The 131670-nt window shown below is 56.4% G+C and overlaps 1 protein-coding gene and 5 long non-coding RNA genes across 10 annotated transcripts, besides 37 other annotated features; 5 read left to right on the top strand and 1 right to left on the bottom strand.

The window, feature by feature from the left end:
• Positions 1-2927: 2927 nt before the first annotated feature.
• LOC124905028 (uncharacterized) lies at positions 2928-7016 on the bottom strand. Its single transcript, XR_007067888.1, has 2 exons — positions 4647-7016; positions 2928-4530 (listed from the first exon to the last, which is right to left on the bottom strand). It is a non-coding gene; the product is annotated as an uncharacterized LOC124905028 (long non-coding RNA).
• A 1196-nt stretch (positions 7017-8212) lies between these two features.
• LINC03039 (long intergenic non-protein coding RNA 3039) lies at positions 8213-19258 on the top strand. 5 transcript variants are annotated; one of them, NR_176219.1, is made up of 3 exons: positions 8213-8954; positions 14344-17012; positions 17267-19258. It is a non-coding gene; the product is annotated as a long intergenic non-protein coding RNA 3039 (long non-coding RNA). The 5 variants fall into 5 exon arrangements; NR_176220.1 differs by lacking the exon at positions 8213-8954 and adding an exon at positions 10310-10440 and having other exon boundaries at positions 14344-16998; NR_176221.1 differs by lacking the exon at positions 8213-8954 and adding an exon at positions 10310-10440.
• Positions 8546-9222: an enhancer, noted in NCBI's record as "H3K4me1 hESC enhancer chr21:44818515-44819191 (GRCh37/hg19 assembly coordinates)". NCBI's record gives its function as "activates a minimal SCP1, AML or CMV promoter by ChIP-STARR-seq in naive H9 embryonic stem cells {active_cell/tissue: H9 hESC(naive)}" and the evidence as "EXISTENCE:reporter gene assay evidence [ECO:0000049][PMID:30033119]".
• Positions 9640-10188: an enhancer, noted in NCBI's record as "H3K27ac-H3K4me1 hESC enhancer chr21:44817549-44818097 (GRCh37/hg19 assembly coordinates)". NCBI's record gives its function as "activates a minimal SCP1, AML or CMV promoter by ChIP-STARR-seq in primed H9 embryonic stem cells {active_cell/tissue: H9 hESC(primed)}" and the evidence as "EXISTENCE:reporter gene assay evidence [ECO:0000049][PMID:30033119]".
• Positions 10189-10737: an enhancer, noted in NCBI's record as "H3K27ac-H3K4me1 hESC enhancer chr21:44817000-44817548 (GRCh37/hg19 assembly coordinates)". NCBI's record gives its function as "activates a minimal SCP1, AML or CMV promoter by ChIP-STARR-seq in primed H9 embryonic stem cells {active_cell/tissue: H9 hESC(primed)}" and the evidence as "EXISTENCE:reporter gene assay evidence [ECO:0000049][PMID:30033119]".
• Positions 16522-16722: a silencer, noted in NCBI's record as "peak4419 fragment used in MPRA reporter construct". NCBI's record gives its function as "represses an SCP1 promoter by STARR-seq MPRAs in K562 erythroleukemia cells {active_cell/tissue: K562}" and the evidence as "EXISTENCE:reporter gene assay evidence [ECO:0000049][PMID:32103011]".
• Positions 21737-22315: an enhancer, noted in NCBI's record as "H3K4me1 hESC enhancer chr21:44805422-44806000 (GRCh37/hg19 assembly coordinates)". NCBI's record gives its function as "activates a minimal SCP1, AML or CMV promoter by ChIP-STARR-seq in naive H9 embryonic stem cells {active_cell/tissue: H9 hESC(naive)}" and the evidence as "EXISTENCE:reporter gene assay evidence [ECO:0000049][PMID:30033119]".
• Positions 32414-32947: an enhancer, noted in NCBI's record as "H3K4me1 hESC enhancer chr21:44794790-44795323 (GRCh37/hg19 assembly coordinates)". NCBI's record gives its function as "activates a minimal SCP1, AML or CMV promoter by ChIP-STARR-seq in primed H9 embryonic stem cells {active_cell/tissue: H9 hESC(primed)}" and the evidence as "EXISTENCE:reporter gene assay evidence [ECO:0000049][PMID:30033119]".
• Positions 34065-34565: an enhancer, noted in NCBI's record as "H3K4me1 hESC enhancer chr21:44793172-44793672 (GRCh37/hg19 assembly coordinates)". NCBI's record gives its function as "activates a minimal SCP1, AML or CMV promoter by ChIP-STARR-seq in naive H9 embryonic stem cells {active_cell/tissue: H9 hESC(naive)}" and the evidence as "EXISTENCE:reporter gene assay evidence [ECO:0000049][PMID:30033119]".
• Positions 37891-38448: an enhancer, noted in NCBI's record as "H3K4me1 hESC enhancer chr21:44789289-44789846 (GRCh37/hg19 assembly coordinates)". NCBI's record gives its function as "activates a minimal SCP1, AML or CMV promoter by ChIP-STARR-seq in primed H9 embryonic stem cells {active_cell/tissue: H9 hESC(primed)}" and the evidence as "EXISTENCE:reporter gene assay evidence [ECO:0000049][PMID:30033119]".
• Positions 38449-39006: an enhancer, noted in NCBI's record as "H3K4me1 hESC enhancer chr21:44788731-44789288 (GRCh37/hg19 assembly coordinates)". NCBI's record gives its function as "activates a minimal SCP1, AML or CMV promoter by ChIP-STARR-seq in naive H9 embryonic stem cells {active_cell/tissue: H9 hESC(naive)}" and the evidence as "EXISTENCE:reporter gene assay evidence [ECO:0000049][PMID:30033119]".
• Positions 38661-38720: an enhancer, noted in NCBI's record as "active region_18543". NCBI's record gives its function as "activates an Ori minimal core promoter by ATAC-STARR-seq in GM12878 lymphoblastoid cells {active_cell/tissue: GM12878}" and the evidence as "EXISTENCE:reporter gene assay evidence [ECO:0000049][PMID:35858748]".
• Positions 40358-41037: an enhancer, noted in NCBI's record as "H3K4me1 hESC enhancer chr21:44786700-44787379 (GRCh37/hg19 assembly coordinates)". NCBI's record gives its function as "activates a minimal SCP1, AML or CMV promoter by ChIP-STARR-seq in primed H9 embryonic stem cells {active_cell/tissue: H9 hESC(primed)}" and the evidence as "EXISTENCE:reporter gene assay evidence [ECO:0000049][PMID:30033119]".
• Positions 41038-41716: an enhancer, noted in NCBI's record as "H3K4me1 hESC enhancer chr21:44786021-44786699 (GRCh37/hg19 assembly coordinates)". NCBI's record gives its function as "activates a minimal SCP1, AML or CMV promoter by ChIP-STARR-seq in primed H9 embryonic stem cells {active_cell/tissue: H9 hESC(primed)}" and the evidence as "EXISTENCE:reporter gene assay evidence [ECO:0000049][PMID:30033119]".
• Positions 41960-43159: an enhancer, noted in NCBI's record as "MED14-independent group 3 enhancer chr21:44784578-44785777 (GRCh37/hg19 assembly coordinates)". NCBI's record gives its function as "activates an origin of replication core promoter dependent on BRD2, BRD4, P300/CBP and CDK7 cofactors, and independent of MED14, by STARR-seq in HCT116 cells {active_cell/tissue: HCT116}" and the evidence as "EXISTENCE:reporter gene assay evidence [ECO:0000049][PMID:35650434]".
• Positions 43713-44252: an enhancer, noted in NCBI's record as "H3K27ac-H3K4me1 hESC enhancer chr21:44783485-44784024 (GRCh37/hg19 assembly coordinates)". NCBI's record gives its function as "activates a minimal SCP1, AML or CMV promoter by ChIP-STARR-seq in naive H9 embryonic stem cells {active_cell/tissue: H9 hESC(naive)}" and the evidence as "EXISTENCE:reporter gene assay evidence [ECO:0000049][PMID:30033119]".
• Positions 45269-45418: a silencer, noted in NCBI's record as "silent region_13360". NCBI's record gives its function as "represses an Ori minimal core promoter by ATAC-STARR-seq in GM12878 lymphoblastoid cells {active_cell/tissue: GM12878}" and the evidence as "EXISTENCE:reporter gene assay evidence [ECO:0000049][PMID:35858748]".
• LINC01679 (long intergenic non-protein coding RNA 1679) lies at positions 45508-49802 on the top strand. The gene is made up of 2 exons (NR_131902.1): positions 45508-46965; positions 48371-49802. It is a non-coding gene; the product is annotated as a long intergenic non-protein coding RNA 1679 (long non-coding RNA).
• Positions 46099-46248: an enhancer, noted in NCBI's record as "active region_18542". NCBI's record gives its function as "activates an Ori minimal core promoter by ATAC-STARR-seq in GM12878 lymphoblastoid cells {active_cell/tissue: GM12878}" and the evidence as "EXISTENCE:reporter gene assay evidence [ECO:0000049][PMID:35858748]".
• Positions 47032-47588: an enhancer, noted in NCBI's record as "H3K4me1 hESC enhancer chr21:44780149-44780705 (GRCh37/hg19 assembly coordinates)". NCBI's record gives its function as "activates a minimal SCP1, AML or CMV promoter by ChIP-STARR-seq in primed H9 embryonic stem cells {active_cell/tissue: H9 hESC(primed)}" and the evidence as "EXISTENCE:reporter gene assay evidence [ECO:0000049][PMID:30033119]".
• Positions 47589-48146: an enhancer, noted in NCBI's record as "H3K4me1 hESC enhancer chr21:44779591-44780148 (GRCh37/hg19 assembly coordinates)". NCBI's record gives its function as "activates a minimal SCP1, AML or CMV promoter by ChIP-STARR-seq in primed H9 embryonic stem cells {active_cell/tissue: H9 hESC(primed)}" and the evidence as "EXISTENCE:reporter gene assay evidence [ECO:0000049][PMID:30033119]".
• Positions 51526-51695: an enhancer, noted in NCBI's record as "active region_18541". NCBI's record gives its function as "activates an Ori minimal core promoter by ATAC-STARR-seq in GM12878 lymphoblastoid cells {active_cell/tissue: GM12878}" and the evidence as "EXISTENCE:reporter gene assay evidence [ECO:0000049][PMID:35858748]".
• Positions 51916-51965: an enhancer, noted in NCBI's record as "active region_18540". NCBI's record gives its function as "activates an Ori minimal core promoter by ATAC-STARR-seq in GM12878 lymphoblastoid cells {active_cell/tissue: GM12878}" and the evidence as "EXISTENCE:reporter gene assay evidence [ECO:0000049][PMID:35858748]".
• Positions 53316-53645: a silencer, noted in NCBI's record as "silent region_13359". NCBI's record gives its function as "represses an Ori minimal core promoter by ATAC-STARR-seq in GM12878 lymphoblastoid cells {active_cell/tissue: GM12878}" and the evidence as "EXISTENCE:reporter gene assay evidence [ECO:0000049][PMID:35858748]".
• Positions 54056-54295: an enhancer, noted in NCBI's record as "active region_18539". NCBI's record gives its function as "activates an Ori minimal core promoter by ATAC-STARR-seq in GM12878 lymphoblastoid cells {active_cell/tissue: GM12878}" and the evidence as "EXISTENCE:reporter gene assay evidence [ECO:0000049][PMID:35858748]".
• Positions 54466-54555: an enhancer, noted in NCBI's record as "active region_18538". NCBI's record gives its function as "activates an Ori minimal core promoter by ATAC-STARR-seq in GM12878 lymphoblastoid cells {active_cell/tissue: GM12878}" and the evidence as "EXISTENCE:reporter gene assay evidence [ECO:0000049][PMID:35858748]".
• Positions 54696-54995: an enhancer, noted in NCBI's record as "active region_18537". NCBI's record gives its function as "activates an Ori minimal core promoter by ATAC-STARR-seq in GM12878 lymphoblastoid cells {active_cell/tissue: GM12878}" and the evidence as "EXISTENCE:reporter gene assay evidence [ECO:0000049][PMID:35858748]".
• Positions 56855-57514: an enhancer, noted in NCBI's record as "H3K4me1 hESC enhancer chr21:44770223-44770882 (GRCh37/hg19 assembly coordinates)". NCBI's record gives its function as "activates a minimal SCP1, AML or CMV promoter by ChIP-STARR-seq in primed H9 embryonic stem cells {active_cell/tissue: H9 hESC(primed)}" and the evidence as "EXISTENCE:reporter gene assay evidence [ECO:0000049][PMID:30033119]".
• Positions 74656-75185: an enhancer, noted in NCBI's record as "H3K4me1 hESC enhancer chr21:44752552-44753081 (GRCh37/hg19 assembly coordinates)". NCBI's record gives its function as "activates a minimal SCP1, AML or CMV promoter by ChIP-STARR-seq in naive and primed H9 embryonic stem cells {active_cell/tissue: H9 hESC(naive and primed)}" and the evidence as "EXISTENCE:reporter gene assay evidence [ECO:0000049][PMID:30033119]".
• Positions 75186-75716: an enhancer, noted in NCBI's record as "H3K4me1 hESC enhancer chr21:44752021-44752551 (GRCh37/hg19 assembly coordinates)". NCBI's record gives its function as "activates a minimal SCP1, AML or CMV promoter by ChIP-STARR-seq in primed H9 embryonic stem cells {active_cell/tissue: H9 hESC(primed)}" and the evidence as "EXISTENCE:reporter gene assay evidence [ECO:0000049][PMID:30033119]".
• Positions 75818-85648, top strand: LINC00322 (long intergenic non-protein coding RNA 322). The gene is made up of 3 exons (NR_103713.2): positions 75818-76001; positions 81617-81698; positions 85008-85648. It is a non-coding gene; the product is annotated as a long intergenic non-protein coding RNA 322 (long non-coding RNA).
• Positions 77992-79638, top strand: LOC124905027 (putative uncharacterized protein encoded by LINC00322). The gene has a single exon (XM_047441057.1). It carries the CDS (start codon positions 78251-78253, stop codon positions 79157-79159), a length of 909 nt encoding a protein of 302 aa, XP_047297013.1. The 5' UTR covers positions 77992-78250; the 3' UTR covers positions 79160-79638.
• Positions 78201-79087: an enhancer, noted in NCBI's record as "H3K4me1 hESC enhancer chr21:44748650-44749536 (GRCh37/hg19 assembly coordinates)". NCBI's record gives its function as "activates a minimal SCP1, AML or CMV promoter by ChIP-STARR-seq in primed H9 embryonic stem cells {active_cell/tissue: H9 hESC(primed)}" and the evidence as "EXISTENCE:reporter gene assay evidence [ECO:0000049][PMID:30033119]".
• Positions 78508-78670: a silencer, noted in NCBI's record as "fragment chr21:44749067-44749229 (GRCh37/hg19 assembly coordinates)". NCBI's record gives its function as "represses an EF-1alpha promoter that drives an FKBP-Casp9 reporter gene in an ReSE screen in K562 erythroleukemia cells {active_cell/tissue: K562}" and the evidence as "EXISTENCE:reporter gene assay evidence [ECO:0000049][PMID:32094911]".
• Positions 79202-79402: a silencer, noted in NCBI's record as "peak4418 fragment used in MPRA reporter construct". NCBI's record gives its function as "represses an SCP1 promoter by STARR-seq MPRAs in K562 erythroleukemia cells {active_cell/tissue: K562}" and the evidence as "EXISTENCE:reporter gene assay evidence [ECO:0000049][PMID:32103011]".
• Positions 93143-93906: an enhancer, noted in NCBI's record as "H3K4me1 hESC enhancer chr21:44733831-44734594 (GRCh37/hg19 assembly coordinates)". NCBI's record gives its function as "activates a minimal SCP1, AML or CMV promoter by ChIP-STARR-seq in primed H9 embryonic stem cells {active_cell/tissue: H9 hESC(primed)}" and the evidence as "EXISTENCE:reporter gene assay evidence [ECO:0000049][PMID:30033119]".
• Positions 93715-96812, top strand: LOC124905026 (uncharacterized). The gene is made up of 2 exons (XR_007067887.1): positions 93715-93893; positions 95980-96812. It is a non-coding gene; the product is annotated as an uncharacterized LOC124905026 (long non-coding RNA).
• Positions 95822-96322: an enhancer, noted in NCBI's record as "H3K4me1 hESC enhancer chr21:44731415-44731915 (GRCh37/hg19 assembly coordinates)". NCBI's record gives its function as "activates a minimal SCP1, AML or CMV promoter by ChIP-STARR-seq in naive H9 embryonic stem cells {active_cell/tissue: H9 hESC(naive)}" and the evidence as "EXISTENCE:reporter gene assay evidence [ECO:0000049][PMID:30033119]".
• Positions 96323-96823: an enhancer, noted in NCBI's record as "H3K4me1 hESC enhancer chr21:44730914-44731414 (GRCh37/hg19 assembly coordinates)". NCBI's record gives its function as "activates a minimal SCP1, AML or CMV promoter by ChIP-STARR-seq in naive H9 embryonic stem cells {active_cell/tissue: H9 hESC(naive)}" and the evidence as "EXISTENCE:reporter gene assay evidence [ECO:0000049][PMID:30033119]".
• Positions 98926-99431: an enhancer, noted in NCBI's record as "H3K4me1 hESC enhancer chr21:44728306-44728811 (GRCh37/hg19 assembly coordinates)". NCBI's record gives its function as "activates a minimal SCP1, AML or CMV promoter by ChIP-STARR-seq in naive H9 embryonic stem cells {active_cell/tissue: H9 hESC(naive)}" and the evidence as "EXISTENCE:reporter gene assay evidence [ECO:0000049][PMID:30033119]".
• Positions 99655-100854: an enhancer, noted in NCBI's record as "P300/CBP strongly-dependent group 1 enhancer chr21:44726883-44728082 (GRCh37/hg19 assembly coordinates)". NCBI's record gives its function as "activates an origin of replication core promoter dependent on BRD2, BRD4, P300/CBP, MED14 and CDK7 cofactors, with strong dependence on P300/CBP, by STARR-seq in HCT116 cells {active_cell/tissue: HCT116}" and the evidence as "EXISTENCE:reporter gene assay evidence [ECO:0000049][PMID:35650434]".
• Positions 100148-100247: an enhancer, noted in NCBI's record as "active region_18536". NCBI's record gives its function as "activates an Ori minimal core promoter by ATAC-STARR-seq in GM12878 lymphoblastoid cells {active_cell/tissue: GM12878}" and the evidence as "EXISTENCE:reporter gene assay evidence [ECO:0000049][PMID:35858748]".
• Positions 117094-117388: a silencer, noted in NCBI's record as "tiled region #9314; HepG2 Repressive non-DNase unmatched - State 10:DNaseD, and K562 Repressive non-DNase unmatched - State 21:Repr". NCBI's record gives its function as "represses a minimal TATA promoter and a strong SV40 promoter by Sharpr-MPRA in HepG2 and K562 cells {active_cell/tissue: HepG2 | K562}" and the evidence as "EXISTENCE:reporter gene assay evidence [ECO:0000049][PMID:27701403]".

Below are 131670 nucleotides of genomic sequence, written 5' to 3'. Positions count from 1 at the left end.
GGTCTCCATCTCCTGACCTTGTGATCCGCCCACCTCGGCCTCCCAAAGTGCTGGGATTACAGGCGTGAGCCACCGCACCTGGCCAGCACAGCACGTGTCTTGATTATTATTATCCTCATAGCTTAAATCTTAATGAAACCAGGTAGTGGAAATCATCTAATTTTGTTCTTTCTCTAAATTATTTTTGCTTTTTTAGGTCTTTTACATTTCTGTATACATTTTAGAATCAGCTTGTCAATTTCTGCACCTTGTATTGACTGTCTACTTGTGTAGAATTGTTATTATTTGTTCCTTGAATGTTTGAGTCCCTAAATGCTTCTTTAAATCACGGAAGGCATGTGGGCCTAGTTTCTTAATCAGAAGGTTTTGAATCCCAAATTCAGTTTCTTTAGTAGGTTGAGAACCATTCAGATCTGGGATTTCGTTTTCGAGTGAGTTTGAAAGTTCGCGTCTGTCACGGCACATGCTCCTGTCCTCCGGGTTGTCAGGTCTGTTGGTGTAAAGTCCACAATATTCTCTCTCTCTCTCTCTTTTTTTTTTGAGATGGAGTCTTGCTTGCTCTGTCGCACGAGCTAGAGTGCAGTGGGGCGCTCTCGGCTCACTGCAAACTCCACCTCCCAGGTTCAAGCGGTTTTCCTGCCTCAGCCTCCAGAGTAGCTGGGATTACAGGTGGCTGCCAACACACCCAGCTAATTTTTGTATTCTTAGAGACGGGGTTTCACCATATTGTCCAGGCTGTTCACGATCCCCTGACCTCAGGTGATCTGCCCACCTCAGCCTCCCAAAGTGTTAGGATTACAGGCATGAGCCACCACACCTGGTCCACAATATTCCTTTATTACCTTTCTGTTGTGTCGAATCTGTGCTAATGTCTTCCATTTCATTTCTGATATTAAAGGTTTGTATTTACTCTCTTTTATCTTTTTGATTGGAAGTTTATCAATTTGTTTTAATTTTCCAAGATCCACCCTTGGGTTCCATGGATTCGCTTTATTGCTTATTCATTTTCTATGTAGTTGATTTCCTCTCTGTATTATCACCCTTTTCTACTTAATTTGATTTGAATTTTCTCTTCTTTAGCTTTTTAAAAGATCAAATCATTGATTTTATATCTTGTTTCTGATATAAACATTTAAAGCTCTGATTTCTCAATAAGCACGCCTTTAGTTACATCCTGTATGTTTTGGTGTGTTGTGTTTTTATTTTCATTTAGTTCAAAATGTTTTCTGTTTTTAGGCTGGGCACGGTGGCTCATGCCTTTAATCCCAGCACTTTGGGAGGCTGAGGCAGGTGGATCACCTGAGGTCAGGAGTTCGAGACCAGCCTGGCCAACATGGTGAAACCCCGTCTCTACTAAAAATACAGAAGTTAGCCGGCTGTGGTGGTGGACGCCTGTAATCCCAGCTACTTGGGAGGCTGAGGCAGGAGAATCGCTTGAACCCGGGAAGCGGAGGTTGCAGTGAGCCGAGATTGCACCACTGCACTCCAGCTTGGGCGACAGACCAAGGCTCCGTCTCAAAAAAAAAAAGCAAAATGTTTTCTGTTTTTCTTGTAATTTCCTTCTTTACCTGTGGGTCACTTAGAAATGTGTTCCATTTCTAATTATTTAATACTTAGCCATTTTTAGGTAACTTTTAGTTGTTAATTTTTAATTTACAGCTGACTGCTTGGGTCTACACCATGTGCCCTGAGAAAAGCGCGTATTCTGCTGCGGTCGGGAAGCCTCCAGACATCCGAGCGAGCTGGAGATGCTGTTTTTGGAGCTGTCTACATTCCACTGACCTGTCTTCTTTCTCTGTTCATTGCTGGGGGAAGAGCGTGAGGTGGCGGACGAAGCTCGTGCCTTCATCTGTGTCTTCACTGCTCTCATTTCCAGCTGCATATTTTGAAGCTTTCCATCACGTGCGTGCATATTTAGGACTGTGGGTCTCCTTAACAGGCTGACCCTTTCTTCACTGATGAACTGTCTCCACGTGTCTTCGTCCATCTTCCTTGCCCTGGAGTCTATGTTGCCTGCGATGTTCGTGGCCGTGCCAGCCGCCCCGGGGTCAGGGTTTGAATGCTGTATCTTTGACCATTTCTATATTTGCAGTCTGTCTTTGTCTTTCAGGTGTGATTCTTGCAGACAGCATACTTTAAGTCTTTGATTTTTAGCCAGTCCAACCATCTCTGCTTTTCATTGGTGAGTTTAGCCCATTTAACAGCCTTTTTTTAAACGTTTTTATTTCCATAGGTTGTGGGGGAACAGGTGGTATTTGGTTACGTGAGGAAGTTCTTTAGTGGTGATTTGTGAGATTTTGGTGCAGCCATCACCCAAGCAGTGCACACTGCACCCGATTTGTAGTTTTTTATCCATCACCCCCTTCCCGCCCTTTCCCCCTGAGTCCCCAAAGTCCATTGTGTCATTCTTATGCCTTTGCATCCTCATAGCTTAGCTCCCACTTATAAGTGAGAACATACGATGTTTGGTTTTCCATTCCTGAGTTACTTCACTTAGAATAATAGCCTCCGATCTCATCCAAGTTGCTGCAAATGCCATTACTTCATTACTTCTTATGTCTGAGTAGTATTCCATCATATATATATATATATATATATATATACACACACCACAGTTTCTTTATCCACACGTAGGTTGCTGAAGCCCATGTAGTATTGAGTGTAGTGAATGACATGCCTGTGTTTCTTGCTCTGTGTCCAGTTGGTTTGTCTGGTCTCCTCTTTGTTCCTGGGAATGTCCTCTTTTCATGTCATCTCCTGGGTCAACTGTGCATTAATTACCCATTGTATCTCTACGTGGGAAGGGGATGGGGTGCACACGCCTCTGTCCACGTCTTCGTGGTCAGATGGTAGACGCCGGGCCACAGCAAGCATTAGGGAGGCTGTGGGCTTGCCTGAAACCATCACTCTTACTGTGTTTGGTGGAATGGTGTTCTTATAAAATTTATTTTTATGATAACAATGACAAAACACATTTGAAAACTACTAACAAATGCAACAGCCTCAATTGGTAGATGTGGCAATGACAGCTTCTCTAGGACGGGGTGGATCTGTGTGCCTACAAGTCCCAAGCCTGCACCGGAGCCAGCCAGTTCCGGCTGTAGGATTTGCCTTGCCACGCGTGACGTCTGGCACCTGGCGGCTCTTCCCTGCAAAGCCCTGCAGCCTCGCTGAGCTGTAGAACTGCTCAAGCCCTTCTTTTCCAGCTGCCAGGAGGGTGACAGCTGTGCCTGCCCCCGGGTGTCTGAGGACATAGCAAGGGCAGGCCTGGGGCGAGCCTGGTGGGGGAACCCAGGCAAACGTGAGCCATGGCTAGTCACAGTTGGGAAGCTTGTCCTGGGATGTGTGCAGCCTGGTTACGCCAACGTGTACATCAACTCTTGCCAGGGAAAGGTAAAGCTCGGGGCCCAGAGGCCTGGGCTGAATTTCAGCCCAGGGCAGCTAAGCCCAGCTCCCAGCCCCTGGTCCTGGACGTGCCTGCTGTCCATCTTAGCAGGCCCCATAGAGCAAGTAGGAGAAGGAAACGGGCTTGCCAGCAGGGCCAGCTGTCCAGAGGGCATAGGGCAGCCTTCCCATGTGGGCAACGGTCGGCTTACTGGTGCGGAGCTTTCTAATGCCACAGTAGGGCCAGCCAGGTCCCTGAGCCAGGTCCTCGGGCCAGCCCCAGGGCCGGCCCAAGGCCTTTTCTGGCACTCAGCTGGATCAAAGGCTTGGCTTTCAAAGGGGACTCCCTGGGCAAAGGTTGCAGTTTCCAGTATCAGTGGTGACGGGGTCGGGCCTGGCTAGAAGGGCCTGGAGCCCTGCTGGCCACCACCCTGCAAGCCCGCCTGACACCTGGAGAAACTGGGGGCTCTGCCCACCCTTTCCCATGCCCAGGGGTGCAGGCAGGCTGTGCCATGGCATTCTGGGCAGGTGCGTTGAAGACGTTAAATGGGCGAGTTCCCTCTCGGCATGGGGTATAATTAATTTTCCTGAAATAGGCATGACAGCCCAGCAGTCTGCGTGTCTGAGTCAGGCAGTGATTATTACCTCTCACCGGCATGATGCGCCATCGGCCACTCAGAATTCAGAGCACCACAGCTCCCCGGGCCCTGCTGGGGTGGTGCAGGGGGTTCGGGGCTGGCCAGGGCTTGGGAGATGCTACCCCGCTCAGAACCACCCTGCCTGGAGGCTTGGGATCCAAGAGGCGTTTGTGGCTCCCAGGTGTAGGGTTGGCACCAAGGATGGCGGGAAGGTTACAGCAATGGGTGAGGGAGCGGGAGGGTCCAGCAGAGCTTGCAGGGGGTGGCTGGAGCTGCCCTTGGTGAGTGGAGTGGACGGCCAGGTCCTGTGGGGGACGGGGGCGCACCCCAGCACACACCCCGGCAATGCCCCCAGTCGGGGGAAAGAGCCCGGGCTCCAGTGATGTGGGCTGGCCACGGTCGGTAGCAGTGGTCCGAGTCGGGTGAAGCTTGCCTTCGCGTGTTCTGGGCCACAGTGCTGTGGGGTCACCCTCTGGCCCCCACACCGGGCAGTTTCCGGGAGCAGGAGCTGGAAGTGCAGGGCAGGCTCAGCCCAGTGGGCGGTGATGGCTGCCTGGCCCTCCCGTCACAGAGCCTGTGGTGGCTCTGGGCACCCCTCCTACCTGGGACCGAGCTGTTTCTCACCCCAGGCCTTGCTGACCGTCCAGGTCTGGGGTCTCCCGGGGACGCGCTCTGCATGTGGGATCCATCTGTATTCCAGGGTCCCTGCCGTGGCCAGGCTCTCATCCCTAGGGGCTTCTGGTCTCGTTTCTACCCCAAGGAAGCACCCACAGCAGGTGCCCTCAGCACCCTCCCTTCTGCTTCCTGGACCCAGCGACTGGCTTCTCCCCACTCTCCTGATTGCATATGCTCAGAGGCCTGTCCCAGAGGCTTTGGCCACAGTGGTTTATGTCCTGAACGCCACTGTGCCCAGGCCCCTGGGGATGTTCCCCCCTGAGGTTGTCATCGCAGCCTCCCTGCTTTATGGGTCAGGAAACTGAGGCACACGTGGCCGGAGGACCAGAGGTGGGTGGGAGCCCCCGGCAGTGCTCCCGTGATAGGGCTGAATTGTCCCTGCCTGGCACCCAGACAGAGCAGTTGGCGTAAGCAGGGGTGCATGTCTGCCCGTCCAGGGTGGGTGTCGGCCCTGAGGGTGCAGTCGTCTGCAGCTGCAGGACCCCAAGCCCCTCAGATGGGAGATGGTTGGACTCTGGGACGTTCCCCAGACGCAAGGCTGGGGGTGTGGGCCTCTGGATGTAGAGGCTGGCTAGGCTGCCTTCTCCCACCTCCCGTTCCTGGGGCTCATCTTGCTGTGTCAAAGGGTGAGGCCTCATGCGTGGGTAAGGTGGGGAGCAAAGCAGAGATTTTGTCCTCACAGGGGTGCAGATGGGGAAACTGAGGTCTCAGGTTAGCTGGGAAGTACATAAGGGTGTCGTCCTGCAGCTGAGCGGAGTGGCCGGCCCCATCTTCCTCCTTCCCTCGCTGGGCACGGGCAAGCTGTCCCGGTGACCTCACCAAGGCCTCTCTGTCAGCGCACTTCACAGAGGGAGAACTAAAGGTTGAAGCCTTCAGTCCAGATCACAGAGGCGGTAAATGTCCGAGCGGGTCAGACCCTGATGCTGCAGCCGGACCTCAGAGCCCCCTGGGCAGTGACGGGCCTCTAGGGCATCCTGGGTTTTGTTGCCTGTGCTGCCCCCCAGGGCCCCTCCTACCACCAGAGATGCTGCCTGAGAGCGGGGCTCAGCGGGTGGCCAGGCCCCTCTCCCACCCCGCCCCCGCAGGAGGAAGGCCTTGGCGTTTCAAGGTCGGCCTCCACTTTCACTTTCTTTTTAAGAAGGAGGGTATTATGGGTTGAATTGTGCCCCCAAGATGGTATGTCCAGGTCCTAAGCGCTGGCACCTGCCGTGATCTCATTTGAAAATAGAGTCTGTGCAGAAGTCATCAAGTTAAGATGAGGTCATACTTGAGCAAGGTGGGCCTAATCCCTGTGTGACAGGGGTCCTGTCACAGAGACACCTGACAGGAGGGGAAATTGGGACCCAGAGTCACGGGCACGAGGGGGACGGACGTGAAGACGGAGACTGGAGTGGCACAGCCACAAGCCAAGGGCCACCAGGAGCTGGAAGAGATGGACGAGGCAGGGAAGGATCTTCCGCTAGAACCCATGGAGGGTGCGTGGCTCTGCCCACATGTTGATTTTGAACTTCTGGCCTCCAGAATTGTGATGGAATGAATTTCGGCAGCCACAGGAAACTAAGAAGCCCAAACACGCCGGTTCCTATCCGTGAAGGACAAAAGACCCACGCGTTGAGTCACCAGGGCTATCAGGGAAGAGCCTGGGCCGGGGTCCTAGCCCCAGAGCCCAGAATCCCCGCTTCCAGTTCTCAGCTGCCCCGTGGTGTCCGCCCTCCTGCCCTCTCCACGCTCCAGGGCCCTCTTTTTGTAAAGAAGAAATATTTTCCTCATGGAATGACTCCCTCCTCCAACCCAAACAGGATCATATTTCTGCTTTGAAACAGACACTTCTGCTGTGAGTAGCGGCATCTTTAAATAAACACATCCTCCCTGTTGGGGTAGACAGAGGCAGATGGAGAGACACAGAAAACAGCGCGCAGAGCCCTTGCTTGCGGGTGGGATCCGCGACTCCACAGCCTCCCCTTCCCTGCCCACTTCTGCCTCCTCCTCTTTGTGGGGTGCCCCAGGGCTCTCCTCCCCCATGGCCCCCAGAAACAACCTTGGGGCTTCTTATGTCCTGCGACCTCCTCGGAGCTGTTCTGGGGGCTCTTGGCTGTCGCAGCAAGGAGCTGCACTGAAGTGAAGTGCTTTCCCTGGGAGGTGAGGGCCTTGGCAGGCGGGACTCTCAGAAGGCTGGACCCAAGGGGGGACACGGGCTGCCTGTTCCTGCTGAACCCACACAAGCTCCGTTTCCCTCCTCCTCAGGCTGCCCGGAAGCCCCCGCTACGTCCTGGGAAATGGCTCCTGGGTCTCCCCCAGGCTTCTGGGACCTTAGCCTCGCAGGGCTGCTGGGGGTGGGAGGGGCGCCTTGCCCTGGACACGGCGAGGGAAGCCACTGTGAGGGCAGGCTCTGGCTGGGAGGGGCTGCTCCTGCTGGATGGGACAGCGGTGCCAGCCGGGCATGGGGAGGGTTTCAGCAGGGGGCAAACCTCGTGGGGAGTTGGCCACTCAGGGCAGGCCAGGGAGGGCAGGAATGGAGGTGGAAGGCCTCTGGGGCAAGGCAGGGCAGGGCTTACCCCACCCCAACCACAGAAGGGCCTAATCAGGGGTGGAGGAACTGGTGGGCCTGTGTCCGGGGCCAGCCCGGTCCCCAGTGGTGTGACTGGGGCTGGGTGTGAGGCTGTGGTGAGAGGGGCTCATTCCTGGCACGCCAGGTACTGCTCCTGGGCCACAGAACCCAACCTTCCAGCGGTCAGGGTCTAGGCTGCTGATAGGCACTCGTCCTGGCGGCCAGACTCATGGGCTGCGGGTGAGGACCCCAGCAGATGGGTCGGGGCGACCTGGGATGGCGGAGGGCAGGTGGGGAGGCTGTGGGAGGTGCCTGCTGGGAGGGAAAGGACTGTGCTCCGTGCCCACCCCGGGGGCTCCCTGTCATCGCTCCGCTCCCTCTGGCCTACGCATCCACAGGCCCTGCCCGTCCACCCGTGCATTCGGTTTGGTACAAAATCCCCTGGCAATGCTTTCTGTGGGGGCTGATTCTTAACACCCCTCCCCTTCCGCCAAGCAGGCCCTGTGGGTCTGTTGACCGGGAGCACAGAGGGCCTAGCGGACAGCTACACCCCAGGGTGGCCTTGGGCCTGGGGGCCCCGGAGGAGCGGGCTGTCAGCAACTCCCAGCAGCCAGGCCTGTGGGCTGAGATGGTGGCGGTTTCCTGCCCTGCCTCTCCTCCCCTCCGGGGTCAGGGGGCTCCTCTCCTGACCTTGTACTTAGAAACGACACAGCGTCCCACAGAGCATCGCCCTGTGCCTCTGGGGGCCGGGCCTGCCCCAAGCCTCACATGCCAGCCTGGCACTGCTGCTGCCCTCGGGCAGGGGCCCTTTCTGGGTCGGGGACAGGTGGTCTTTCCCCACTTGGGAAAGAGGGAAGTGAAAACCCCAGAGGGAAGTGGTTTGCCCCAAGCTGGCAGAGCGAGTCCGGGGCAGGAAGTCACAGTAGGCAGGGGTGCCGGAGCCGGCGAGAGGGGGCCGGCGGGTGGATGGTCTCAGTTCCAGAGCCTCAGGGGCCTCCAGTGAGGAGCACAGGGCCCCTGCCCACCCTGTGGCCAGAACCCTGGACGCACGTGGCAGCCGCTCAGGGCCCCAGGAGAGCGTGTCGGGGCACCCTCAGGGCAGCACCCCGGCTTCCCGCCCCCTCACTCCCTGGCTGCACCAGGCTCAGCCTTCCGGGGATGGGCGACACTGCCCCTCTCCCGATCCCCACCGCGGGGTGCAGCCTGGCAGCTCCCTGGCCAGACGCAAGGGGACTGTGAGAGAGAGACGTCCGGGTTACTACGCGTGGGCCTGGCCCAGTCAGCCAAGCAGATGCAGCCGTGTGGTCTTGGGCTCTGTGAGCTCGGGAGTTCCCGCACAGAACGCGGGCCTCACTGTCTCCTCTGCCCGCAAATTCCCCGGCATGGGCTGCGCTGCTGCTGCAGAATTACCCAGCCCCAGGACCGGTGCACGGTCAGCAGAGGCCCGGGCCCGCCTTGTGGAAGGCGACATATCGGCAGTGCCCGACCTAAATTCCCAGGCACTGTGGCCAGGTGGGTGGCCTCCCGTGAAGGGCTGGCTGCCCACACCTGGGTCATGAACCCTCACGTCACTCGCGAGGCCTGCACCACGTCGCCGGGGCACAGAGGAGGAAACTGAGCCTCAGGACTTGGCCTGCAGAGAGAGGGGTCGAAGTGTGCCCCCCAAAGCACCCCTCACACCCCAGTCCCCCCACTTCACCCCAAATGAGGTAGGTGTCCACAGGGGAGAGTGGGGGCAGCCCTGGGGCTGGCTGAGGGTCACCTGCAGGGGGTCAGGAGCTGCTGCGGAGAAGGGAGCGTCCACACACATCTGCACACGTGCACACGCACACACGCTCACACTCACCGGCACCGAGGTGCACCGCCTGGCCGAAAGCTGTCTTCCTGTTTACTCTGACCTGGTCCCTACCACAGGCTTGAAGAGCAAATGTTTTTGTCTCCATCGTGCAGAAGAGGAAGCTGAGGTTCAGAGGCATTAAGTGACCCACATAAAGTTGTCCAGCATGTCTGATGGGGTTGGCCCTAGTGACTCCAGGTCAGGAGCCAGAGAGCCCCAGGGGGAGTGTTGGTGACCGGGCGGGCTCCCGGCAGGAGAAGGGCACCTCATGTTGGTCAGCATGAGTGTGGGGTAGAGGTGACCTGGGGGAAAGGTGACCTGGGAGGGAGGTGACCACAGGGAGAGGTGGCCTCTGGGGGAGGTGACCACAGGGGAGGATGACCTGATGAGGAGATACCTGGGGCAGATGACCACAACAGGGACCTGGCCACAGGAGGAGGTGACCTGGTGGGGAGGTGACCTGGGGGGAGACACCCTGGTGGGAGGTGACCACGGGAAGGGGTGGCTTCTGGGGGAGGTGATCACAGCGGGGAGATGACCTGACAGTGTCAGGTTATGTGGGGGCAGATGACCACAGTGGGGAGCTGGCCACAGGAGGAAGTGACTTCTGGGGGAGGAGGCCATAGTAGGGTGGTGACCTGGTGGGGAATTGACCTGGTGGGGAGGTCACCTGGGGGGAGGTGACCACAGTGGGGAGTGACCACAATGACCACTTCTCCAAGTGGCCACGGGAGGAGGTGACACAGGGGGGTGATGGCTTTGGGGGAGTAACACCAGCCCTGCAGAGGAGGATAAGCCCCTTGGGAGGAGGGGTCAGGGAGGAGGAGGTGGCCCACTCTGTGGCCTCGCCTGCAGGGGAGGCCCTGTCCCTGCGCTCCTTAGAACAGACACCCTGGGCGGCGGGCCCCTTCCTCCTGGCCTGCAGGTCGGCCTGCAGTGGAGTGCTACCACAGCCTGGAATCCTCAGTACTGGAGCCTCTGCCACCCAGCTGGGGTCTCACGCTCAGCCCCCGACCATCCCCAGAGGCCAGGCCACCTGTGGTTCTGGGGTCCCGAGGCTCTTGGGAGCCCAAGCTGCTGGTGTGACCTGCTGCAGCTGCTGCCAGCCAGGCAGGGAGAGCTGAGAGCTGAGCTTGCCCTGTGCCCAGGAGGGTGGACTCTGGCAGGACATGGCCCGGAGGTGGGAGGGGCGTGTGCCCGTGTGTGCTTGGGCACGGTACCCGGTCTGAGGCCCGTGTTGTCTCGGGCAAAATGCGCACACTGTCTTGGAGGAGGCGGGCCGGGGACTCCTGCGTGGCCCGAGGAAGCTGAGGGGAGGTAGTCCCTGATGCCATCAGCCTCCTTGCTCCGGAAACCAGGTGAGTGCAGATTCTCCTACCTGGCTGAGTGGAGTCCTGCGCATCCAGTGGAGAGAAATGGAAGTTTACTGCAAACTGGGGGTTCCCCGCAGCCTTGGTTTATGGTTAAATATTACAGAGGCCCCGTGGGAGAGCCAGGCCCCTTCCCTCTGTGGGCCCTGAAGGGGGCCACAGAAGCAACACCACGGTGTGGGGGGAGCACCGTCCCGTGAAGCTCCCGCTAGGCCGAGGGGCTGGGGCTGTGCTCGCCATCCTCGGCCACCAGCCTGGCTTTCGGGTCCCCACACACAGGCAAGAGCACGGGAACCGCATCCTGACCTGCCAGCTCCTCTCCAGAGGCTCGGACCCAGATGGGGCTGGATTGGGGCGGGAGGAGGCGCAGTGGCCAGGGAAGCTCTGGGGCAAATGCCTTCCAAGTGACTCATCGGGGCTGGGTCCCTGAAGCCTGCCATCCACCCCAGCTCTACTCTGCCTGCGCGGCCTGGGAGCGGCGCCTGTGCCCTTGGGTTGAGGACACCGATTAGCAGGCAAGGCCCACACGAAGGTGTCGCCTTCTTCGTCAACTGAGGCCCAGTGTGGCTTCCTGGAGTTGTGAACAGCTCCTGGCCTCCCTGGGGCTCCGCAGCTGGGCCTTCCCTGCATCTCGGGGTGTAAACCAGCCCCAGGAAACAGGCGGAGTGGCTGCAGCATGGGTCAAGGTCAGAGAATCCGGGAGCCCCACAGCCGGCAGGGCTGATGACATGAGCTTCAGGGCCCAGCGCAGAACAGAAACACGGCCGTTGTTTTAAGAGTGTCCGACAGTGACCATGGGCGCTATACCAGGGGCAGGCCCCTCCGAGCCGCGCTGGAGCCTGAGGGCTGACTGGCCGAAGAGCTTTGGTGGGAGGAGCGGGATGTAGCCGTGGCTCAGTTAGGGGCCGGGAGAGGAAGGCCGCGCAGGTGTCCTCTTTGCTGCTCAGGGCCAGCCAGCGGGAGGGTTCGGGGATTTTAAGAGGAGACACTGGTTCTGCGTCCCCCTCACACTGCTGGGAGAGAACACAGGAGGGGCTATTTGTGAATTATGTCTGGTTGCTGTGAGTGTGTGTCGTGGGTGTTTAACCACCTCTCTGCTCCAAGATGGAAAGTGGAGGTGCTGCTCCCACCATCACCCTCTGCCTTCCTGCACCCGCCCCCTCCACTGCCTGTGGCCTGCATGCGGCCCTCATGGCCACTGTGAACTGTATGTGCCCCGACCTGCTCCCTTGCCTCTCCCTGAGGCTCATGCAGTTTTCTTGCCTGGAACCCTCTGAGGGCCTTTGCCTGGAGAGCTGCTGTCATCCTTTAAGACCTGAGTCCTGCCTACCGCCTTATTTCCACAGCACCTCTGCACACCCCTGTCTGCGCACCTATTGTATTAATCCGGCATTACTGCAGGAGTGCTGTCCTATCTGCGGTAGGGAGAGCTCTCTTGGTGCAGAATCCCAACTCAGATGAACGTAAGCCAAAAGGGAGCCTGTTGGCTTATTATAACTATCTCACCCAGGCGCAGCTGCAGGCATGGCTGGATCCAGGACCTCAATAATGCACTCAAAGCTCTGTCTCTCTCCCGGCATCTCAGCCCTGCTTGTCTTTACTTGACTTCATTCAGGGTGTCAGCTCTCTCTCCATGCAGTGGGGGATGGCCTCTGGCAATCCCAGGTTAGCAGCCCTGATGAGAAGAGGCCGTTTTTCCCTTCACTCTGTGGACAAGTCTCCCAGGGACTTCCAATGGTGTAGCTTGGGCTGTGTGAGCTCCCAGGACTGATCACTGCGGCTGGCGAGGGAGCACGCGCCTCCTTATAACAGGATAGGGTCAGCCTATAGAAAAGGGAGACTTATCTGCTGCCTTGCAAAGGGGAGGACGGAGGCTGGGCAGTGTGTGCACCTCCCCAGCCAAATGGGCGAGCACTGTGATGGAGGGTTGTGCATTTCCAGGCTCTCGGTATCCCCAGCCCCTTGCCCGTGCCTGGCGCATAAGTGGACACAATCTTTATGGACCAGTCACCCCGCTGCACCAGGGACTCTTTGACCAAAGAGAGTGGAGCATGTGGGCCCTGGGGACACGGTGTGGTGGCCGGGGTTTCTTCATGCAGCCTCCTGGGCCTTGGCTCTCCCTCCGCTGGTGGCCTGGAGGGACAGGAATAAATTTTGCAGCAGAATTGACCGCGGGGGAGGGAAGGGCTTCCTTGCCCTGGGGCCCTTCTCACAGTTTTCATCTCGCTCAGTTCCAAGTCAAAACCTCTGGCCTGCGAAGCTCATTTGGGAACAGTGGGAGAGCAGATCTGAACCGGACACGGTCACTGGTTGCCTTGGTTATTCTGGGCAGGACACGTGGCGTCAGCCTGGGCAGAGGGGCAGAGCCTCGGGGCCATGGTTTAGGGTCCTGGATCCAGCCCCGTGGAAGCTGCTCTCTGGGTGCTGCCGTGAAGGTGGCAGGTCCCCTTTCTGACTGAAGGTCCTTCGAATCCGTGTTCCAGGCTCCAATCATAGAAGCCGGAGCAAGAGAGCCAGAGCTTTGTAGGAATTTACATGGAAACGCTTTCTGCTGCCTGTCATTGCTAACAGGACCGCCCAAGTCCCGGGGTGGACTGTGAGGCCAAATGAATGTGGTTGCCATTGAGTGGGAGCTTCCTCAGCCTCCCTGCACTGGCTGGGGGTGCATCCTCCCAAGGCCCTCTGTCCCTGAGGGCCTGGAGAGGCCCTCTGCTCAGCAGGGGCTACTGAGCCTGCCCCCACCCCACGAGGAGCTGCAGCGACAGGATTGCAAAGACACCCTAGGCCCCACCTACTCTTAATTGTGGGGAAACAGCACCAACCCCAGTTTGCAGTAGTCGGACGGGTTTCTAGCTCACTCTGTCTGAACGTTTCCCTTCCTAACTCCTTTCTTCATCTTCTCTTTTTATTTACTGGGCTATAAATTAGCTCCTTAAATCAGACAAATACATGCACACTGACAAGGTTTGGCTCTGTCTCACCCAAACTTTATGCAGAATTGTCATTCCCAGTGTTGGAGGTGGGGCCTGGTGAGAGGCGGTTGGCTCATGGGGGTGGATTTCTCATGAATGGTTTAGGACCATCCCCTTGGTACTGTCCTCACAACAGTGAGTTCTCGTGAGATCTGGTCATTTTAAAGCATGTGCACCTTGCCCCCACTCTCTCTTCTCTCTTCCTCCTGCTCTGGCCATGGAAGACACACCTGCTCCCCTGTTGCCTCCTGCCATGATTGGAAGCTTCCTGAGGCCTCCTCAGAAGCTGATGCTGCTATGCTTCCTGTACAGCCAGCAGAACCATGAGCCAATTCAACCTCTTTCCTTACAAATTACCCAGTCTCATGTCTGTCTGTCTTTCATTCTTTCTTTTCTTTCTTTCTCTTTCTTTCTTTCTTTCTTTCTTTCTTTCTTTTTTTCTTTCTTCTTTCCTTCCTTCCCCCTCTCTCTTTCTTTCTTTCCTTCCTTTCTTCCTTCTTCCTTCCTTCCTTCTCTTTCTTTCTCTCTCTCTCTTCCATCTTTCCTTCCTTCCTTCCTTTTTTTTTTGAGATGGAGTCTCACTCTGTTGCCAGACTGGAGTGCAGTGGTGCAATCTCAGCTCACTGCAACCTCCGCCTTCCAGGTTCAAGTGATTCTTCTGCCTCAGCCTCCCAAGTAGCTGGGACTACAGGTGCACACCAGCACACCCAACTAATTTTTTTTTTTGTATTTTTAGTAGAGATGGGGTTTCACCATGTTGGCCAGGATGGTCTGGATCTCCTGACCTCATGATCCGGCTGCCTTGGCCTCCCAAAGTGCTGGGATTACAGGCGTGAGCCACCGCACCCGGCCTTGTGTATTTCTTTATATAATGCGAGAATGGATGAACACACACACTACCTGTCATTGTTTTTCTTAGAATTCTGCAGGCCACGGACATGGCCGAGCAGCTGGAGCCCGGCTGCATCCGTGCTGTCTACACCGGCCTGGGCTGTGCTGTCTACACCGGCCTGGGCTGTGCTGTCTACACACCGTCACCTGCCTGGGCCGTGCTGTCTACACACCGACACCGGCCTGGGCCGTGCTGTCTACACACCGTCACCTGCCTGGGCCGTGCTGTCTACACACCGTCACCTGCCTGGGCTGTGCTGTCTACACACTGACACCGGCCTGGGCCGTGCTGTCTACACCGGCCTGGGCCGTGCTGTCTACACACCGTCACCTGCCTGGGCCGTGCTGTCTACACACCGTCACCTGCCTGGGCCGTGCTGTCTACACACCGTCACCTGCCTGGGCCGTGCTGTCTACACACCGTCACCTGCCTGGGCCGTGCTGTCTACACACCGTCACCTGCCTGGGCCGTGCTGTCTACACACCGTCACCTGCCTGGGCCGTGCTGTCTAGACACCGTCACCTGCCTGGGCCGTGCTGTCTACACACCGTCACCTGCCTGGGCCGTGCTGTCTACACACCGTCACCTGCCTGGGCCGTGCTGTCTACACACCGTCACCTGCCTGGGCTGTGCTGTCTACACACTGACACCGGCCTGGGCCGTGCTGTCTACACCGGCCTGGGCCGTGCTGTCTACACACCGTCACCTGCCTGGGCCGTGCTGTCTACACACCGACACCGGCCTGGGCCGTGCTGTCTACACACCATCACCTGCCTGGGCCGTGCTGTCTACACACCGTCACCTGCCTGGGCCGTGCTGTCTACACACCGTCACCTGCCTGGGCCGTGCTGTCTACACACCGTCACCTGCCTGGGCCGTGCTGTCTACATACTATTGCTGGCCCAGCCTCAGCCCTGGGATGAGTACAGACTACTTTCTTTTGGCCAATCGCAGCTTTCAGCCAGCCCCGTCATACTCCCCTCCTTGTCCCTTACAGCCCCTGGGACAGACTCCCCTGAGTCTGCTCACTTTCTTTTTCTTTTTTTTTTTTTTTTAGATAGAGTCTTGCTTTGTTGCCTAGGCTGGAGTACAGTGGTGTGATCTCGGCTCACTGCAACCTCCGTCTCCTGGGTTCAAGCAATTCTCCTGCCTCAGCCTCCCAAGCAGCTGGGACTACAGGCACCCACCACCACACCTGGCTAATGTTTTGTATTTTTGGTAGAGACAGGGTTTCGCCACGTGGGCCAGGCTGGTCTTGAACTACTGACCTTGTGATCCACCCGCCTTGGTCTCCCAGAGTGCGTTGAGCCACCGCACCCGGCCGTCTGCTCACTTTTAACTGTGGAAATGCAGCCCAGCCCAGCTGAAAGCTCGAATCTTCTGTCCTGCTCATGCTCCCCTGCCCCGGGGTGAGGCTGCTGTCTCTCCAGACTTGGGGTGGGGACAGAGGTGTGCGTGCTCTCCTGCTCGCTCCCCTCCACCCTCTGGGCTGGTACCCTGATGAGCCACCAGCTCTGATGACTCCGACCTCCCTATCCCCACACAGAGGCTGGGGCTGCGGCTGGGTGACTGGCGGGTCAGTCCTGCTCAGCCCTGCAGGCTGTGTGTCTGGGTCTAATGAGTTTCTTAGAATGTGGAGATTGTGCTGGGTGGTGTTGGGGGTTGCTTGGAACCTCTGTCATTTTCATCTGTGGACCTTAGTCATCAATTCCGCTGCTCTAGTAAAATTCCTACTGGAAATAAAACCCTGCACCACCCCCCTCTCTCTGTGGGAGCCTCCAGGATGTCTCTGGGGTCTTCCCCGCCAGCCTCCATAGCTGTATTCATCAGGGTTCTCCGGAGAAACAGAAGCAGTAGGAGACGGGTTTATTTATTCCAGGGAACTGGCTCATGTGATTACAGAAGCTGAGATGTCCTGAGACCTGCCACCTGGAGACGGAGGAGGGCCTATGTCACCATCTGAGTCTGAAGGCCTGAGACCCAGGAGAGCTGATGATGCAGCCGAGTTCAAATCTGAAGGCTGGACAAGATCCCATCAGCTTGAAGACCTTCAGGCAGAGAAAGTGGGCTCTCCCTCCCTCAGCCTTTTGTTCTGCTCAGGCCTTCAAGGGATTGGAGGATGCCCGCCCACGCAGGGGACAGCCATGGACTTTCCTCAGTCCTTCAACTCAAATGCTGATCTCACCCAGAGACAGCTCACAGATACCCTAGAGAACATGCGGCCAAATATCTCGCCACCTCTTCCCAGTCAAGGTGACACATGAAATTGGCCATCACAGCGTCCTGGTATCATTGTATCAGAGTTGGCCTGTGTGACAGTGAGTGATGTCCAAGCCTAGTTCACAAATGGCTTTGTGGATCCCACCTTGCTCTCCCTGGGGTCACTCTGGGGGAAGACAGTCGCCATGTTAGGAGAATGCTCAAGCAGCCTTGTGGAGAAGCCTATGAGGCCAGGGACTGAGGCCTCCCGCCAATAGCCTGTGAGGAGCTGCAGCCTCCACCAATGGCCTTGTGAGGACTGGAGGCCTCTCCCCAGCAGCCATGTGAGCAAGCTTCCTTGGAAACGGATCCCCCAGCCCAGTCGCACGTGCAGGTGTTGCCGTCCTGGCGGCAACCTCGTGCCAGATCCTGAGCCACAGCCACCCCACTGGGCTTCTTCCAAATCCTGGAGCCTCTGAAACTGTAAGATAATGAAGGTTTGTTGTTTTACACTGCTCAGTTTTGGGGTAATTTGCTACATGGAAATAGAAAACACACACAGTCTATATCTGTATGTGTATATGTTTTATATATTCTATATGATATATTTTTAAATAGGGTTTTCTTCCCAGGATGGGATCTTACTGAACATTCTTAAAAACCAATTAATTTTAGACATGCCCAGCTGTCCCACATTTCCATAGAGGAAGGGCAGGAGAATTCTCTAAATATTCTGTGTGTTTTCCTTCAGGCCCAGCGTCCCTCGAGGTGAGGTTGGGACCATGTGACCAGCCATGGCCAATGGGCTCTGAGCAGAAGGACCATGAGTCGGCTTGCCAACACACTCAGAGGTTGCATGCCTCCTCCACAGGCCCCTCTCTGCCGTGGGACCCTGGAGGCATGTCTGTGAGGGCGGCACTAGGAGATGGGGAACCCGGCCCCCCAGTGACCCTGGAGGAGGGCCCTGACAATCCGTGTGCTGCTTGCCCTAGAGAGAAATACGCTGTAGCGCGATTAAGCTGTGAGATTTTGGAGGTTTGCTTGTTACTGCGTCACGTCACGGCCCAGCCTCTCCTGACTCGGTGCAGCAGATAACAATGGCAGTCAAAGCACCACGTTATCTGTTCTGAAGAAAGTGGAACTTTCTTCTGAAAATGCAGGTGGCCTCAGACACTCCGGGAGGCGTTCTCAATCCATTGCAACACTTTGTGGGGGAAATTGCCTGAGTCCCCCAGCTCGTCCATCTCTGCACCGGAGACTGTACGGGGTGAAGGAGGGTGTCTTAGGAAGCCACTGAGGCATCGCCAGAGCCCGCACGGGCAGCGTCAGGCACCCCAGGAGGTCATTTCACATGTTCTACAAGGACATGTTTTCAGCTCTCCAGTTTTCTAGTGGAGGAAACCAAACCTCCCAGGTGGTCAACACAGGCGTTTGCCCCACATGCCACCACCAGGTAGCCACGGGTCTCATGGGTGACTGGGAATGGGAGGGGAAGGAAGAAGCTCTTCTTTTGTGGAATCTGATCACAGGGAACCCTCTCCCGCCCGGGGCTCAGAATCTGATCACAGGGAACCCTTTCCCGCCTGGGGCTCAGAATCTGATCACAGGGAACGCTCTCCCGCCCGAGGCTCAGAATCTGATCACAGGGAACCCTCTCCCACCTGGAGCTCAAGATGGTTTCCTGCAGACCTGGAATTAAACGTCAGGCTCCTGCCTGAGTCGCCGGGACCCCCAGCCTGGCTGACCTCTTCTTGCTCTGCTGAGCTCTCTGCATGCCCCCAAGGCCCTCTCCGCCTCTGGCTCAGCCCTTAGGAAGCCCTGGCAGAGAAGCCCAGGATGGGAGAGGCAAAATGGGGAGGATGAGGTTTGCATTACCTGTAATCCTGGCCAGGCCACAGTACCTAAGTGCTCAAACATGAGCCCAGGTGTAGCTGGGAAGGTGTCCTGCAGAGGAGCTCAATATCCACAATCAGATGATCTGAAGGAGATTAGCCTCGATTTTTCTGGGAGGGACTCATCCCTTCAAAGGAAGCCCTTAAGAGTGAAAACCGAGGTTTCACTGAGAACACCTGCCTCAAGACGGTGACGTGCCCTACTGCGTGTCTCCTGCCTGCCGCCTGCCCTGCAGGTTTTGAACCCCCATGATTGCGGGATCCAATGCCTTAAAATAAATCTCTAAACATATATCCGTCTAGGTAAACCGCCTGTTGTCTAAACATATATCCGTGTATGTAAACCGCCTGTTGTCTAAACATATATCCGTGTATGTAAACCGCCTGTTGTCTAAACATATATCCGTGTATGTAAACCGCCTGTTGTCTAAACATATATCCGTGTATGTAAACCGCCTGTTGTCTAAACATATATCCGTGTATGTAAACCGCCTGTTGTCTAAACATATATCCGTGTATGTAAACCGCCTGTTGTTGTCTAAACATATATCCGTGTATGTAAACCGCCTGTTCTCTAAACGTATATCCGTGTATGTAAACCGCCTGTTGTCTAAACGTATATCCGTGTATGTAAACCGCCTGTTCTCTAAACGTATATCCGTGTATGTAAACCGCCTGTTCTCTAAACGTATATCCGTGTATGTAAACCGCCTGTTCTCTAAACATATATCCGTGTATGTAAACTGCCTGTTGTCTAAACGTATATCCGTGTATGTAAACCGTCTGTTCTCTAAACATATATATGTGTATGTAAACCGCCTATTGTCTAAATATATATACGTGTATATGAACCGCCTATTGTTTTTTTCATGTCAGGAAAGCCGGGACAAATCCCCCTGGTTCTGTTTCTCGGAAGAACGTTGCCTGTTAAGGGGGCGTTTCCACTGCCCTCCAAGGGCTTGGGACTCACTGTGTCCTTTGTGTGTGTCAGGGGTGGGGAGCGGCTCCTGTCCAGGCCTTCTTACCGACAGCTACAAGGCTTGGGTCGGCACTGGCTCCTGCCCTCCCTCTCCAGGCCTTGGGAAGACGCGGTTCTCCTGCCCGGGCTGCCCCTTGAGCACCCATCCCTCCTGGTTTCCCAAGTCTGTCCTGTTCTTGTAATTCCTTTATTAAATGCTCCTTAAGTGATTCAATTTGCATGTAACATCTATTTCCTGCCAGGCCCCTGCCTCCTGCCTGGCACTCCCCGTTCACCCCACAGCCAACTGCCATCGGGATGTGCCCAAGCCTCGCAGCAAGAGAAATCTGGAGGCCACGTTCACCGCCCCTCAGACGCAACCCCAGGGCGTCAGCAACTGGCGAGGCCTTTTAATCAAGCAAACTCAGTCCTGCACTGCACACGGCTTTTTGCTTCCTTCGTAATGGCTAGCATCCATAAGTAATCATCCAAAAGTGCAGTGTGTGAGAAAATCAGAACTGCACGGTCTACTGGGCATTCACCCCAGGTAGCGAGCTCTTAGGCTCCCGGGGGGCAAGGACAGGGAGGAGGAAGGGAGGGAGGGAGGGAGGAAGGGAGGGAAGGAGGAAGGGAGGGAGCAGCCTCCCTTGGCGCTGGGGACGGTGGCTCCATTCTCATGAGGCAGAGAGCTCTGGCTTGGGAAATTCCTGGGCTGGAGGGATTTCCTCTCCTCATCCTTGGAGGTCGTGCTTCCTCCAGAGGAATTGTGGAGCCCCTTCCTGGCTCTTCCCAGCAGGGATCCCCCTTCCCAGTGTCTCCTAGCATCCCCTGAACTGGAGAGCCTCCCCGCTACCTGGGCTGGTCGCTGTGGAAACCGTCTCACAGCTGAGGGGCTGGCTCTGCTGGAAGTGGGAAGCTGGCAGCATTTCCCTGGAGCCCGGCCCAGGGGTTTGGGGTGGGCTGAGCACTCGCCCCCAGGGCTGTGCCACACAGAGGCGGGCCTTGACTTGTTTAGAAGTTTGACATTTCGTTCATCATGAATTGTGCATTAATTTTAATTTTTAAAAGTATTACACTAAAATGTTATTGATCTTGATTTTTTTTTAGCACCCTCCCACTTAAGTTTTGCCCCAAACCAAGTGTCTGGTCCTTCCGGCTTTTTGGGACAAAGCTAGGAGCCGGGTGGAGAGAGGAGCTGGGCTTTGGGGCAGGCAGGCCTGGGCGAGCCCTGGCCAGCCCCGTGCCCCTGGGCAGTGTCCTTCGCTTCCCTGAGCCTCCTGTCCCTGACGCCGGGCAGGGCGTGGGAGGTGTGTGATGCAGTGGGGACCACGTGGCACTCGCCAGCCTCTGTGGTCACTGGAACAAGGCCGTGTCCAGAGGAGACCGACTCCCCATGAGGGCAGGCGTCAGGGCTTTCGCTCCTCACTCTGACCCTGTGTCGGTGCTTGGTGGCCCCACAGAAGCCCAGTAAACGCCAGTCACCAGGAAGGGCCCCACCCACCCATCCCAGACCCCGGAGGTCCACGGAGCAGCAGGAGGGCTGGGCAGTCCTAGCGGCACCAACGGGGCATCACAGCTCTTGTCGTCTTAGGGCCGCCGCTCTGGGCAATGTCCGGGAGGTGCCTGGGGATGGCCAAGGGCTTCTGAAGCAGGAGAGACCTGAAGGCTGGGCTGGGGCTGCAGAAGTGGCCACAGGCCAATGTCATCCCAGAAGGCCCTCCATGGGGGCACTCCTGGGGCCCGCCCAGCAGCCAGGCCCCGGGCCGAGATGCCCGGATCAGGAAAGCCCTGTGGGGTTGGAGACTTCCTCTCTGGCTCTCAGCAACACAGGAGCACGCTGTGCCCACCCACCCCAGGTGTTGGGGTCCCCAAAACCACATTTTGGGGCAACCACATTTTGGTTCCCCATGTGTTTGGAACTTGTCTGAGCATCACCTGCCTGATCCTAGATGTGCAGGACACTTTGTGCCCAGTCTCTGCAGGGTCCCCCAAACGTTGACCCTCAGGGACTTGTTCTTCCCATTTTATAAACTAAGGCAGAGCGGCTGCTCCTCACTTCTCTGCCAGGGCCAAGGGAAGGGCTTTGTCTCATCACCTACCCTGGGACAGGGGTGGTGACTGGTCGGTGACCAGGAGGCCCTGCGTGGTTTGGTGACTTGCCCACAGTCACCCATTGCAGGCCCGTGTGGAGTCCACCTCTGGCCTCTGCCCTTTGCTACATGAGATCTGTCTGTGGCAGACTCTTCTGGAAACTTGAGCCAGCGGGCCGGAGGCTGCACCCTAAACCCCCGGCTGTGCCCCTGGCAGGCAGGCGGGAGACAGCAGCAACCAGCCCATGGGCTGTGGGCATCCTCCAGCCGGTGTCCCATCTGCCCTGCAAGCAGTGCCTGGGCTCAGAGCAGCCCACAGGACACTGTCCAAGATGCGCAGACCCCGAGGGCCAGAGGGACCGGCTCTGCAGGAATCCCACCTCCTGGGCCCACTCCGCACAGAGTGTTCTGCAGGGCCTGGGAGAACCAGGCACCTGGCCAGGACAGCCTGTGGGTGGGCAGCCGTGTGCACAGATACACACACACGTCAGGGACAGACACACACACACCAGGGACACACACCACACACACCAGGGACGCACACCACACACACCAGGGACACCCACACACACCACGGACGCACACCACACACACCAGGGACACCCACACACACCAGGGACGCACACCACACACACCAGGGACCCCTGCACACACCAGGGACACACACACACACACCGGGGATGCACACCACACACACACCAGGGATGCATACCACACACACCAGGGACCCACACACACACCAGGGACCCACACACACTCCAGGGACGCACACCACACACACCAGGGACCCCCGCAAACACACACACCAGGGACACACACACACCAGGGACACACACACCACACACACACCAGGGACACACACCACACACACCAGGGACACACACCAGGGACAGACACACAAGGGATGCACACACACCAGGGACGCACAGCACACACACCAGGGACCCATACACACACCAGGGATGCACACACATCAGGGACACACAAACACCAGGGACGCACACCACACACACCAGGGACACACACCACACACACACACACCATGGACACACACACCACTGGTACACGTTGTGAACACACCATGGACACACAGAGAAACACACACAACATGGGTACACACAATACACACCACAAAGACATAACCTCCCCACACACTCACATACATAACACACATACCAGAGACACATGGTTACACACAGCACACACTCCCTCATCAGACACCCACACACCATCTCACACACACCACACACCCATCAGACACCCACACATCATCTCACACACCACACACTCACCAGACACCCACACATCATCTCACACACACCACACACCCATCAGACACCCAACATCATCTCACACACACTACACACTCACCAGACACCCACACATCATCTCGCACACACCACACACCCATCAGACACCCAACATCATCTCACAGCAGTCATATGCACAATTAGAGGTGATTTCATACATACACTCACACACCTAGCAGCACTCTCTGTCAAAATACACCCTCGCTGACATCACACCCATTCACACCCACACACACATTCTCCCATACACTCACAAGTAAGCACACTCACACCCACGCACACATCCAGGATGAGGTTTTCTCTTTAATGAGGAGCTGTGTTTCTGCTGTCACCCCTGCCCAGGTCATGCACCTGTCCAGGTTCTACGGGACCTGCCTACCTGGGCACAGGTGGGCCTGTGTGGCCTCTCTGCCTGGCCCCGGCTCTCGGGGGTGCCAGGGAGTGCCCAGTCCCGCTTCCCTGATGGGCCTGTGTGTGGTGAGCTCAGGTGAGGCCGGGGGGCAGGGCGGAGCCGGATGGGCCCATGCTGGGCATGATTCCAGCCAGGGGAGGGACACCTGTGTCCCAGCCGAGGCCCAGAGGGCAGGGGCTTGCCCATGGCCACTCAGCACCACAAGGCTCACACAGCTCCTGACACCCCACCTCACTTTTTCCTGAACACAGCCTGGGATGGGTGTCTAAAATGGGTATCTAAAAATTGGCCTTGGCCAGGTGCAGTGGGTCATGTCTGTAATCCCAGCACTTTGGAAGGCTGAGGCAGGCAGATCACCTGAGGTCGGGAGTTTGAGACCAGCCTGACCAACATGGAGAAGCCCCGTCTACTAAAAATACAAAATTAGCCAGGCGTGGTGGTGCATGCCTGTAATCCCAGCTACTCGAGAGGCTGAGGCAGGAGAATTGCTTGAACCCGGGAGGCGGAGTTTGCAGTGAGCTGAGATCACGCCATTGCCCTCCAGCCTGGGCGACAGAGCGAAACTCCGTCTCAAAAAAAAAAAAAATTGCCTTAAACCCCAGGAAAGGACTATCCGGAGTTACTTTATTCCCTGTGTCATGCCCAGCAAGGAAAGGACAGAGGAGGGTGGGCCCGTGCCCTCTGGAGGGACCCTCTCTGAGGTCCGTTCTGGGTGGCGCTCTCTCCTCTCCTACTGCGCGGGGCCTCAGGAACAAGGCTCGGGCTGTAGCTGCTGGGGCCCGGGGGTCCGTGGGTGGGAACAGTGGGCACTCTCGCTAACACTCCTGGGGCCAGCCCATGAAGAGCTCCGAGGGAGCCTTTCGAGGCCCACGCGCGTTCTGCTGTGTGCCTTTCACGTCTTAATTCCCGGTGCCCTTAGCAGGCTGCGTTCGGAGGGCTGGGCTCCCTGCCCGGGGCTTCCCTTCCTATACACACAGGGCCCCTGCCCTGGGCCCAGCCCCCAGCCTCCTTCTTTCCTGGCTCAGACGATGTCCCCGACGTCCCTGAGCCTGGCGTGACGGGGACACAAAGGCCTGGCATCCTGGATCCCTCCCTCCCTCCCTCTGCCGGCCTATTTCTCAGAGCTTTCAGTGCCTGCGTCACCGTCACCGTAGGGACTTAATGACGTTTAGCAGCTCCCGGGCGGGTGGCTTCTCGCGCTCTGCAGGGGTGACGGTGCCATTTGATTCAAGGGGGGCTCAGGAGGGGGACGGAAGTAGCACTGCACCAGCCACACATACGCTGGCTATTGGGTCCTAGTCACACCTGCTCTGCCCCCTGCCCCCTTCCCCCTCCCCAGTCCCGCGGGGTTTCTCAACAAGCCAGGGGACCACACTCTGGAGACTGAGAGCCGGTGCCTTTGTCCCATGGAGCCAGTGTTCAGTTGCTCCTTGTCCCCTCCCGGGATCCTCACTATCCACACGGCTTGTTGCTGGATAAACAACGGCTCCTTTCTTTGGAGGCTCGGGGGAGGGGGGGCGGGGCCACGGTCACTGAATGGGGCTCCCACCTGCCAGAGGCGCTGGGCCCTGGACAGGAAGTGTTCTGGCAGCTGGTGTGAGTGGTGTGAGTGGTGCAAACTCCACAAAAGTGTGTAGCCCAGTCCTGTTTCCCACCTGACGCTCTCTACCCGGCAGCCTCTCTCCCCACCCCAGGCACCCTCCCCTTGTTGGCACAGTTTGGGGGGCACAGATACCCAAACTGTATCTAGTTGGGGTTATGGGATGACTGTGCAGATGGCTCATGGTCACTTATGGGTACCTCACAGCTGTCCAGAACAGGAATGGCTTCCGGGAAACTGCCCCTGCACACCTGCAGGGTCAGAGGTCGTGTCCGGGCAGTTTCAAGTCCGAGGAGTTAGGAAGAGACAGGGCTTGGGAGCAGAGCCGGGGGCTCCTCTGTGGAAGGTTCTTCCAGACCCACTAGCTCATGTAAAAACAAAACAAAGCACCTCGCGGAATTCAATTATCCCAAAAATACACACGATACTATCAGTAAGAGACTTTTCTATCAATACTTAAAAGTAAATTTTGGCCAACAGTGTGTGTGGTAGAGCAGGGAAGTCCGGGAAGCCTCCGGAAGGATGGAAGGAGAAGGAGAGAAGAGGGGGTGGGCGTCTCCCGGAAGCTGGAGCCAGGCAGAGGGTGGGGAGGGGGCTTCTCCTAGCCTGTGTTCTCCTCGGCATCCCTGGTGGCTTGGGGCTGGGGAGGGACACCCAGCTCCTCCCGACCGACGTCTATGGCTTCTGGTGCTCCACTCTCCTCTCGGACAGCAGCAAACATTTAAGGTCCACAGAGCTTGTTTTCTTAAGGCCCCTTAACTTCAGCCAGTCATGGCTTCTCCAGAGGAGGGGCTGCTCTGGGACGCTGGGTGCTCCTGGTCCCCCTGCCCTCTACGTGGGTCCCCCAAGGGGCCTTGCCAAGGGGCTGGCCCAGAGCTGGGGTGCAGGGGAACAGAGCTGCCTCCACCCCCAAATTCCTGGTGGGATTTCCTGTGGAGTCTCCAAGGACCTCTGAAGTGGAAAGCTGTGGAGAGCGAGGCGTCTCTTCCTCTGGGGAAAAAGGCCTTCAGCGAGCAGAGGCAGGTGCGAGTGGCCCATGAACTTCTCCAGTGCTGGGCAAAGTGCTCACCACAGGGAGACAAACCAACCAAGCACCGAAGCCGCAATGGAACTGTCTAGAAATTAATGTGAGCTGGAGCCCATAGGAGGTCCCTGGGCAGGGTTTCTGCTTATAGGGCCCCAGGGAGTGCCGGCAGCTTCTGCAGTGTCCTCGAGTGACCACCTGCCTTGCCACACACCTGGTGTCTTTGCCCTCAAGATGGGAATGTGTGGCCTTCCATGCGAGCCGTGCACTTCTCCCTCGGGCCAGGCCATGGGTCCAGGGGGCAAGTCTGTGTGTCCGTGCCAGCCGTGCACCTCTCCCTCTGGCCAGGCCATAGGTCCAGGGGGCAGGTCCGTGCATCTGTGCCAGCCATGCACCTCTCCCTCGGGCCAGGCCATGGGTCTAGGGGGCAGGTCCGGGCGTCTGGTTCCTCCTTTCTGACCCCGCAGGTGTCCAGGGCAGTGCCCAGTGTGGCGCGTGTCAGGAATGGCTGCTCAAGTGGCTTGGGACAGATCAGATTCAGTGGCTTCTAGCTTGGCACCCACAAAAGCACACAAACAGGCAAACGAACACACAGTTTGTCTGGCCAAGTGCAGGCGGGCTGGGGAAGCGATTCCAGGGCCCTGCCGAGCAGTATCCTGGGGCCCTGCATTGGCTCAGGAGGCCCGTTCAGGCTGCCTTTGGTGGGGCCTCTGGGGCACCTCCACCCCCAGTCCCCAGAGAGGAAGTGGGGAGCGCGGGTCGCTGTCCTTGGGCGAGCACAGCCCTCTGCCCAGGCACGGCTCCTTCTTTATGGACACCCATTCCCCGTGCTTCTTAGTCCGGCTGGGGACATCATCGTCTTGGTGCTTTGGCTAACGCAGAACTAACACACCCTTGGGGCCCGGCAGCACATCCGTGAACCAGAAATCAGAAGCCCGCTCTCGGCAGCTCCGGCCCACACAGCCCACACCGGAAACCCCCAAACACCCACCCAGGCGGGACAGCCCTGACCACACACTGCTCGGCATGGCCCAGTGCAGGAGCATGGGAGGGGGCAGCGGGGACCCCATTTACACAAAACCGAAACACCGCAGGAGGCCACACCGTGAGAAGTCGGGTGGGGTGGCCTTGGCGGCTGGAAAGGGGGTTTCAGCTGCTGGTCATGGTGGGGTGCTGTGCACTATGGCACTGCACCTGCCTGCAAAGACCAGGCCGCCTCAGCTTCCCTGAAAGCTTGAGGAGGGGCAGGTGTCTGGGCCCCAACCCAAGGCCTGTGGAGTTGGAGTGAGTCCTGGGAGGGCCGGGAATAGGATTCCACCAGTGTCCGGGCATTCGTCACCTGCCACCTGGACAGGCCGTCTGCAGAGACCTCAGGTGAGGCTCATCGAATGGCCCCAGTTGACAGACCGGGAGACCGAAGCAGGGTGGTGAGGGGGCTGAGACATCCTGCTGGCCCTGGGGTGTGAGGTGACAGCTGCAGGGAGGAGTGCTTGTCTCCCGGGGGAATGGGGCCTGCAACAATTGCTAAGGGACAGGCCTGTACACAGGCACACACCACACACATGCACATAGCACACATAGGCACACACAGGCACACACGTAGGCACACACATGCATACACGTGCACACAGCATGCACACACACACACACGGAGACCCGTGGTTTTGGTGCCTCTGGCAGGTCCTGGGGGGCCTGTACTTGCACAGTGGGAAAGCTGCTGCTTCTGGGAGGGTTAACGAGACCCCCACCGCCTTCCAGAAGGCCCCGGCGCCTGCCTCTTCTCTGCCACAGGGCAGGCGATGTGCCCTCCCTCATCGCCCCTCAAGGCAACTACCAGTAACTCCAGACAGTTCTGTTCTTTTCCAGCCCTGTGGAGCAAGGGTGCTTGGGGACAACACCTCTGCCCTGTCCCCTCCTGACTGCAGCCTCTGGGGGTGCACCGTGGTGTTAGAAGGAGACAACTCGGTCTTGGGTGGCAAAGCGCTCTCTGTGCCTGCCGGGTGGGGCCCAGGGCTCCCTGGGGTTTCGTGACCAGCAGGAGATGCTCCCCAGGCAGCTTAGGAGCCCTCTGGGCAGAGGTGCCCTGACCTCCCAGCCCCAGAAGGCACAGGCTGTGTGTTCACTGAGGGGTGGTTTCCAGCTGGCCCTGCTACAGCCTCGGGGGCTCCCCAGAAGGGCTGGCACTTCCTCTGCGCCCACTCGCCCTCACCCTAGAATCAGCCGGTGGGAACCTGGGGACTGCTTCCTACTGGGCTCCAGCTTTCCTGCTCCCGCCACCCAGGAGCTATGACAACAACCCTCTTGCCCACACGGTACCTCCAAGTCCTGGCCTGCCCCCCTCCCTCCCGGCCGAGGGAAAGGGTAGCACTTTTAGGAGAGACACTCGCACATTCTCAGCGTCCTTTTGGGGCATAATTGTCAACGGGGCAGAGCTCAGCCCCATTCTCTCTGGACGCAGGTGTGACCCATCCTGCACAAAACTGAGGCAAAGTCCCCCTCCCGTCACACACAGGGCAGGGCCGGGAGAGCCGCAAGTTGCTCCTCAGTCCAGGAAGGGCCAAGGGGCTTCTAGAGAAGGGGGCTCGGGACCCCCACCCCCGAGGTTGGACAGCTTTGAGGGGTCAGCAGGGAGGGCTGCCAGGAGGCTGATCTGAAGCCCCCCAGTGCCGCACAGATGGGGCACCGCCTCAGAGGCCAAAGACTCAGCACCCCCTCAGCCCACCGCCCACCTGCCCTTGAAGCCTCCTGTAGGGTTCAGGTGTGGTCAAGACAGGGACTCCCCGCTTTCATCCCCAGAGACCTCTGCAGCGGGGGGACCTCCTCCAGGTCGGAGATGCCCTGTATGTCCCTGCCCCGACTCCCCTCCTGGACACCCTTTCCTCCACGGGAGGCCCGGGCCGGTCCTGGGACACTAGCCAGGGCCACTCAACTCCAGGCCTTGCCGGACTTTCTAGAGGACATCTAGCTGACCTCCAGAGGATCACCGAGCAGGAAGGTCCCGTACCACAATCTCACTGTGGCCTCAGGCGGAACCTGACTGTCAGGCAGGCCAAGGTGGCTGCGTAACCGCAGGTTTCTCCTGGACTCCTCCTCACACAGGGCCAACCTCACCCCTCCTCCACTGTCCACAGGTGCCCCAGACACCAAAATATTCATGAAGCCCCCTGAGAAATCAAGGCAATGAGAGCGTGGGTTTCACTCCTGGCCTGGGAGTCACCGTCAGTGGCGGGTTGGGGATCTGGGACCCCGAATCTGATTCTGCTTGGGGTCTGTCTCAGAGGCAGCAGCTCCCCGACGTGCAGACCCCAGGCTTCATGCCACTCCAAGCCTGAAGGTCTTTGCCCAAAAGCAGCATGTCAGGACCTTCCTGCAGGACCTCCCTATTTAAACCACCATGCCCAGGGCTCCCGCTTTATTTTCCCTGTAGCTCCATCGCTACTGAACAGGCTTGGCTTCCTCACCTGTGTCTCTAGCGCCCACCTCCCTTCCATCAAGGGCTTTTCCCCCGAGGGCCGTGCATGGAAGGTGCTCAGCAAAGAGTTGAAGGATCATCAAGTACGAGGCTGGTGCCAGCGGGTCTTTGGTTAGGAGAATTGTCATCACTGCCTGCACTGCAGCCAGCAGCTTGCCCAGGTGTGCCTGGGACCCAGGTGTGCATGTGTGCCTGGAACCCAGGTGTGCATGTGTGCATGGGACTCAGGTGTGCCTGGGACCCAGGTGTGCATGGGACTTAGGTGCACCTGGGACCCAGGTGTCCATAGGATCCAGGTGTGTATGTGTGCATGGAACCCAGGTGTGCATGGGACCCAGGTGTGCATGTGTGCTTGGGACCCAGGTGTGCATGTGTGCATGGAACCCAGGTATGCATGGGACCCAGGTGTGCATGGGACCCAGTTGTGCATGGGACTTAGGTGTGCATGGAACCCAGGTATGCATGGGACCCAGGTATGCATGGGACTTAGGTGTGCATGGAACCCAGGTGTGCATGGGACCCAGGTGTGCATGTGTGCATGGGACCCAGGTGTGCATGGGACTTAGGTGTGCATGGAACCCCGGTGTGCATGGGACCCAGGTGTGCATGGGACTCAGATGTGCATGGGACTTAGGTGTGCATGGAACCCAGGTATGCATGGGACTCAGTTGTGCATGCCCCTCCCCAACAGGTGCACAAGGGACCCAAGTGTGCATGGGACCCAAAACTGCTGGTGACTGGGACGGCCCTTGGCTCGTCTGCTGGTTTCACTGAGGAGAGGCTGCTGCCAGAATCCTGCGGCCAGGTCTGGGGGTGGCTGTCAGGCCATCCCCTCTGGCCCCAAGGTTGGTGGGGGTGACCTGAACCCTCGACCACTGTGCACTCTGTCATGGGAGGGCTTGAAAACCTTCAGTGCCAGCTCTGTTTGCAGCAGGCCTGATGGCTGCCATGGCTGTGTCCTCTGGCAGCGGTGATCCTAAGAAAGGGCCCTCTCAGCTGGGCACGGTGGCTCACGCCTGTAATCCCAACACTTTGGGAGGCCGAGGCAGGCGGATCACGAGGTCAAGAGATAGAGACCATCCTGGCCAACATGGTGAAACCCCATCTCTACTAAAAATACAAAAATTAGCTGGGCATGGTGGCACGCGCCTGTAGACCCAGCTACTTGGGAGGTTGAGGCAGGAGAATCTCTTGAACCCAGGAGGTGGTGGTTGCAGTGAGCCAAGATTGTACCACTGCACTCCAGCCTGACGACAGAGCGAGACTGTCTCAAAAAAAAAAAAAAAACCACAAAAAAATGAAAGGGCCCTCTCAGCTGTTGGGCCGGCCTCTGCCAGGCCCTGCACCCATGACTATCTCTGCCCCTACCTGGGGCTGCTGGAGGGAGATGGCCTCCTCCTAATGCAGGGAGTGTGTCCCTCCTTGTGGAAAGGACCACGGCCTGGGGGCCATCTGGAAGTTGAGGAAGCCTTGAAGGGTGGGGGGAGGAAAGCTGGTTTCCACCCAGCGGAGATTCCGGAAACGGGAGGGTGGCGGGTGACCTTTACATAGTGGAGATGATGACTTGAATAACACCCATCACCCTGTTGCCACTGGCGGGACTTAGAAGGGGCCCTGAGCGTTCATTGGCTACCTCAGTCTCTTATGCACATGGAAACTGAGGCAAGGGGTCCATGGACACCCTTCCCGTGATCCTGGGTTGGTTGCTGTGCGGAGCCTGCTGACCTGAGCCCCTCCTGTATTCGCTCGCAGCACCTGCAGGGGCCTGGGGTGTGTCCCTGACCTCCTGCTGGGACAGGAGTCTCGGAATGATGTAAACACATTCCCTACCCTCAGGGAAAGGGAGGGACAAGAACCCCAACAATCCTACCATACAGGAGGTGCACAGGGAGCTGCGAGGTGGGGCTTTCCCAAGGAGGCCCTGGGAGCATGCAGGTGGAGTAGGGGGCAGGGCAGATCTGCCTGCAGAGCTCAGAGGAGGCAGGCGGGCTGAGCCGGTGGGCTCCGATGGGGACTGGGTGACAGAGCGGAGGGAAGGGCCCGCAGGTGCCTCATCCCTGCAGGAGGTGGGCAGATGACAGTGGGTTATGGAGGAGCCAGTGAAGCTTGTGGGGCTGGGGAGCTGTTGATGCGGAGGGCCCCTCCTCAGAGTCCAGGCAAGGCCCGTGGGCTTCCTGCCCTTACTGGCACCAGGGCCAGGTACCCAGGGCTCGGCACCAACCAACCATGATAGTGAGGAAGTCTAGGGGCCTGGGCTCACCCCCGGTCACTCTCCCAGCACCTGGAGGCCTTTGGCATGGGGGACGAGTTGGGGAGGCCTCTCTTCTCTATGTTGGGGGCTGAAAGCTCGTGACCTCGAGAGGCATGGCTCGGGGGGTTCCAGCTGCCTCTGCCCCCTCTCCCTCTGACCTGGATGGAGCCTAATCCCGCTGACCTCAGTGCCTCTGTGGGAGGCGGTGATGCCTGTGCCAGGCGCTGTGAGCGCCATGTGGCACAGTGTGCAGGTTTGCCAGGCTAGTCCCTGAAGACACCCATGGCAGCCTCCATTCCTCATCTCCCCAGCTGGGCGTGGGGCCTGGGAGTCGGCCGCCTACACAGGACCCTTCACTAGACGCAAGCTCAGTCTCCAAGCCACCAGTACGAATCAATGCTGAGGATCGTGCATGGGGCTGAGACTGGCCCTAAGGTGGACGGTCGGTGGGCGGCCCTCCCCAGGGGTCCCCACCCTGCCTGAAAGGGTGACCCTAAAGACAGAGGGTGCTTGGGGCCTGGGCCCTCGGGATCTCCCCTCTTGGCAGGTGTCCTCTCCCCTTTTGAGCTTCTCCACCGTGGTGTGACACAGCTGGGAAGCCCTCAGTGGGAGTCAGGGCCACACCCTTGAACTTCTCAGCCTGCAGCACTGCGGGCTCAATAAACCTCTTTTCCTTATAAATTGCCCAGTCTCAGGTATTCCTTTATAGCCAAACAAACCAGACTGAGACACAACCCAATGCACGTCACGTGCCCTGCGTGGTGGGGCTTAGGACGCTGGGCCCAGCCAGAGGCCCAGGACAGCCCACAGTGGCTACAGCATTCCCCAAACTCAGCTTCATCACCCCCGGAGCAGGCTGGATTCTCTGTGACAGAGACCACAAAGGGTGCCTCGGGGGCAGTGGGAACACTCACCAGGAGTCAGTGGACACTCAGATGACATCCCTGTGTGGTGGCTTTATAACCTGATCTCCAGGTGGTCAGTCCCGGCTTCTGGGCTGACCCCGGCTCCAATTCACTCCTCCCATTCATACGTTATTGCGAGCATCATGAGCTCTAGGCCCGGGGACACAGCGGGAGACCCAGCACCCCTGAGCATGTGGATGGCCAGGATGTGTGCTGAGGCCAGGGGTCAGATGCACGGCTGTGGAGGTGCCACCATAGACAGTGGGGCCCTTGCTGCATGGGAGGGTCACTGTGAGACACCGCTCCTCACCAGCCACCATGGGCACATGACCCTGGCTGAAACCCTGGCCACCTCCAGCCACCTCTGCCCCAGGCATCAGGAAGGTGCTTGTGTGTCCCATGAGGGAACAGATGGACATAGCAGAAAGAAGGGAGCCGGCCATGTGCTCCCAGCAAAACCCAAATGCCCGGTTCCCTCTCTGCTCCTCTCTCGCTCCTCTCCCACTCCTCTCCCAAACTCTATAAAATCACAGACAGGGCCTCGAAAGGCAGAAATCGGCACAGAAGGAGGGAGACAGGAGGATGGCCCAGGAAGAGCGGATGGTGTTGGAGAAGCTGCTCTGTGGACGGGAAGGTGAGGCGGATGTCCTGGCTGGGGGTGCTAGGTCCTTGCCTGGGGTGGAGCAGGGTCCTCCCAGGGCAAGACTCGCACACCACCCACTGCTCAGGAGCTTGGGTGGGCGGGGGCCGCAGGCCACTTCGCAAGGAGGCCAGATAGTCTCCTTTACCCCTTGCCCCAGGACAACGTCTCCTTTGCCCACTCCAACAGAGGGGATGGTCACTCTGAAGAGGTGACCGCAGAGTGCGGGCAGGGTGGCGGGGCGACAAGAGCCCCCATTGGAGCCAGAGGGTGACCTCTGCACATGCTGGTGGTCCTCCTGGGAGCTGGTGCAATTTGAGCCAAGTTTAAACCCCTGGAGTACTGGAGCATCCCTCTTGGGAAAAGCGGAGGGACCAGGAGTGAAACACTCAGCAACACTGGTGGTGGAGGGTCCCCCAGAGAGATGACCCCAGGCAGCAACTGTCAACCCCATCCCAGGCAGCAGCTGTCAACCCCATCCCCTGACTAGATTCACCCTGTGCTCAGAGCAGCCCAGTTGCCTTTTGGCAGCCTCCTCTGAACTAGAGCCGGATCCCAGGGCCAGCAGGCCTGTGAGGGGTCCCCAGCACAAGACAGGGACCACAGGAAGCCGAGGAAGACACACGCCTGCCTGGGGAAGAGGCACAGACCCTTCACTGTAAGAGCCCTGCCTCTGGGCACAGGAGGGCCAAGGTGAACTCAGGTTGCTGGAGCTGGAGCTTTCTCCTTTTGCCTGTATGCGGGGTGAGCCGCGGCTGCCTGGGTCATGGCCTCCTACAGATCCTAAGAACGGAGACTCCAGTGGGGTCCTCCATGGGGTGACAGAGAAGACACCACAAATGCCCGGCTCAGTTTGAATTTCAGACAAACAGCAAACACCTTTGTAGTCTGAACGCTTGGCCCGAGCAGGGGCCAGGTGGCCGGGCTGGAAGATGTGGCTGAGGGACTGGCCCCAGCAGACGGTCAGTGGGTCCTGAGCCTGGGTGGGGCAGGGTCAGGGGCCCCGCTAGTGGGGTGTGCTGGGCCAGGGGCTCCAAGGTCTGGTGCAGAGCCCTGTGGGCCCAGGCCTGAGGACGACGGAGCCCCAGGGTCCTGGCATCTCACGGGCATCAGTCCTTGGATACATCTCACAGGAACTTCGGATCTTCACTGAAAGCCCCTCCTCCCCCAACCACTTCCGTCCCCAGCAAACACCACCATTTGTCAAGGCTCTTAAACCTAATTGGAGCAAGTCTGGAGCTTGTCCCAGGCTGATGAGTGGCCAGGCCAGGACTTCAACTCTTGACCACGTGGGAGAGTTGACATGAAACCCAGGTTTCCAGCTCTGTCTGGAAAACTTGAAAATCCAGAAACGTTGACTTTTGCATTACTCTTATGCGGCCCCATTTCGTTTTTTCTTTGACTGAAGAGGGTGAGTGAGGAGGAGGGGGGCCCAGCACAGAGCAGAGCCGCCTCCCGCACAGCCTCCGTTCCTGTGGTTCACGTTGCTGGTGAGCAGGTGACCTGGGCGGTGGCCTGAGAAGCTGCCAGGTTTCTCAGTAAAGTGAGAACCAAATTCCAGGCCTGGTCCTGACCAAAACATGCGTCATGGCCAGAGACGTGTGCAAGCCCTGGCAGCTCTGTGGCTCCGGGCAGCACCACACCCGGCCGGCGACCGGGACGTGCCATTGGCTCATCCCACGGTGCGGCTCTGGGGCCGCTCTTTCTAGCCGTCAGGGGTCCCTTCTTTTTGGCTTCACCTGGCTCTGAGGGTTTGGTTTCCGCCTTTCAGAGGATGAAATTCAGCAGAGGTATTGCCATCTTCCTACCGATGCTCAGATAGACAAGGTGAAACAGGGAAGCGGGTGCCGAAGCCCCCGGGGGAGGCCCAGACACACTCATTCACCACAGGCTGCCCGCACTGTGGGTGTAAGCCCCACTGCTGTCATTCACCACAGGCTGCCCGCACTGTGGGTGTAAGCCCCACTGCTGTCATTCACCACAGGCTGCCCGCACTGTGGGGGTAAACACCACTGCTGTCCTCTGAGGGGTCCCTGCCAGACTCACCTCCAGCTGTCACCATGCCTCTCTGTCCTGGTTCCCTCCCCAGACCCCGTTCCCCAGAATGCTCTCTCCTCCTCCCCTTGTGCCCTGAATGATCCCCCAACCCCTCCCCACCTCCCGCCCTGGCTAGGCCTGGGTCTCTCTCATCTCCCGAGGTCTGGCCAGGGGGTCAGGGAGATGGGGCCTGGAGCTGCTGGCCCTGGTGTGGTTCCCTGGTGGGCCACACTGACCTTGTTGCCTGGTGGTGGGGACAGGCAGAGGTGCAGGAACAGCTCCCCAAGCCCTGAGACCCAGACCTCCAGCCCGGTGCAATAGATACCCACATGGCAGGGGGCGGAATGAATACGCAGAAACCTCTTCCCCTACCTCCACACCCAGAAGAATTCCCTTATTTTCTAATTCATAGACGCCAGCTATCTTCATAGTCCCTGAATTATTAAGTGGGTTGTAATGGCCTTTGTGTTTTATTCATTATGTTTCTTACGTGTAGTGAGCCTCACACACCCCATCTCAAGAAGTTGTTTGAGGGACGCTGATGTTTTAATGGTTTGGGGGGTTATTCATACACTTGGCCCCTCCATTGCCATCCCAAGCAGGGTGGGCCACAGCCTCCTTAGGAGATGAGGGTTGAATGCACATTCCCTTGTGTGTTCTGCGGCTGTCTGGGGACACCCACTGTGGTCCAGGCACCTCCAGAAGTGTTGGGGATCCCACGGTGAGCAAGCCACATGCAGGCGTGGCCCATGCAGCACTCACAGGCCAGCCGGGCGACGGCCACGTCAAGCAAAGATGCAAGCTGGCGCCCGGTTGTTGTGGGAGTGTTCAGAAGGACACCCCCAACCCCATCTCTATGCAAGCATCCCTGGTGCCAGTGTGCATCCATTCCTGGAGGGCTGGCCTGGGCTTCTGTCACCCACTCAAATCACCCCACAATGGAGTGTTTTCCTGGATCACCAATTCCTGGTTTGGAGGTGTAACCCAAAAAATATCAGAGACAGGTCTCAATCAATGTAGAGGCTTATTTTGCTATGGTTAAGGGCCATGGCCTGTGACACAGTCTCAAGAGGTCCTGAGAACATGTGTCCAAGGTGGTTGGGGTGCAGCTTTGCTTTCATACATTTTAGGGTACAGAAGTTGCAGGCAAAGATATCAATCAATACATGTAAGGTATACATTGGTGTGACCCAGAAAGTGAGAGGCTTCCAGGTTATAGGTGGATTCAAAGATTTCCTGATTGGCAATTGGTTGAAAGAGCTGAGCTTTGCCTAAAAAGTTTGAGGTCAGCAGAAAGAGATGCTTGAGTTAAGACAAGGGGATCGTGGAAGCCAAGGTTTTTGTTATGTAGATGAAGCCTCCAGATAGCAGGCTTCAGAGAGACTAGATGGCAAATGTCTCTTATGGGACCTTAAAATGTGTCAGACTCTCTGTAAAAGACCTATTAAGGGCAGGGAATTCTCTACAGAATGCAAATTTCCCCCTTAAGAGACAGCTTTGCAGGGCCATTTCAAAATATGTCAGAGAAATATATTTTGGGGTAAAGTACTTTTATTTTTTTCCAGGCCTGCTATCAGTCATGTGATGCTATACTAGAGTCAGGGTGGAATTTGGTGTCTTATTGCTACAAAGAGTCTTTTCTGCCAGTCTTATGATCTCTGTTTTCATGTTAATGCTGGTCAGCTGTGCCTAAACTCCAGAGAGGGAGGAGAGTATTATGAGGCATGTCCAACCCTACCTCTTCCCATCCTGGCCTGAACTCGTTTATCAGGTTCCTTTGGGATCCCCTTGGCCAAGAGTAGGGGAGCCATTCAGGCAGTTGGGGGGCTTAGAATTCTATTTTTGGTTTACAGGGAATACTGTACTAATCCCAAAGGTGATTTCTGGAAGGATAGCTTCTGTGTGCAAATGAATCTGGGGGTTCACAGCGCACATGTGCGTATTAAAGGCCTGAGGAGTCCTGCAGGGAAACACACACAACTCTGCTCACCTTCATGTAAACTGGCATTTCTCAAACTTACTTACCCATAGACTTGTTGTTTAACGTTGCGTTTATTGGCACCTACAGGGTAAGTGTGTGTGTAGTTGCACCCAGTACGCCCTTTCTGGAGAAGCAGAAACCCCCAGGTCACATGGCTGAGGCGTGGCTGCAGCGTGTATGAGGACAGATTGCCGCTGGGGCCCCAGGGGAGGGACCACTGAGTGGGGTTCTCGGATCTGACACACCGTCCCTGCAGATGGCCCCTCAGCGACATGGTGGCCTTCTCATCACTGCTCCGCCAACGGAGGGGAACGGCCTGATGAATCATGCATGATTCATTAATCTTAATTAAAATGCAAACGTATTGCCAACCTTCTCTGATAATTAAAGCCCATTGTGGGAATATGCTTAAAGCTTCTAGGCTGACGTTTCTTTTGCTGAAGCAAAACAGATGACTCTTTTAGCTCTGAAAAGTGGTGTTGAAAGTGGTGCTGCCGGGGGGCGTGCGGCGTGGACAGACAGGTGAGATCCACAGAGAAGAGGCTCCCTGCCTCTCAGTCTCCTCTCTCTTTCTCACGCACGTGCACACACGTGTGCCCTGGGCTCACTCTTCAGCCATACACTGAGCTGTATTTTCCTCAGTGCTACCAGACCCGCAGGCTCCCAATTTGGCAAGGAAGGAAAAACTAATTATGGCTTCATGTCCTGCAAGAAAGAGCCTGCAGCGGCTCTTCAGAAACCTGCCGGTGGGTCAGAAGCACGGCCAGGCCGCCTGCAAACGCCTTGCTGGAAAAATCTCTCTCTGAGCAACTGAGCCGGGTCCTGTGTGCTGGAGGGGACACTGAGAGGCCACAGGGTGGGGAGTGGGCGGGCAGTGAGGCTGGTGACCACCGGCACAGCACCAGGCTCCCACGCAAGGGGAATCCTGGGGCTTTGGAAAAAGTCAAGTCGCAGTTTCACGCACGATCCCCACGCAGCTGTGCCAAGCAGTGCCAAGGCTGTGCTGAGATCATCGGTGTCTGCCCTGTCAGAGGGGCTCGTGCTCTGAGAGATGGAGCGAAAAGTAAACTTTGCCCACCAAGAAAACCTGGTATCCCAACAGTTGTGGAGCTGCTGTGACACCGACTGCTGGCTGCCCTGTGAGGTCCAGTCCCCGCAGGTTTCATCCAAGACCCCCATTCCAGCTGACACAGAGCATTTTAAAATAAAACCCTGTCTTTTCCTGTGTCTTGGCCAGCGGGGCTGCATTCAAGAAAGTACAGCAGCCTTTCCTGACAGCCTCCTCCACGCCTCGACCCTGCAGCCCCTGCCTCTCCCCTGCGCTCCCCCTGCCCTCCCGCCCAGGTCTGTGTTTTCTGCCAGGGCGTCCGGTTCTTTCCTTCTGCTCTCAGCTCTCATCTGCCCCTCATCTTGCCTCACAGGGCTCCAGCTCTGGGCTGACAGTGACGGTAACAGGGACGTGTGCCGATGACTCATCCCGTCCCTCACATGCGTGTGTGTCTAGCCCTTGTCTCGCTGTGCTGCCTCCATCCACATCAAGTGGCACAAATGGAAACGGGTCACCACTGTCCTTGGGATGAGCCTGGTGTCATGGCTGAGTGGTTCTGTCACCAAGTCTTTTCGTGGTTTGCCATAGAGGTGTCTTTCCAGAATCATTTTTTTTTTTATGGACTTGATTGAAATGGGTCAGATTAGCCATGCTCCTGAAATTCTGCCATCAGCCCACACACATGCACACACACATGCACACACGCACACACATGCATGCACACACAGGCAGACACATCACACACATGCACACATGCATGCACAGACACATCACACACATGCAGACACATCACACACATGCACACACATGCAGACATCACACAATGCACACACATGCGCACGTGCACACATATCACACACATGCACACACATTCTCACACATGTAGACACATCACACACATGCATGCACACACATGCACACACGCATGCACAGACACATCACACACATGCACTCACGGACACACACACATGCACGCACACACATACACATGCATACACACACATGGTCACACCACTGACCATACTGGTCTGATTAACTTTTTATTTTAAAACAATTACATATTCACAGGAGGTTGCAAAAAAAAAAATCTAGAGATTCCATGTACCTTTCACTCAGTTTTCCCCTGGGAACATCTTGTGTATCTGCAGCTCGGGACCAAGACCACGCTGTTTCCAAAATGCCCTGGTGACTGCTGGGCTCACGTGGTGGAGGGGTATCCCGGCCTGCTCATGTGGCTTGCACGCTGTGTGTGTCTCTGAAGCTGGGGTTCCCTGAGCCATGGGGATGCCCCCACTCTGGGTCTGTAACTGTGGGATACTCTCAACAGTTCCTTCTTCATCGGGCTCAAATGCAATCCTTGCATCCCAGTGTCTCATCTCTGCCCCTCTTGTCCCCGTTGTCACTGCCAGCACGCACCTCCTTATGAGGCCTGGGCAGGACCCCATCTCTCTGATGAAGGCTGCCACCATCTCTATTGCTGCCTTCGTAAATGTGCTCCTCATTCTGGGCACACTGGAAGTGCTCAAGCACCAGTGAAGCTGAGCACTTCTGAGCGGCCACTGAGGTGCTCCTGGCCAACCTCCCCCCAGTCATCCCCCATGCACTCCTCTCCTCGGCTCTCCTCCCAGTCATCCCCTAGACACTCCTCTCCCTGTTCCTCCCCCAGTCATCCTCCAGCACTCCTCTCCCCAGCACTCCTCCCAGTCATCCCCCAGGTACTCCTCTCTGTGTCCCTGGGGGATTGCTGGGGGGTTACCCAGTTTGGGGTGGGATGCAGGGTGGTGGTGTGAGGGGTAGGAAAGGCTGGGGGTGAGAGTGAGTTCCGTGCAGGGGGGTGACAGGAGCCCCACCTGGGGCCAGGTCCCTGTAGCCTTGCAGCTCCAGGGGCCGCTGGCAGGGGCCACCTTGAGAGGAGGAGGCCCTGATCCTGTTCCCTTCCTCAGCCTGGAAGGCCTTGGCCCTCCTGCTCCAATTCCGGGTGGAGACACCCCTTCCTGTGGCTCCCCTGTGCTCTGAGGCCCTGGCCTCCAGGGGCTGGCTCAGCACTCAGACACAGCCCTGGAGGGCAGCAAGGAACCCCCTCAGGCTGTTTTGCACGGGGTTTGTGACAGGGGACAGTGACCGAGAGAGCTGGGGAGAGCCGTGCCCAGCTGTGCTTCCGGCCCTGAGATCGGTGCCAGTTCCCCACAGCTGCTGCAACAGACGGCCACAAATGGGGTCATTTACAACAGCAGAAACGTGTCCCGGCTCCGGCTGGAGGCCAGACGCCTGCGATCAAGGTGCGGCGTGTCGAGCCGTGCTCCCTGCAGGGAGGAATCTGTTCCTTGCCTCTTCTGGCTTCTCTGTTGCCAGCAGCCCTTGGCATCTCTGGCTTGCAGAGGCATCGCTCTAGCCTCTGCCTCCAGCTTCTCAGGCCTTCCTTCCTGGGCCTTCACGCAGCTTCCCTCTGCGCATCTCTGCGTCTTTCCTCCGCTTACCAGGCACCAGTCGCACCGAATCAGGGCCCACCTCTCTCCAGGGTGACCTCATCCTAACTGACATCTTAATACACCTGCAGTGACTCCACTTCCAGAGAAGGTTGCATTCATGGTTGTGGGGTGCAGGCTTCGACAGATCATTTTGGGGACACAATTCAACCTGCTCCATTTGCCCTTTGTGTCCTCTGATGGGCTGAGAAACGTGCCCAGCTGGCACCAGGCCCAGGGCCCTGAATCCCCAGGAGTCAGAACCCCGGGCCGTACCCTGGTTCTGCCTGTTGGGGGATCGTCCCTTCAGTGATCTGGGGATCTGTGCCTGGTCTCCGCATGGGGTGCCTCCCGGCTCTCACAGTCATGGAACGTCAGCACCAGCACCTTCGCTGCCCTGCTGTGCCCATTTCCCAGCGAGGACACTCAAGGCGCGCAGGTGGAGACAAGGCTTTGGGCCCTCGGCAGGATGGTGGCAGTGCTTCGAGGGGCTGCAGAGGCACAAGTCCAGCCTCCATGTCGTGCTCAGAGGGCAGAAAGCCAGGGTCACCCCAGGCCCTACCCATCCGACCTGACGCGTGCCCACCACTGGCGAGCCGACCACAGAAATGTGGCTTCTAGATGTAGTTTGGAAAAGTGTTTTTGAGAACAAATCATGCAATCACTGATATTTGTGAAGATTTAAAAATTAGAATAAATATGTGCTATTTTATTAATGAACATAAATTTGAATATTTAGGGAAAGATGCATTTTCAAGGACTTTTCGGGCATATGCTTTTTAAAAATAGACTTTTTTTAGAGCAGTTTAGGTTCGCAGCCAAATTGAGCGGAAGGTACAGAGATTTCCCATACACTCCCTGCCCCCACACACGCACAGCCTCCCCCACTATCCACGCCCCCACCACAGCGGTGCAGACTTTACGACAGATGATCCCACATTGACAGAAGGCTTCAGAGTGAGTGTTGGGCATTCTAGGGGTTTGGAGAGACGTGTGATGACCTGGACCCTCCGTGATGGCGTCACGCAGAGCGGCACTGCCCTGAAACCCTCTGCGCTCTGCCTGTTCCTCCTCCCCCAGCCCTTGGCAAGCACTGATCCTTCCTCTGTCTCCACAGTTTAGGCGGATGTTTTTTAATGAAGCAGTTGATCTGAAAGCAAATGAAAAAAGCCAGGAATAGAAAAAACAAAAAACAAAGGCAAGGCTCTGTGGGATGGCCCCTGGGGGAGTGGGGCGGGGTCTGTGAGGACATCACCTCCGCGTGGTCTCTCCACGCTGTGCTACCCTGGGCCACCCCTCCTGACCCTAAGAGCGCCAGGGTTGGTGTCTGTCTGTGGCCCCACAAGCCCCAGGGCAGCATCTTACTCAGGGGAAACGTGACTGGTCTTCCTTGAGCTTCCCAATGCTGGAGCCCAGCTGGCCTCAGTGCTGGCACCCATGGGTGCTCACGAGCTATGGCCATGAAGGCCCAGAATGGCCGTGGCCTCAGCATTCCTCTCTCTGCATCAGTTACCTCTTGGCCAATTGCCTAGGGGCCCCCCCACTCCCACAGTGCAGTAGCCTGCTCACCCCAAGGACAGGTCAGACCCAGGGCCAGCCTGACCCTCAGCGTCTTCCTCTGGATGCATTACCCTCCACCTCCTTCCACTCTTCCTCCTCCTTCTCCAGGGACCTCACACTTGGGCACTGCTTGGTCTTCAGGTCCGGAGGTTGGACTGGCGGAGAAGCCAGGCCCGGGAAGTCCTAGGTGCTTGGGAATTATTCAGGAGCAGGAAAGGCCTTTGTGGGGTTCCTGCAGCCCCACTCCAGTGACTTTTCAGGGGGCTTCCTCAGACTGTGAGAGCTGAGGGCGGTGTTGTTACCAGCCTGAATGCAGCCACCTGATGTCCTTGAAAGCCCACTTGCTGTACCAGGGGTGACTCTGTCAGTGAGATGCTGATTAGAGGACACAGGCGTTTCCTCTCGATCAGGTGAGGCCCAGCTGGGCTCTCCTGGCCAGCAGCCAGGAGCAGGAGACTTTGCTGCCTGTCGGGACTTCTGGGCGCCAAAGCCGCAGGCTAATGCCGCCTGGTGGGCAGTGAACCCTGGGCTCATGAGACCCCAGCACCGCCACCCTTGGCCTGAGGCTCTGCAGTGTGGCCCTGCCTCTCCAGGCTTCGTCAGCACGGGGTACCTTCTCGAGCCACACTAATAGGAAACTCACCACAGGACTCACGCGTTGGCCCTGAGAACAATGGCTTGTGCCGCCGTAAAAGGTTGTAATGGACAAAAAAATAAGAAGAGTGTGTGACAAAGGCTGCAGGAGGCCCTTAAAGTCCAAGGTAAGTAGGAAATGAGACACCAGGCCCTTTACGGAAACAGGAGTGGCCAGGGAGCCCGCAGCTCTTTCTGCCTGCCCGGCTTCATTCTGTCGTGGGCTTATCCCAGCAGTGGCCCAATGCCCGGAGCTCCAGGCATGTCTGTCCCAGCAAAGGGTGCTACCCACTTCCAAGGTTCTGGAAAGGTCCCGAGGCCCCACCACAGTCTGAACCGGGCCAGAGGATCAGGGCCCCTGAGGAATGCTGTCTCTGTGCCTCTGAGCATCAGGGACCAGAGCCCTAGAGCCCACCAGCACTGGGGGGCGTGGGAGCTGCCAAAAGAAGGTTGGGGTGCTGTGCCCATACAAGGGGGAATGGAAGCTTGGAGAACTGAGGTCAGCTGTCCTCCAGGGCAGTATAACCCCCCAGGGCCGGTGTGGGGCTCAAACACAACCATGGAGCTGTCCACTCCTAAACGGGGCCTGACAATCACAGGATGGCAGATGCACGTGTGCTTCGCCTCTTTCTGCTGTAAAAATGCCCCTTTGAGTCAGTTTCTAGCCGGTTACACTGTAGTATCAGACACAGGATCTCATGTCCCACCTTCCCCAGGGTTTCCTGCTCGAGCGGCATGTCGGCTGTGCCTCTTCCTTCTGGAACCAGGGTGGAGGTGCAGCCCCTGCCTGTGGGGCATGGTCCTCATGGCCGCTGGAGCAAGCCTGGTGGAGCCCAGCCATGGCTCTGAGGCTTCCACTGGGGCAGGGCTATGTCATGTGCCCCATTTCATCTGCCAAAGCCTCCACGTGGTCCCCGCTGACCATCAGCAGGGCTGGAAAGTCCATCCTCTTACTGGGGGGAGACCAAGAGCCCCGGCCACCACAGCCGGATTGTGCAACCCCATTTTCCCTTAAGAGCAATCAGCCTGTTGAAACTAGAGATGGAATTAGCACCTTAGAGCTAAGGGCAACACAGAAGTGGGGAAGGGTGAACCTTGAGGGTGTGTCCTCAGCGGTGGGTTTGTCTCTCCCAGGCAAGGCGCTCTGCCTGCGGCTCAGCCCGGCTGAACGGGTGCTGGGCCTGTCCCTTCCCAGGGCCCAGCAGCTGAGCTGGAGGACGAAGCCCGGGTGGACGCTCCACACCATGGCCTCCAGGGAGTGTTCCCGACCTGGAGGAGGCAGGTGGGCTCCCCCTTGACCAGGATGCAGATGACCCCCTTGTGCCACCTGCACGATGCGCCCTAAGGGGCAGGGCCACTCCTCGTCTGCCTTCCTCTCCTGCAGGTCACCGGGGTGGCCCTGGTGGAGACTGACCTGGAGGGAGCCAGGCTCCCAGTGCCTCTCTCTGACCCAGCTGCAGGAGGGGCGCCTGGTGGCTTGCGTGCTGTGCCCTTGAGGATCATCTGTAACCAGCACCAGCCCCACCCTGCCCTCCGGACAGGACGCGCGGGCCAGGTTGGCGAGTCTGGAGGGGCTTTCTCAGGCATAGCCACTGTGAGAGCCGAGGTCCCCCACAGCCTGCAGCAGGGGACCTTTTCCCTGAGACCATGGGTACTTGCTGTAGTCCAGCTGGCGGGCCTGAGATCCTGACCCCATGTGCACATGGTCGGCACTATTGCATCCACTGGAAATTTCAAAGTAAAATCAGGACACGTGGGGGCAGGGAAGTGGGCTTGAGCGCTTCGCAGAGAGACCCTGCACCACCTCCCATTTGCTACGCTGGTTTCTTGAATGAGCGGCCCTCATTCATCAGACACCAATCTGCCCACAAACTTCTGACCAGGATCTGAGAATTCAGAGAAACCAGCCCCAAAACCACAGGCCTAGAAGCCTGGAACCCAGAGAGTGATTCCAGGAAATCATGGCAGGTGCACGCTGAGGTCACTTAGGCTGACCACAGCGAAGGTCAACGGCGGCCATCATAAATCAGTTTGCCCAGGACAGGCCCAGTGATGCCTGTGGTCCCAGTGCGTGTATTAACAACCTTCTCCTTTCTTCTCAAGGGGCTCAGATGGGTCGGTAGATTATACGGTCACCCTTGTCATGTCGGATTATGAACAAAATTTCAAGAGCTGCCTCCCTTCAACAAACCCACTGTGCAAAAACCCATCTTCCTAGTCAAGCAAATTAGGAAGAGATTATTCATTTTCCAAAAGACTTTTCCTTTGGCCAGGAAAGAACACCCTTAGTTTGCCAGAAAATCCTGCCAGCCGCCTCCCTGAGTGCATGGACTGCTAGATTCCGTTTTGTAAAATCGAGACAGCGGCTCAGGCGCACATGCAGTGCGTGGAGTGCAGAAGGCCTGGGTACTCCGGAAGCTTCCAGAGACAGCGTGGGGCGGCTGACGTGCGGGGAGACACAGACGTGGAGGACGCCACGGCCGCCTCGCCCCCAGGGCTCCCGGAGCGCGGCTGGCTGAGGAGCCAAGCAGATGGTGCTGCTGAGCGTTTCCTGCCTGGGCGGGAGGAGGTGGGGTTGCCGCCGGCGGGGCCTGTGACTGTGAGTGCGGCTCGCTGAGCAGCTGATGTGGGGGGTAGGGGGGGCGCGGATTACGCCATGTGTGACGGCAGAGGGGGGACAACGTGTCGAGAGACGTGGCCTTGGATGTAAGGAAGGGTCGTGAGAAAATACGCAGGAAGAGATACCCCGTGGACATGTTTCCCTTGGAAAGTGGAGGGAACCCTCTGAGCCGTGATTCCGCCTGAATTAAGCAGTGGCGGGCACTGGCCTGGCAGGCGGCTTCTACTGCCTTGGATTTGCACCTCTAAGGGGTCACAGGGGCCACCCCCGAAACAAGACAAAGTGTGATCATGGACAGGCCCTCGGGGGGCCGGAAGAAGGAACGGCTCCAGTGATGAAAGCTGAACGCCAGCTCTCTCCCCATCGTTCTCCCGGACCAGGAGAGGGCTGCTCGGCAGGGCTAGGTTTAAAAACCTTCCATGCAACTTACGAAGGCATCCACAGTGACTTCTGCTGCTGTGGTACGTTCTGCCCTCCCCTCCTCCCCGCCCCATCCTGTTCTCGGCTACAAGTTATTTATATGTACAGTGTCATCTGAACGTGCACGGGCCTATCCCAGGACATCACACACAAAGAGGCGGCGGTGAACCCAAGCCGCCGGGCCGGCCTGTGGCTCAGTGTGTGTTTCAGAAGTCCCGGCCCCAGGCAGCTCTCCTGAACAGAGCCACTGGAACTCAGGAGGGTCAGGACCACAGCCCAAACAACTGCGACCGAAAACACCCTACAGGGCTTGAGAACTAAAAAATAAGGAGGGATCTGGGCAGCCGAGCTGCCTCCTAAAGAAGCCACGTCATAGAGAAAACTGCTTGCTCTATCCATGAGACGGAGGCGGCCGGGGTGTCCTGCCAGCAGACACGGGTCTGTCCATCACCGGCCACCACGCTGCCTCTGTCCTTCACTCCCATTTAAGGGAAAACGATATCTCTTCATCTTTCTGCCCTGGACATTGGAAATCAGCGGTGAGAACAGTGCTCTTGCTACAAAATGCTCAGGTTCTAGAATGCTCCCATCTTTCCTTCCATTCCACATGGAGTTTATCCAAAGCACAAAGGCCAGTCACGGCACTGACATCCGTGGTGCCCGCTCACCGGGGAGTGGGAAGCACAAGCCTGTCCTCAGAGGACCGTGACTGTGAGCCCGCAGCTGCTTGTGGGTGGGGCCAGCCCGCAGCTCCTCCTGGAGGCCTCGGGCTTCTTGCTGCTGCATTTCTGTGACATGTGGAGGGAGGATCGTTTTGACACCTGCCTGGGAAGTTTCAAAGGAGATGGCCTCTGGGCAGGGGTTTTAAACTGAAGGGCACCACACAGATCCAGATGTGAACTGTGGCTGTTGTTTGCAATTGAAGCAGAGATGCAGAGGATGGAACAGGAGTGCTGGCCATGCTGCTCTATGGCCTTGGCCCAGCCAAGACCTGCAGTCAATGGGGCTACGGGACCCCCGCTACACAGGGACCTGGGAACCACCTTTGCCGCGGTTGACCGCTGGGCCCGCCATGCACCGCCCACACCTGGCTGTGCCTGGAGACTGAGAGCAGGGGGTGACGGTGGGCCTGGTGTGTGGAGTCCCGCAGCGGGAAGGGTGGGAGGGGAGGTGGGAGAGCGCAGTCACCCAGGGGTCCCCATGTGGGCTTGTACAGGCCTGGCCCAATCTGACAGCAACTGGGCAGGCAGAGCGAGCCCCCACTTTATGGGTGAGAAAACCGAGGCACGGAGAGGTGAATGCGCGTGGTATCAATGCCGCTAAGGCAGAAGTGAGGCGGAAAAGCCCGTCCTCGCGAGGGGCGGCCCTGTCTCCAGCTCCCAGGTACCTCCCGCTCATCTGCCCGAGGCTCCTGGGGATGTGGCTCTTGGGTTTCAGGAGGGCCCTGCTCCTCCTGTGGGAACCACGGACACGTGTGTGCCCGCGTGCCCTGAGCTCACACACACACACCATGGCGCATGGGCAGGGAAGCGGCGCTCCTGGCTACCCGGTGAGCATCTTTGCTTTCCTTCTGCTCTAAGTAGGCACCCAAGGAATACACGCGTTCACTCAGAGCCTGATTCATGTGACTGGGATAACACTGCGGGGAAAGGTTCTCACACAGTGGCTGACATGAGGATCCATTACAAGAGCCCAGGGTGGTCACTGCTAAGCATGGGGTTGAGGTGAATGGACCCCCAGCAGCAGCCAGTGACAGGGAGGGTTGGGGTGTGGGTTTAGCCGGGCAGGTGACTCTCTTTTGGGCAGCCAGGGGCTCGGGACGTGTGGACAGCACATGGTGAAGGCAGAGGCTGCGTGCTGTGTGCCTCAGAACCGGTGCCTGTTCCAGGTTAGGAACCAGAAAATCCCCTGCAGGGGCTTCTGCCCGCTCCCTCTTTGAAGTCCTGTTTTCATTTCCCCTGTGACACCAGCCTCTCCAAGCTCTATGGAAGGCTGGCTCTCCTGGCACGGCCTCCCCCGCCACTCTGGGTGCCGGCTCAGGTTCTCTGCAGACCCCAGGTTCTGCTCTCGGGTCTGCACCCAGCGTGATGGCCACCACCCACTCAGGACTCCATGGTGTCAAAAAAGTGCCAAGACCTGTTTCCTGCTTTAAAATACCATGCTGTTGGGAGTTTCTCTGAATCTTCTGTGATTCTGGAGGCTGCCTGATTTTAAAAAAATGTAGAAAATAAAATTAAAAACCATGCTGCAATGTAAAAGCCAGGATAAGCCTCTTGCAGCTGAATTCAGGTCTTGAAAGCTAACAAGTTTTGAGTTTCAGTACTTGCCCCCCAAAATGGTTGCTTATCGTGTGTGTGTGTGTGTGTGTGGTGTGTGTTTACACAGTGAACAACCTGATACCTTTGGCTGAAATGGGCTTTGTGTGGGCGTCGGGCCAGGGGGCTGCTGGGCTCCAATGTCTCCCAGCCCTGACTCCTGGGTGTTGGCCTGCCTCAAGTTTGCATATTCATTGACTGAAATCTATTTTATTTCCTCAGGAAGAGTCTCTCCCTTTTGCAAACGCCAGCCACAGAGGTTTATTTTTCTCCCTGAGAGAAGGAAGAGTGAAGGCTGAGACTGAGACAGAAGGACAGAAGGAGAAGACTTAGAAGCCAGTGAGCCCGGAACCACGAGACGCGCTCTGAGGACACGGGGCCTCGGGGAAACCGGGCACGGGCAGGGGTTGGTCTTGGCTTCCCCGCAACATTGCCGCGAGCTCGGGTGCCGTCTCCACTCGCAGGCTGGCCTGTCCTCTGCAGCCACGAGCTCAGGCACCGTCTCCGTTCATAGGCCAGCCTGTTCTCTGCAGCCTGAGGTCCCTGTGGTGCCAACATCCAGATGCTGAGATAATTCTGCCAGGGTGTTGGCTGATCGGTGATTGGTGGTTGGCTGTTCCGTGAGTTCTGCATTGATCTTGCTGGCTGAGCGTCCAATGCGGAGGGGCAGGTGCTGTTAGGGTCTCCACTCCCATCCCTCTCCCCAGGACTCATCACCCACTGCAACCGTAAGCTGCTAGGGGCTCACAGCCGTGAGTCTTTGGGACGGGTGGTCCCACCTGGCATGTAGCTCAGGCTCCTAGCCCCAGGACCCTGCCGCTGCTCCCCTCCCGCCCACATCTTGGCTTAGCCGTCTTCCCTGGCTGCCAGCCCCTTCCCCTGGTCTTAGTTGGCTTGAGCCACTAAACTGAAATAGCACACCCTGAGGCCTTCAACAGCAGACCTGATTTCTCACCATCTGGAGGCTGGAGGTCCAGGATCCAGGCCCCCAAGGCTGCTTTCTCCCCCACTCCCCCACCCACCTTCCAGGACACGCAGACTCCACCCTCTTGCTGCCCTGTCTCAGGGCTGTCCCTCTGGGCAAGCAGGCCCCTGGCATCCCCGTGTGTCTTCTCCTCCTGTTCTTATAAGGACACCAGTCATACTGGATCTGGGCCCACCCTAGTGACCTCATTTACCTTAATCACCTCTGAAAGACCTTGTCTCAAAAACAGCCACATTCTGGGGCACTGAGGGTTAGGGCTTTAACATGGGAATTTGAGGGATGCAATTCACCCCATAAAACCCAGACCATTCCCCCAGTAAATCACTTTCACAAGAGCTCTTCTCTCAGGCTTTGCTTCTGGGGGATCCCCCTTGAGATGGATCCATCTAGCTTCCTGCTTCTCAAAGAACAGAGGGGAGAGCTCTGGTGCGAAGGGAACGGGTGGCCTCGGGGACCTGCGGATAAGCTGCTGGCACTGCCAGGGGACAGGCTGAGCTGAAAGCCAGGAGGAGGGCGGCGAGGCCCGGGGCCGGACCTCATTCTTCTGAGTGTTATAAAATCTGGCTTTGCTCAGAAACTGCCCCATGTGTGCTTTTGTTAATTGAAGTGCAAAATTTTCTCCAAGTAATAACTGGAGTCGTTTAACAATACAAATAATTTGCACCTTAATTTGGTCGATGGCACAATTGCTAATTCCTAGAGACTCAGAGGAGCAAAGTGATCACGAATTCCAAGAGTGGAAACAAATCCATTCCGCAAATTTCACCCTGGCTTCTTCCTCGCCGGCCTGGGAGCTGCCCCGAGGGTCCTGGAACCTTCAGCTGCTTCCGGGCTCAGCCGGTGTCGTGGGGAGCCAGGTCCTGTGGTGGCTCCCAGCCCCAAAGCTGACTCTGCGTGGGACAACAAACGGTTTAATTAACCTCTCAGCTTTTTCATCTGTGAAGCGGAGCTTGGGATGCTTGCCACCGGACCAGGAGGCCACGAAGACGGATGTTAGAAAACCTCTGTGCCAGTGACGAAAGACATCGAAGCTATAATACCCTGTTAGGCAAAGCAAGAAGATAACTCATACATGCAGGAGACAGTCTCCTTGTGCAGAGGGGCCTTTGGAACCGATGTATGGTGGAGCCCTGAGAAACCTGAAGCTGTGTAGAGCCTGCAGCCCCCGCCCCACGTCCCAAAGCGATGTGGCCTGGGGAGCTCTTGTCCTGCCCTTTTTGGACACCCCCCTTCTTTGAGGGCATCTTTCTTCTTAAAGGTGTTGGGGCGGGAGTAGGTGGGGGTCTAGCTTTGCTGATTTCCTTGTAAGTGCATTTTATTATTATTATTATTATTATTATTATTATTATTATTATTTTGAGACAGAAGCTCGCTCTGATGAGCGAGATTCAAAATTATTATTTTGAGACGGGGTTTCACTATGTTGGCCAGGCTGGTCTCGAACTCCTGACCTCAGGGATCCACCCACCTCGGCCTCCCAAAGTGCTGGGATTACAGGCATGAGCCACTGCGCCCAGCCAAGTGCATTGTTTTTAAAAGGGGTAAATCATCTAGTGAAACCCCATCTCTATTAAAATACAAAAATTAGCCAGGCCTGGTGGTGCACACCTGTAGTCCCAGCGACTCCAGAGTCTGAGGCAGGAGAATCGCTTGAACCTGGGAGGCGGAGGTTGCAGTGAGCTGAGATCGCGCCACTGCTCTCCAGCCTCGGTGACAGAGCGAGATTCCGTCTCAAAATAATAATAATAATAGTCTGTCTCTGTGTGTTTAATTACAAGTAACTAACTAGTTACTGTTGCAACTCATTTATTTGGGGACAGGCTCCTATCTAGTGTCCCACCACGATATTATTTGGGCCAGGAAAGACATACACAACCGATGAAAGGCTGGGAGCTGAATCTTAGTGCTAAAGATTCGCTGTGGGAAAGCACAGAGCCTAGGAGTTTGCTAAGGGCCTGGGCTCCTACAGGCAGGCACCGCTGACTGATAGCCAGAAGATTCTAGACTCCCAGGCCACCGGTTTCTTGAAGTGGCATTAACCCTGGCAGGCTCTTTGAAGTGTGTGCCCAGAGACTGGGTTGGTGGGGGGTCTGTGCAGGAGCCAGGCCACCTGTGCTCAGAGTCAGCAATGCGCGTTTCTCTGTCCGTAAGTCAGCGGTGCGGGTCTCTGTGTGACTGTGTCAGGGTGCTCTTGGGAAGAGGGGTGAGGGGCTGTGGGCCTCGAGCTGACGGGACGGGCAGGAAGGCTCACCTACCGAGGACAGCAAGTCAGAGCCAACAGGGGAGCCCTCCGGGGAAAGGGCTTTCAAGCCCTGGCACCACCAAGGTTTCAACCAAGAGACGTTGAACCAGGTTCCAGTAGACAACCCGCTGTCAGGGTGCACAGACTGTGGAAACCAGTGAGAAGTCCTCTTCCTGTACAACACGGTGGCCAGTGCATGGCTGCAGACCTCAGCCAAAAGCCCACAGCCAGGCCAGCAGTTACAGGCGGCAGCCGGTCTCTTGTCTTCCCAAGGCCCCAGCAGCTCTGTCCTTCCACACAGCCCCTGCTGACGGCCATCGTTGGTATGGACACATCAGGCCTCCAGGCTGCTGCAGGGCCTGTCCCTGGTGGCAGCTGTGACATTAGTCATCGAGGGGCTCCCCTGGCCTCCCCTGGCTGGCTGGGAGTGAGGTGACATAAATAGACTGAGCAGGTAGCTCTGCAGACCACGGGATCACCAGCGTCCCTTGTGGCCAGTGTGGCTTTAAAGTGTGTCCCAGAGGTGGCTCTTGAGGCAGTCTTGCTGGACTGTTATTAGGCACATCTGCTCCAGGGAGTGCCCATTCATTATGGCCAAATAAGCAGGCATAGGCGCCGGCCCCAGACGAGGTCTCTGGGGAACTCCAGGGGTGGGAGAGCCACCCTCTCCAGCGGCCTCAGGGCCCCGGTGCTCGGAAGCCTGGCTCCTCTGGCTTGAGCTCAGGTCTACAGCGAGCAGGGAGTCTTCCTACTGCTGCTCCAAGCTGCCTGGGCCAGCTGTGTTCGCCGAGGGGGCTGCCGGCTCACCACTGCCTGCCTTGAGTGCCAGGGTCTTTTGTGAAATAATCATGTTACTCAAGTTCAGTCCTTGAATAAATAGCACATTTTTGCATGTATTTTGTAGAGTGGCATATGCTTCAAAGTTCTAAAGGCACCGCAGGGTATCTATTCTGTGAAGCCTTCCTTCTACCCGGTCCCCGCCCGCCCATCGAGACAAGCAGCATGGCCAACCGCGGTGTGCATCCTTCTGTGCGTTAATGAGCAAATAGGCACAAGCACTGCCTACGCCTCTATGCGGAGGTGCGGGCTCACCGCTAGTGCTCTTCTGCACTTTTGCTTTTTTCAGCAAATGCCATGCGTCAGAGCTGTTTCTCCACTGCCACACAGCCCCAGCCTTTCCCGCGGCTGAGTGGCAGCCCATTGGAAGGTTCATAACTATCCATGGAAATCTAGGTTGAGTTCAGGTATTTGCAGTTAAAAACAATGCTACCACACGGTGCTCTGCAATATGCCAGTATGAGTGCATGTGTGTCTGCGATGGGGAGGGGATGGTCTCAGGGGTGCAGCTGCAGGGCTGCACCAGTATGTGTGTGTGAATATGTCAGTATGTGTGCGTGTGCATCTGTGGTGGGGAGGGGGTGGTCTCAGGGGTGCAGCTGCAGGGCTGCACCAGTATGTGTGTGTGAATATGTCAGTATGTGTGCGTGTGCATCTGTGGTGGGGAGGGGTTGGTCTCGGGTGCAGCTGCAAATTGCATTTGCATCTGAACTTGCAGTTGCATTTGCACCTGTGCTTGTATTTGTGTTTGTATTTGCATTGGGGCTGTCACCTGTATTTGCAGTAAGATGGGGTGGTCACACTCAGGTGGGTCCGCATGGGACATGTCACAGAAGCAAATCTGGCCTATACCTGGCTTGGAGGTGCTCTTTGATTCTTGACTTCGCTAAAGGGCAGTAGGTCTGCCAGTCAGGGTCCTATAAGGAAAACCAGCTGGTCTACATGTTCCAACAGAGGAGATTTAACACCAGGAATCAGCTACCGAGGTGCCAGAAGAGCAGAAGGGAGAAGCAGGCTTGGGGGAGGCCAGGGCAGGAGGGTGCTCCTGGTGACAGGAGCTGCTGCTGCCCATGGAGCCTGTGCTGCCGAGCTGTTAGAGCTGCAGCTGGCTCTGGATGTGCTGGTGAGGGGCCACCTCCAGCAGGGTAGGGACACCTGCCCTGACCCTAGGGGCCGCCTCCCGCAGGGTGGGGATGCCTGCCCTGACCAGAGGGGCTGCCCCCAGCAGGGCGAGGACACCTGCCCTGACCGGAGGGGCCGCCGATGCCAACTGGAAGCAAGAAGCATTGCCCCTCCTCCTGCGGCAGAGCTGGCTGAGGCGCCCGTAGGCACGGGAGTTCTGGAAGTGAGTGTGCAGCTTCCGGGCCCCTAGAAACAAAGCGTGGGGCTGAGAGCAGAGGTGCAAGCAATGTGCAGGGAGTGAGCCCCAGCCCGCCCTGCTGTGGCCTCAGCGTGAGGCCAGGCTGTCCTGTTGGCTCTGACCCAGCGGCATTGGGGGCCACGAGGCTGCCAGGGCTGTGCTGGCCTGAGGCTTCTACCTCTGTCTGTTGAAACTCCACCCTGCCCAGTACCACTCTCATCCCACATCCTCTGTGCTGGGGGCCCTTCCTGGTGCTGGGGCCCTCGTTCTATACGCAGTTTGCCCAACCAGGTGAGCAGGAGCTGCAGTCCTGGACTCCTATCCAGGATGCATCCCTGAGGACCAAGGGACCCTCACCAGCTGTGGCTGGAAGCCCCTCAGATGGGCTCCCCAACAGCCGCCCCCCAACAGCTGCCTGGCACCTGCAGCGGGTGTCACAGAGGGGACTTGGGACTGAGGGCTGCTTGCGTCATGTCGTCCTGGGCTGTCGGGAACCCCCTAGAGCTCCTCTCTGGGGAGAAAAAGGGGATCGGGCCCCTCTGTGACATGAACCGTGCAGGGCCAGCTCCGAGGGGCCTTGCCAGGAAAGGGGAGCAGAGCTGCCTTCCATCCCCCATGGAGAAAATCGAGACCATGCTGGCAGCCATCCGGCTGGTCAGGCTTGACCCCTGGGTGTCCCGCGGCTGTTGCACAAAGCACCACAGACGGGGGTCCAGACAACAGACATTCACTCTCTTGCGCTGCTGGAGGCCGGACCCCCGAGCTGAAGCCGTTGGCAGGGCTGGTTCCTTCCGGGGCTGGGGGACTGCGTCTGCCCCGGCCTCTCTCTGCGCCTCTGGGACCCTTGGCATTCCCTGGCTGGTGGAAGCGTCATCCCGGTCCCTGTCTCCCTCTTCACACGCGTTCTCCAGCACCTGTCTGTGCTCAAATCTCCCCTTCTCGGAAGGACAGTGGTCATTGGATTAGGGGCCCAGCCTACTCCAGCATGGCCTCCTTTTAACCAATTCCATCTGCAAAAAGCTATTTCCAAATGAGTCACATTCTGAGGTACTGGGGGTCAGGACTTCGACATAGAAATGGGGGAGTGGAATGGAGACAGACGTAATTCAACCCGTAACAATCCCCTCATAAGCAAAGAACTTCTCCAAACGGAAATAAAGAAGTCTCAGTGGCCCGTTACATTAAATCGGAGACTAGGCCCCAAGAGGCCCAAGCGAATGGTGCCAGGCAGTCCTCGCAAGTGATCTCACCCCAGCTTGAGTTGCAGAGGTAAGCGAAACTGAGCTATTTCTTGTAAATGCCTGCATTAAAGAGAAACAGAACTTAAGCTCCACCAATCAGAGGCAGCCAACAAACTTACATAACCAGGGACTTTCCAATGGGACGGACCCAATAAAGAAACTGCGTACATGCGGCCAATCAGATACTTTCTCTGCTTCACCTTAGGCAACTGCTGTACCTACGACCAATCAGATACTTTCTCTGGTGCATGTCAGGCAACTGCATGCCTGCAGCCAATCAGATACCTTCTCTGCCTGCTAGCAGCCAATCAGATACTTTCTCTGCTTTATGTGTGTCAACTGCATGCCTGTGGCCAATCAGATACCTTCTCTGGTGTACAACAGGCAATGGCGTACCTGCGACCAATCAGACCACTTTCTCTGCTTGACATCTGCGCATGTCCTAGGAGAGCTGCCCCTGTGTTCCCTTGGTGGAGCTCCTGATCCATTCTGGTGTGGGGCTGCCTGATTCATGAATGGTGGTTTGCTCAAGTCAACTCTTTAAAAAGTATATTATGCCTCAGTTTACCTTTTTAAAACATACCTCAACTTGAAAGGCAGGTCGAGAAGAGGAGTAGGGAGTTCTCAAGGATGTAAATATAAGGGAACACTAAACACCGGGAAGAAAGTTCGACCTCATTCGTCAACAAAAGAATGTACATCCGGACACTACAGTTTCCCTGTTGAACTAGTGAAATTGTATTAACTGATCATCCTCAGTGGAGCGTAAATGCAGGTAGACTTTTAGAGGATGTTGTCAACGTGAATCTGCAACCTGAAGACGTTCCTTCAATCCTGGGCTTCTATTTCTGATCCTCTAACATAAGGAAAGATCCCAAGCTATGGGAAAATATTGATGCAGAAAAAGATTCATCTCAGGGTAATTAAAAAATGTACAGAAGCAAATCCAATATAGCAAAAGGAGAGATTTGGGTATATCCATAGGAGAGAATGCCATACAATCATTACAAATTACATTGAAAAAGGATGCTAACGGCACTGGAGACCCCCATGGTTACAGTGTTGAGCAACAAACGTGAGCTAAGCTTATGCACACACACACCACACACACGCACACGTGGGGTTAAAATCAAACCCGGGAGTGAGTTTACGGAGGTATGACTGAGTGTCAACGCGAAGAGGCCATATCCCAGAAAGGAGATTTTTGTATTTACAAGAGGAGGGGCCTGCGACGCATCACAGGGCCAGGAAATGCCAGTTAGTTTGGGGAGGAGTAGGCACCAGCCTTTCTTGGGGTTTCCTTGGGAAAGGCAGGGCAGGCGGGTAGACTCAGGACTGGCTGGCATGAACAATTCTGTTGGACTTTGGGGCGTAGGGGCTGTCCCTGCTTGCCTGGCTCTGAGGTCATCTAGGGCAGGGAAAATGCTGGCTTGGTGTACCAGTGAGATGAAGCGGATGGTTGGGGTATAGACAGGACTGGCTGCTCTAGGCCAAGCCCTATCTTGGCTCTGAAATCAGCCAGCTCTGGGAGGGACAGTCTGCAAGAGTCTTTGAATGCCAGAGCATCAAGAATACAGAAAATAAGAAAATTATAGTGAATACAATTGGCCCTGTGACAAATGGATGCCAAAAAGACAAATACAGAATCTCAGAAAACCCAGCTAGAACACACACACACACACACACACACACACACACACACACACACACACACAGACATTATTTAACTATGTTTTTGAAATGCACAGAAACAGGCAATGCTGGAAGGAAACATTCCAAAATGTTGAAGGTGTTCTCTTTGTGTTGTGAATATATGGTGGGTTTTTCTCCTTCTGTTTCTTGTAATGTTCTTAATTTCCAAATTCTCTGTCAATGAATATGTATTATTTTGATAGTGAGGAAAAAAGGATTTAAACTATTTACCGGCTGCCTGGACAGGAGGCCTCAGCTGGGGCCTCCCTGAACCAAGCCGGCCCCGTTCTCTCACCTGCCGGGCTGGGGGACCCCGTGCCGCTGCACATCACTCGGGCACTGTGTCTCCTTCTGCTGGCATCTCGAAGAGCCGGGAGGGAGGAGCGTCGGAGAAGTGTGTGTGGTGATGCTAGTGGTGAGACAGGGCCCAGGGCATATTGGTGCCTATCAGCTATTCCATAGCTGGTGTCTTGGTCTCTGCAGAGCCTGTTCCGAGGACAGCAGGCTCAGTGTGAGGGGCCAGGTGTCCTCCACACCCCTCTCAGCTGCCACCTGAGCCCAGGCAGGGGGAACTGGCCAGGACTCAACACTGTCCTCTCCAAGGGGTGGGACCCAGGTGGCAAGCACACAGTTGGGATGGTGGGGCCTTGGGGCCTCAGCCTTCATCTGCACACCCGCCACCCCACAGATCTCCCAGACTTCCATCCCAGCGAGGGACCAGGGTCCTGATCTGCCCGGGACTTCCTTGGTTTCAGCACTAAAAGCCCCACACCCTGCTAGTCCAGGCCAAATGGGGAGGGTTGGTCACCTATGCTCAATGTCCCCTCAGAGCCCTGAGCCATGCAGGGCCCCCACATCCCCACGTCTCCACCCCCTCTCACCCCAGATCTGGTCTGAGTGGGAGTCGGTCCTGCGGTCCCAATGGTCTCTGACAGTCACAGTTCCCTGGGATCCATAGCTCCCAGCCACCTGGGGGTGGCACAGAATGTCTCGGGGTGGGGGACAGGTGTCAGAGGGCTTAACTGCACCCCTGTGCTAAGGGCTGTCCTCCCCAAAAGTCCTGGGGGGGACCATTCTCCATACGCCCCTCCTGCCAGATGCTGGACCACCTGTGATGGGGGCGGAGGGACTGCGCCGTCAGCTCCGTCTGGAAAAGTGTGTGTGTGAGAGCAGAGGGGCGGGAGAGAGGATGAGAGAGGAGGGGGGAGGGGGCGGGAAAGAGTGAGTTTGGGGAGGAAGAGAATTACCTTGGGATTCTATCCTGAGGTGACCCAGATAGCTCCTGCTCTGGAAGATACCTTGGTTCAGTCGTGGCCTTCAGGAGGTCAGCCAGATTGCCAGAGAACTCATACCTTTTATTAACATTTTCTCAGGTGCTTTAAACCGCAGTCATTATGTAGGGAGCATAGGTTACAAATTATGGCAAAATATGCTTTTGCTAATCGATTGGCTCCATTGCATATACGCACAATCTACACACACATTCATGTGTCATCAGAACCATGACTCGAGACAATTTTAATGCAGAATTGAGAAAAACAAACTTGCCCAACCGTATTCTGAAACGAGCCCTTTCCAGCCTCCCTCCCAGGGACCTAGAAAGATAGCTCCCTGGAAGTCAGAAAATGGAAGCTGGAGTCTCAGCTGCTCCACAGAGCGCCCTGGGACTTAAGGTGTCACTTGCCTCGGTTTCCCCACAAAGGGTGAGAGAAGGAGGGGGCCTCTTACTTTCCGTCCTTTGCACACAATGGCTGTCTCCATGAAGGCCACCAGGGCCATGGAAGTGAGCAGCAGGACCAGCTCCTAGTGGGCACAGCCAACCCTTCTGCGGGAGCCCCTTCGCAAGGATGGCGCAGTGGGCAGAGGCTGCAGCTTCAGCCTCCTAGGCTGAGGTCACACAGGGCCTCCAGGGGGTTGAGCCGGCTACCCTCCCCCCAGGAGCTGGCTGCCTCCTCCTCCAGCTTTGGCCCCTGGATCCCTTAAAAAGCAAGCGCCACCTTAGAGCCAGGTGATTAAACCAAGACACTGGTCTTTTATTCATGTCTCTGCCAACCGCTGTTTCAGTCTCTTGTCAGGCACATTCATGGCTTCCAGCAGGACGTCGGTAAATTTCTGGCTATGAAATGATTGTGTTTCTACAGCAGCCGCAGGCGGGGTAAACGGGAAGGGTTAAACTGGCTTCCTGTCCTGGAACATTTGGGGATTTTTATCACACGTCACTGTCTGTGACAGCCTCTGGGCCTTTGGAATATTCCGGCACAACTGCCGGCTCCTTGGGCTCATCTTGGCTCAGCAACAAGTTCCCAGGCAAGGCCGTGGTGCCCTGGACAGGTCAAGAGCGGATCGGGACAGGGCTCGCCGTGGTGAGGGGCGGGCTTCTCGCAGGGAAACGCAGTCTGCATCGCCCTGACCATGTCTCGGGGCTGCCCAGGGCAGGTCCAAGTGGGCTGGTGGGTTTCTGGGTGTGTCATTTGCTCTCCCAGGCATGCGTGCAGGCGCCACCCTTGGAGCCCCTGGGCCCTGCTTCCTCGCTGCGGCTGGGACCCTGTCCTGAGGGGCCATGAGCTCCGAGGGGCTGTTTCACAGTGAGCCTGGCTGGGTCCTCCGGGGTCTCCTCTGGGCGGCGAGGGCAAACTCGTGGAGCTTCAGGATTTTGAGAATTGCAGGAAGCGAGACCTGAACTCAAAATAACTTTAAGCCAAAAAGGAAGTTTGTTGAGAGTCCTTGAAGGAGCCGGCCTTGGGGACTTCAGCGACCCAGCCCCCTCCTACTGTCCACCCTGTTTCCCTCTGGGTGGGGCCTCTTTCTCTCCTCTGACATTTGGGACTCCTTCTGGGCCCGGCCTGGCCACACAGCACCCCACAGTCTGCATGGTGGCCCAGCCGGGATACCTCCAGCCCCAGAGGCAAGAGGCCCCCTACTGATGTGGCAGAGGCAGGAAGGGGCTGGGATACAGCCGGCAGCAACCATACCCAGTGCCCACCGCACCCCCAAGACCCCCAGGTGGGGCCCCCGAGGTGGGGACAGGAGTTCCAGCCCAGGCCCTGATGCCCAGTGCCACATGCGTCCAGCGAGCCCCTTCAGCGTCCTGGGTCTGTCCTTCAGCCACAGGATGGGAACATGAGGCAGCTCCAGGGTGGCACCTGTGGCCATGGCCAAATTCAGCCTGCCCATGTCTGACCACAAGCTAGGAATGATTCTAACATTTACAAATGGTTGGGGAAAAGAGAAGGCTTTGTGACACATGAAAGTTAAACAGAATTCCCATTTCCAGGTCCATAAACACAGTGTAATTGGCACAAGCCACACCCACTTTTCCACATCTGTGGATGCTTCTGCACTTTGAGGGCAGAGACCGCAAGGCCCCTTCCGGAGACGGGGTGCCGACCAGAGGCCCCTCCAAGAGACGGGTGTTTCTCATTCAGCCGGCTCAGGCTGACTACGAATTCAGCCTCTGCCAAAAATGCCAGAATCCTTCGTCGTGGTTTTTATGCCCTACATTTTTTTCTAATATGCAAGAAAACCAATCTATGACTGTTCAAAAGTAGACGCTAAAATCCCATTCCACCGCAAGCATCCTAAGGCCCTGCCTGATTTGAGGCCTCTTCCCACCGGGTGTCCTGGGGTCCCTGGGTCCTGACGTCCCTTCCCTGCCTGGGCTGTGACGGTCACCAGGCTAACAGGGCCAGAGCCGGGCTGGGGGCCGGCACTGTGGACGGGGAAGGAACCTGCCAGGCACATCTGTCCTCTGTCGGTCGGTCTTGAACAGTGAGGTGTGGCTCCATCACATGCTCTGGAAGAAGAGTTCAAAAAGGTCTAAGCTCTTCGTGTGCTCCTCAGATGAATGGAGGGGCCGCTGGCTTGTTTCCTGGGAGTGTGTGCTTGGGTTGTGATGGGGCGTCTGTTCTCAGGCCCACGGTCTGACCAGTCATTTGTGCTTTGGGGCAGTGGGGGAGCCATCTGGAAGGTGCGGGTGCCTGCTTTCTGTAGGGTTGGGGGTTCACCCTTGCCTTTGCAAGTGGGCCTGGTGGGAAAGGCGGGCCCTGGGGTCCCAGCCACATGGCCTGGGGTTTAGGTAACCACAGGGTTCCTTGGTGGCAGTTGGGGGTGAGGGCCGAGGGCTTCTCAGTACCAACTGAAAGGTCAGGCCCAGCCACTCAAAACTGCTGGTGGGTTCCAGGGCCTGTGGACTCCACTTTACACCCAAAACAGACAGATGGGGGTGACGCCAGAGCTCCCCAAGGGGTACGGAGACCTGGGTGGTCCCTGGCCCCCTCACTGTGGTCTGGGAGCTGCCGGATCATGGGACACGAAGACCCTATCTCAGAAACATTCTTCTGGGACTGCTATCTTGGCCCAAGCTGCAGAGTCCAGCGTGGTCGTTCCTGGCAGAGGGGTAAGTCAGCAGCAGGCCGGGAAGCAAAGGCTCACAGACCTCACTCCTCAGCCTGCTGCAGGCAGGCGGTGGTCACACTCCTGACCCGGGACTTGGAATTCCTGGATGGTGTGTGCCGTGGGGGCACCCGCACAGACGAGGCCCTCCAGGGACAGTGGCTGCCCCTCCCCAAGCAGCCAGGCCAGGTACTGGGTAGGCCTAGAACCTCCTCTGGGCCTCCCACTGCACCATCTCCCAGCCCTGTTCAGTGGGCCCCGAGCTGGGGAATGGTGACCGTCCACGGCTGGCTGGAAGCCTCCGAGTGCAGCAGAGCCTGTGTGTGCTTCCCCTGAGGCGGGCCTGCCGTCCACAGACGCTCACTTCAAGCTGCCTCTGCCCTTGGGAGCCCTCTGGAATGAGGGGATGCAGGGGGAGGCCTGGCAGGAGGCTGCCTGGTCCTTGGGGCAGGTGAAAAACATGTCTTCTGCAGGAGGAGGGGGTGGTGGAGCCTCAGCAGGCCCTTGAGCGGGGCCTCCCTGACAGCCAGAGATGCAGAGGAAGAAGCAGCGTGGGTTAAAATGGGGCCAGGACAGGCTCGGGGTGGAGGGGCTGCTTCATGAAAGAAGGAGTGGGGCAGGAAAGAGCAGAGGAACCCGCAGGGAGGGCCTCCATCCAGGAGGACAGGAAGGACAGGCCCCCGCTCAGCTGCACGTGACTCAGCCCGAGCGCTTTCTTACTCACAGTTCCCGGGCCTTGCCTGTTCTCATTGGATCACGTGGTGGATACGGGATTGACCACGACCCTCCACCCCGCCCAACTCAGGGTGATGTGTTGCCTAATCTTTTGCTCCTGTTGGCAGAAAATAAGCCAGTAACACTGTCCCCTAGAGAGGCCCAGGGAGCCCCTGCATCAGCTCCAGAGGCCCCTGGAAAGACGTGATTAAAATGAAGGAAGTCAGAGGTCGTCCTCACTGAGCTCTGGCTGGGCACACGCTTCTCATACCCTCTCGGCGACGGGGAACTGGGGCTCTGCGGGCCGATGCCTCAGGCCCAGATGAGATGGTGGGGTCTGGGCGGCCGGGCACCCTTCCTCCTCCGCCAGCCCTGGAGCAGGCGCTAACCCACGTCCGTGGGAGTTCTCACGTGGTCAGCCCCAAACCCGGCTCCCAGCCAGAGTGTGGTCTGGAGCGGGGTCCAGATCAGAGACAACTTCTAGGATCTGCTTGAGCTGGGAGTGAGGAGCCTCTCCGGAGGGGGCTGGGGCACAGGGACGCACACACCCAGGTCGAAGAGGCTCCCAGGCAGCTCGATACGTATCTACAGGAAGCAGTCAGAGAGCGCGGGCACCCGGCTTCCCTGCACCTCGGATGGACCGCTTGGGACTTGCATGGAGGCCCTTGTGATGTCGCCAGGGAGGCAGGGGGCCACGCTGGCCCTCGCTGCAGTGTGGGTTTCTGGGGCGTCTTCTCTGCAGGGAGAGATGCCTGTGGGAAGGGGCTGCTCCCCTGCCCTGGGAAGTTCTGACACCCGGCAGAAGTGGAGACGTGAGAGAGCATGGCCCCAGCTGTCTATTCAGTTGTTCCTTGGTTTTCTCATGCATTCGTGTGACTCCTGTAGCAAGGGTCCACCATGTGCCATGCTCATAAGCAGCCTTTCCAGTCTGTAATGCAGCCCCCAAGGTGAGGCGAGAGGGGCCCTGGGAGACCAGGGCCGTCGGTGGGCGGTGACCTGGCTTTGACGCACAGCATTCACCAGTTCCCGTGGTGCAAACACTCCCAGCATGGCCGATTCCAACCTACCGACGTGAAGTCACGAGACACTGTTGGGACGAAACGCCCCAGTCCATAAGCTGGGGCCCCCAGCCACCAGCCACAGCTTAGGTCCAGCCCAGGGAGGTCAGCGGCGGTGCAAGGAAGCTGTGTTCCCTTAGTTTAAAGTGAGAATATTGAGATCTCGAGAGGCGGACAGGCTGCGCAAGGCCACATGTGCAGTGAGAAGCAGAACGGACCCAGATGCAGACCTTCCTGTGCAACTGAAGGTCCCTGCCTTTCTCTGCCCTCTGACTGCTGCTCTGGCAAGGTCGGGTGGGGGCTGGGGGCCTGGAGACTGGCTCACTCCCAGCAGAAGCCCCTGCCTGCCGCCCCCGGGTGGGGCCTGGGGGCGGCCGTGCAACACCAAGTGGCGGAGAGCAGCCCGATCTTCCTCCCAGCCTCGGTCTCAGGGCCCTGGGCTCCTGCCAGTCTCCCTCTCGCCAAACTCGGCTTCCTTCCTGGGTGCCCTGGGCTTGGAGAACATTCAGGCAGGTCGGGGCAGAGCCCGCAGCGTCGGTGTGCACCCCCAGGAGCCCCCACGCAGGCTTTCTCCTTGCACTCCTTGTTTGGAAACAGCAGTGTTTGCTTTTGAAGGGCGCCGGGGTATACACTGCACTTAAAGGAGGACCGCTGAGTATTTTCTTAACGGAAGAGCAAATATTTACGTCTTAGGAACTAAAGGGCAGTTTGGCGTGTGTGGGATGTTGACTCTCGACTGGGGGCGGGCAGGGAAACCAACCCTTGGCTGCCTTTGGCCTTGCTCGGCCAAAATGAGCAGAGGCGTCTGCCTTGGTCTGGGTGCCACCTGGGCCTCTATTTACCTGCCAAGAGAGAAGGAGGGCCGAGGCGGCTGTGCCAGCGACTGCTCCTCATCTTGGGGTGACTGAGCAACCCTCGATCAGCCCCCTCCTGACCATCACCTTCCCCAGCGGGTGGGGTGGGGGCAGGGGTCCTTCCGCCTCTCTGGCTTTTGCTGTGCCTGAGGGCAGAAGCCCTTGCTTGGTCCCCCCTCCAGCCCTGCCCACACTTGCTGGTGATGGCCACCAGCCCTGCCACGTGGGGAGCACGACCGCCAGCCTGCTGTGCGTCGGCAGATGGAGACTGGGCCAAAGGGTTAAGTTATTAAAGGTAAACACACACACCTGCAAAGGCTAGTGCAGCGGGGGAGGCAGCCGGAGGGGATGCAGGGGAGCCCACCGGGAGAATGGAGCCTCTTAAGGACCCCCAGCAACCACTTCCTGGGCTGGTGAGCTGCAGCTGGAGCCCCTGAGTTCACCCAGGCCTGGGGCCTGTCTTTGGGGCCCGCTGACACCAGCCCGGCCCAGGAGTGCCAGCCTGGCCCAGGAGTGCCGGTCCTGCCCAGGAGTGCCAGCCCGGCCCTGCTATGGGAGCACACGGGGCGCTCTGGGAAGCAGGCTGGTCCTGACCCCAGCAGGAGATGCAGTTCAGGGACCTCCCCAGAGCGGGGTCCTACCGAGATGCACCTGCCTGTCTGCTGATTGTTTGGCTTCCTAACCCCATGGCAATCCTGCTGCATGCTTCTGGAAGTTTCCACCAGCAATCCCACGAGCTCTGGGTCTGCACTTCAGCTATCTGCATGGAAAAGGGCACCTATTTTGTGAGTAACCTGGGTGTCCGTGGCCCCAATTCAGAGGCAGGGTTGTCCCTGAAGCTGCCAGTGGCCCTGGGTTTCTGGGAGCAGAGGGTCAGCACAGTACAGCAGCGTCCCCGCCCAGGGCAAAGCCAGGACAAGGCCTTATATATAGGCCAGGAGAGGGGAGGGCGGTGGCTCTCTGCTGGGCCGCCAGACGGAAGGTAAACAGCGCCGGGGACTGGTAGCTCCTGTCTCCAGGCAGGAATGCACAGGCCGCGCCTGAGGCAGGTGCGTCCCCAGGGAGGGTTCTGCCCTCTGAAGGCCACCCACACAGGTGGCCTCTGCAGTGGCTGAGAGGTCACAGGCTGCTGTGTTCCCCATCCTTACCCAGCTGTGACCGCCCAGTGAACTTGGGCTGTGCACACAGAGCGGTTTCTCTGCACAGCAGAGCGTCATGTCCACCGTGTCCCGTGACTGTCTGCCTCACGTATCGGATAAAGGTGGCTGGAGCCAGTTCTCACCCCGGGCTGCCTGTCGGGGGCAAAGGTGCCCTGGGGGGGGGCCTCACATCATCGTCCTCAACCCCAGTCTCGTCCCACCCACCTGGACCCACCCTGACCCTGAACAGCTGCCCCATTGTCAGCCCCCAGGTGGCCATTCTCAGCCCGTGGACACCCTGATCCTTCATGCCAACTGAGTGCAGGGCAGAGGGTCTCAGCCCCAGCTGCACAGTGTGTGTGTCGTGGAGGGGACAGAGAAACGGTCAAAATCCTGAGACACGCTCTCTGCCGTTATGCATGTGAACGTGTGCTTGCATTGCATACACACATATGTGCTGTGTACATGTGTGCACACATTTTGCACACGTGTGTGTGCTCGTGTCCTGTACATGTGCTTGATGTGTGTGTGCGTGCATATGTATGTGCAAGTGAGTGTGTTGTGTGGGTGTGCACGGGAATGTGTGTGTAAGCCCAAGTGTATGTGTATGTGTATATGTGCACGTGTGTGTATAAGTATGTGTGTGCATGAGTGCGTGTATGTGTGTATGCGTGCGTATGTGTGTGCATGTGTATGTGTGTGCATATGTGTGTGTGCATGTGTGTATGAGTATGTGTGTATGCGTATATATGTGTATGTTTGTGTATGTGTGTATGTTTGTGTATGTGTGTGTGTGCGTGTGTATGTTTGTGCATGTGTATGAGTGTGTGTGTGTGCATGTGTATGTTTGTGTGTGTGTGTGTGCACGCGCCTATTTAAGGATGCACAGGTTGCTCCTGCAGGCTGGCAGCGTGTGTCTGTGGAGCAGTGGGTGGCGCTCACCAGGGCAGCTGAGATCTCCATGGTGGCTCCAGTCTGGTGGGGTCTAAAGGGCGCCCCAGGCCTCCCATTATGCAGCCCAGCTCCCATGTGGCTCTCAGAAGACTCGTTCCGTGTGTCCGTGTGGCGGTGAGCCGCCCTGGCGAGGATCTTCTGAAAGATGAGACAGTCCCTGGGAGGCTGACGGAGGCCAGCAGCTGTAGCTCCCACTAGCTGCTGTTAAGAAGCCCAGGTATAAAGGGACCCAGAGGAAATAGGACACGGCCCACATGCCGCTCACCCCCTGCAGAGGCTGCCCTGCATGACCCCATGTGCCACCACACATGGCACATGGCCCCCATGTGCCACCTTCACACCCCTGGGGCAGGCACGGCGCCTGCCTCACAGCCTGTGGGCACCCTGGCCTGAATTCCTGCCATGCTTCAAGTGCCACTCGGGCCACACCGCCAATGACCACAGCCAAGGGGCCACCATCCGCCGGGAACAGGGAGACGAGCAGGGGCTGGCCTGGCAGGCAGAACCTGTGGCTTCATGGGGCCACCGTCCCCACCAGGAGCTTCAGAGTATCTGCCTCTCCCTGACCTCTGGGGAGCCCCACAAGCCATGTTGGCTGCCCCCTGAAGAGCAGCTGATGACCTCAAATAGCAGGCCTCACGCCAGAGCCCCCCTCACCCCGGGCAGCCTAGGGCTGCCAGCTGGGGCAGTGGCAGCTGCCCGGGGAGCTGGGAGCCTTTGATTTGCGTCAGTGCTGAGCTGGCCAGGAGGGGCTCACGCCGGGTGCTCAGCAGCTACTGGGAGTCACGGTGACATCACAGCTCTGGGGATGCAGAGAGGGTCCCGCAGGGAGACAGGGGTGGCTATATGCAGCCCAGTGCTGAGCTCACACCCCTGTCTCCCCAGGAGCTGGGTTTTTAAAAGCAGTTTCCATGATACAAGCACCAGGTCAGTCCCCTAAGAGAAGGCGGAAGCTGGAGAATTGTCTCTCCCAGGACGGGCTGCCCTGACGGCCCCCAGCAGCAGTGGGCCGGCCACCCTGTGGCCACCAAAGGACTCCAGCTAATTGAGGGGCTTGGCAGGAGCCCTGGCCACGGCTGGAAACCTGCAATTTCACTGAAAGGGTCCTCAAAGGATACTCCTGAGAAACACAGTGGCCAGGAGGGGCGAGAAGAAGGTGCACTTCGTGGGGTCCCTACAGGGCGCTCCAGGGAGCGTCAGGCGTGAGTGCAGCACTTCCCTGGGAAAGAGCCGGGTTTGAGTCCAGCTATGTGACCCCACGTGTGTCTCCTCCCGACCGCCCTTCGTCACCGACCCCGCCCACCCAGGAACAGAAGATGTGAGTCATCTCTGACATTCCACGCTTTATCCTCGCAAAGGCCTCCCAAGAAGGCAGCTCCCCCAACCCCTCCAACCTACCTTGAGTCAGTCAACAGCCCAGGCACCGTCCAGGTGCCCCCGCCAGCAGGCTGCCCCCAACTCCTGGCAGCAACTGCCCCCGACAGCCTGACCTGCCTCCCTCAGCTCACCTCTGCAGACGCCCTCTGCTCCTCGGCTCAAACACCCCACCTCAGCTGATTGCTGAGCTCCAAGACGGCCCCTCTCCCCAGGCTGGAGGGCGCATGCCGGGGCCACAGCTCCTGGCCTGGGAAGGGGACTCTGCTGGTCATCGGGGCTGGCTTTAAACACTGAGGACAGACTGACTTGTGTTTAAAGACCCTGGGCAGAGCGTGCTCACTGGGTCCCATTCCCAGCCACAAGGAGAGCTGGGTGCCCCTGAGGTTCCTTGCTGGGGGTCCGTCCAGTCCCAGGCCAGGTGGGACCAACAACTCCACTGACCTGCAGCCCACTCGGGGTGCGAGGTTGGGAGCCCTGCCTAGAGGCAGATGCTGACGCCTTGGTCATCTTTGGAGGGCACCTCTCCCTCATCAGGGCCTGTCCCTCCTCCCCAGCCCCTGCAGCCCACCCCCACCTGGTGATGTCCCTGGACAGAGGTGCCGCCCTGACGGAGGAGGCCGTCCTACCAGGCGCTATCGTGTTGTCTCCCTAAGCCAGCCTGGCTCTTCACGGACCGTGCTCCAGGTGGAGAATTCCGGGTTCAGGGAGGCTGTGGTCACTCCTGGTCGCACACTCATGGGGGCAGAACTGAGATCCCCATGGGGCTTGTTGCTTAGTCCATGCCTCCCCAGCCCTGTGGTAACAGACGGCCAGACACTCAGCGGCTGGAACACGCAGATCGATTCTCAGGCTTCTGGAGGTCGATGTCCTGACCCAGCTCTCGCTGACGGAGATGACAGTGTGGGCCAGGCGGCCTTCCTCCTGCAGGCTCAGGGAGAAGCCACTTCCCTGCCTTTTCCTGCTTCCCGAGGCCACCCGCATTCCCTGGCTCACAGCCTCTTCCTCGGTTCCAAGCCAGCTGTGGGGGGCGGGGCCCTTGTGTTGCATCTGATGCTGGGTGTCCTCCCTCCCCTGCCCTCTGTGCTCACACCGGGCCTGCCGGGGAACCCAGGTGCCTCTCCACTGCCAGCCGGCTGGGGACCCGCCCCAGCTACCCTCTGCCATGTAAGGTGAGACATTTTCACAGCTCCCAGGATTAGGGCCTGGTCATCTTTGGGGCCACCACACTGCAGGTCATTCTCAACTAAGTTCTGGGGATGCGCACTCGTGTCCATCCTGATGGGCCGGGAGGGGTAGGCAGAGCGGCACGATGGAGACGCCTGGTTCCTGGAGCACTGTCCTTGTAGGCAGAGGCTGAGGGGAGGCTGCACTGCCCATTAGCGCCAGTGTTGATAGGGCAGTGGAGGAGGACACACTGGGATTGTTCATATAAAAATATGAGATTCCAAAGAAACGGTGGCTTTGTCAGGGCACCTGGGACACCTCCCAGATCTTTGGGGGTAGTTCACAGTCCCAAGATGAGAGTGTGCTCCAGGAAAGGGTGACCTGCCCCCAGATGGCTCTCACAGCCGTGTCCAGCAGGGGCTGGGGGTGGCAGCTACCAGTGTTACTACGGAGAAGAACAGGAGAGAAAGAGGTAGGAGGCAGCAGGAGGCAGCTGCAGAGGCGGCAGGAAGGAAGAGTGACTGAGGCTGCTGTCGTGCCAAGGATCCAGACCTGGAAGGAAATGGGGTCACACAGACCCTGGAAGGAGCTGGGGTCCCAGGGGAGGGAAAGTGCTGTCTCAGCCCCAGTTGGGCTCCACGCCAGAAACTCACACTTCCTTTCCAGCCACACCTGTGCAGTGAGGCCAGTTTCCTCCTGCCTGGGACAGTGCCCCCCACCACAGCCTGTGGCCCCTGCTGGGGTTTGTCCGGGCACCCCTGAAGCTCAGGAGTGGTGGACTCTCCGGAAGGAGCTGGTAGAGAAATGACAGAGTCCCACCCGCCTGCTTCTGCAGACCCTCCCGGGGTACAGGCACCCACTCTGGGCTCCCGTCCTGGAGTCAAGGGAACAGGAGAGGCCAGCCCAGGATGCAGTGAGGTGCCTCCTTGTCCCCTTGCTCTGGGGGTTGCTTTCTTTGGAGGTCATGACCAATGGACAGCAGGGGCTGGCGCTCCTCACGCCCATCCCATCAGAGGCTTCTGAGCTGGGAAACCAGGGAGCTGCTTTGGTGAAAATAGAATGGGGTGGGAGCAGGGGAAGGACAGGATGGGAATCAGGAGGGGATGGAGGCAGGGAGGCGGGCCATGCACAGGAGAGAGGAGCCAGCCTGGAAGTTCCCCACTGCCCTGGCGTGGCGTGGCGTGGCGTGGTGGGTCCCCGTGGCCAGGGGCTTTCTTTGCCCTCTCTCCAAGGCTCTCGGACACCAGAGTTCAGCCAGACCATCACAGCCTGGGGCAGTCAGGACAGGTTCTGGGGCCCGCAGCAGGTCACCCCTCCAGCATAGCACCTGGCCTATCTGATTCCCGGGATCTTTCCTGCCTTCTCACCACCTCTGGGTTCTGGAGCTTGCCCAGGCCCCGTCTGCCTGAAGCCTGGCTTTCCTGCAGAGCCCCAGGATAGGCCCCAGCCCTGAGTTCAGCCTGGACACTGCGGGCACAGGTAACGCCAGACACTTTGCCGTGGTGCTGGTCTTGCACAGGTGCTGCTGGGATTCCCTGGCTGTGTGTGCCATCCTGGCACACTGCAAGACAGACACCTCTCAGAGTCTGGGCAGGAAACAGATGGCCCACTCGTCAGGGGTGTTTGAAGAGATTTGTTTATGAAAAGAGCATTTTCAGAGGTGTCGGCAGGTTGAGGGAAAAACACCAAGGGGCCTGTTGTAGTGGAAGGCGTGACCACGCCCAGGACCAAGGAAGCAAAAGAAGGAAAGCTGTTGCCAGAACAGGGGTCAGAGCCCCGGGGAGGGGCCACCTGGCAGGAGGGTGTGCTCCTGGAGGGACGTGGTCAGAAGGTCCCTCCTGTCCTGTCTGTCCTTCCTGAATCTGATGTCCTGCCACCATCTTTGATTGGCTGAAGCCCCAAACAGAAGCCCAGAGGTGAAGGAGCCTAGAGGGAGAAGTCACCTGCCTAGCGGGCAGCTTTCAGAAGTGCAGTACAGGTGGCAGGAAGAGGGATGGAGAGAGGAAGTGGGGCAACCAGAAATATCCAGTCCTTACCCCCGAGAGTAGTAGCTAGGTGGTGGTAGTGATGGTGATGGTGGTGGTGGTGATGGTGGTGGTGATGTTGATGGTGGTGGTGGTGATGGTGATGGTGGTGGTGGTGATGGTGGTGATGGTGATGGTGGTGATGATGGTGGTGATGATGCTGCTGATGGTGATGGTGGTGATGGTGATGGTGGTGATGATGGTGGTGATGATGCTGCTGATGGTGATGGTGATGGTGGTGGTGATGGTGGTGTTGGTGGTGATGGTGGTGGTGGTGGTGATGGTGGTGATGATGGTGGTGATGGTGGTGGTGATGATGATGGTGATGGTGATGGTGGTGGTAGTGGTGGTGGTGGTGATGGTGATGGTGGTGGTGGTGGTGTTGGTGGTGGTGATTGTTGTGGTGGTGTTGGTGGTGGTGATGGTGATGGTGGTGGTGATGGTGATGGTCATGATGGTGATGGTGGTGATGGTGATGGTGGTGGTGTTGGTGGTGGTGGTGATGGTGGTGGTGGTGATGATGATGCTGATGGTGATGGTGGTGATGTTGATGGTGGTGATGATGGTGGTGATGATGCTGCTGATGGTGATGGTGATGGTGGTGGTGATGGTGGTGTTGGTGTTGGTGATGGTGGTGGTGATGGTGGTGGTGGTGATGGTGGTGGTGATGGTGGTGATGGTGATGGTGATGATGGTGATGGTGGTGGTGGTGGTGGTGATGGTGGTGGTGATGGTGGTGATGATGGTGGTGATGATGGTGGTGATGGTGGTGGTGATGATGGTGGTGATGGTGATGGTGGTGGTGATGGTGATGGTGGTGGTGGTGGTGATGGTGGTGGTGGTGGTGGTGATTGTCGTGGTGGTGTTGGTGGTGGTGATGGTGATGGTGGTGGTGATGGTGATGGTCATGATGGTGATGGTGGTGATGGTGATGGTGGCGGTGTTGGTGGTGGTGATGGTGGTGGTGATGGTGGTGGTGGTGGTGGTGGTGATGGTGGTGGTGGTGATGGTGGTGATGGTGGTGGTGTTGGTGGTGGTGATGGTGGTGATGGTGGTGATGGTGATGGTGGTGATGCTGATGGTGGTGATAGTGGTGGTGATGATGGTGGTGATGGTGATGGTGGTGGTGGTGGTGATGGTGATGGTGGTGGTGGTGGGGTTGGTGGTGGTGTTGGTGGTGGTGATGGTGATGGTGGTGATGGTGATGGTGATGGTGATGGTCATGATGGTGATGGTGATGGTGATGGTGGTGGTGTTGGTGGTGGTGATGGTGGTGGTGATGGTGGTGGTGGTGATGGTGGTGGTGATGGTGGTGGTGGTGATGGTGGTGATGGTGGTGGTGTTGGTGGTGGTGATGGTGGTGATGGTGATGGTGGTGATGGTGATGGTGGTGATGCTGATGGTGGTGATGCTGATGGTGGTGATGGTGGTGGTGGTGATGGTGGTGATGGTGGTGGTGTTGGTGGTGGTGGTGGTGATGGTGATGGTGGTGATGATGTTGGTGATGGTGGTGGTGATGGTGGTGGTGATGGTGATGGTGGTGATGGTGGTGATGATGTTGGTGATGGTGGTGGTGATGGTGGTGGTGGTGATGGTGGTGATGGTGGTGGTGTTGGTGGTGGTGGTGGTGATGGTGATGGTGATGGTGGTGATGGTGGTGATGGTGATGGTGGTGATGGTGGTGGTGGTGATTGTAGTGATAATGATGGGATGATAGTGGCGATGGTAGTGGTGGCAGTGGTGGTGTTAGTAATGTTCTCACTCTTGTAAATAAAGCTGGCCATTTTCTAGAGAAAGCTCATGGCATTTGCTATCTGCTTTCCAACCACCTGCAGAAATCATCATCCGTGCTCCCCATTTCAATCCTGATGGGGCTACCTGCATGATCAGGGGTGCACTGGACCCCAGGAGGTCAGCACTGGCTAGGATGAGTCCTGTCAGCCCTCAGCTCACTGTCCAGCCATGGCCCACACTGCTTTCACTGCATCCTTGTCTTTCCCCGAACCACTGACCACAGGCCACACACCCTCTGACCAGCTCTGTGCCCACTGCTGACCCATTGGCATTTGGGTTCCTTATGTGCCAAGGTCCCGATAAGCACTCAAAGGAAGTTGTCTCTGGTGGGGCTGCCCTCCCAGACCCCCTCCTGCCCTCTCCTACCCCAGCTGTGGTTCACCTGAGGACGTTCACTTCCTCTTCTTGCCCCTCAGCCCCTCTTGGGCCTCGCTCCCCTCCCCCAGAAGCACCACCTGGTCTAAGGAGTAGCTTCTCTGCCCACAGCCAGGAGGTGGACGGTGAGTCTCTCTTGACACAACTGGTGTCCCCAGGGTCGGGGGGTGCGTGCCTGCTGCTGACGGAGCGCCCATGACTGCCTGGCCTGCACACACTCACTCACTGCTCCCTGCCTCTGAGAGGTGCAGCCCCGGAGGGCTCTGTGTGATGTCACTCGATCACTCTACACCAGACTTTATTATTATTTTTTTGAGACGGTATCTCAGTCTGTCACCCAGGCTAGAGTGCAATCTTGGCTTACTGCAACCTCTGCCTCCCAGGTTCAAGCGATTCTCTTGCCTCAGCCTCCCAAGTAGCTGGGATTAGAGGTGCCTGCCACCACACCCCACTAATTTTTGTATTTTTAGTAGAGACGGGCTTTCACCATGTTGGCCAGGCTGGTTTTGAACTCCTGACATCAAGTGATCCACCTGCTTCGGCCTCCCAAAGTCCTGGGATTATAGGTGTGAGCCACCGTGCCCGGCCTACACCAGACTTAAGTACACACACACACACACACAAATATACATGCGTGCTGCACACTCCACAGACATACACACATCCACACACGCATAAACACACACTCACACAAGAACATACACGCACATACTGAACATTCATGCACAAACACACATAATATGCACTCACACAACACAGAGCACACGTACATAACATACAAACACATACGTATGCTGAACCACACACAAATACAAATGCATGCACACAATGCTCATGCATATACACATAACACACACACAAATCACACATGCATGCACCATGCTCACAAGCACATACAAACAACACACGTACATACACTCTCAAACGCACACACAGACACACCCCCGGCGTTTTTCCATCACGCTGAGGGTGGGGTGGAAGTGCCCAGGCTGGAAGCTGGGGGATAGGAGCCTTCTCATCTAATTTCTTCCTGGTTTCAGGACCTGGGCCACAGAAGCAGCCTCACCATCAGACTGCGGCCTTCCTGTGGTGGTCAGGGTTCCTGGGGGTTGGTGGGGCTTCTGCTGACAGAGAGAGGGACGTGAAGGCTCACGCATGACCAGCGTGTCTCCAGCTTCAGGAGACTGAGGAGGACTTTGAACCCTTGGGAGGACTCAAAATTGGCCCTGGAGTCCTGAGGAACTTTTTCCTACAGGGTGGGGACCATTGGGGGAGATGCCAGATAAACATTTGCAAGACTTTTCCTGGGTCTAGGAATTAAAAGAGATTTGTCAAGGCAGTGAGTACTCTCCATGGCTCCTGGGTGTCTCTGCAACCCCGCTCGCCCCTGGCCTCCGGACTGTGTCCCCAACTGCTTCCTTCAAGTGGACATCCAGTAAATGTCTCACGAGAGACATCCCTCCTGCCCTGAGTGCACAGCCGCTCCCGCCTCCCATCCCTGCACACGGCCATCCCCCTCTTGGGTGGTGACAGAGCCATCCTTCCAGTTGCTCAGAGTGAATCGCGTTCTCCTGGTTTCCAGGAACCCCATGAGCTCTGTCATCGGAATGCATCCGGAATCTGCCCACTTCCCTGCCTCGCTGGCCTGGATGACTGCACGAGACTCCTACAGTTTCCCATCCACCCCCGCCGCCGTCTGTGCTCCACGCGGAAGTCACAGCAGTCGAGGGAGCTCCACGCTGCTGGGCTCACGGCCTCCAGCGACTGTCTCCTGATCAAATGCCGCCAACAGCCAGGTGGAACTGTGACCCCCGGCTCCCGGCTGCCCTGTCAAAGCTCTCAGGCTTCCCTATACTACGAGATGCACTTCTTCCCCCTCCCTTTGCTCCCCCACTAGGGCATCCACTCCGCGTAGGTGCAGGCTTTGTCTGTTTTGCTCACTGGTGAGGAGGAGGACGAGGAGGCGGAGGATGACGCTGTGCCCAGCCCCGGCCTGCCCTGAGGAGGTGCTTAGTAAATATTTGTTGAGAGAATGAATGCATGGAATGCATTTCTATTTCCAGCCCCAGCCAGGCTCCTGGAAGCGCAGAAACAGGAGCAGATTTGCAAAGGAGGAGAAAGCCCGGACGTGGAGGGCTCGAAGTGGGCTTGAACTGCTGGAGGTGCTAAGAAACGGTTTCCTTCCTCCTCAGATCTCTCCGCAGTCTGCGACAGGCCAGGTTTCGCAAACAGCTCATCTGGCTGGGTTAAGAGGGGCCAGAGAGGGTCTGGGGTCGGGGAGGGAAGGCTGAGGCTCCAGCCTGTCCCTGCAGCTGCTCGGGTTCCAAATGCCTGGAAGCCTGGACTCGTTCCCACCCAGCCGAGGCAGGCTGCAGAGAGCTGACTCCTTTAAGCTGGCCCCGGCATTTACCCCAGAGCCACAGGTTCTGCCCCGGCTGCCCTGAGGCTGGCCTGGTGGGGGTGGCGCCCCCCCACCCCCCGCAGCGTGCCCCTCCCCTCCACACAAGCGAGCCCAGCCTGGCCCCCTCACAGTCACACGCCCCTTGAGGAGGCCCCTCCACGAGTCACAAGGCAGAGTTTCCATTGGCGTCAAATGTACGTGGATGCTGGATCTGGGACGGACAGGAGCCAAGAGGGGAGAAGCCAGTTTTAGAAAATTCACATGCCTGGGGGTCACAGAGGGCAGACCCCCAAGGGCACCGCATCCCCATGGTAGGGGTGGGAGTGGCCCTTGGGGCATAGACCCAGTATGTGTGCACACTCTCCCTCTCTGTCACTCCCACATATGCACATGCAAACACACGCAAACACAAACACACATGCACACAAACACACACAAGGAAACACACGCACACATGCACACACAAGCACACACTCATGCACACACGCACACAAAGCAAACACACGCACACACATGCAAACACACACACCTCATATCTCTGTCTACAGTGGAGACAGACCTCCCACATATATGGCAGGAGACAGGAGTCCGTGATTCCTGGGTCTGAAGTGCCTACGTGTGTACCCCACACTGCACAGTGTACGATGCCTGCTATGCTCCTGGGACAGCATGTGGGGCGGGGCCTCCCAGGCATGAGAGATGGAAGATACTCGAGTGGGCATGTGAGGCCCAGAAAGCAAGCGCGCTGCTCCGAGTGATGTCATTGTGTCTACAGTGCTGTCGGGCCCTGGTGATCTTCGCCTTCCCAGACAGTTTCCTCTTCTCTTCGTCACAAAACCCTGTTTGTTTTGTTTAAGAAAACCCGCCTGCTGACTCTTACGTAGTGTCATGTATTTTGTTGTCTGTGTTTCTAGGGCTGCTGCCAACCTCGGGGTGATCATGTGACCCCAAGGCTAGCCAGCAAGAGGACCTCATTCCTCCACCACAGACAGCAGGACAGGGGTGGGCATGGGGCCCGAGCCCACACAAAGCCCTGCCTGGGATTTTGCTGAAGACAGAAGCACCCTGACCCTCCAAGTTGGGAGTTTCGAGGACCCCCTGAACTTAGAGCTCCTGGGCCGTCTTTCCCTGAGAATGAAGCCAACACAGGCAGGATTGAGCTTAGAGTCTGAATTAGATGGTGCCTAGTGACCGCCTCTGAACTCCTGGACCCAGCTACACCTGAAGCCACTCTACCCCACATTTTCTAGGCAAGTCAACCTGCAAACGCCCTTCTTTTCTGAAATGAGCTTGGGTTGGGATTCTGTCACTTCAACCAAAAGGACCCCAGCCATGCAATGTTGCAATATCGAAGTAGGATGGTCTAGGCTTTATGAGTGGCAGACCGAGGCGGGGCAGGAAGATGGAGGCTTTCTGGCTCCCAACAGGTGGAAGAGGGGAGTCTCCGGGGTGGCCAGATACATCTACAGACTCACTTGCCCCTGGGCTGTTCTCCAAAACCGCCGTGGAGGTGGGACTCCGACCCATCTGAGCCTCTTCCTGACCTGGACCACCTGGGACAGCTGTGTTTACAGCATCTGGGCCCTTGAGCGTGAGTGTCCCACCTCCCCGTAGGATCAGGCCCCTGGGAAGGCAGGGGCCGATTCTCTTTCTTCCCTCTGTGGCAGTCCCCCCATCCCATCACAGAGCGCCATAGACGACAAGCTGTGGCCGTCGGTCTGGGGGTTCGAGCCCCCAGGCCCCACTCCACCCACTCCGAGGATTGGCTTGGTGGGGCCGGTGCTGGCTCCCAGAGGCTGCAGGGCTCTGGAAGGAAAGGCCTTCTGCAGAGCAGGGCCCCTGTAGCCTGGCCGCCTGACCAGCCTGTGGGGAGGGAGGCGGCGGTGGGAAGCCCCTTGCTCTGCTGGCGCCCCTCCCAACGCCCAGGGCCTCTTTACCCAGCATTTCTCTGCCGCTGTGACTGTGCCTAGACCTCGAGCTCAGAGAAAAGGCTGTTGCTGCCGGCTCAGCTGAAACCGCCTGGTGCTTTCTATAGAATCTTTGTGAGGAGCTATTATAGAAGGGACTGTTATCAAAGAATTAATTACGGAAACTAAGGACTGCACAAAAATAATTATTTCCAAACAATGAGTGTACAGCCCTGAGAATTCCAGTGGGAGTGGTGGCGATCTACCCGGGTCTGTGGGCCTAGCCTGGGGTCACCGTACGTCGTGGCCTGTCTCCCTTCTTCTCCGGATCCCCCACCCCAGGCCACGTGCCTCAAGGGACATCTGGGATGGAGGAAGCCAAGGGTCAGGCTGAATCCTTCCTCGCCAAACATGGACACGATGCCTGGCACCCCCACTGAGAGTGGTCTGTGGTCCTCTCCGGTGATCACTACAGTGTCTCTGAGATATCATTGTCCCCATTTCCCAGATGGGAAAACCGAGGCTCCAAATGGCTAAGAAACATGCCCAAGTGTCTGAACCTGCAGGCAGCGGGCTGGGGCTCAGGCCTCGGTCTGTGTGGCCTCCTTAGTCAGTGGGGAGTGGGTGTGAGGGAAGCCCAGGTGACACTGGCCCAGCAGGACACACAGGACAGCAGGTGCAGAGGAACCCGCACCGAGGGACCCCACCCACAGGCAGCAGTGGCATCTGCGGCAGGGAGATTTACCTCTGTGCTCCCCGCACTGTCCCATGAGTTGTCCAAGGACTGGGACCTGGGGTTGGGAGGGACACACAGCAGCCGTTGGCTGTGTTGCCATGACACGACAGAGGTTCCAGCCACTAGCACAGGCCGCCTGTCCTGGGGAGACAGTCCTATTTGTAACATCTATCTCAGCCTGAATCGGGGAGACAGTCCTGTTTGTGACATCTGTCTCAGCTTGAATCGGGGAGACAGTCCTGTTTGTGACATCTGTCTCAGCCTGAATTGGAGAAGGTTTCCTACAGCAGAAGCAGACCCAGAGCAAGGGCATCCCTGATTCGGGAGGAAGCTGGCGTGCCGAAGGTCACCAGCAGGCACTGTGGACCCAGCCTTTGAGCTTGGACCCCGCCTGGCCCACAAAGCCCCGTGCTGCTTCCCAGGGCCCACGCGCAGGTTCCCGGACCTCCAGCTGCACCCTGGAGGGGGTGAGGGGGGCTCACTGTGTGGCGTGTGCCAGGTGGAGGGGCTGGCGTGGGACAGAGGGATGGAGCTCGGGGGAAGACCAGCAGATCCCTGGACACACGGGGTGAGGCTGGGCTGTCTCAGATAGGCAGGACTAAAAGCAAGACAAGCAAGACAGAAGGGCTCAAGACTGGAGCAGCCAGGAAATTCTGTCCAAGCCGAGTCCCTGGGTTTGCGAGACTTCACGCCACCTCACAGGGGTCGTCTGGGGTTGTGGTCTCTGGCCAGGAGGGTGCGGGAGCCTCTTTCTTCCAGCTCAGCTCGTGCTACACCAGAAAGGGAAGGGCAAGAGCACCCCCTCAACCCAGAGGACCCCCAGATCAAGAGACCACCCAGGCTACAATCAACTCTGATGGCGCTTTTAATCACCCCAGCAGGAGTGGCGACTGTAAACAGACATTCAACAATTCCCAGTGACACACATACCTCCCGGGAAAAACCGCGTTTCCATAAACCTTGCAGAAACGACTTGGAGAGCTTGCTGAGCGAGGGCCGCCTGGACACCAGTGTGCAGACGCCGTGTCCTCAGCACCCCCACACTCAGCTGTCCTGCGAGCCCCAGCCCCTGGAACACTCCAGCTGCCTCTCCACTTGTCTGGCGGGATGTTTCCTCCCGGTGCCCTCATCACCCCACACCCACCCTCTTCTCCCGGGCTCCCGATGGCTCCCCCCACCACTTGCTCTGCTGATGGGTACACTCTCCCCAGGTCTGGCTGTGAAGCCATCCTGGGTGCCTCGGTTTCCCCTGCTGGCCAGGCAGTCACCAGCTACCTCAGTGGGAATGCCACTCTCTGCCGCCACCCAGCCTGGGTCAGTGGGACGCCTGCACTTTCCCAAGTTGCGTTCCTCCAGCCCTTTCTCTGGACACTCGGATGAGAACAAGGCTACTGGCCAAGGGCGTGAGAACAGGGATCAGCCTCAGAGACCATCCCATCTCTGTGAGTGTCCTGAAGCTGCCAAGCAAAGTGCCACCAACGGGGTGGCTGAGACCAACAGAAGTGTATTCCCTCTTGGTTCTGAGGCCAGAAGCCTGAGCTTAAGGCGTCAGGAGAGCCAGCCCCACTCTGGCAGCTCTAGAAGAGAATCCGTTTCTTGCTCTCCCAGCTTCTGGTGTTGCTGGCAACCATTAGCATTCTTGACTTGTGGCTGCGCTGCTCCCATCTCTGTCCCCGGGGTCACGCGGCCTTCTCCCCGGCCTTGCTGTGTGTCCCCTCCTCTTGTAAGACTCCAGTCACTGGGTTTAGGGCCCACACAAATCTAGTATGACCTCACCTTGACTTAATCACATCTGCAAAGGCCCTTCTTCCAAATAAGGTCATGTTCCCCATTTCTGGGTAGATGTAAATTTAGGGGAGCTGCTATGTAGCCCAGTGCCATCCTCCTACAAACCCCAGGATGGCCGAGGAATCCAGTCTCAACTGAGATGCATCAGGCTGCTTAGGATCAGAGCCCGGACCATACTGAGCACTCACATTCTCTCCTAATATTCTTTCAAGCATTCCAGCAACATCTATTCCTGGAAACCCCAGGTCAATCCCCCACCACCAGTGTTGCTGTTGCCTGGAGAAGAAAATGCTCCAGACCCCTCCTTCCCAGCCTGCTGGGTTCCCTCCAACCCAGGCCCAGCCCCCTTCTCCAGGGATTGATAAGACGCCATTTCCAGATATATTGTTAAGTGGCAAAAGCAGACGGCAGTACGTAGTGACACATCTTTTGTGTAATAAAGTGTAAGGATATGTATATGTGCGTGTTTATTTATAGATGCAAAAGAAAAGCACTGGAAAGATAAATCAGAAACTAATAAAAATGGTGACTTTACGTGTGTGTGGAGTTAGAAATGGAAGCTAGCTGCTCTGGAGATACTTGGCTTTAGTGTTTGAGTCCAGAACTATGTGAATGTTTCCCATATTCAAAACAATTTGAATTTGTTAAAATTTAAGTTTAAAAGAGAGCATCCTTAGAAAAGGAAACCAACAAAAGTGAAAATTTATATAGAGTTTGTAACATAACTAAAACAAAGACAAAATTATTTGAAGTAGTTTTACAGCACAGAATTTAGGCTTTTTTTTTTTAACTGGTGGCGCGTATTTTAAGGATAAAAAGAATGGCAAGGAAATCGTATGTATCATTCAGTAGGTCTTAGTGTTAGTGTTAAGTCTGGCATCGTTATTTAAATTTTTTCCTCTTCCAGGATAAAGCCAGTAAGTAATTATGTGAATGTTGTGAGGAACCAAAATTATTATTACTGAAAGAGAAAAAATTCACAAATATAAAATCCAATAGGTTAAGAGGAGCACTGTCATCTTAAATTTGAATTGGAAATGTTAACGTAATCTCATAACTTATTTATTCATTCTGATTGATTGATTGATTGATTGAGACAGGGTCTCACTCTGCCGCCCAGGCTGGAGTGCAGGGGCATGATCTTGGCTCCCTGCAGCCTGACCTCCCCAGGCTCAAGCCATCCTCCAGCCTCAGTGTCCTGAGTATTTGGGACCACAAGTATGCCACAATACCTGGCTGATTTTTGTATTTTTTGTAGAGATGAGTTTCACCATGTTGCCCAGGCTGGTCTCAAAACTCCTGAGCTCCAGCCATCCACCCGCCTCAGCCTCCCAAAATGCCGGGACTCCAGGTGTAAGCCACTGAGCCCGGCTGATCTCATGAAAGTGCTGGGATTACAGGCGTGAGCCATCATGCCTGGCCAGTCTCATGATTTGAAAACAAAATATGCATCTCCTAGTTCATGCCACTGAAAGGGAAGCTCTGGGAATGAAACTCGGGATCTGGCCTCCAGCCCTCCTCTTGCTGCTTGCTTGTCCCTGGAGTCAGGGGCATGTCTCCCACCACACAGAGGCAACACCCATGTGTCCCCAGTTGCACTGAGATACACCCAAGGGTGGTACCCACAAGGTGCACACACAGGGGACAGGTGACGTGCCTAACAGCAGCTAACCTGGTACACTGGTGTATGGGGGAGGGTGTAACGCCAACTGCGTTTTCCCCACTGACCTTGCCTGGACATCCCCCGCACTCTGAGACTCAAAACGTCTCTCATTCCTGATGTCACTGCTGACTGGCAGTGATGTCTAACTGGTCTCCTTCTCTCTTTCCCAGTGTTTTCCTGCCAACAGGAATTTAGATCTAAAGGCTTGGCGAGGTTCAGCTTCACTGCTGAACCAGAGGAATGAGATTCAGGTGGGAGATCCCGGGCAGTGGCTCCCCGGGCTGGCCTCTCTCAGGGCCTGGCCAGGGCTGCAGCTGCCCCACCCCAAGGTTCACCCCTCCCCAGTGTGGGGACTTGGAGCCTGACCTTGTCCCACTGGTAGGAGGGGACAGAGCAACGTTTTAAAGCAACAGGGGACATGAGGCATCTGTGGATTTCACTCAGATGTTTAGGAAATAACCTTGCAAGTGTGGAGATTCCTTTATGACAATATTCCCTACAAGTAATAAATCTATGATAGTGAAGAGTCGAAAACAACCCATATTTCCTAAAGCAGCACTGAAATAAGGCCATGTCAGAAAGGAATATTTAATGACATAGAGAAATGCTCTGATACATTAAATTGAAAAGGGAAGTAGGTGTACAGGATGGCTCCAATTTATATTACACTCTATTATGAAAAATAAGCTGGAAGAAGAGACACAAACATTTGTCAGAACTGACATCTGCCGGACGGTGGAACGGAAGGTGATCGTCACTTTTGTTTCATAGGACTTTCCTGTATGACTGCATGGCTAATAGCACTTCTCCTCGACACCGGTGCTGTTCTCGGAATCCTATCTAGAGCTTACAGGTGAGTTGTGGGTATTATGATTGACACTTTGCAAAAGAGGAAACTGAAGTTTAAATATCAAGGCAGCCCAGCTGGTGAGCAGCTGAGTCAGGATCCCAGCCCGAGGCTCTGCAACAACAGCACCCTAGGGGCACCGTGGTGGCTTGGGGGCCTCTGCACATGCAGCTTCTGGGCCCCACCCTGAGGCTTCCAGTGGGATTTGTCTGGGTGTTGGGAACTCTAACCATGAAACAGCTCCTCTATACCCAGCCCCATGGGTGAAGAGTGAGGTCTGTTCCCCTTGGGCCCTGACAGTGCCCAGGCCAGGGGGCCAGTCCTGGGAGTGCCCGCCCAGCCCTGAGCCCCAGCAAGTCCAGCAGAGCCCATGGATGGTGGGGATCCCAGCCTTCCACTCACTGCATGCCTTGGGGTGAGCCTCGAGGTGGATCCAGCCCGGGGAGCCAGTGCCTGGGTTCTTCCACCTCAATCTCACTCTTCTGGTTAAGCACTGGCTTCTTCCGCTTAGGTCCCTGGGAATAAGAGACGCTTTAGATAGGGGATCACATTTTTGGTCTCTCTGAGCCCCGCCGGGTGCTTTCCATGGACTGTCTCCTTGCACCACCCACTTTACAGATGAGAGGACCTAGAGTGGGGACCTGGCCAGGGCCACATGTGGTGCAAGGACCAGGCAGGATCTGAATGCAGGCCTGTCCATGTTGAAAAGTCCTGTGAGCACCAACCGCAGTGGTGACCAGAAGGCAAAAGTAGCATTTGAAGCCAGGGATGTGCAGACGGAGGCCAGCGCCCAGGAGACTGGCCTGCACGTGGTGGCCTCAGCTTCCAGAAGGTCCTGTGGGCACAGGGCTCTTGGCTGACTCAGAGCTGGTGGACGCAGAGGTTAGCTCCCTGCCATGCACAGCCAGGCCCTGACCCAACTTTGGTCCCTGGGGACAAGAGGGGCTGGGAGAGCCCTGCCCACCCAGGGGGCAGGCAGTCACCCCAGCGTGGAGGCTGGTTCTGCCCTTGGGAGGTGGTTCCTTTGGCTGGACCAGAATGTCTGCAGATGATCAGGAGAGGGCCAAGGGTTGGGGGGTGCCCCATGTGCACCCTGAGAATTGCACCAGGCACAGAGAGCAACTTCAGCCCTCCTTGTGCAGAGCTGCAGCGTACAGTGCCAGCCCTCGCTGGCCCTCACACACACAGGATGCCCCAAACATGGCTTGAGGCCTTGCAAAACATTAGGAACCGGGATGTCTGAACCCTGTTGGCTTCCGCGGTGTCAGAGCCTCACCCCAACCAGAAGGCGCATCGGGGACGTGGTCATGCGGTGTCTCCCTGACCTGAGAGTGACTCGGGAGGCTGCAGTCAGACCCCGGCGGCCCGGCCTGCGGGGTGACAGTGCTCAGAGAGGGACCCTTCAGCTCCTCCCTGCCAGGGTGGGGGGGGCTCTCTTCTCTGGGAGCAGGAGGCCTGGGGGGCAGGGGTGGGGTCCCAGCAGCCTCTCCCCCAGCGGCATGGTGTATGGCTGCGGAAGCCCTGGGTCTGTTTCCTTGTCTGTGACATGGGGCTGATGGCAGTGCTTCCCCTGCTCAGGGAAGACAGAGGCACAGATGGGGAGAGGCGGCCAACAAGCCCAAGAGCACCAGAGCCACCAGGAGCTGCAGGAGGCAGGAGGGACACCCCTCAGCCTTCAGGGAGGGTGTGCCTCGATCTTGCTCTTCTGGTGTCCAGAGCTGGGAGAGAATACCTTTCTGTTGTTTTAAGCCACTCGTTCTGGGGCACTTTGCTAGGGAAGCCCAGGAAACTCGGTGAGCACGGAGCTGGAGCTGCTTGAATGACTCACAAGCAAGTACAAGAGGAGAGGACCCCAGGCATTCGGGGGAAGCTTTGAAAGACCCGCCTGCTCCCTCAGCAGGCAAAAGAGGTCTTAGGGAGGGGCTGAGGGGTGTCGGAACCAAGCTCGTGAACCTGGGGCTGAAACCGCAAGGCCCCAGCAAAGCCAGAGCCTGGGATGGGGAGCTGAGGGTGCAATCAGCTTGTCCCTGGGAAGGTGATGTAGGGATTCCCAGCCTCGCAACACATCCATCATCTGGGAGTTACCTAAACTATGTGGAAATGCAGATCTCCAGGCTCCCACAAGAGGTTTTGGGGCAGAGCCCAAATGGGTGCATTTAGCAGCTCCCGCCTTACTCGGATGCGGGGCAGACCCACTGCCCCTCCCAGTAGGTCAGCACGTCTGGGGTCACTGGGCCAGCACAATGCTCCCTTTTTCCCTGTGGCAAAGTGAATGTGGAGGCTGAGGCGGGTGCATGGCTGGCATCCACTGAGTGCCACCCTCCCAGCACAAGGTGGCGGATGCACAGCAGGTGGCCTGGCTCTGCCATGCAGGCACCTGGGGACATGGGCAGGCTGCAGCCGGGACCCGGGCACCTCGCAGGGACAGGCTGGGGACGCCTCCTCCACTCTCCCCAGCCCGTCCTCATAAAGCACCTGTGGGGCTCCTCCTAAGCCCAGGGAGACCCAGGCCCACATGGGCAGCATGTGGCTGGTGTGTCACTGCAGCCAGGAAAATAACCTGGGAAATGACTGAAAATGCAGCCAGGCTGCACTCCTGTGTGCCCGGCCACTTCTCAGAAGGAGGGAGGAGGTTCATCTCAGGCCGGCTCCCACGGGCAGCTGGAAGCCACCCAGTTCCACTGCTGACCTGCTGCCTGAATGACCGACATGTGGCCGTTCGGCTGCCAAGCTGGCTGGCTTCAAGTGCAAAGCTGGCTGAACAAAGCAGGCCATTACGAAGCAATACAGAAGGCATTTTCCCGCAAACAGGGCCAGCGGGCTGGCGCCGAAGGAGGCTGGCCATGTGCTTCAGGCAGCACATTCACTCTCAAGGTCCTGCTTAGTAGGCTGCAGCCCGGGATAGCATGTCTAAGACCTCCATGGCAGGGAGCAGATAGGGCTGAGTCAGGGTGGCTGAGGGGTCACGGTCTGGAGAGAACATAGACGCTCTGTACTGCCTTTGGGGCTCCACTCTCCTTGGCAGAAGGCTCCAAGAGCCCTTCCCACGCACAGGTCTCTCCCCTTTCCTCCACTAGCCCATCGCCAGCCATGCATTCATTCACTCGCTCATCAAACCTACAATGAGCATGTACTATGTGCCAGGCACTGTCCAAGGTGCTGGGGACACAGCTGAGAACCAGACACACTCCTGTCCCTCACTGGGACTCCTCTACCCCAGCCACATCTCCAGGGCTCCCCACAGCCTGCACCCACCACTTCGCTCCCTCCCCTCCCCGCCTCCCTGGCAGTCAGACTCGTACTTCTGTCCCACAGCTTTCCCAGCCTCCTGGCTGCCTCCCCATTTCCTCCCACACTGGTGATCCCCCGATGAAATCCTCCTGCCCTTCATCCTGTCTTGGCGTCTGCCTCGCGATGACCCTGGGCTCACAGTCTGGCCACTGCAGCTGAGTGTCGCACTGGCTCAGGTGTGGCAACACGGGGGTTGAAAGGCTCTGAACCAGGCACCAGGAGCCCTGCGCCCCAGGCCAGCCCTCCGCAAACCAGCTTTGTGTCCTCGGACAACTCCAGGCCCATCCTGGGTCTTGCTGTCTGGAGAGAGGAGGAAGCCGGCCACACTCTCCAAGAACATTCAGCCTCCGCACTGCATGGCCTCTGCTTGGTTTCTGGCTGGGCCCAGGGCTCTGCTTGCAGTGTGGAGCCGCAGTGGTGGGTCCCCATGCGAGCCCCCGCCACTGTCTGCTGTCATCACCGGCCCAGATGCCCTTGCCACACAGCACCATTTCCAACTGCGAAGGCCTCCGTGTGGCGCCTGTCGGGACAACACGGCCGGCACAGGCTGGGCTGGGGGAGAAAGGGTGCTGGGCAGCTCTGTGCCCTGCGACTTTGTGGGTCTGCTGGGCTGTCCTTGTCTTGAAAACATTGTATTTTTGACTCCTATAAAGTAGTGGAGATAAGATTGGCTCTGAAATGTATTATGATCCCTTGAGTAGAGCCAGGGGGCAGAGCCACCTCCCTGGTGGTTTCCATGGGCATCAATAAGAAACGCTGCCATTTAGTGGGGAAAACAAGGTATGTGGATAGGCTCATAGCCCATGGTTCGAAGCCCATGCCCCTCTCAAGAGGGAGCAGACCAGGGAGGGTGGCAGGAGCATCCAGCGAGGGTTAGGGTGCCCCACCGGCCTGAGCTCCTGCCTTGGAAGCACCCTGAAGACAGATCGTGGGGCCCTGTGGAGCTGGCCTGGGGTTGCCACCAAGGACTCGTTTTGAAAACGTCTCCAATCAAACAGCAAAGTTTTGGGGGTCCCTGAGCCTCAGCCAGGGTCAGTTGCCCGAGTCACACCTGCTGAGGCAAGCGTGCAGGTGCAGGCCCCACCCACAGGCACCCCCTTTTTGCCCACCCAGCTCCATCTCCCACCCCAAGGGGCGTTGCCCAGCAAGCGCCTCCCAGGGGGCACATCTGAGCTCCACCCAAGGCCCCCCCTTGGGCCCCAGAAGAGGAGGGCAGACCCAGAAGGGCCCCCAAAGAGAGGCCAGATGTGGTCAGGGGAGGGTCGGGAAGGAGGGACAGGCCTCCCACTGGGTGTTCCCCTGGCCTCATGGGCCCGAATCCTCTGAAGCCTCAAACCACACTGGAGCCACATGGCCAGTTCCAAGGGCAGTGCCTGGGATGGCTCTTGGGATGGCTCTCAGGACGGTGAGGCCTGGTGGCCTCCATCCTCTATGTGGAGAAACAGCTGAGAAGGACGCTCCTCTCTCAAGGCAGTGAAGGGGAGGAGGGGAGGTGCTGGGCAATCTGTTTCACCCGGCCTGGGCCCCAGGCTTGGGGGCCCTCAGTGACTCACTATGAAGGCATCAGAAGGGCCCCTGGGAGGGATTTGTGAATATGTCCCCAGGCCTTGGAGGAGAAAACACAAGGGTACCCTGAAGCCAACTCCTGGCCTCCACCAAGAAAAATGAGCTCAGAGAGCACAGCCAGCACAGTGCCAGGGCAGGGGCCAAAGGCCGGCTCAGCCTCTGGGAGGAAGGAGCTCAGGCGGTGGCCTCAGCTGAGACTGGGTGCTGGAAGCTCCAGGACCCAGGGGACCCCATCCTCAACAGAGGGGTCTCCAGAGTCAGAAACGCTAGGCAGCCTCTGCCACTCAGAGTGGCCTAGGGTTGCCAGGGCTGTGGAAGCGCTGACCCTGAGGGGTTCACGGGGACAGTGAGAACAGGGAATTGTCATGTGACCCAGGGCTGGGTGGAGGAAGTGCCTCTACCTGGCCATGGTGGCACAGGAGCCATTGGCGTGGGCAGAAACCCAGGGTGGGTAGTGGGCTGGGGTGCCTGGGCTCTCTTGGGGCCAGATGACCAGCTCACAACTGAAACTGATGGTGAAGCATTTCATCAGCCGGGGTGTATGAGTCAGCTCAGCCTACGTAACAAAGCACCACACTGGGGGGCTTGAACCTCAGAAATCCCTGACCTCACGGCCCTGGAGGCCAGAAGTCTGCAATGCAGGTGTGGTCAGGGCTGGCTCCTCCTGGGGCTGTGAGGGAGCCTCTGGTCCCCATCTCTGCCAGCTTCTGGCAGCCTGAGATGTTCCTGGAGATGGCCGTCTTCTCCCTGTATCTTCAGTTTGTCCTCCCTGGACATGCCCCTCTGTGTCAGAATCGCCCCTTTTGGTAAAGACGCCAGTCTTGTTGGGTCCAACCTGTGACCTCATCTTAACCTGATCTGCCAGGACTCTGTTTCCAGTGAAGGTCCCACTCACAGGTACTGGGGGTTGGACTTCAGCATCTTTTGTGGGGAATACCATTCAAACCATCACCTGGGGGAGGGGAAGCTGCAGGCCCCTGTGGGCAGGGAGAGTTAACCTTGCACCTGCAGGATGGGCCCCACCCTCCCAGCCTTGGCCTCCCCATGGCCATGTACAAGCATAAACTTGCATCTGGTTTTACGAGCTGGAAATTTAACATAGAATCCTTTCTGCCATTTCACTCTCTACATTAGGACCTGAAAGGACAAGAGCACTTTTTTTTTTCTGTTTTACACTGAGCTGATTCAAGTGGACACATTGCTGGGGTCAGCAGCAGCAGTGAAGTCCTTTCCCCAGCCTTGAGAACACACATGACTTTACATCCAGCCCAGCAGCCCCCACAAACCCCCAGGAACAGCCCAGGGAACCCTGTCCTTGGTTTCCTCTGGGGCAGAGTTTTCTGGAACCACACTGAGAAGACACTGAAAGCATTAGAGAGGCTTGTGCTCCCCGGATGTATTTTATTGTTTTAATATATAAATTGATTCCTTTAAAAAACAAGCCACAAATCTCATGGCGGGCCCTTTTACGTGCATGAGCTCTAATTACTTGATTTTTTGGAAGCGCCTGAAAAAATTATATTTCTAATTCCTCTAGGCCTGTCATGAAAGAGCCTTTTATAACTGCCGGGCTGTCCCTCCTGGGAATCAGACGCTGCGGTGCAGAGGAGGATGACGACAGGAACCGCTCTTCTCAGAAAAGGGCCTTGCAGCCCTGAGCGTTTCCAGCTCAAACAGAATGGATGCGTCCGCTAATGATGTCTGTCGCTATTTGCATCGTGGATGCATTTCCAGGGTTCGCAGGCCCTGGAGAAGGAGGAAAAGCTTCCCACCCTGTCATGCTCAGGATCATGTCGTCATCGTCCACAGCTGAGTCACATCGCCCGGAGCAGATGTGACTGGCCCCCACCCCCTCTGTGTGTACAGAGAGATGCTCTCAGAGGGTCGGGAAGCCAGAGCCTCTGAGCCCAGCTTGGAGCATGGCAAGCCACGCTGGCTGGAAACCCCTGGACACAGAGACTTGCTGAGGGTCCTGTCACCCTTCTCCCCATTCCTGTAACCTCCCGAGGCCGGGCATCTGTCCTTTATGGAATGGGCCTTTGCCAAGCGCTGAACTTGACTCTAGAATGTCACTGAGCGTGTCTGGCTGCGGGGAAACGCGCTCCCTCCCCCTGGGGTTTGTTAGAAAGAGTTCTGAAGCCTTGCAGAGGGTGTGGGTGGAAAGTCCTTCTGGTGGGGAAGCCAGGTGCAGAAAGCCTAAGCTGAGAGCGCTCAGGGGAGGCACCCAGCATCGGGTGCACGGTGGGTTACCTGGAGGTCAGGCAGCCACTGCTGGCGCTGCTTCCCCATCCCATGGTTTGGCTCGGTACAGCCCATCTTCAGCTTAGCCAGCGCATGCCCAGCTAACCCCCCTGGGACTTGCCCGGTGTCAGCCTAGACCCTATAGGAGCAAGAAGAAGAAAAGTCGTGACTCATGCACTTGGGGAGCTTATGGTGTGGGCTTTGCAGGGATGGACTCTGAGCAGCCAATGATCAAACAGGAGGGCAGTTTACATGTCAGTGTTTTACCCAGAGTCCTTGGGGCAATAAGGGCAGTGGGCAAAATTCTGCTAACTACCCCCAGCCCTTCCATCCTTCTTCCTGAATAACAAGAACCCCAGCTTTTCACTGGACACACTGCATTCAGATAAGAGACTGCATTCCTCACACTACATCAGGACTAAGTGAGGCATAGTCTATTGGCTGGAATGCAGAGGTGATGACAGGTACTCAGGCAGCCACGTTGGACCATGAGACGGCAGGATCGATATGAAGGACTGTGAAGAGGCATGAAGCAACGAAGGGACATGGGGAAAGTCTGAATCCCTACTCTTATCGGAGCACGTCATAATATGAACTCCTTAATTTTAGCTGGATACAATTCCCATTCCCCCTCGCAGCCAGCTGTGACCATGTGCCTAAATTTTGGTGCCCAAATTTTAAGCAGAAGTGTTGTGTGCAACCTCCGGAAAGCATCCTTAACAGGCAGGACCATGCCCTCTGCTGTGCACTGAACTGTGTCCCCTGCAAATTCACATTGGAGCCCAAACTTCCCATGTGGCATGATTTGGAGATGGGGCTTTTGGGAGATAATTAGATTTAGATGAGGTCATGAGGGGGCCCTTTTGATGAGATTAGCGCCCTTTCAGAAGAGGAAGAGGCACCAGGGCTCCCTCTCTCTGCCATCTGAGGATACAACAAGACAATGACCATCTGCAAGCCAATTCGAGAGCCCTCCCCAGAATACAACCTCGCCGGCCCAGATCTCAGACTTCCAGCCTCTAGAGCTGGGGAAAGAAATGCCTGCGGCTCGAGCCACCACCTACGGTGTGTTACAGCAGCTGGGGCAGACGACGTCCTTCCTTCATCCTCTCCTCTTTCCTGCTGGCTCAAGTGCCCAAGCAGCCACCTGGCTCCACGGAGAGCTGATGATAGAGCAGCATAAGGAACGACCTGATGTTCTGGCTGGGCCAGATCGCCCTCCACGTTTGTCTTTGATTTGCAGTACATTCAGGGACAGAACCTACATCTAAACCCTGAACATTCGGATGTCTTCTGCTTTGATTTCCCATGAAAGAACATCTGAGTAATTATTGTGTCTGAAACTTCTCACGCACAAGCTGGTATAGATTTCCCTGTTCTCATCTTCCCAAGTTAGGTGGGCGTTTCCTGAGGCCACCCTAACATATTATCACACACACAGCTTAACACAAGGGAAATTGGCTGGGTGCGGTGGCTCACGCCTGTAATCCCAGCGCATGGGGAGGCCAAAGCGGGCGGATGGCATGAGTCCAGGAGTTTGAGACCAGCCTGGACAAGATAGCAAGACCCCATCTCTACAAAAACTACACGTACACACAAATTAACCAGGCGTGGTGGTGTGTGCCTGTGGTCCCAGGAACTCAGGAGGCTGAAGTGGGAGGATCACTTTAACCTGGGAGGTAGAGGCTGCAGTGAGCGGTGATTGCACCATTGCACTCCAGCCTGGGCTACAGAGTGAGATCCTGCTTCAAAACAAAACAAAACCAACAACAGAAATTGATTCTCTCGCAGTTCTAGAGACCTGATATCCAAGATGCCAGCAGGGCTGTGCTCCCTCTGAAGGCTCCAGGGGAGGATGTTTCCTTGGTTTCACCAAGATTAGGCGAAACTGAGCACATTCAGAATGCGTGGCCGTAGACAATACTTCCTGGTCTCCTCCAGCTCCTGGTGGAGGAGACCAGGTTTCCCTGGCTTGTGGCTGCGCCCTCCGATCTCTGCCTCCATCATCATGGCCTTCTTTTCTGTGTCTGTGTCTCTTGAAGGACACCTGTCGTTAGATGTAAAGTCCACGCAGATAATCCAGGATGACCTTATCTCAAGATCCTTAACTTAATTACATCTCCAAAACCCATTTTCCCAAAGAAGGTCATGTTCAAAGATTCCGAGGATTTGACGTGAACATATCTTTTGTGGGCCCGTTTGTGGGCCTGTCTCTATGGGTGACCCCAAGCAGAACAGACTCACCCTCGCAGAGGCCCTTCAGGGACCTGCGGGAGTGTCTAGGTGGCAGTGGCTGCCAGGAGGTTCCCTTGGCTCTGATGCCTCTCGCCCTGGTGCCCAGGTGTCTGTCACCCAGGGGCTGCATGCCTGGATCCTGCCTCCTGGCCTGGCTGCATGGGGTCCAGAGATGTCCTGTGGCGTCTGCCTGGGTGGAGCACGTCCTTGCAGATGTTCCCTCAGCCCCCCAGCTCCACGGCTGCTGGCCCCCGCCCTGAGCTCTGTGCAGCTGCTGGGGACTCAGCTGGACTCAGGGGTCCTGAGCTTGCCTGGAAGGGTTTCAGACCCCCTCTGGTGCCTCTGCCATCCTGGGCAGTGTCCCCCTCCCGCTCCCCCACCTCTCTGGTGCTCCCCATGCCTCAGCGGGTTTGCCCCCCTCCGACACCCCCGACACCCTCCACCACTTCGGGGACAACTGGGGCTCCATGTTTTCACGCATTTCTCCTTCTGCGTTGGGAGCTGCTCATTACTCTCTCAGCTCCACCGGCCCCAGCCCAGACCCCACTCCCAAGGCAGATGTCTTGCCCGGGGTAGGGGCAGATGGTGAAAACCTCAGTGGGAGGGGCCGGCCAGTCCCTCCTGGAATCCTGCGCCCTCCACCTCCAAGCACAAGCAGGGGAAGTGCGAAGCCTCTCTGAGCCTCAGTTTCCTCCTACTGAAATGGAACCAATAAATCCCATCTTGTGGTTCTCGCGCAGATGCACAAAGTAACTGCTCTCATGAGCATGCGCCCAGCCCGCCGGCAGTCAGTGGTCCCTGGGGCGGCTGGGCCATCGTCCCTGGGTGCCGAGGCTGCCAGGCCCCTGTGAGCAGGGAGAGGTTAACCTTGCACCTGCAGGATGGGCACCAGCCCTCAGCCTCGGTCTCCCCACGGCCACACACAAGTGTAAACTTGCTTAGACTTCCCCATAGCTTCGAAGTCCCAAAAGCCTCCCCACAGTCTCTGGGCAGCCTGCAGCGTCCCAACCTCCACAGCTGAGGTCCCTCGGCCCCCACCCCGCACTCCTGTCCTGCCCTCAAATTCCAGGCATGGTGAATGGTGTCACAACCCAAGCTAAAAAGCCAGGGCACACGCTAAGTCCCCCAAGAGAAATGTGGGAGGCACCATCAGGGCCCCCATCCCTCACTAGCCGCCTGCCGAGCTCCAGCCCATTTTCTGCCCCTCCTGCCAGCCTCCCTCCTGGCTGCCTGTCCGCTGCCCACAGGGGCCCCTGCAGCTCTTCAAGGGGGTGCTTCTCTCCAAGGCGCATCCCTCCCAGTCTCCCTCCTCCCCAGGCGTCCTCCACACCGTTAGCCTCAGGCGCCTTCTGGCAGTGGCTGGGGACCCTCACTCAGGAGCCCCCTTGGGTGGGTCGCAGGACCCTGCTCACCCAGGCTGCAGCCACCTGCCCTGCTGTGTTCCCCTCACACACCCTGCTGTCGGAAAGCGCCTGCCTTCCCGCAAGTGCTGCCCTCTTCCTGCCACTAGAACACTCTTATCTGACTCCAAAACTCAGCTCTTTTTTATAATCAGCAACGAAAATTATTTGTGTGGTTTTTTGTTGTTGTTGTTTTTGTTTTGTTTTTGTTTTTATTTTATGTTTTTTTCTTTTGAGACAGAGTTTTGCTCTTGTTGCCCAGGCTGGAGTGCAATGGCGTGATCTCGGCTCACTGCAACCTCCGCCTCCTGGGTTCAAGCAATTCTCCTGCCTCAGCCTCCCGAGTAGCTGGGATTACAGGCGTGAGCCACCACACCAGGCTAATTTTGTATTTTTAGTAGAGACGGGGTTTCTCCATGTTGGTCAGGCTGGTCTCGGACTCCCGACCACAGGTGATCCACCTAACTTGGCCTCCCAAAGTGCTGGGATTACAGGCGTGAGCCACCGCACCCGGCCTGCTGGGATTACAGGCGTAGCCACCGCACCCGGCCTGCTGGGATTACAGGTGATTACAGGCGTGAGCCACCGCACCCGGCCTGTACGTGTTTTTAAAAACAACTCTGGCCCCTCTCTCCAGAGCCCCTCCAGGGCATCTCTGTGTGCTGTGCCTGTGGCTCTGCCACCCTACGAGCCTCTATCTCCCGCCCCCGCCACGATCCGGGAGGTGCCCCCCCACTGTATGACCAATACCCCAGTGCAGTGCCAACCAGGGACAGGGGTGGGGGACCCTCAACAGTGGCCTTGGGCAGCCCCACCTCGCCTCCTCCTCCTGCCGACCTTCTGAAGGGGCCTCCCCACAGCGGAACCCCACGGGGGAGGCAATGTTTTTTCATGAGAAAAAGAGATTTCCTGCCAACAATAAGAAATTGCACAAAGAAGAGTATTACAGGAGGACACAAAAGCCAGAAGGATTTGCTATCCTGCCACACTCTCAAAGTCCACACCAATCAAGACCACCAGCTTCTGTGGCTGTCTTGTTTTTGGAATGTTCTAGAAGCCTCAGACACCAGGAGAAGGAAGACCTAACTTGAGGCCCCAGAAGCCTTCTTGTTCCCTCCGGGGTCTGTAAGAATCTCCGGGCCCAGCAGGGCCTCCCCACTCTGGGGCCGTCAGGGTCTGCGGATTCTGGCTCCCAGAAGCCCCCGTGCCCTGAGGCCACCAGGCCAGGGTTCCTGGAGGGGGGTGCCTTCACCACCCCTGATGTTGCAGGAGCCCAGGGGAGGTGCACGTTGGCAGGAAGGGCCATGTCTTCCACCGCAGTGTGTAGAGAGAAGGGACTGTGGCTTTCTGGCTGTCTCCGTAACTGCAAAGTCCCCAGAGCCTTCCTCTGTCCCAGGGTCACACCAGCTTTGAAGCTCCACCCAATACGAGTCTCCCCAGCCACAATGTGGGACTCAGAATGGAACTGGTAAGTCCCAAGAAGATAACAGGGGAAGTTCAGAGGGGCTGGGACCACTGAGTCCAGAGAAGGGCAAGGAAAACCCAGACGGGGTCACTGTGGGGCAAAGGGTCCCGGCGGAACAGGCTCCAAGGGCGTGCATGTGAGCACCCTCCCTGGGCAGCAGGTGAGCCGGACCACGGCCTGGGTGGAGAGAGGCCTCCAATCTGGCCTCCAGGATAACTGTAGTTCTCCAGCTCTGTGAGATGATCAACAAGAACGGACCCCCGCCTGTCTCCTAGGAGGGTTGCCTCGAAGGGGGACACGCTCCTCACAGAGAAGCACAGGACCCTCTGAACTCCCCTGGAAGAATTTAACCCTCTCTGCCGGGGATATCTTTACCATCAGCCCCGACACTCAGGCCCTGGCTCATGCCGCTCACATTTGGGGCTGGAAAATTCCTTCTGGCAGGGGCTGTCCTGTGCACTGCAGAATGCTGAATGGTGCCCCTCCCCTCCTAAGTGTGGCAACCCAGACTGTGTGCAGACCTCACCGGAAGTCCCCGGGTCTAGACCACCCCTGGTTGAGAACCACTGATACTGCGGGTCTGGCTGGGAAAATGTGTAAACCTCCCCAGGTTCCCCTCCACATCCCAGGCTGCACGTTTAAGGACGCAGGTTCACAGGTGAAGGATTTTGTGCAACCCTGACTTCGGTGAATCAGGAGGAGGTGCTGGGGGCGGGGGTGGGCACTGGGGTGGGGGGTGGGGCAGCAGGGTTTATTCTCAGGACAAATGGAGAGCAGACCAAAGGGCCCAGGAAGGAGATGGCTACACCAGAAAACCCTGAGTTCACAGAAGGCCCAGGAAGGAGATGGCTACACCAGAAAACCCTGAGTTCACAGAAGGCCCAGGAAGGAGATGGCTACACCAGAAAACCCTGAGTTCGCAGAAGCAATCTGGCTAACACAGAATATTTGCATAGACCCGTTTGCCTATGACTGACCTAGCTTTGGGTCACTCACATGCAAATCTGTGGGGCCCCATGGGGAAGGGAGAAGCCCTTTGCTGGGAATGCTGGGGGTGGGGGAGTTGAGTGGGAGCCAGAAAAGCATAGCTGTTCCTGGACCCGCCTGTTACGGAGGGAGGAGGGCACCTGCCCCACCTACTGGGTGCCTGTCCCCACACCTGCTACTGCCCTGTGGTTTCCTCACCTGGCCAGCGCGCCTGTGTGTGTGTGTTTATGGAGTGGGGCGGCCAACTAAAATAATAGATGAGTGAGTTACCATAAAGTGGAAAAATGTTGGCATTAATAAAGAATTTTGCACTGTTAGAAATAAGAGATTTAATTTATATATATATATATAGACAGAGAGAGAGAGAGAAAGAGATGATCTCTCTACTTATGATATAAGAGCAGCAAGCAGACAGGAAGCCCAGCTCCAGAGTGGTGTTGGGGGGTCAAGGTGCCCCTCAAGGGCTCTGGGCCCGTCCTTAGCATGGGAGGGTGTGGGTGTGGCCGGTCCTCCACTGGGAGACAGTTTATGCACAGACCTCCTCATTGCCATGGAATAGCTCCAGCTACTTATTTTGATAATAGGTCATTCCAGGCATGGTATAAAATCTCAGAGGGCAGGCCATGATCTCTTCCTTACCTCTGTTTCCAGCAGTAATGGTTTAAATGGTGAGAAAAAAAGTTTTGCCTGTGGAATGTGAGTGCTTTTAATTATCAGGCGCAGAGAGACCTTAAAATGAGACAGTGGTCACACCCTGCTCCCTGCTTTGAGCTGTGTGTTCATGTCTGGAAACTGCTTCCTGTTGCCACAAGTAGCTACGGATTAACCCAGTAATGCCCCACTGGACACCGTAACCCACACCCTATATCTTAACAACATACAGCCAATCACTCATCAATGCTATTTCTGTAAACTAATGAGAATTCCTGATAGAAAACTTGGTATCAGCCGACTCCCTGACCCCCACTTTCCTTTACAAGCCACGTGAACTGCTGCTCATCAGAGTGTAGATCCAGGGCAAATGGAATCTATTGCAATCCTCAAGCTTGGCCCAAATAAACTCTCCACTTAGATTAATTTTGCCTCCGCTTCTTTCTTTTAGGGAGACAATAGTGAGCCCCTAAAAGATGCATCCACCCAGAACCTATAAATGTGACTGAATTTGGAAAAAAGATCTGTGCAGATGTCATTAAGGACCTTCTGGTGAGGTCATCCTGAATTGGAGCGGGCCCGGATCCAATGACAGTGTTCTTAGAAGAGAGGGGGAGAAGATACACACAGGGAGGAGTCATGTGAAGATGGAGGCAGAGGCCACCTGGAGCCACCAGGAGCTGGAATAAGCAACGGGTTCTCCCTGGGAGGCCTCAGAGGAGGCGTGGTGCAGCTGCCACTGTGACTTTGGACTTCTGGCCCCAGCACTGTGAGAGGATAGGTTTTAAGCCAGGCGGTTTGTGGTGCTTGGTTATGGCAGCCCCAGGCACTCACGCACCTCTCCAGAGGTGCTGCTGCCCAGGGAGTGTTCTGCATGCTGCACCTGGCTTCCTGCTTTAAGCAGTAATTTGTGCATTGCTGCACATAAAGCCACCTCCCGCTTTTTAACAGCTGCCTGACACGAATCCCACTGTCTGGGTGTAGCATGATTTATTTCTCCAGACTCTTATCTGGGCATGTTGGAGCAGTTTCCAGCTTTTGACAACTTGCAGGTAAAGCTGTGTCAGTAGACTTGTGCATATGTTATTTAGCACTTGTGTGCACCTATCTGCAGAGCTGCTGGGTGTGTGCACTCTACGTTTCTATACCTATTTCAAAGAAGGCATCACAAGTTGCTCACACCAGTAATCGGTTAGGAGCCTCTCTCCTACTCCTCACTGACAGAGGGTTCTCATGCTTTTGTCTTTGGCTGTCGGATAGATTAAAAACAGTCTTACATTCTGATTTTAACTTGCATTCTTTCTTTTTTCCCATTAGTGTGTGTATCTTTCCATATGTTTAACAGCCTTCACATTTCTGTTTTGTGAACTGTTTTTGTACTTCGCCCATTTTCTATCACTTTGTTGGTCTTCATTGCATTGATTTCTAGAACTTCTTTATGTATGAACCAAATGAAGCTTTTCCTGTGCCTTGCATTGCAGATACTATTTCATTTCTCACCTGTCTTTGTTTATGGTGGTTGTGTTTTTCACCAGGCAAACATTTTTAACTTTATTATTATTTCTTTTAATCCATGTTTATGGCTTCTGAGTTTGTGTTCTATTTCAGAAGATCTTCTCCTTCTAAAACTAGTAAAGGAAATGGCTCTCTGTTTTCTTCTAGTATGTTTATGGTTTCCAACTTTATAAAAATATCTGCTGTAGCTGTAACATATGGAGGCCTTAGGGAATAAAGTAGAAATGCAATTTTATTTTTTTCTAGAAAACTATTTAGTTGTAATTCAGTTGGTGTCTTCTGAACAACTGGAATTCATCACACTGATAGGCAAAAATCACCTCTCCTATGTCCTAACTAGGTGGGTGTGTTTGGATCCATTTTTGGTTCCTCTGCCTAATTTCTTTGCTGTCCGACTAGGGGGTCCATGTCCCAACTACTGCAATTTTATAGGCTCTATGAATGTGAAGACCTATTTTAAGATATTTCCTAATATCAAACCATCTTCAAGTCTCCTAGGTCATGGCTTACAGTTTTTAGACAATTTAATTCACATTTTTGTGTTGGTGTTCATTCATAAGATTGGCTTATGATTTTCTTTCTGTGCTTGTCTCTTTGGGTTTTGGCATCATTCTTATGGTAGCTTCATAAAGAGAATTTAGAAATTTTCTTTCCTTATTTATGCTTTGCATCCATTTAAATATTATCTGTTCCTTAACAGTGTGGTGGAATGGCCTGTGAAACTATCCGGGCCTGGAGCCATTTGTAGCTTTGTTGTTGTATCAGTTACAGTCCTAGGCATCTATAGCTATGATCAGTGGTATAGCAGGTGTGTAGTGTAATAGGAGGGAACAAGACAATCAGGGAGTGTGATGCCTGTAAAGAATCTAAAAATGATAGTAAAACCAACTATTATTACCACATCTTGCCAATTCTAAACAGTCAGCAAGAGAATACACACCCTTTTAAGAGGACCGACCGCTGGCATATCATGGAAACACACCCTCCTTCCTCCCTAGCAAGGTGGCACAACTCCTGACCCTCTGCCAGTGCGCAGCGCCCGGTTTTGTGGCTGGATTTGCATGCAATTACATTATATTCAAATCACACTAATTTATTCCCCCAGAATGAGAAGATAGAGAATGAGTGTTTTTCATCAAAATTAGTTCTGTGACACTATTAAAAAAAATATAACGGAAACTCCCAAAGAAACCCTAAACCTTCAAAAACTTGTGAAGTATGGCAGCTCCTCAAAACAGTTAAACATCGAATTACCACGTGATCCAGCAATTTCTTCTCTGGGTATATACCCAAAAGAATTGAAAGCAGAGATTCAAAGAGATATTTGTACACCCATGTTCACAGCAGGTTTATTCACAGCAGCCGACAGATGGAAGCCACTCAAGGGCCCATGGACAGAGGCGTGAGCAGGCAAAAGATGGTCTATGCATGCCAAATAGGATCTGGCCTCAGAAAGCAAGGACATCGTGACACACGCCACAGCAAGGACCAACCTTGACAACATGATGCCGAGTGACATCCTGACACACGCCACAACATGGACAGACCTTGAGAACATGATGCTGAGTGACATCCTGACACACACCACAGCAAGGACCGACCTTGAGAACATGATGCTGAGTGAAATAAGCCAGGTACACAGGGACTGACACCGGGTGGTTCCACCTGTATGAGGTCCCTGGCGGAGTCTGGTTCGTAGAGACCGGAGGTGGAACGGTGAGTGCTGGGGACCGAGGAGGGGCATGGGGAGGGAGTGTTCAATGGGGATGGGGTTTCAGTTTGGGAGGATGGAACGTTCTGGGGATGCGTGGTGGTGATGACTGACAACAATGTGGATATGCTTCATGCCACTGAACCGTGCACCTAAAAATGGCTGAAATGGCAAATTTTATCTTATGCATATTTTACCACAGGAAAATAAATAAATAAATAAAACAAAAAGTTCTTTAACTTGTTGAAAGTAGACAGAAAAGTGTTAGAAAAAACTAAACAGAAAAAAAAAAGGAGAGAAGAGATAAGTAAAGTAAAACACCAGCTGCCTGGATCTGCGGCCTGGCCAAGCTTCTCACTTGGAGGCAATCCCTGCAGGCCTCCCTGCCCCTCCCATCCACTCGCCCTCCAAGGAGACCCAGCCAGAGGGGGTCTGGAAAAGCCTCTGGCTTTGCTCACCCGGCCTATGTGACCCACAGTAATTCTGGGTAGGTTTTTCCTTCACCAGGGCAGCACCAAGCTCACACCCTCTTTACCGACCTTTTCCACCAACACAATCTCATCAGATGCTTAATCCTGGTCTTATTTCACAGACGCATGAGTTTCATTCCAGGGTCTCTGGGGTTACTTTGCCCATGAGAAGCCCTGAGAAACGGGGTGCTTTCTGTGTGGGGCATAAGTGTCCCCTGTGGCAAGAGGCCTGGCTGTCCTGGGCGGGGGTCCTTCCGGGCTGGGGTGCCATCCTTCCAGCACATCCTCCTCCTCTACACTCCCTGGGAGGGCCCAGGCTGTCCCCGCCCCATAGGCCTGGCTCCCACTAGCAGGGAAGGCCTCATCTTATCCGCAAAGGGTGGGCCTGGATCAGCAGGAAGCCCACCGTCTCCTCCTGCCTGGCACCCTCCAGAATAAGAGACAAATTACTGACAGAGGTTGCAAGCTGCTCAAAAAATTCACTCTAGAAAAGCAGGGGCTCCGTTCCCCAATCAAAGCCCTGGGGCGGATGTCCATGTTTCTAGAACCTGTAAGGTCATTCTGTGGTGTTAGCCCATGGTGAAAGAGAGTCTAGCTGGGAGGTGTAGAAAGTCTGATACGTGTGTTTCCTTTGTAGGATTTCCTTCCGTCTGGAGGAGGGAGGGGTGATCAGCAGGCACTTAGGGATGATCTCAGCGGTGACGGCTTCGTATTCCAGGGGGCTTCCAGGGGGCTGGTGTTCCTCCGCACTCTGGCCTGTCCAACTCTGAGTCCCAAATTTGGGGCTGGCAGACAGGGTCACCATGGTCGGGGGCTCCTCATTTTTGCCATGGCTGGGTGGGCAAGAGATGTCCACAGGGCTGGGGTGGACAGAGCAGCCATCCTGTGGGTCAGGTTAGACCCCAGGTCCCATTGGTCAGGGACACCCCCTCCTTAGCCCCTTATCCCTTCCTCAACTAAGACATGAGCAGCGTGTGCTCCAGGTGGGGAATTCCCATGCCAGCTGTGTGGGCAGGACGCAGCTGCCAGTGTCACTGTGGCCGGCACCCTTCCCTATTCTCACGCCATTTGCATTCTTGAGTACAGCCAGTTCAGTTTCTGGTCCTGCCCCACCCTGGCAGCCACGATACCCTTGGGCCCTGTGGTATCAGGAGAACCAGCTCCGAGGTGGGTGAGGCTCTGTCTGAGACAGCGAGTCCCAGGGATCCCCAGGGAAGTTACAGGCTTAGGAGAACACTGGGGAGCCGCTGGCCCCAGACACTTGGTGGGGCTGCCCCACCCGCAGCCAGGCTCGGAAAACCTCTCTGTGGTCTCCTGTGTGGAGAGGAGGCGGGGAGCTGGTTAGCCCGAGGCCCAAGAGCCGGGCAGATGCATGACTCAAGGTCACCTTGGGTGTGACTCATGGCCCTGCACTCCCGACTGCCATCACACTTCCAATAATAACCGTACACATCACCAGGCCCTCCTGGGCCGGTGCTGCCCTTGCTTCCTGCGCACCTGCTCATGTCGAAATTGGCTGTCATTGCACCAACTGGAAAGATGAGAAGACCCTTTCCATCCTGGCCCGACTGGGAGCACGTGACACCCGTCTTTAATTCCCCAGGAGTGTGTTTCCATGGATGCACTGCTGTGGGTGATGCTGGGCTGGCCTCGCCCTTTGACAACCAGGCCATCATGGGCGAGGGCAGGCACGCTGCATTAGGGGGTCTCAGGATACTGCTGGAACTCCTTGGGACCTGGAGATTTTGCTGGAAGACCAAGCTGTCACCGCTGGAGATTCAGCAGCCAACCTCATCCTTGGGGTGCCTGATGCTGCCTTCAGGGGCTTCTGGGTGGGGCTGGTGGAGGGAGGAGGGGCGCCTTGTCCTGTATGCCTCTGGATGATGGGGGGTAGCTCCGAGAACAGGCTCACTTCTTCCCCATGCCTGTCCCTCCGGCCACCCCTAAAAAATGCTCTAGGAGACACAGTACGCTTACCCAGGACCGGATCCCAGACCCGCTGGGGGCTGCTTGGGGCTCCCTGGCTTGTGGGGTGCTCTTGGGAGGGCTCCCCTACACGGAGGGCAGCACTCGCTCCATCCACGCTCATGCACACACTGTCAGCCAGTGGAGGAATGAAGGGTGCATGCGTGGCCCCCGGGCTGTGCCTGCCTGGGGGTCCCTTTATGCCTCCACCCCCTGGAGGAGGGAAAGGAAAGGAATTCTCCTCTTCCTTTTCTACTTTGAGAAAAGTCTTAATTCTCTTCCACTGAGCCTCAGGCCCCCGAGGCCCACGAAGTCCCAATGGGCATTCGCACAGTGGGCTCTGGCCAGGTTTGTACTGCTGTACTTTGACAGTTTCCCTGCCCCACCCCCCTCCAGCTGCCCTACGGACTGGACAGGGACCCGGGCACTGCAGGTCCCCACTCCTGGCCTTGCAGTGGTGACTGGGCAGGATCTCTCGGTGTCCGCGTGAGTGGGGACTTCCTTCTCCCCTTGCTGTGGGTGGGCTCACCCATCCCCTCTTCACTTGCTCACAAGGTGGTTCATCTGCACCACTGCAGGGCCCAGGGTGGCTGCATCGCGGCATCTCCTTGGCTCCCCAGCACCGTGGCTGCAAATGTCCTTTGCCCGCAGGAAGATGCAGAGGGGGCAGCCCTGGCGACCTCCCAGACAGCCTGCATTTACGTTCCCAGGGCCTGCCGGTGAGAAACAGCTCCCACAAACCCCCATGGTCACTGGTCGGGGCGGTGCGTCCACATCCTCATGGCCCACCCTTGCACTTCGGCCAAGTCCTGCTCCTAAAGGGAGGGGCTGCCTTGCCATCTGTTACAGGTCCCCTGTGTCCCCCCCAAAAAATATGTGGGTGCCGTGACCCTGGCACCAGCGAACGTGACCTTACTTGAAAATCGGGTCTTTGCAGATGGAAATAGTTAAATTAAGACGAGCTTCCACTAGAATAGGATAAACCCTGACCCGATGTGACTGGTGTCCCCATGAGAAGAGAGACACAGACACACAAGGGAGAGCCACGCGCAGCCGAAGGCCGAGATCAGAGGGGCGCTGTGGCTGCAAGCCCGGGGCCGAGCAGGGCAGGAGGCGAGCTGGGCTCCCTGCCCCAGGCCACGTGATGCTGCAGAGAATGCCACGAAGTCCACTGCGGTGGGAGCTCCAGGTTCCACCTGGCTGCTCTTAGTTTTCAATAGTAAATAATGAAAACCGAGTGCCTCCCAGGGAGCCCGTGCCATGCACCTCCTGGCCCTTATCCAGGTGTCTCTTGGATGCTGCGGGGCCCAAGACCATCGTGTGCTCCTGAGGTCAGGACATGTGGGCACTGGACCCACACGTGGGATTCCACCCTCCACATGCGCTATACCCGGGGAAAGCAGTGGCTCTGTCAGCAGCTGGGTAGCGGGAGCCCCACAATGGCAGGGGCGACCCAGGCGTGTCCGGTGCCACCTGCAGGCTCTCACCACATGGCCCAGCGACCTGGGTGGACCTCCCCGTCACTGCTCCTCAGGAACCCCCATTTCACTCAGCAGCCCATGGGGGAAGCAGGCGGCCACCCTGGGCTTCCAGGGTCAGGGAAGCTCAGTGACAAGGTCCTGACCCCCACCGAACACACAAGCCCTCTGTCTGCCCCTTGGCACATAAGGCCCTCAAAACATGTGTCCTTGATGTTTGCACTAATCACCAACTCCCGGACAAAAACAAATAGAATTGGCGAAGGCACTGGGTTAATTCTGCCCCCAAACAAGCTAAGCAACAGACACACTCAAGCCGGGCAGGCGTCCTGAGGACCCACAGCCACCCCGGACACAGAGGCTCTGCCTGTCTGGACCACGGGGGCTCTGCTGACCCCTCCCGGGGGCAACGGTGTGGCCGGTGATGCCCGGGGCTCTGTGGTCAGAACCATCACGTATTTTCTAAACAGACCCCACAGACCCTCTCAACAGCAGCAAAACGTGCTGATATTTATCTTCCTAAAATACTTGTTCAAAAATATGCATGGGAAAAGTTCTAAACACAGAAATATGCTGCCAGTGCCCTTCAGAAATGGAGTGCCTTCTTCAAAACACCAGGAAGTTCCAGAGGAGACACTGGGGAAACTTTTGCGTGTCCTGTGTGAGTTCACACGTCCTGTGTGAGTTCACCGGGGTGGCCACCACAAAGGACCCCAGCCGGAGGCTCCAGCAGCAGACGCGGATCTTCTCTTGTTCTGGAGGCCGAAATCCAAGGTCAAGGCGTGGCAGGGCCAGTTCCTCTGAGCTCCTCCCCTTGGCTTTCAGGTGACCGTCTTCTCCCCGCGTCCTCATGGGCGCCCCTCTGTGCCTGTCTCTGTCCACCTGTCCTCTCTTTATAAGGACACCAGCCATGCTGAGTTAGGGCCCAACCTCACGCCTCCTTTTAACTCATCTCTTTAAAGACCTTATCCAAATAAGGTCACGTTCTGAGGGTTAGGGCTTCGACATATCATTTATGCGGGACATAGTTCAGCCTGTATCCCCCTACGAGTTCCCCTGCACCCCAGATTTGCACGTTCACCTGCGGAGTCTTCTCAGTGCTTTTTCAGGTAGAAACCATGGAGGTAGGAGGTGGGACTTGACTCCGGACCAGATTGAGGACTGTTGAAACAGGAAGGAGTCAGGAGCACCTCTCCATAAGACACGCCCGCCAGGGCCATGGCCACACCCAGAAGTTACCACCCCTTTCCATGGCAATGACCAAGAAGTTGCCTCCTTTTTTCTAGACATTTCTGAATAACTCACCCCTTAATTTTCATATGGTTAAAAACGGGTATAAATATGACTGCAGGCCTGTCCCTGAGCAGCTGCTCCCCATGCTGCGGGGCTGGGGGAGGGGCTCTGCCCTGCAGGCACAGTCACGGAGCTGTGACACGGCCACCTCAGTGAAGCTGTTTCCTTCCACCTCCCGCTCGCTCTGGAATTCCTCCCTAGTGAACCCAAGAACCTTCCTGGGCTAAGCCCCAGCTTTGGGGCTCACTGTCCTGCATCAGTTCCAGAGGAAGAAACTGAGGCCATGAGAGCTTTTCCAACACAAGGCAGAGCAGCCACGGGTCCCCTGCTGAATAATCGCTGCCCGTGATAGGAGCCTCACCTTATCATTGACACCCATCTGCAATGCTGTTCCAAACACCCTGCCTGCCAGTGCCGAGTGGCTGAGAAAGGACACCGTGGCGCCAAGCATACGCCGGGCCTGTCCCGCCACATCAGACTCCAGCATGCAGCAGTCACTGCGGAACATCAGACACGTGTCTCCAGGCTCGTGTCCTTGGGCAGCTCCGGGGTCAAGAGGGGGCTGACGGAAACCTCGAGGCGAGCTTCAGAATTCTCCAGGCAAAATTCTCTCCTGTTTGGGGAGAGGATGGGGTCCACAACGGGGTCAATGGCAAAATTAGTATGACACTAAGCTCCTCAGAGTTTGGTCAGCTCCCACACTGACTGACCCAGGAAGTCCCAGAGCAGCTCAGGGATAGCCACGGCCACGTGAGTTACCGTCAGCAGCCCCTAAATGGCGTCCACACAATAGTGTTGCAGGAAATGAGGAGAACGGGGATCAAGTACACATGATGTATGTTTTAGGGTTGATACAGGCAGAGATGGGGACACACAAAACACCCACCCGGCACTCCTGCAGGGCCGGCCCGAAGCCGCGCTGTCCTGAGCTCTCCAGGCCGGGCCGGGCTCTGCCTGCACAGAGAAGCCTGGGGGTGGAGGCTGCTGAGTCAACGAGGGCTCTGGCGGATTAGGAAGTTTGGGTCAAATCCCCAGGTCCACCCCTCAAACAACCCACCTCATCAAGGGCTCTGCATCCAAAACAGAGCCAGGTGAGGGATCCCCCAAAACAGAGCCAGGTGAGGGATCCCCCAAAACAGAGCAAGGTAAGGTAACCTAGGGAGAGGCCCTCTCTGCCGACACAAACCCATCTCCCTTGAGTGGACGCAGAAGCCAGGCTGAGTCTAGAACTGGTCGGTCAGTGCTGGCACAGCACTTCTTCCTGGGGCACCCCCAGGACGGGGCTGCGCAGAATCAAATCCCACTGCGTTTTCCTGGCTGGCCCAGCGAGCTCCCTTTCCAAATAGGTGGAGGGAAAGCCAGGATGTGTCTCCTGAGTTAGCTGGAGGGACGCTGAGGTACAGAGCAGCGCAAAGGCAGAGCGCGGCATCTTCCCACTGGCAAGGTGTACGGTCCTCCTTTCTGACTCATTGGCCAGCATGGAGGGCCCACTCAGAGGCAGCCCCTCTCCTTGGCCTTGCCCCTCAGCCTCAGGGGCAGGTGGGGTGTGCTGTAGCCTCAGGGAGGCTTCCGGAGCCCTGGGCCTTGCGCTTTGCTATGTGACTTGCTCGGGCCTGTGGGTGTCGGTGGACTTGGTACAAGCAGTGCTGGGGTGTGTGGGTGCAGCCAGGTCGGCCCCTGGTGCTCTGTGTCACTGTGGCCGTGTGTCCTCGCCAGCCCATGGGCCAACGGAGATGAGGACGAGGATCGGAGCTGCAGCCCACCTGCAGCCCGGAGCTGAGCTGGGAGCTGAGCAGGGCACGTGCAGCAGCTGTAGCTGGTGAGCAGGAACCATAGGCGGTTATTTCAGTGTTTCCATCAGGAGTGTGTGTTACACAGCACTAGCGTGACAACAGCTGACTGAAGGGGCCTGTGTCTGCATCACCAGGTGTACCCCGCCTGCACCCCCACCACCCTCATGGACCCCCGTCCACCAGGTGGGCTGAAAGGTCCTGACAGGCCCAGCCACCATCTCCCTGTGATTCCCGCATGGACCAACTCAGGCAGGGAGCCACTTTCAGCCTCAGAAGAAGGCTCCCAGGAAGCTCCACACATTCCGTGCTTTCCCCTTGCTTGGTTTTTATTTCCCTGGTGAGGAGGCCCCCGTTCGCTTCTAAGGAACGAGTCCTCCCAGGAGAAGGATGAAGGCGGGCTCGCCATGGTCCATGCTGATTCACCTGCACTGCCTGAGACCTCCGTCTCAGCAGCTGTCACTCACTGTGCAGGTTTGAGAACAAGTCCAGCAGCCCCGAATCTGGTGGCTGAGGGGTGGCGGGACAGGCTCTCCTGTGGAGCAGCCCCTCTTGCTCCAGGACCCTCGATTCACCCCGGGCCCCAGGTTCCAAGGCGGGGTCGTGTGCTGTGCTGTGGGGCAGGGGAACGGCCCCTTGCTCCTCCCCCAGCTCCTGTTCAGCCCCTGGGGTTGTCAGGCTGAAAAAGCAGCCCTGTTCAGCTTGCCTGCATTGACGCAGCTGTCTACTGGCTTGTTTCAGACAACAGGTCCACGCAGGCCTTGCTCCTGAGCTCGGGCCCCAGGCACACGCCCACACACGGCCAGGCGTGTGCACACTCGGGCAGTCACGTAGGATGAGCATGCCTCGGAGCCCTCGTGCGAAGGCAGCCAGGCCTGGGAGAGCCAGGCAGCTTCCCAAGGGGGCTCCGGAATGCGTCGTCTGCAGGGCAGGGACGGGGACCCGGCAACCCGGCTTCCGGTGGGACTCATGCGGCTGACGCCTCCGCTCTTGGGAACAGACGGGCCTCTGAACTGGAACGTGGAATACAAGGGCATTTTTTATCCTGAAACAACAGCTCTGTGGGCGAACTCGAGACGCCCTGGAAAAGTGTGGAAGCTCAGGCTGCCGGGCCAGCAGGGGCCTGTCCTGAGCGCCGGGCTCCAAGGCCCTCCCTGTTTGCCCTCAGGAAAGGGTCACGCTCCAGCCACCTCAGTCCCGCTGAAGAGTCAGCTCTCCCGGCCCATGCCGCTCCTCACCGGCCAGGAGTCCACAGTCTCTGAGGCCCCCAGCTTCCGCACCTGCAGCTGGGCATGGCAGCTCACACCTGTAATCCCAACTACTACTACTGAGGCAGGAGGATTGCATGAGGCCAGGAGTTTGAGACCAGCCTGGCCAACATGGTGAAATCCCATCTCTACTAAAAACACAAAAAAATAGCCGAGCGTGGTGGCGCCCACCTGTAATCCCAGCTGCTCGGGAGGTTGAGGCAGGAGAATCACTTGAACCTGGGAGGCGGAGGTTGCAGTGAACCAAGATTGTGCCACTGCACTCCTGGACAACAGAGTGAGACTCCATCTCAAAAATAAATAAATAAATAAATAATAACAGCGTGAGAGCTAGCGTAGGAGGAAGCGGGGAGATGGAGGGGGGCTGGGGGTGTCGGAGCAGCCAGTGTCGTTTCCAGTGGCTGGAGTCCCAGAGCCATTTCAGGCCTTAGGGTGACATCTTAGTCATGATCTAGGTTGGGAGCACAGCAAAGTACCAGAAGCCCGCCCCCAATGTCACTAAATGGCACACCAGGCTGGGCATCCCTGCCTCCAAATTTTTTTATGTGAGAGAACAATAAGCATCTCTCGGGGTTTACGGATATTTTCCTGGGCCGTCCGCTCCCTGGCGGTTTGGACTGAACGTCCCGGACCAGCCCCACGGCCCCACCCGCCATACACACTTGTCTAAACAGATGGGCCTGGCGCTCGCTTCCGTGGAAAACCATCATCACCTGACCTTGGGCCAAAAGTAAATACATCTCAAGAGTTTAAATAACAGCTCCCCCCAGCGAGGTGGAATTGTTGGAGAGAACTTTTGAAATCATAACAAACAGACCCTCGGTGGTGCGACCTCAGGCCCCGAGAGTCAAGTGTGAGGAAAGAGGTCATGCCGGTGTGCACGGGCACTGCAGGCCCAGGGGCAACTTCTTCCCTGAGCCTCCATCTGCAGGTGACAAGTGCAGCTCCTGAGGTGGCCGGGCCAGCGAGCTTCCTTGGGGGCTGACCGTAGGGAGGACTCAGCTAATTGGAGCTGCTCAGCCGTCCAGTGCCCCCAGCTGCCATCACAGTGGCGTAGTCGAGCTCCTGGGGAAAGGCTGGGGCCCTGAGCGGGAGGAACAGCATCCAGCCCTGGGCAGCCCAAGCTCCGTGTCATCTCGGGGGAACCTAAAGCTCAGGACACAGAGGGATTCTGCCTCCCAAGCCCAGCTGTGGGACGTGAGACCTTCCCGCTCTCTCCCTGCCGGGCTCTGAGGACACTGGACAAGCAGCAGGCCTCAGCTGAAGCTGGTGATAAGACAGGCTCCGCGTCCACACTGCCTGGCTGCCCTCCAGCTGGGAGCACCGCATCTGCCCCTGTGCCTGGTTCTGAGGCTGGAGAGAAGAGCAGAGGGGCTCGGGGAAGAGAAAGGCAAAGAGCCCCTGAGTTTGCTTCCCTGGGGCTGCTGGCCTCGTCCCTAGGGGCTGGAGCGGGTTTGGAAGGCCCCTTGCCTGGGGGTGTGGGAGTGCACAGTACTGCCGCGTGAGAGTGTGTGTGCACAACTGTCAGTGAAGTGTGTGTGATCGGCCCATGGGGGTGTGTCAGCGTGACTGCGTGCCACGCTGTGAGAACGCACAAGTGTGTCTGTAAATGCACGCGTGCGTGTATGAGGCGGTGTCGGAGGGTGCACGCGTGCATGTATGAGGCGGTGTGCGAGGGTGCACACATGTGCTTATGAGGCGGTGTGTGAGAGTGTGCATGTGCATGTATGGGGCGGTGTGCGAGGGTGCACTTGTGTGTATGAGGCGGTGTGGGAGAGTGCACTTGTGTGTATGAGACACTGCGAGGCTGCACGCATGCATGTATGAGGCAGTGTGGGAGGGTGTGCGTGTGCATGAGGCGGTGTGGGAGGGTGCGTGCGTGCGTGTATAGGGCGGTGTGTGAGGGTGCACGTATGCATGAGGCGGTGTGGGAGGGTGCACGTGTGCATGAGGCGGTGTGCGAGGGTGCGCGTGTGCGTGTATGGGATGATGTGCAAGGGTGCACACGTGTGTGTATGGGGCGGTGTGCGAGGGTGTGCGCCTGCGTGTACGGGGGCGGTGTGCGAGGGTGTGCACCTGCGTGTATGGCACGGTGTGCGAGGGTGCACATGTGGGTGTAGGAGGCGGTGTGCGAGGGTATGTGTGCATGGGTGTGGGTGAATGATGTGTGTGGGTATGTGATCATGTGTGTCGGTGTGAATGTGTGTATCACTGTGTGTGTGTGTGTCCATGCGTGCTTCTACCCAGAGACAGAGCCTCCTGAAGCCCGGCCTGGCCCCCTGGGCCGTGGCCTCAGACCTCTCTGGGCACAGCCCCTCGTATCCACAGCTCATCTACCAGTGTTGGTGATTGACCAAAAACTGCCACTCTGTCTCTGGCAGTGGGCAATCCTTGTGCTTTTTCCAAAGAGAAGTGCCTGTTTCCTTAAGATTCCCCACTGCCAAAATCTCCAGCTCTGGCCTCTGATGTCTCAGCACAGCCAATGCCAGACAGGAATCTTTCCCCGACAGGGTCAGGCCCCCAGTGTGGGGCAGCCACAGCACCCAGGGAGGAGCCTGGCCGTACTCGGCCCCTCCCGTGCCTCCTCCACACCTGACCACCGGCAGCGGGCAATGCCAGGGTCGGCGTGCAAGGGCATTGGTGTGGAGGTGGCACCAGGCTCCTGCATCCTGGCCCTGGAGCCTGCAGTCCCCTCAGCCAGGATACAGCCCCATGGTCCTCAGGAGTGGTCAGTCGCCTGGGAAAAGGGAGGCAGGGCCGAATGCAGAGCCTGCCCATGCCCTGCTCAGGCCCCGAGCCCAGTCCAGGGTGCCAGCCCCCTCCCAGGCCTTCATGAGGCATCTGGGCCCTCTGCTTCCACAAGTCATGATCTGAGGTCTGGTGTTTACAGCAGAGGAGGTCTGGGAGCCCAAACCCCCAGGCGGTAGAAGGAGGGCCGGCGTCGAACTGCACAAGGCTGCCCAGGGCCCCGGCAGAGTAAAGCCACAGCGGCTGCCTTGCCAATGCCCATGGCTGTCGAGGGATGGCCAGGGTGGAGAGGGATGCCTGCCTTGCACGATATCTGCATGTGGGCAATGGGGACGGCCCCTCCCTGGCATGCCTGGAGGAGACAGTGATGCAGGTGCCAGGCGTGGGGAGGGGAAAGGGCTTTTGACATGAGTCCGGCTGGTTCCACACATCAGCCTGTTCCCCCAACCCCTCCCAACCTCGTAACATGCAGGTCAATGACACACGTGGTTGGCTCAGGAAGCGCAGCCACTGGTGTGACCCCTGGAGACCAGGGTGGGTGCCCCCACTAGCTGGGGCTGACGACATGACTGACGGTGATCTCTGACCACAGGGCAGGGTTTGGGGAGAGGCCGCTGGAGCTCCTGGGGGCAACAGGGAGGCTGAGAGGGACCAGGGGCCCTTCCGGCCACCTTTGATAATTTCTTCTAATGAGGTGACTCATGGAGGGCCCCTAGGTAGTTTATGCCGATGAGGTGATTCTGGGTGGGGGCTGGCCTCCCGAGGAGGACCCAGAACGTGATTAGAGGGTTGGGACTTTGCACCAGTTGACATCAGCCTGGTCTCTGGTGTGCGTAGGGGTCCGGAGCCTGAGTTTAGCTATGGGGACGCCTATGCAATAAAACCCCGATAAAAAACTGGACACCAAAACCTTAGTGAAATCCCCAAATGACAACACTCAAAGAATATTGTCCCATATCCATGTGTCGGGAGGGTAGCGTGCCCTGGGGACAGCAGAAGCTGGTTGCTCAGCTCCCCAGACCTCATCCTCTGCACCGCTGCCTTTGGCTACCCTGACTTGTATCCTTCTACTACAATGAGTGTCTGCTGTCCTCACAGGCACAGGGCTCTCCTAAGCTCTGTAAGTTGTTCCAGTGAATTATCGAACAGGAGGGAGTCCATGGGGACTCCACATCTGCAGCCCACTGGTAAGAAGTGAAGGTGACCCTGGGAACCCCCAAATTTGCAACTGGCATCTGAAATGAGGAAAGTCTTTGGAGAACTGTGTCCCTGAACTTGAGTTTGGCTGATTCCAGGTAATATCCAACAAAAGACTTGCATCCAGATGGACAAATTCCCACAGACCAATAAGAAGAAAACTGACCACCCAATTTTAAATAAACGAGTGAAAGGCTTGCAAAAACACCTCCCCAAAAAGTTTATGCAAAGGCCAAGAAACAGGTGAGAAGCACTTGACAACATCAGTCATTGGGGACATGCCAACTCAAGCCACCGTGAGATCACACTACCCACCAACAGCTGCAGAGGAAAGGCCCCCTTACACTATCGGTGAGTGTGAAAATGGTCCCACCACTTCAAAACATCCCTTGCTAGTGTCTGCTGGGCATCCAGTGACCCAGCAGCTCCACGCCTGGGTGTGCACCCAACAGCAGTGTGTGGTTACACACCAAAAAAGTCATACGAGAATGCTTGTGGCATCATTCCTCATAATAATCAAACACTGGAAATGGCCAGTGGCCTGTCAAGATTGAGTGCGCAATCCGTGATCTGTTCACACCGTACAACAGTCCACAGCAGTGAACAAGAACAAGATGCTGCTGCACTCGACAATAGGCACACTATGACATGCAAGAAACCACTCAAGAAAGAGTACACAACACACCACGTGACTCCATTTGTCTATTCTGCCTATATTCAAGATTAGGCAGAACTAGTCTATGCCAACAGACATCAGGGTAGTAACTACCTTGAGGGGCTGGTATGGACTGGAGGGGGCCCCCAAGGGCCCACTGGGTCCCTGGAAATAGTTTACATCTTGATCTGGGCACCTGTTATACAGAAATGGCAGGCTGTGTTTTCCAAAGATGACTGCATAGATGTCTCCCATCCCACAAGCTCTTTCCAATGTGACCTTGAGAAGCCTCCTATTGAGAGTCAAGGTCTATATCCCTTCCCCTTGAACCTGAAGAGACCTTTGTGATCTCCTCGACCAAGAGTATCATGGAAGTAACTCTGTGTGACTTCCAAGTCTGGATCACAAATATGTCATGTGCCTCCTCCTAGCTCTCTTGGGACACTCCATCAAGGAATCCAGCCGCCATGTTGTGAGGAAGCCCAATCCAATCCATGAGGAAGCAACACAAGGAGAGGCCATGTGTAGGAGTTCCAGCCACAGCTCCCCAGAGATCCCAGCCAGCAGCAGCCAACAGACATGTGAGAAAAGATGCTCCAACTTCATGCACCCCCAGGCTTCAGGTCACGCCCAGCCTTCAACTCTTCGCAGAAATCACTGTGCAGAGGCGAGCTGTCCTTGCCTGCCTGGCTGGCCTCCAGGTCCACAGAGTCCTGAGCACAACAGAAAGGCTACGTCATGCTGCTCGGTTTTGGAGAGGTTGTTTATGCAGCACGTGTAATCGGTGTAAGTGAGCACATTTGTAAAGAAAGTAATTGAAATGTACCCTTGAGGCTTGTGCACTGTACTACGAGTAAGTTACGACCCAATTTTCAAAAGGAACAGCTGAACACATTTGAAGAAGAAAAAGAAGGAGGTGGAGTTGCCCCATCAGTTGAAAAGGCTAATCATACAGCTATAATACAGTGTGATGTGTGGTATTGGCCCAGGATAAACAAATTGATTAATGAAGCAGAATACAGAGCCCAGAAATACACCCACCCACAGATGGGCTTGTACATAGGGAAGTGGTGTGTGGGTCCCTGGGGAAAGTCGTTTGATAAATAGGACTGAAAAACCACATTAAAAAAAAATTAGATTCTGTGTCCACACCGTATACGGAAAGTATCTCCAAACAGATTAAGAATCGAAATGTCAAAAGCAAAGATTTAAAACTTATAGGAGAAAATATAGGTGGGTATCTATGTGACCTCACAGTAGGAAGGGATTTCTTATACAAGACACACGAAATATCAACAATATGAAAGGAAAGATTGTTACAGTTGACTTCATTCAAATTAGGACTTTTATTCATCAAACTACGCCTTAAAGAAGATACAGAGACAAGCTACAACCCAGAAGACAAGATTCACCACACAAAAAAATTAAGAAAAGACCACTGTGGAGAATGTACAAATATCTCCTACAAGTCAATAAGAAAAAGCAAATGACCCAATAGAAAAATGGACAAAGGTCATGAACGGGCATTTCCCAGAAGAGGAAAAACACATGGCCAGTGAGTGATAAGAGGGGCCCATTCTCACTGTTAATTGAGGGACACAACTCAGGACAACATACGATTTTGCGTGAATTTGATTGACAACAATTTAAAGTTTTTTGATAATTCTAAATGTTCCAAGGATGGGGATCAACAGCACCCTTGCACACAGCTGGCAAAGTGTAAGTCGATGAAGTCGATGCAAGCATTTTGCAGAAACTGCCAGGCATCACCTTGTCAAGTCAGGATTTTGCATTTCCAAGATCCAGCTTTTATTCTTAGCTCTCCACCCAGGAGAGACCCTGCAGGCGTGCCAGGAGCTCAGTTGGCAGGAGGAAGCCCCGGAGCAGCCCACACGTCGACAGTGAGAGGAGAGAAGGACGGATCACTCATGATAGGATCACACAGTGGAAAATTCTACAACCACGACACTGAATGAACTACAGCGCAGACAGAATACGAACAAATCTTACCAGCATCACACTGAGCAGGAAAAGCCAATCTCAGAAAGCTGCTGAAGAGCGACATCCTTTTTATGATTTTCATAAATAAGCCAAACTATTTAAGTATACACACACACACACACACACACACACAAACACCCCTGTACCATAAGACTGAAAATCAAACTCCAGCACCAGGGATGGAGTTGTGGTTACCTCTGATGGAGGAGGAGGGGCTGGGATGGGAAAGGTCAGACCCAAACAGAAGTGACTACATTTCAGCTTTTGGGTTGGTCATTGGTGCCCAGTGTTCATGATATAATCACAATAATAATATAGGCCAGGTGCGGTTGCTCACACCTGTAATCTCAGCACTTTGGGAGGCCAAGGCAGGCTGATCACGAAGTCAGGAGTTCAAGACCAGCCTGGCCAACATGGTGAAACCCCGTCTCTACTGAAAATACAAAAATATTAGCCAGGCATGGTGCCACACACCTGTAATCCCAGCTACTTGGGAGGCTGAGGCAGGAGAATCACTTGAACCCAGGAGGCAGAGTCTGTAGTGAGCTGAGATCACCCATTGCATTCCTAGGCAATGGGCAAGACTCCGTCTTGGAAAAAAGGATAAATAAAATAAAATAAAATAATAAAACGACAGCTGAGCATGGACCAGTGTGAGAGTGTGCTGTGACCATGGATGATAACTCCAGTTCGTGCCCCTGGATCTGGAATCTGTGTAAACCATGGTAAAAAGAGAGAGGAAGAAATGAGCAGGTGCAGCGCGGGGGTTCCAGGGCCGTGAAGTCTGTGCGACACTACAATGGTGGGTGCGTGTCGTACATTTGTCGAAATCCACAGAATGTCCAACACCAAGAATGAACCCCAGTGTAAACTACGGACTCGGGGTGGTAAGGGCGTGTGCGTCACCACAGCACAGCCCACCGTGGCCGCAGAGGTTAATGGGGGAGGCCGAGCATGGAGGGTCGGGGTGTATGAGAACCCTCTGTGCCTTCCACTCAGTGTCACTGCGAACCTATGATTGCGATAAAAAACAAAGTCTATTAAGAAATAGGACAGGGAGGGAATGGAGGAGGGGGGACAGGGAGGGAATGGAGGAGGGAGGAAAGGAAGGAAATGGGGGACAGGGAACAGGGAGAGAATGGAGGAGGGAGGACAGGGAGGGAATGGAGGAGGGGGGACAGGGAGGGAATGGAGGAGGGAGGACAGGGAGGGAATGGAGGAGGGAGAACAGGGAGGGAATGGAGGAGGGAGGAAAGGAAGGAAATGGAGGAGGGAGAAGCTGCAGTAAACACGTGTTATCCCACATCCTCTACCTCTTTGTATTAGGGGAGCGGCCAGCTCCACTGTGACTTGCACCTCTGCTCTAAGTCACAGGCCCTGTCTTCCACCCAAGGACCTGCTACGTTGGGAAGTCCACCCACTCCAAGAACGGAACCTGGGAGACGTCCCCTGGCTTTTCCTTGGCAAGAGGTGTGGGGATGTGGGTGTGTGAGGGGGTGTAGGTGTGTGCAGGACAAGTCAGTTCTGAGTGCATCCTGGTGGGCTCTGCAGGGATGCTGTGGCCATCCCATGCCTCAGCTGAGCAGGACAGCTGCCCTTGCTCCTGCCTTCACATCGCAGGGGAGAAGCTCCAAAAACAGCCCACTCTGCTCCCACCAGACCCACGTCTTGGAGCAACCACTGGAGCTTCGCTTTCATTCCCGGAGCGCTGTCCTCGGCCTTGCTGTCTCGGCCTTGCTGTCTCGGCCTTGCTGTCTCGGCTTTGCTGTCCTCGGCCTTGCTATCAGCACTTTCCTAGAGGCCGGAGGGGTGGCACGAGGGAGTGAAGACCCTTGCTCAGCTCCCGTCCCCTTTGGCAGGGACGCCACCGTTGCTGGGACATGAGGCCTTGTTGGAATCTGCAGAGCAGGTCTGGCCATAGCTAAAAGGCTCTACCCCAGCCAGAGGCGGCAGGTGATGGGGACACCATGGGCTGGGCAGCCTAGTGTGCCTGGAGCTTTGACGAGTCTCCCGCCTGGCGGGCCCTTGTGGGTGGGTGGGTGTGGACACTCTGTGAGTGGAGGGTCCCATCAGTGGCCCTGGCCCTCCCTAAGAGGACTCTGTGGTGACAGCCCTCCCATTGCCTGGCAGGGACTTTGGCCTCTGGGGGGAAGGTAATGTGCTCAAAGTCTGAGGAACCTTCGGGCAGACCCCCTTCCCGGAGGGAGGTCAACCTAAAACTTGTGCAACTTGACATATGGAGGTGTGGTTTTTTTTTTTCCAAAAAATGTCTCCCAGGGGCTCATTTACCAACACCTCACATCCAAATGCTAGAAGTGGCCATCTGCCAGCCACCGCTGCCTGGGCCCGGCCTTCCTGGGGGCCGCTGTTCCCCAAAAGGGTTCTGTGCACCATTCACCCAGCTCCAGCCTGCCCAACCTCTCCTGTGCCCCCGGAGGGTCACTGGAAGAAATCCTCTGACCTGGGACTAGAGCTTGGGCTGCAGGGAGGAGGGCAGGCATGAAGTGCCCGGCCCCTGCACCTCTGATCAAGGCCCTTCCTGACAGCCTGGGAACCTGTCTGGTGGCTCCTGGCGATGCCCAGTTCACGGCAGGTGCCTGGCTGAGAGTGCCGGGGGCCCAAGCTCTCACTCCTAATAAGTGTGCCTTGGGGGCTCATAAACAAGTCCAAACGAGAACCCGAGGACCCTGGCTGAGGACCCTGGCCTGAGGGGACTCACGGGCATGTTCACCATGGCCTCCAGGGTCCCACACACTCACTTTCCTTCTGCCCTCTTCTCTGAGTGAGGCCAACCCCAGGAGGGTGGGAACGGGTCTCTCTCGGTAAAAAGAATCAGAGTTGATGCCGGGGATTAGGAAGAGAGACCATGTCCCTCCTGTGGGGGGATCTGCCCCTCCTCCAGGACGTGGTGTGGGGGTCACAGCAGCCCTTGGAGGTGCTTTCCAGGGGGACACTGCCTGGGGCCTTGTGTCCACTGTGACACTCCGGCCGACCCTATGAGGATGTCCCAGTTCCTTCTGTACGGCGAGGGGCCCTGGCACAGTGAGGCTGAGCCAGGCCCTGGTCCACCACTGCCCCTGCCGGTGACCGCTGTGGATTGGGGTCATGGCCGCCGGGAGGAAGGCGGTGGGGACAGTGTCAGCACCCGGGCACGGGCCGTGGGCACCGTGGCCCCAGCAGCACCTTGGCTCCTGCCAGCGGCCGGCTGTGAGTCGCAATGTATTTTGTGCCTTCCCTGAGTTTGTTTTCTCTGGAAAGCGGGAGTAACAGCAGCATTCACCTCGGGTGGGCGTCGTGGGAGTTTGAGGGGATCACACTCAGGGGAGTGCGTTGTGTACGCGGACTGCTGCCTGGACAGGGACAGCCGTGGCCATCTGGGTTCTTGTGGTACCCTCTGGAAGAGGGGCCGAGGTGGCTGGGGCGCCAGCCCTTCCTGCTCCCATCTGAGAGCCCCGGGTGTGATGAGGACTGTCAGGGCGGCCACCATCCAGCTCTGAGAGGGGGGCACAGGGGAGGGCCCAGGAGGAGGATTAAGCCAGAAAGACCAATCTCATGGGGAAATGACGGAGTGGAAGCTGGACAGCTCCCTCACACCTGTGCGCACAGTTGGCCTGCAAACAGCCTTTCTCCGCTTCCTCTTTTGCCTTTCGAGATCAAAAGAACAGCTGGCCTGGGCTTGCTGCTGGGATGCGGGTGGGGCTCTGGGGGGCAATTAGCAAGGCTTTGAAAAGGGTCTTGAATGGACAGGGATGCCCATAATCGGGAAGCAACTTCAGTGGAAAATAAAACCTCCCGGGTAGCTTGCCAAGCAGAAGCAGGAGATGAAGGTCGTTTTGTGTGCACGCCATGGCTCCCAGCCTGGGGGTCCAAGGCCAGTGTGCCAGAAACTGCCTGGAAACTGCAAACACAATGGGACCCACCAGGGAGGACACCCCCTCTCCAGGGCCAAGGGCCAGCAGGGAAGTCCCAACTGCAGTAAGGTTTCCAGTGGGGCCTGCTCCAGAGGAAAAGGGAGACCCTCCCTGATCTGAAGGTTCAAGTTCATTGCCAGGAAGCCGCCCCCCTCAACCCGCCTGAGCTTGTGGGGACCCTCCCAAGGCAGCCATGGGGGCCTCTCACACCGGCCCCAAAACAGCGTCAGGAAGGAGCTACTGAAATCAGGCGGGTCTCCAGGGAGGAGACGCCCTGGCCACTGGGCCTTTGCCAGATGCTATTGCTTTGAAAATGGCCCAGACTCAATCTGAGAAGTGTCACTGGCTTCACCAAGAGGAAGGTGACCCACGTCTCCAGGCTCTAGTTGAATCATTTCTGGAAACTGGGTGAATGCTCCTTATAAATGAGCAAAATCTGAAATCCTAAATTAAGTTATTCTTAAAAGAACACTGCCACATCAATTTCTGATACAGTTATTCATTGCTCAATAACAAACGACTCCAGAACAGATTGACTTGGGGGTTCTCCTGCTTCCACAGTGCCACTGGGTGCAGGGATGGTTGGAAGGTCCCAAATGGCCTCACTCCTACAGCAGCTCAGCTGGGCTGCTGGTGGGAGGCCTGGTCCTCCACTGACTGGGCCTCTCCATGTGGCTGCTTGGACTCCCTCACAGTATGGCAGCCAGGTTCCCATCTGCAGGAAGTGGAAGCCTAGTTTTCTTAAGATCTGGGTGTGGAAATCTCAGGATGTCACTTCTGCTGCATTGTTTTAGTCAAAGCCATTAATGGGGAATCCAGGATCAGGGATTTACACTCTGTCTCTCGGTGTGAGGGGCAGTATGCAGTTGTGCTGGGGAGGGAGAATTGGTAGGGCCATCTTTGATGACCACGATACTATAAGCCTGTGTTCATGCAGAACCACCTTGCCACACTGCCCAGGGCCAGTGTGCAAAGACAAAGGTAAGTGTGTTGGGAGAGTCTTAGAGACAGGTGCCGAGTGCAAACCTGCCTCTCGGTGCTCAGGTACCTGGGCCCCTGCCAGGTGAGATGGCAGACTGTGCCCTGCTGTCCTTCAGAGGCTTCTGGGCCTTTCCCTCTCTCTGTACCATCTCTATCCATCTCATGGGCCTAGGATCTGTAGAGCTGGGACCTTCTCCATCACCACTGCTGTGGGAGCTCCTTCCCACCAGACAGGCTCCCAGAAAGCCCTGGCAAGGCTGATCAGTTGGTGGGAATCCACCTGCAGGTCCAGAAGGGGGACACCAAAGTCAAGCCCTATTGATTTTTGCCTCTATCTGTAAGCTGCAGAGTGGAGCACCCTGCCCTCTCCACCCCATGTGGAAACCCTCCCATCATTTCACCTCCCTCCCCACCCCAAGCTCCAAACAAATCCTGTGCCTTGGTCTACGATGAGGAGGGGGGAGGAGTATTTAATTTGGTAATAAACTTGGATCAGGTCCTGCTCCTGAAAACAGAGCCTGCCTCCATCTGCACTTGGCCATATACACCCAGCCTTAGGATTTGGGGGCCCAGCTCAGGAGGGAAGGGGATAGGCAGCCCCTGAGCCCTGGTGAGACACTCATGGTGTGGCCATCTAGAGAGGGTGCTCGCCGAAGTCTAGGGTCCAGAGTGTAAATGAGCAGTCACTAAGGTTTAGAACAGTATCTAGACCTTGGAAATGTATGCAGCATTCAGCAACAAGCCATTTAACTTCCAGAGATTGACCTCTAAGCAAAATATTGGAGCTGTGTGCAAAGACCTCTTGTATACAGTGATATTCTGGGTGACATTTGACATTCTTTCTGCAAATGCCTGAGTCATGCCCAGTTCATGCTTGTGAGGGGCACAAAACAGTGAACAAAGTCAACAGCTGTGTGCCTGTCCCGGGACAGAGAGCTCGTGTTATTTGCTTTTGCAAATGATTAGATAAAATAGATTTGACGAAGATAGAGCGCGCACAGCCAGCCCTCCCCTGCCCCAGCCTATTGAACGCTTGCATTTTCTCCAGACCTCAGCCCAGACATCACATGGGTGGGCACTCTCCCTGACCTAACACGGCTTATACTCGGGACTCTGTGTAGTCTCGCCCACAGCACTCCTGGTCTGTGATCAACGTGTTCATCTGTGGACCAGCTCTAAGTCCCATGGAGCAGGACCAAGTCTCGGTGACTCCAGCCCCACCCCTAGCATTGTGCCCGCCAGGTTCCGCAGCAGATGCACGGGTGCGGCCATGGAGTGGACACGCGCTTAAGTAAGCCCTGTGGGACTGGGCCCTGGGGCTGTTTACCCACGTGCTGCCTTATTCAGCAATTTTAAAGGAGCTGTAGGAAAATACGTGTGAGAAATGCTCATAAGATCATATCAAGGGACACAAGCCCATTATAAAACAGCAGGTACAATTTGATCGCAAGCAAAATAATATCAGTAGTATCTGTGCATTACAGAACAGACTCATATCCTGCTTCTGGGAATGTAAAATGACACCTCCTGTGGGTGCACTGGGAAGGGAAGGATGGTAGGCCAGGCTTTGGCAGTTTCTTTAAAAACTAAGTCTATTACCATGACCCAGCAATTGTACTCTTGGGCATTTATCCCTAGGAAATAAAAACTTCTGATCACACCGAAAAGGGCACACGAGTGTTCATGCATCTTTATTTATAACAGCCCCAAACCGGACACAGCCAACCCAGATGTCCTTCACCAGGTGACCGGCTAAACACACCGTGGTGTCTGGAATACAGCGGTAGGAAGAGGTGAGCTACTGCACACACCCACCTGCCCGATGTCACGGGCATTGCACTAAGCAAAAAGGCCAGTCCCAAAAGGTCACGTTCTGCCTGATTCTGTATATACCACTGTCTCGAAATGACCAAGTGTGGCACTGGAGAACAAAGGAGTGGTTGCTAGGGGTTGAGGATGGTTCGGGGGAGGAGACCAGCAAGGGGGAGCCCGAGAGAGATAGCTGGGTGATGGGACACCCTGGACTGGGCGGTGGCTTCATGAATCTACACGTGCGATCGAATGGTGGAGAACTGTGCACACATCGTACAATACCCATTTCCTGGTGTCAGTTAGCGCTATGGTGACATCAGCGGCAGCTGTTGCAGGGAAACTGGGTGAAGGGCCCATGAGAGCCCTGTCTGCTCTCCTTGCCACTTCCTGTAATCTGATAATTATTTCAAAGGAAAAGTAAAAGAAAAAAATGCTGCAAAGAAAGATTCCTAAAGGTAACTGGATTTATGTCTTAGTGCTAATATTAAACTGATTTTTTTTTAAAAATCCACTTCATTTCCAATATTTTCCATGCTTTCTCCAAGCAACATGGATTACATTTGAAACTAAAAAATAATCAAGAGTGAACATTAGGCGAAAGCAGGGATAGAATCTACAGGAGCTCTCTGGACTATCGTTGTAACTCTCTGTGTTTCTAAAATTATTTCCAAATGAAAAGAAAGTTTTTAGGCTGGGTACGGTGGCTCACACCTGTAATCCCAGCACTTTGGGAGACTGAGGCAGGAGGATCACTTAAGCTCAGGCATTCAAGACCAGCCTGGGTAACATAGCGAGACTTCATCTCAATAAAAATTAAATAAATAAACTTTTTTAAAAAAAGAAAAGTTCTTAAAAACAAATAGCAAATAAGATCAAATGTTGCATACGTGTAGTGAAAAGACAAAAAGTAACAATAAAGTGAGAACTCTTTGCTTAGGGGAAACTCATTAATTAGATTAGAGCAATTAAAAGAGGAAAACAAAAATATCATGAGATGTTGTGAATAAGGCATTTAAAACATTTTAAAAGTCCGGTCTCTTCATAGAGTGCATAGAGAGGGTGTTGGTGAATTTTCTGTCCCTAGGGCAATACCTGGGTGACTAGGCATATTGGATTAGTTCGTTCCAGCTGCCATAACAAAGAACCACACACTGGGTGGGTGGCTCAGACAACAAAAATGCATTCTCCCAGAGTGCTGGGGGCTGGAGGCTGAGATCAAGGTTCCAGCAGGGCTGGTGCCTCCCGAGGCCTCTCTCCTTGGCTTCTAGATGGGGTCTTCTCCATGTGTCCTCGAGTGGACATCCCTCTGTGTGTGTCGGTGTCCTAATCCAGCAGGGCTGGTGCCTCCCGAGGCCTCTCTCCTTGGCTTCTAGATGGTGTCTTCTCCATGTGTCCTTGAGTGGTCATCCCTCTGTGTGTGTCGGTGTCCTAATCCAGCAGGGCTGGTGCCTCCTGAGGGCTCTCTCCTTGGCTTCTAGATGGCGTCTTCTCCGTGTGTCCTTGAGTGGTCATCCCTCTGTGTGTGCTGGTGTCCTAATCCAGCAGGGCTGGTGCCTCCTGAGGCCTCTCTCCTTGGCTTCTAGATGGCGTCTTCTCCATGTGTCCTTGAGTGGTCATCCCTCTGTGTGTGGCGGTGTCCTAATCCAGCAGGGCTGGTGCCTCCCGAGGCCTCTCTCCTTGGCTTCTAGATGGCGTCTTCTCCGTGTGTCCTTGAGTGGTCATCCCTCTGTGTGTGTCAGTGTCCTAATCCAGCAGGGCTGGTGCCTCCTGAGGGCTCTCTCCTTGGCTTCTAGATGGCGTCTTCTCCGTGTGTCCTTGAGTGGTCATCCCTCTGTGTGTGTCAGTGTCCTAATCCAGCAGGGCTGGTGCCTCCTGAGGGCTCTCTCCTTGGCTTCTAGATGGCGTCTTCTCCATGTGTCCTTGAGTGGTCATCCCTGTGTGTTTGTCAGTGTCCTAATCCACTCTTCTTACAAGGACACCAGTCAGATTCAATTAGGGGCCATGCCAATGGCCTAATTTTACCTTAATCACCTCTTTAAGGTCCCTACCTCCAAATAAGGACATTCTGTGGTGCCGGGGGCTAGGGCTGCAACATATGGACTTGGAGGAGCACAATTCGGCCCACAATGATTGTCTTTCGGGTTGATGTTTTAATTATCACCTTATAGAAAACACTGAGAAAAGCAGCGAATAGGCCACATTCGAGGACAATGATGCAAAGAAACAAAGATGAGGTAATAATTTGAACTTAATCATTATATTTATTTATATCCCAACATTCAACAAACTTCTGGCACCAGATGGACATTCTGTGACTATTTTTGAACGATCTTATGAATGACATAAATTTGTCCTCTTTGGCTGTCTTCTCATGTGAATCCTAAATAGGTTTTCCAAGGTATACAATAATTCAGACACAGAACAAACACATTTTGGTCTAATTTGAATAATAAGAACATCTATGTTGCCCTTTCAACATGAGAACTTGGACTTACAGATCTAGACCTTCCACTTTTCCAGGTTCCTCTTGCAAGCACTCCCCACTGGCCGGGTCTAGTTCCCAAGTTGCATGTGAAGTTAAGCCTAAATAAATACCAACAATACTGAAGGGTATTATTTTGTGATACTAGCAGTTTGGGAATAAAACATCAAGGCACCAGCAATTCCGCTCCAAGGTGTATACACAAGAGAACTGAAAACATGTTCACAGAAAAACTTGCACATGAATGTTTACGGCAGCATTATTTGTAAGAGCCAAACAGTGGAAACAACTCAAATATCCATCAATTGGTGATTGGATAAACAAAACAAGATACATGCATAAAATGGAATATCATTTATCTATAAAAAGGGATGAAATGTTGATACATGCTACTATGTGGATGAATTCTGAAAACATTTTACTGAGTAAAAAAGCCACACACAAAAAGCCACATGTTAGATATGACATGCCCAGAACAGGTAGCTTCATAGAGAGAAAAAGCAAATAAACAGAAAGATTAGGTGGATGAATGGATGAACAGATGGATGGATGGATAAATGGGTGGATAGATGGATGGATGGATAAATGGGTGGATAAATGGCTGGATGAATGGATGGATGGATGAATAAGTAGATACACTGACGGATGGATGAATAGATGGATGGATGGATAAATGGATGGATGAATGGATAAATAAACAGGTGAATGGGTGGATAGACAGATGAATGTATGGATGGATGAATAGATGATGGATGGATGGATGATGAATGATGGAAGGGTGGATGATGGATGGATAGATGAATAGATGGGTGGATGGATGAATGGGTGATAAATGGATGGATGGATGGATGAATGAACGGATGGATTATACTCAGTATAATGTTTTCAGAATTCATCCACATGGTAGCATGTATCAGCATTTCATCCCTTTTTATAGACAATGATATTCCATTTTATGCATGTATCTTGTTTTGTTTATCCAATCACCAATTGATGGATATTTGAGTTGTTTCCACTGTTTGGCTCTTACGAATAATGCTGCCATAAACATTCATGTGCAAGTTTTTCTGTGAACATGTTTTCAGTTCTCTGAAATGGATGCATGGATGGATGGATGGATGGATGGATGGATGGATGGATAAGTAGATAAATGGATGGATAGATGAATAGATGATGGATGGATGGATGATGAATGATGGAAGGATGAATGACTGATGGATGGATGAACAGATGGATAGGTGGATGGATGAATGGATACATGGATGGATGAATGGATGGATGAATAGATGATGGATGGATAATGAATGATAGAAAGATGGATAATGGATGGAGAGATGAATAGATGAATGGATGGATGGATGGATGAATGGATGGATGGATGGATGGATGAATGGATGGATGGATGAATAGATGATGGATGGATGATGAATGATAGAAAGATGGATAATGGATGGAGAGATGAATGGATGAATGGATGGATGGATGGATGGATGGATAAGTAAGATGGGACATGATAGGTGAGTCCCAATGATCATTAGGTGCAGCCATGATGTAAACCTGTCAGGGGAACTGGAAGAACGTACGGCCTCTTTTCTAGATCTGCCATCCAAAGGCAGTCACAGTTCTGAGGCCTAAGGTTCTTTGAGCACTTACCATGTGCCAGGCACCATGCCAAACACTGTGGTCAGCTCAACACAGGGATGAGAGTTGCAGACACAGACTCGGAGATGCTGCCACAACCACTGGCCGCAAGTGGTGGGGAGCTGTGCAGTTGGACTCTGGAGCCTTGACACCCCCAGACAGATAATCAGAACTGGCTGACTCCATCAGCCAAGGCTGAGATCCACTGTCCTGCGAGCTCAGTGCAGCTCTGGTGGTAAGAAACTAGCCTCCTTCTGACAGCTCCTAAACCCAGATGAACAGCTCCCACTCTTCTTGCACCTTGTGAATGCTGACCTGGTCTATCCTGCCCCCAGCCCACGTGGCCAACAGGACTGGCGCTTGGCTCTGAGGCTACATCCTCAACTGGGCCAGGCACGTCTGCCTGTCATGAGTTCTGGTGGTCTTCAGCCCTGCCGAGTGACGATGACTAACAACGTGTCGGTTCTGTGCTGGTGCAGTTCCAGATGTCCCTGCATCGTCTGACCCCCACATCCTCCTGAGAATACACAGTAGAGAACATCTGGCCCTGGACTCAGCCTCAGCCACTGCGTCACGCCTGAGCCAGACTGCTTTTTGGAGCCTCAGTTTCCTTTTCCGTGGAATGGGTGCTGTCCTGATTGGGCAAAGTCATCTGAGGCTGACTGATGCACGTGCCCTCGCACCTCCAGGGTCTGCCCACAGCAGGTGCTCAAGGGGCTGGTTCCCACCGACCCACGGGGCCCAGGACCAGGAGGCTGTGGCCTGCCTCCTATAATGCGCCCCTGTCTCACTCGGCCACAAGGCAAGGCTTCACTAATCAGGGCGTTGTGGCCTGAGGCCTGGCCATTCTGTCCCTGTAGCCGGAGACTGGCCCCCTCCTGGACCCCCTCCTGGACCCTCTCCTCACCCTGCCTGCTGCCCCCACCTCTCTACTCCGCTCGTTTGCTAAGTCCCTGGATACCTCCTGCAGGCGTCCTTGCCTGTGCCCGCCTCTGCCCACCTGGAAACCCACACATGACCCATTCTCTGCTCCTGCTGGGTCCACAGGCCTGAAGGGGGAGCTGGGTCCAGACAGGTGGGGGTAAGCAGAGGGGAACGAGCAGTGCCTGCTGTGGCTGGGGCAAGGGCCAGGTTCAAGTAGGTCAGAGGTGCCGAGAGTCTGAGGCTGGGAACCCGGCTGCAGGCCAGTGGGGAAGGGCAGAGGCATGACGGGGTAGGCGGGGGAGCTGGCTGATAGGTATGGGGCCAGGAGAGCCCTCTGGAGGCCTGTGGTTCCAGGGCTGGAGAACAGTCAGGTTTGGGGAGTGAGAGGGGGTCCCTCTGGGTGCAAAGTCACCCAGGGAGATTGCTGAACATGGTGTTGCGGGGAACTGAGGCCGGGGGCTGGGCTGTGATGGGGAGGTGATGGGGAGGCTGAGAGCAGAGGGGGTGTGGTGGGGAGAGGAGGAGCTTATCAGCCCCCGCTGCAGGGAGCGGCCGGAGCTGCAGAAGTCCCAGGATGCACCCCATGCCAAGTGGGGGAGTCCAGGAGTGGGGAGCTGGGTCCTTACCAACAGCAGAGGCTGGCAGCCAAGGCTGCTGCAAGGCAGCCCTTGGGCCCTGGGGGACACTGGGTGGCTACAAAGTCCTTCTGGGCTGGCAGAGGCCCCTCCTGATGCCCCACTCTCACTTTGCCAGACGCTGAGGCAAGTGCCTCAGTTTCCACCTGGAAGCTCCCCTAGCCCAGGGAACCCCAGAATCATCACGCCCTTTTTCATCTCTACACCCTCCAGGATGAACATCGGGAGGAGGGGGCCTATTCCAGCCCCAGGGGCTTGATTTCCACTGAAGTGCAGGCTTCAGGTTCTCAAACCCCTTCTCCCAGCACCACAGCCCCGGCACCATCCCTGAGTCAAAGCACAAGCCCAGGCGAGGCAGCCCATCCCCCGGGGGTCCCCACTCACCCTGCCGCCCACAGCGCACGCCTATAGATGCAGATGGGGTGAGCGGCCACCTCCTGTCCTGGGTGTGCAGTGATGTTTACTCTCCCAGACCTGCACTGTGGAGATGTCCCCCGGGACAGACCTCGGATGACCCACTGCATCATCATCGTGTTTCCCCAAAACCAGGGCTGGTTTCCATTTTGCTACCCACGGCTTGGAGGCCTTGAGGAGCTCTTTTCTCCTGTGGTTTTTCAATGGAGGAATCGCTTGTGCACAATAAGCTGCACTCATTTAAACCATCCAGATCGGTGAGTTTGACAGATGTCTACACCACGAGACCACTGCCACAGGCAGGATTCGGGGCCTTTCCCCCACCCTCAAAATCTCCTCCTACCTGCCACAGGCAACCGCTGACCTGCTTTCTGTTGGTGGGGTTATGCAGTGGTGTGACCTTTTTGCAAGCAATGAAGCAACCCCTGCCACAGCCTTCTATGACCACCTCCCCTCCCCTCCCCTCCCCCTACCTCCACCTCCCCTCTGCCCCCACCTCCCCTCCCCTCCCCCTACCTCCACCTCCCCTCTACCTCCACCTCCCCTCCCCTCCCCTCCACCTCCCCTCCCGTCCCCTCTACCTCCACCTCCCCTCTACCTCCACCTCCCCTCTACCTCCACCTCCCCTCCCCTCCACCTTCCCTCCCCTCCACCTCCCCTCCCCGCCACCTCCACCTCCCCTCCCCTCCCCCCACCTCCACCTCCCCTCTACCTCCATCTCCACCTCCCCTCCACCTCCCCTCCCCTCCACCTCCCCATCCCCTCCACCTCCACCTCCCCTCCCCTCCCCTCTACCTCCACCTTCCCCGTCCCCTCCACCTCCACTGCCCCTCCACCTCCCCTGCCCCTCCACCTCCCCTCCCCTCCCCCTCCCCATCCCCTCCACCTCCACTTCCCCTCCACCTCCACCTCCCCTTCCCTCTTCCTCCACCTCCCCTCCCTTCCCCCTCCACCTCCACCTCCCCTCCAACTCCCCTCCACCTCCCCTCCCTTCCCCCTCTACCTCCACCTCCCCTCCAACTCCCCTCCACCTCCCCTCCCCTCCCCCTCTACCTCCCCTCCCCCTCCATCTCCCCTCTACCTCCACCTCCCCTCTACCTCCACCTCCCCTCCCCTCCACCTCCACCTCCCCTCCACCTCCCCTTCCCTCTACCTCCACCTCCCCTCCCTTCCCCCTCCCCCTCCACCTCCCCTCCACCTCCACCTCCCCTCCAACGCCCCTCCACCTCCCCTCCCCTCCACCTCCCCTCCCCTCCACCTCCCCTCCCCTCCACCTCCCCTCCCCTCCACCTCCCCTCCACCTCCACCTCCCCTCCCCTCCCCCTCCCCCTCCACCTCCCCTCCACCTCCACCTCCCCTCCACCTCCTCCTCCCCTCCACTTCCCTTTCCCACCCCTCTACCTCCCTTCCCCTCCTCTCTACCTCCCCTCCACTTCCCCTCCACCTCCACCTCACCTCACCTCCACCTCCCCTCCCCTCTACCTCCACCTCCCCTCCACCTCCACCTCCCCTCCCCTCCCCTCTACCTCCCTTCCACCTCCCCTCCCCTCCACCTGCCCTCGACACTTCCTCCCCTCCCCTCCAGCCTCACTGGCCTGCCCCTTCTGGAGCGCCCAAGCCTGCTGCTGCCCCGGGGCCTTGGCACGTGCCGTTCCTGCTGCCTGGACAGCTCTTTCTCCAGGCACTGCCTCCTTACTTTCCTGGGGTCTGTGCAATGGCGTGCCATCAGGGAGGCCCCCCTACCCCTCCTGTGTTAGATGGTGCCCGCCCCTTCCCTGAGCTCTGCCTCCCCTCCGGCCCTCGGGCGGTCCAGTGCAGCACACACTGCAGCCGCTGTCAGGAAGTACTGGGAGGGCAGAGCCTGGGTCTCTGGGGTTTTGCTGTGGTCTCAGTGTATCCCGCTAAATTCAGATATTGAAGTCTCTCCCCCAGTGTGCTGGCGTGAGGAGGTGGGGCTCTGGGGAGGTGGAGCCCTTGCGAATGGGATTAGCGCCCTTATGAAAGGGACCCCAGAGAGTTCCTTTGCTCCTTCTGCCGCACGTGGATACAGCCAGAAGGTGCCATCGATGAACCAGAAAGCAGACAGACACTGAATCTGGGGGCGCCTTGACCGCGGGTGTCCAGCTCCACAACAGTGAACCAGAACAGTGAGAAACAGGTTTCTGTTGCTTATGAGCCCCCAGCCTATGAGCACGTGTGATGGCCGCCAGAACGGACCCAGCGGGTTCACTGCACGGACACAGAGCGTCTTCGCTGCCTGCCTCTGCCACACCAGCTGCGAGGGCCCACAGATGGCCAGTTCCCCTCTCTCCCCGTGTGCCTGCCATGCGGGTTAAACAAAACTCCCACAGACAGAGCCAAATGGAGAGAGAGCACCAAGGTGGAGGGGACGGTAGGGGGACTGTTCCTTTTCAGTCACGTGGCTGAAATGGTGTCTCAGCCAGGCCTGGAGCCCGGACCTCCTGAGCCCACACCAAAGTTGCCTCCCGCCTCCTGAGCCCACGCCAAAATTGCCTCCCACAAACACGCTGCTTTCCTGGGTGGGGGAGCTCGCCATTCCCCGACACGAGCAGGGCCAGGCTCTGGGGCCGGCTGCTAAGGCTCAAATCCCAACTTGGTGTGACGTGGGTGACATGCTCAATCTGCTGTGCCTCGGCTTCCCCTTCTGTAACATGGGGATCATCACAGTTCCTTCCTCCTAGGGTCTGTGGGGACTCAGTGCCTCGGCTTCCCCTTCTGTAACATGGGGATCATCGCAGTTCCTTCCTCCTGGGGTCTGTGGGGACTCAGTGGTAGCCGTGGGAGAGGTTAGGGAGCCTGCCTTGACTCATGGCCAGCGTTTGATGAGCTAAAATGGGCGGGGCCATGAGACGGGCAGGTGGCAGGGAGCTTCAGTCACCTGAGAGCACCAAAGGGGAGGCCGGAGCCTGGCACACCCGTCCTGCTGGCCCCGTCTTTGTGCCTGGCCTGAAGTGGGTCACTTCCCACCCCACCCCCTCTCCGTATCAGGCTGTTCACCCCCACCTTCCTGCCCTGTACCCCCAGAGGAGTGTGCGGATGGATGGGTACGTGGGCAGATATCCAGATGGATAGACAGACAGCATCAAACACCGCACTTAAGCAAAGAACAAGTCTTAATGTAGCAGGGGCTGGAGGGGAGCGAGCGCACTGTGAGAACCAATGTTCATCGCCCAGCACCGCCCAGCACCGCCCAGCAGCCTCCTCACCAATTCACTCAATTAACCTCTGTCCTCCGCGAGCAGAACACATTCTGCTCAGTGTCGCCCAGGATTCCATTTGACAGAAGCCAAACCACTTCATGAGGAGCTTAAATAAAGAGCTCTCCTCCTACCCTTGGAACACACTTGAGCGTAAGCCTATTTTTGCATATGTTACATAACACTCTCTCCTCATTCATGGACAGGGAACGCTTCCCTATGAATGGTGTTCACACTGAGGCAGAAGACTCTCCCTCCCTTGCGGAGAGAAGAGGCGGAGCTCCCGTTGCAAAGTCTGCAGCCACAGGTGGGGAGGCCTTGGGGGTGCTCCTGGGAATACGGGCAGACAGGTGGATGCCCCACGTCGGCTCCCACTGGGTGAAGCCTCGTCCTGCTGCTGACTGGACCTGCTAGGGACGGGGGCAGACTCTTCAGGTCCCCACAGAGCAGACTGGCTGTGACAGTGGGCTGGATGGTGGCCCCTCGGGGAGCTGAACACACCACCAGGGCCACACGAGAGGATCCGGTGGGGAGGGACAGGAAACACCCCGGCCAGCTCACCTGGGCGGGATCACAGAGGCTTGAGTTCTAAGCTAAGGACTTCGGGCTACTTGGTGGGCCCTGAGAAGACAAAGGCAAGACCCAGGGCCTGCCGGGGAGTGGCCGGAGCTTGCACAAGAGCCAGGCTCGCCTTCACCCAGGACCGAAGGCACACACCGTCTCTGGGTGCCACTGACTGGACAAAGACAAGAGGCCCCTGACGGCTTTCTACTTGGCCCATTAGCCTCATGAACCACAAAGTCACATTTGTAATCAATCCTATAATTCTGTTTTGAGTAGCACAATTAGGCCGCTTTGAATTTTTATGAGCTAAACGTTGATTCGTTAACTATAAACATTGCATTCCACCATTTCCGAAACACTGTTTTGGACTTATTTTTTTTAGGGGACTAAAAAAAAATGGGATGGGTCACCTCCAAGAAGCCCAGCCAGACCTCATCCTACAGGGCTTGTTTTCGTCACAAAGGACCGCGGGGCCCTGGGAGGGTGGGGAGGACACAGCCGAGGCGGCTGATTTTTCATGGCAGGAGCAGGAGAGTGCCCCACAACCTCGGCTCCAGCGATCCTCCCACTGCAGAGAATGGGACGGGGCAGGAACTGTCAGTTCCACAGTGAAATATCCCCGGAGCCAGGCAGAGAAATCCATGCTCTGCCCATGCACCGGGTGTGTGATTGTGTGCGGAGGGCCCAGCTGTGTCACGAGGACCCCCAGCGATGCCCGCACCACTGGGCTTCCCCAGACAGGCCTCCCCCACGAGCCATCTGGTGGTTCCCTTGCTGGCCGAGTTGTCTCCTTTGAGGCTGTCTCTACCTGGCATGAATTCTGCCCTGAGCTTACTCTTCCCAAAGCTTCACTGCTTCCTTCTTGACAAATGTCATGCCTGTGATTTGGAGGGGACTTTCAGGAACCTGCCCTCATCAAGGCAGGATGACAGGCCAGGCACAAACCCAGTAGACATATTCCTCTCCAAACAGCCCCACGGTCTCCCGCCAGCTCTTGGGAATACATGGACTGTGAATGAAAGTTGACCAAGGAGGTCAGAAATTAAGTCAACTCAGAGAAATCACCTCCGCAAATTCGGCCACACCAGTGCAGAGCCCCTAACCTACCAAAGAGTATTTCCTGGCATGGGCACCCATCAGGATTTGTGTGGAGACGCCTCCTCACCTGCCATCTCTGTGGTGGAGACACCTCCTCATTTGCCGTCTCTGTGCTGGGGACACACCCTCACCTGGTGTCTGTAGTGGGGACACCTCCTCACCTGCTGTCTCTGTGCTGGGGACACCCCTCACCTGCTGTCACTGTGCTGGGGACACCTCCTCACCTGCTGTCTCTGTGCTGGGGACACCCCTCACCTGCTGTCTCTGTGGTGGGGACACCTCCTCACCTGCTGTCTCTGTGCTGGGGACACCCCTCACCTGCTGTCTCTATGGTGGGGACACCCCCTCACCTGCTGTCTCTGTGGTGGGGA

This window comes from Homo sapiens, chromosome 21, assembly GCF_000001405.40.
Source record: "Homo sapiens chromosome 21, GRCh38.p14 Primary Assembly".
In the NCBI taxonomy this organism is placed as follows: Eukaryota; Metazoa; Chordata; class Mammalia; order Primates; family Hominidae; genus Homo; species Homo sapiens.
Note: the sequence above shows the minus strand (reverse complement) of the source record. Positions and strands in the feature narration are given on the sequence as shown.

Coding starts and splice junctions, on each gene's coding strand:
- LOC124905027 (XM_047441057.1), top strand. CDS start 78,251: ATGGCGCTTTTAATCACCCCAGCAGGAGTGGCGACTGTAAACAGACAT.